This window comes from Pholcus phalangioides, unplaced genomic scaffold (assembly GCF_987345545.1).
Source record: "Pholcus phalangioides strain wild (caught in Gottingen) unplaced genomic scaffold, Ppha-v1.0 ptg000017l_1, whole genome shotgun sequence".
Taxonomy (NCBI): domain Eukaryota; kingdom Metazoa; phylum Arthropoda; class Arachnida; order Araneae; family Pholcidae; genus Pholcus; species Pholcus phalangioides.
Window position 1 is genome coordinate 10,872,972 of NW_028301610.1, and position 121,896 is coordinate 10,994,867.

General features: G+C 38.4%; 1 protein-coding gene across 2 annotated transcripts; it reads right to left on the reverse strand.

The window, feature by feature from the left end:
- Positions 1-5,609: 5,609 nt before the first annotated feature.
- Positions 5,610-119,796, reverse strand: LOC149072368 (BCL11 transcription factor A-like). Of its 2 annotated transcripts, none has more exons than XM_089246163.1 (3): positions 118,712-119,796; positions 21,743-22,336; positions 5,610-8,611 (listed from the first exon to the last, which is right to left on the reverse strand). In XM_089246163.1, exons 1-3 carry the CDS (start codon positions 118,761-118,763, stop codon positions 6,102-6,104), a joined length of 3,156 nt encoding a protein of 1,051 aa, XP_089102289.1. In that variant the 5' UTR covers positions 118,764-119,796; the 3' UTR covers positions 5,610-6,101. The 2 variants fall into 2 exon arrangements, with proteins under 2 accessions (XP_089102289.1, XP_089102290.1); XM_089246164.1 differs by lacking the exon at positions 118,712-119,796 and adding an exon at positions 28,241-29,422.
- Between the last annotated feature and the right edge of the window lie 2,100 nt (positions 119,797-121,896).

Sequence of the window (121,896 nt, forward strand, 5' to 3'; positions counted from 1 at the left end):
TTTAGTACGTCTCTATGGAGTTAATTGAAATAGGACTAGCGTCCAAAACCTATGTGTAGCATAACAAAAGCGTACAGTAAAGTAATAGCGTTATCTCAATATTGACAAAAATGTACATGGTTCCCTTTTCCGAGGATGATGTCACTCTCCGCTATCCATACGAAGGTTTTTAACAGCTGGCTGAGGCGAAGATGTATTTAGGAAAGAGAAAATTCAACTGCCTTTACGGGGAATCGAACCCACGTTCTCTCACTTCTCGGGTGAGCTCCCTAGCAAGTGGGAGGACGTGGGTTCGATTCCCCTAAAAGGCAGTTGAATTTTCTCTTTCCTAAATACATCTTCGCATCAGAGTCAGCTGTTAAAAACCTTCGTATAGTGCCCTTTACCTCCGGTACACAGAAATATATGGTTTTGTGCGCTTAAAGCTCAGTGAATCAACCTCGAGCTCGAATTCGCGGAGAAACCTATTTCGATTAAAATCTTTAGTCATTTTTAAAAACAAATTTACAGGATTTCACAATCGAAAAATTGATGAATAATCGTTTTTTGCTGCTCTTCTTTCAGAAATATATTAATTTCTACTCACAGGAATAAATCTAAAAATCCACAAAAACACCAAAATTATAATGAAACAAGACTCAAAGACACATTTTCAGCAAGGTTTTAATTTATATGCAGTTTTTCAGTTCGATAAATAAAAAATTTTTTTTCTTCGCACGTGTTTTTTTTCCATCATTATCATCACAACATCGCAAATGTACAAGAACACAAGTCAAAAAAAATCTGTTGTATGATAATAATTAGTGTAATTTTCATTATCTGTGAGCTCATTAACATCTTCGAAGGTCATCGTCGCCGGGGAGGGGAAGTTAGGGACCTTTGGGGTAGGCGGTAAAAAAAATCGATATATTTATTTATATATATATAGTCAATATATCTTTTTCTAATCTAAACCGTACAGTCGCGGTACTCACGCAAACGAAAGTACACCGCAAAATATAGTAGTTACACATTGTGTGAACTATATATATATAGTATGTACGATTACAATTAAATAAAAAAAAAAAACATACACACATTTATATGAAGATTTCATCACATTTTCGTTTAACACAGAAAGTTCTAGAAAAACGTTGTTAAAAAAAAAAAAAAAAATCAATATCCTATATAATGCAACAGTGAAATCATTCTGGGGAAAAATAAATTTTACTACAACTATTAAACGTAATTGATAAGAAAAATTAATATTACACATAAAAATTATTCTGACACACAAAATAGTTTCGTTTTATATTCTCGATGGTGTCTCGACACGCTTTAGAACAGAGAAGCGTCTAGACCCTTATCATTAATAACTTCACATAAATTACATGTATTTTTAGTTTCCAACAGCGCCAAAGAAAATCAATTGAAAGAAAATTTGATAAATCAACCAACCATAAAATATATCGATTTATACGAAGTTTTTTTTTTTATAATGAAATCGATAACTTAAAAAAATCGATATTGAAAATATCAAAATTTTTCTCTTATTTTATAATAAAAACTAATATCTAATGCGTAAAGAGTCTAAAGAGATTGGCTTATTTATATTCAAATTTGCCTCATCACAGTGGTTTTTTTTTTGTTTGTTTTTAAAAAATTGGTATTGCAGAGGTAATGATATTAACGTTGGAACTTTCAAAAAGTTCAGGAACTTTTATGAGGTCACTGTTGCCATTCCGAAGAAACAAACGTTTTTTTTTGTAATCCCATCCAGACATTTTACACATTGAGCAGTAGAAAAAACTTCACGCTTCTCACGCGCATCACCATCATTCTTCAAACCAATGACTTGTGGTTTGAAAAAACAAAAAAAAAAACCTCCTCTCGAACATAAACCACTCTGTTTTTAATTATTATTATTATTATTAACTACATAACTACAACAGTAACTAATAATCTATATCAAACTATAACACAACAAACACATCATAGAGACTGAAAAACCATCAACAGAAAAGAAAAACTTTTTTTTTTCGTCTTTTCTAATGAAACATTACACATACACACGTCTAAAATTTGTTTTGCTCTTTAATTACTCAATTATAAACCGTATAATTACATAAATTCATTACAAAAAAAAAAAGAAAAAAGAGAAAACACTGCCGCATGGGGACGATCAGGTTTTTCCTGAACCATAATCGTTGGGAAAAAAACACACACAACAAAAACATATTTTTTCCTGTTAGAGCTCAAATCCATTCCGATTCGTGTAAGATATGAAGTACAATAAAATGATAGCGAGTACGAAATATACGCCGGAAAAAGGAAACGAACGTTCTTGTAGCGACGAGATAATTAAATAATAATTACGTCGAGAAAATCAACGCGGACCAATGTTCAAAAGAGAAAGTTTTTCACAGAATTGCTGAGAAATCAACAAAGTTGAGCATATTGAATTAAATTCATATTTTCTGGAATAAAGACTGAAAAAAAAAACAATAAATCAACTTAAATGTGTTAATGATTTTTATATTCTAATTGAATTTCATTTTTGTGAAAAAATAAGATTTTTCGAGAGAATCGGCAGCCGTTTGGGTACCGAAATGCGCCAAAAACGACGGATCTCACCAATTTTCTCATCAGGTGTTTACTCCATTGAAACAGGCCTTAGTGAGAAACATCGCCAAAAAATGACATCTCTCTTAACTCATTAATATAACTTTAACTTAAAACTTGTATTTAGGCATCCTATACATCAGAGGCGAATATGTCAACGCACCATAATACTTTCCAATATAATTGAAATCGACTTCTCTAAACACACAGAACCAAATTAATCAACACGAATGAATCAAAATTTCAGGGTTTACATGGTAGACCTTCGATATAATTCCTATCAAAAATTTTCCACCAAATATGAGGAGTTTGTTTCGTTTTCTCTCTCTTCACATATAACTCCTTAATAATAGTTATTTTTTCATTTTATTTTATATATATATAATATACCAATCACAATCCCCGTAATCTCGAAAAAATTGTAAAACACCATTCAACTGCACACATTATACTTCGACACATACATTCAGATATTCACTACGACAATGGGCCTTAAAACCCAAACGGACACGATAAGAAATAAAAGACATAGAAATAATAGATTGAAATGATAAAAGAAAATTCAAGAGATAAAAATATAGATTATATCAATAGAATTGAATATTTATTATTCTTTTTTTGACAGTTCCAAAAGGAATTACTGTTTAGAGGTAGTTAAATAGCATTATAGTAAAGACCAGTACGTTTATATGTATATAACATACTGGTTAGTTTATAGCGAAGAAAACTTGAGGTCCGTCATAGGAATCGCAGAGCAAATTGGATTTTGGGTTCTTACACGTTTTTTTTTTTTTTATCTCCCGTGGATTTGTGATGATTTTGGTATCTCACTTATACACAGTTAAAAGGATCCAAATCAACTTATAGACTCCAAAAAAAGGCAGCCAAATCATCACAAATCCCTGTTCGAATGTGCTTGATACCCTCGTCCGTCAGCTCTTCACCAATACCAAGTAGGAAACAGATTACAGGATGATGTCTTCACTCTTAACAGTAAATAAAAACGATAAGAGTGAGGACAAAGTTTTACAATTTATTTTTCTTTCATTATGAGGTAATCGTGGTTGAGTTACGATATTTTTCTTTAGAATTACGATCAAAAAAAGTCGAAACCTCGTACAAAGATCATGTCACACACACATTGATCTCTTTCTCACCGTTATTAAAATCATTTCGTGACATGAATATTTTCACACATTGGATATATATATATATATATATATATATAATATATAAAAAACTCTTTTTATAGTGACATTTTTTTCCAGAAAAAGTGTGTGTTTTTAAGGGGTGAAAATAAATTTGTTTTACGATATTTGTGTTTGTATTATCAGCGTTGTACGATATTTCGACTTCTATAATGATATATTATCGTAACTTCATTCCTATTTATACCTTTCATTTTTTTTTTCTCGTCTGTTGTTTCACCGGTTTTTTCGGCGAAAATACAAATACACGAAATACACGGGATGATTCTGTACAAATATCTACGTAGAAATGTGGTTTTTTTTTTTTTGTAATATTTTTTTTTTTTTGCAATTTTTATATTTTTTTCGGTTAATCGATTTACACGAGTGCCACATAAAAATAGGAAAACAAAAATCAATATATTGAACTGAATATTCAACAAACTTCCAACAATCAGAAAGTATTGGTAAAGCACTTTTGAGAAATTATATCAATATTACATTAAGAAGTATTTTTGTTTAAAAAATTGAAAAATTAAAATTTTCAAAGTGTTTCCTTAGAAGCTAATGTTGGGATATAGGGTTTTAACATGGAAAGGTTTTAATTATTATTTTAAAGAATCGAACACACAATCAAATTTAAATAAAAATTCCAATCAAATATTGCACTAGATTCTTTTTCTTCTGATTAATTAATGAAATCAGAATGCATAACAATCACTTCCATATATATTTTATATCGAAAAAATGGATAAAGAAAACAATACCAACTATAATGAAATGGATCAACACCACATCAGGATACGCGACATCAAAATTCTAATCAAAAAGATTCCATAGACATAATTCATGTGCATATGAGTAATCAAGAAAATATAATCAAAGCACATTGATTGAATTAATCAGTTCAAACATGATCATATAAAATATTCTCATTCGGTTAAGGACACTGAAATATATGTTATGAATCATGATTATTATAAATGTGACATGATTACGTGTTCATGCAACAATATTAGAAATGAAAATTTGACCACATGTTGATTATTATGTTTTAAATTCTTAAACATTCATGCTTTTTCAAATTTGAGCCTTCCCAGATACGATGTTCAAAGCTCTTGTGATAGGTTAGATACTTGTGGAATTTGAAAAGGTAGGAAAAAAAAAACATAATCGACATAATTGGAATATTTTCTCTTCGATGTATGATTTTGTCGAACCTCAGAATCCTGAGTGTACAAAGAGGTTTCTAACTGGTGATTCGTGGAACCTCCCAGGGTATTGAATACTGTGAAATATTTCATTTGTGTTGCAAGAAAAATATCTGTATTGAAGAAATATTCATGTTTATTTGGATTCCGTGGAACAGTCTCGTAACCATAACCAGTTTCGCGTGAACAAAAACGTTAAAAATGCCTGGTATAGAGCGGATGGGAAGTAAATAGCAGAAAGATGGCCGCCGTCGGCTGTAAATGATAATTACAATGAAAAGGTTATGAATAGAATCTTCTCTATGAAATTTATGGGGTTAAATTAAAGAGCGAGTTGTGGTATCAAGAACGTTTGAGATGATTAACTGTTGCAAAAACCAAAATTCCGACTTACGCGAGTAGAATCTCTCGCGATTGATCATTTTCATTCCCATTTTTTTATTCTCAAACCGGTCCATGGTACTCCAAATAATAAGGAAATAAGAACAGCAAGTTACTCGGATCCATCATCTTATCGTACGACAAACATAACAAAAAAGCTTGCACAACATCACACAAGTCAAATATTGTAACAAAACAAATAATTCCAAGAATTTCACTAACAATATCATCAATAGCCACTATGACGTTACGTTCGTTGTTGTCGTAAATATACCAGGGAAAATCATAATTTTGTTCAGATGCATATCGTATGCGAATTCGACAAATATAGGAAGTTTCTGACAGTTTTGTTAATATATTTTTTTTTGTCATAGTGGCCATACTGTAAACTGGTAGAAAAAAAATTTCAAATTATTTTATTAAAATATTATTTGTTGTGCGAGAATTTGGATCAGAACCGGGGGAAAAAAAAAATCACATTTAGTAGAAAATATCTAGGTTATGTATATGTATAATATTGAAGATTAATCGAAAAGAAACAAACAAAAATTCCCATTCTGGAACATAATAAGATAAGAATAGCAGTTTGGACCGCACGATTTTCTTCAAGACTTGATGGAGGTCCACAAACATTTAACCAACAAACCGGTATCGAAAGTTCCACTTGCTTATGTCTAAAGAGAGAAAAGAGAAAAGAGCCAACTCTTTTGTGTTGGTGAGCTCAAGCGATATCTTTGGAGTCCGAATCTCTATCGACGTAAGCGATAGCGGGGGTATTCTGATTGACCACACACTTGCGCATGTGCTTCTCGAGAGTGCTAGGCACGGAGAAAGGCATGTCGCAAAACCTACAGCGGTAGACGTCTTTGCCCAATCGCCCGTGGGTTTTCATGTGTCGCGTGAGTTTAGAACTCTGTGCGCACGCGTAGCTGCACAGTTCGCATTTGTAGGGTTTCTCACCCGTGTGGGAACGTCTGTGGACTGTCAGGTTGCTGCAGTTCTTGAAGACTTTCCCACAATATTCACAAGTATCGTTCCTTCTTTGTTCCTTGTTCGTCGTCTTGGAGTTAGAATAAGGAACCAGAGCGGTAGAGGTTCCGATATTGTTACCGCTGGTCCCTGGACGCGGACTGATGGACCTACCTAGACTCGTGGGTGTAATAGACATCAAGGCACTTTCCGATGAGGAAGATTTGTCGAGGCGTGGTAAATCCGCCGAGTCGTTCATTCCACTGAATACGTCCCTATGTGTGGCCTGCACGGAGGGCATCCAGAGACCGGCATACAGCGATTCCCTGTCGGTGCTGCGCAGGGGATCGCCGATGTCCAACTTTAGACGCTTGTTGGCATCAAATGCGTTATGTAGATGATGGGGATGATCAAAGGCACCAAAGAGGGGAACAATATCCATCGTGTGCGAACCACCTAACTTGTTACTACAGAATCCGCGATGGTTGCTGTAACTGTTTTTACTGTTACTATTCTCGTCGTCTCGTTTCATTCCACTCGGACCGTTTTCGATCACCCCATGATTCGAATTATTCTTCTCGATCTCTAAAGAAACAGATTTATCACTCTTGTTAGACATCGAGGTCTTGATACCGCTTTCTTCCAACGCTTTTTGATAGGCTTCATGGTATTGTTGAATGTTGCTCAGTCCTATCTTGTCCATGACTTCACTGATGAGAGAATGTCTAGGTGGGGACTTTTCATTTTCTTTGGAAGCTACGTCGTTACCACCGTTTTCACTGTTCCCAGAACTCTTGCAGCCGTTATCATCACTATTGAAGTTTGTTGAGTTTTTTGTCTTTGGTTGATCAGCTGGTGATCCTCTTGATGCAGGGGTAGAACCAGCCGGCCCTTTGGTGCTCAAATCTTCTGCCATCATGACTTCACTGCTATCATCGAGATCTTCGCCATCATCAAGTTCTTCCTCTTCGTCGTCATCATCGTCAAGCTCTTCCTCTTCTTCGTTATCTGCCGTTTGGCCGTCTGATCCATCATCATCGTCTAAAGGGGTGCGTGATCTTCGTATCCTATTCGGATCATTCTTCACTTCTGAAGTCGAATCAGGCGTTGATCTTGGTGATTCTCCAGTATTATTTTCGGTTCTAGTTTTAGTGTTGTTCTGATGCGTCTTCATATGTCGTTTTAGCTTACTTGCCTGACTACAGGAATGTCTACATATTCGGCATTTGTATGGTTTCTCTCCCGTGTGGCACCTCCTATGCACTATAAGATTGCTTTGGAAACGGAAAGACTTGTTGCAAAATTCACAACTCCACGTCTTGAGCAATTTGTTAGAATCGTCCAAGATATCTGCACTTCCACCTTTGCTACTTGTTGATGACGCTGATGATCCTTGTATTTGGTTGTGATGTTGCGAAGAAGATGGAGTAAGGCTTCGTCCGGGATGTAGATTCAAGGGTGGCTGAGGAGTGGACGTTGGTGTAGAAGGCTGTGAAGAGGAAGACATTGGTGGGTGAGTGAAAGGAGGAGTGAGTTTTCTAGGAGACGGAGCCATCGTTGGGCTAGTAGCTCCAGCAAGTTGCCTCAATCTTTGAGAATAAAAGTCCATTTGGGGTTCGAAGCTCAAACCCATCGACGGTGGACGAGCTCTAGCTTCCAAACCAAGTGGTCCTCTATCTGCGAAAGGGTTCTGGTGATCGAATGGTCCTATACCCAGCGGTGGAAGTGGTACACTATGAGGGCCGTGATGGTGGTTCATCCGGTGAAACTGACCATCACCGTTGTTCCCCACCGCGGAACTACTGCTGAGCAAATCAACGCGGAAGTCTTGACTAGACGGTCTCGCAAATATACTCGGTGTATTGAGAGATGTTGGCGGAAACTGACGATCACCTAATGGCATTCGAAGTAGCTGCAACGCCGGGTGATTCTCCAGCGCCAGCGACTGTTGAGGAAGCACGTGATGCGAATGAGCGTGGCTGGGCCCGTTCATGGAACTGGGTGGTAGAACTGGAGGCAACGGAAGACCAATACCACCACCACTGCTTCCAGGTAAGAGCGACGGCGGTGGTGGTGCCGAAGTCGGTGGAGCTGCTGGTAAAGGAGCCGATGACGGTGGGTTGATGCTTCCTCGATTGCCGCTTCCCGAATAGGGCGTCACCAAATAAATCTTCATACCATGCATATGCTGAGCGTGCTGCACTAACGTCCACGCCGAAGGAAACGCCTGCTTACATGTACTGCAAGTGTACGTGCTAGGTTCTGCAAAAGACAAAACATCCATGTCAAAGCTCCAGAAAAGAATTTAATTAAAAAAAAATCAATCTTACACATTAAGCATATGAATCATGTTTCCAATTACCGTCAATTGTCACAAGTCGTTTCATATATTCAAATGTTATTCCAATGCTTCCGATTCTTAATTTAGATAAAATTTTAATTAAGATTATGACGATGATTATGATGCCATGACTTCATTGTTGAAATGTTTGTTTGCCACAGAGCATCCAAATAAAAGACATTTATCGTTAGAAGAAATCTATAATATTCCATGATCATTGCGGAAGATGTGAATTTTGTAATTTTGTGAGACAAAGAGATCGTCTTCGAAGATATTGGCGACGATATTCAGAATTTAACGAGAACATTTCATCGACCATATGCGAGCTTATGGTTTCCCTGATGGAAGAAGTCAAGGTTACTGACCCTTGTCGCTTCCGTTTGGGTGAATTCAATTCCTATTGTTGACCATGACCACAGGACTTGACCATGTTTTCGGTTAGCCTTTTTACCTCCCTTCCCTACAAACATCCTCTATGGGTGAAAACGTTACAATAATCTGTCGATCATTTGCACCCAATCCGACAGTGGGTCAGAGGTTGACCGGATGTATATCGATCGATACCCTATTCACTTCGGACATGACTAATGACGTTTAGGGTTCTAGTTTCGTGCAGTTTTTGAATCCATTTATGTTTGAAATTATCAAATTTTATCATTGAATAATTACGTCATTGTTGTCAATGCATAGTAACTAGCATAGTAACATAGTAGACTCTCGCTAATCCGACACTCGCTAATCAGACCGGGGTGTGCCGGATTACCAAAATCACCGGATTAGTGGAAGTTAATTGAAAAAGTCCATTCAAATAGTATAAGTTTCTATGCAGCGACAAGTTTTCTGGCTCTATGCTCGAAGAAAACCAGCTCAAAAAAACGTCGGATTATCGGACGGGCCGGATTATCGATAGTCTACTGCAGGGTTGTAACTAAGATTTTTGTATTGCCTTGCCGTCCGGGGCAAACATGATTTTGCCGCACCCACCCCAATTCGGAATTCGATAATTTTATAACGGTGTACTATGTGTTCACCTATAGAAATTGCCACCCCTCTAAATTCTGCAGCTCGGGGCAGTTACCCCCCCCCCCCCCCCCTCTAGTTCCGGTCCACTGTATTTATTAATTGCAAATAGAATGTACATTCCAAGTCTTTTTATAATTTCAGGTTTAGAGCACATTGAAGCTATTTATGAAACTTTTTAGCAGATTAAGAAATTTGTTTTTGGACAATCCAATTAGTGTCTTTGATCGTAGCTGTAGTTCAGCAAAAATTGGATAACCGAGCAGTGTTAAAAACTTAATTATTTTCCAACCTAGTCTTGTCTGCCAGACAAGACTAGGTCCGCGTCCTATACCTGTCCCTTCCGGGATATTAACCCTTTACCCAGTTGGGTTGGGCCATTCTGGGGAAAATCCAACTAGATCTGGTGTTTCTTGGTCATTTAGCTGGCTAGTTGTTTTTCTAGTCTTTTTCAAAAATTTTCACGTGTACCTTTAATAATAGTAGTCTATTATTAAATTACGTGAAAATACGGGACGTATGGTTATCCAAATAATGACTAAAATTAATTCTGGTTGTTTAGTCCCCGTTTCTAGTTGTTTTTGAAGAATCTAGTTGGAAAATTTTTTGTTTGTTAACCGAGGGGTAATACCTAGATAATGCTATCGACGTGTAGAGAAACAGCAGCTTGACGATGACCCCTGTCCAGCTATAGCTACAAGGGGGAAAACGCCTTTTCTTCTCCAGATCGTTGAATGTGTGTGTGTGAAAAGGACATTCTTTTGAGCGACAATTTGTTATCCACTTTGTAGTGCGGTATCGGTAACAGCTGCATCCGATGTGATTGGCGTGGATGACGACGATGATGGAAGTGGCAGCGGCAGTCGGTGGACTCATGCGAGTCCGGTGGGTGGCTTTAGATCACGGACAAGACAGACAGACGGACGGACGAACATCAAAAGGTGATTTTGATGGATCTGTAGATGAATCGAAACCTTCTGCTTTCACGTTCCAGGTGGAAATCCACGGGCATTACATTGTCCTTATTACATATCGCCAACAACTAAATAACACGCCAAGTCAAGATGTCTGCTGGTAATTATGCGGAATGATTCCAAGTCCTATTTTTTTCGATCCTTCCTTGTCCCTTCTAAAGACCGTTTCATACATTGTTCTCATGATAATATATTCAACTCTCTCTCTCGATATCTGCAACCCCACTTTCCCCTTGGAATGTCAGTGTCCTTTGGGTCGGACAAAATGTCTAGCTGAATCGCTTTGACAGAGATGGATTCGGCTGGAATATTTTAATTTCCTGTGAGAGGGTTGGGAAACGGTTCTCCTCATTCTATTCTCTCTTTTCCAATTCCGAATTACGATCGACCCTCCCTTCTATGGTTTTTAAACTTTGAAAAATGCTGCAAGAAGTCACAGATATTTCAAAGGCGGAGGAGGGGGGGGGGGAGGGGCGCTACGCACCAATGTCAGTGTTTTTTCGCCATTCATTGAGAAAATGAAGCCCTTCTTTTGATGGAAATATCCGATTTTGTATTATCTATCTCTCTCTCTCTCTCTGTCTGTTCTTAAGACTCACTTAATCAAGATCGCGTTGTATTTATTGTGTGTGTTTTTATTATTATTAACTAATTAATTTAGTTTGCGGAATCTTTTTCCTACATTATTAATTAGTGAGAATCAAAATCCGCGACAGGTGAAATCGGATTTTGCCCCTCCTCACAATCACCACGACGACGAATGTCAACACGTCAGCTTTAATTAAAACCTTCCCTAGAAATACCTAATTAAATATTAATTAGCAAAAATGAATTACGACTAATTATTTCTTGACAGTGACTATAGAAAGGTAGATAAGTTCGGGGGGGGGGGGAGGAGGACGGTGGGGGGGGGGGGGCGAGGGGCTCTAAGACTCCGTTCGGCTTTTCAGAAAGACGACGAGGGATGACAGCGCGAGAGATAGATATACATTTACTTTTCCATCGTTACCTTCCAATAGTATTATATCGTAATCGTTTAACAATGCTGTGTTGTTGTTCTCTCTGATGTTCACGATAAAAGTAGTCGTCGTGGAGCACCCATTCGGAGAAAAACAAACGGAGGAGGAGGAGAGGGTGCTCTCTCTCTCTTTCTCTCTGACGATGATTGGATACCTCAGTGAAATCGGATTTAATGTTTTCGGATTGCTAATCTTCTTTGTGTGCTTGAGGTGAGAGCAATGACACTAGTGAGATTTCGAAGTGAATTGAATAGACTTTGGTGAAAAGAGCAAGTGCCCCATTCAGAAAGATGACTTTTTAAATGACTAGTCACTGATTAGATCTCCCATAAAAAGGAGCTGGCACACTCAAATTATGTATACAGCATGCATAGTAAACACGGGGCATGACATTTTACTGACGAACCGTAGATCATAGGCCCGGGATTACGCTGTAAAAGTTTTGTAAAAGCTCTCTGATAAAATTCAACCAATAAGATCACCGGTTGCGTTATTCTCGAACGTAACCGATGCGCTTATTGGTTGAATTTTTCCAGTTTTATTAAAAAAGATCTTTTATCAACATTTTATAGTGTAATCCCGGCCTTAGAGGCATACTTCCAATTTGAAAATGTTTCCGAATAACGTGTGGCACTCAGATATGTCATTCATGGTTTCAAAGAGTTGTAGTTATTAAAAAAAAAATTAACTTTTTATATACCAGTCCCCGTGTGGCCAAACCCCAACGAGAAAGTTGTTGCCCTGTCTCTCTTGATGCCGACAAAAAAAAAATTCGCGTTTCTAAATGCAATATCCACCGAGATATTCGAATTCGAAGAACGGGGGAAAAAACCGCGTTAAATGCGGGAAACCCGTTTTACTCGAATATCTCGGTGAATATTGCAACTTAGATGCATGAAAATATTTTTTGTTGTTGGGAGAAGAGCCGTAAAGGGAGCCGTAACTGGGGAGGGGGGGGGGCAGGCCGGTCTGGGTCCCCGGGTACTGGGCCCGGAGGAGGCGTCGAATTCACACTCTAGGAGTGTGTTCGGGGCCACATCATTGATTTGAAAACATGTCGCGGGACACTTAATCAAGTGATCTGGAACGTCATAACACGTCACTAAATAATAACGTAAGTGATCTGTATATGTGGCCGCGGGTCGCCTAAGTGCTCTGAAACTGCGCAGCGATGATCCGTAAATATGCCGCGGGTCCTGCAAGTGAGCTCGTGGAAGTGGTCTGGGAATGGGCAGCAAGACACCGAATTGATCTGAGAATGTGCCGCGGGTCGCCTAAGTGCTGTGGAACTGTGCCGCAGGTCACTTGGTTGCTCTGTAAATATGCCATTGTTGACTCAAGTGATCTGGGAATGTGCAGCGGGCCACTGAAGTGACCTATAAATGTGCCGAGGGTCACTGAAGTGGTGTGGAACCGCACTGCTAGTCACTTTAGTGATCTCGAAAAGCGCCGATTAGTTCATTTTTTACAAAATTATGTTCAGCGTCGCGAGCCACATCGGATGATTCCGAGCACCACATTTGATCCGCGGATCATGGGATATGAACCCATGCATGTTTTAACTGCTCATTCTACATGAAACGGGATGCCAAAATATGTGCTTGCCAAGGCTAACAAAGTATCTTGAATGGATGGTTTAACTCGGAGGTCTTCAGCCTTTCTCGAGTTGCGAGCACTGCCTATGCCTATCATCAAACAGAGAGCACCCCCTACGTCAAGGGTGCTCAACCTTTAGGAGAGTGCGGCCCACTTCATTGGTTTGAATTGGTGTGATCTGTGAATGTTCCGCGGGTCTTTTAATTGACCTGTAAATGTGCCGCGGGTCGAGTAAGTGATTTATAAATTTGCCACGGCCCACTCAAATGATCTGTAAATATGCCACAGGTCCCTTGCTTAAGTGATATGGAGGTATGTCGCAGGCCGCTGGTGTGATCTAGAACTGACCCATAGGCCTTTCAATTCATAAAATTATCTGTAAATGCGCCGCTCAGTTCATTTTCACAAAATTAGGGTTTGAGGTCACAGGCCGCATCATATTGGCCCGAGGGCCATGAGTTGAGCATGTATACCTTACAGCAATGTTTGGCATACGTATACTTGAAATATGCATTTAATCGTAATTCTAGAAAGCAATTTTTACAGGGTATTTAATTGAAGAGTTTATCAAGTGCTCGCGAGCACGAAATCTGCTCAATGATCATGCCACTTTTGGTGCTTCAGGGAGCACCATGGTGCTCGCCTGAAGATAGCTCTGGTTTAACTTGTCAACCAACCTCCCGAGTACAAAATCAAGAACAAGCATCGAGGGTGCAATCTTGGGTGCTTGCGAGCAAGAGGGTAAAAATGCCTGCTCTGAGGTTACGGTAACGATTTCGGTATGATATCAAAGAAATATCTGGTAGGGGGCGCTGACAAACAAGAACTAACACTTTGCTCTCGATGGGAATTCCATCATCCACAGAACTATCGTTTCAGGACAAAAGAGTGCACCATAACTAGTATTACTAGCTAAAGAGCACTGAAAGGCTTAAACCAGGGTGGGTCTCAACTTTTGGAAGCCCGCGGCCCGGTTATATTTATTTTTGTAAGTGGAAGGCCTGGCCAAATACACGACTAATGGAAAATGAATGGGGGAAAAAATATAAACGGCAGATCAGTCGTGGCCCGGTATGAATGATGTCACGGCCCGGCGGTTGAGAAACACAGGTACAGATCATGCACGCTCAAATCATGGCTCGCATGTCAAATGTTGCCCTCGGGTTCATCTGATGTGGACCGCGATCTCAAACCTAATTTGGTGAAAATGAACTAAGCGGCACATTTCAAAGTCGTTTAATTGCCTTTCAGCACATCCCCATCTCACTTAAATGACCCGCGGCACATTTAAATACCGATTGAGTAACGTGCGGCACAGTTCCTGAGCACTTAAGTGGCCGCGGTGCATTTTCAGACCACTTAAGTGACTTTCGGCGCTGTTCCAGATCACTGAAGTGTCCCATGGCACATTTACAAATCATTTAAGTGATCTGCGGTGAAGTTCCACATCACTTGCGGTACTTACTGATGAGTTGAGTGACTCGCGGCACAGTTCCAGAGCACCTGAGCGACCAACAGCATATTTCGAGATCACTTGTATCACCCGCGCCACATTTACAGATCACTCAAGTGCAGTGGCGTCGGAGCCGCGCGTGCAGTGGGTGCTCGAGCACCCACAGTATTTTGTGGCACCGGTCTGAGCACTCTGGGAATGGATTCAGAAATCAAAATCTCCTACATAAAGATCAAGTGCACCCACAGGTTTGCAACACTTCCGACGCCTCTGCTTAAGTGACTTGCTACACTGTTCCAGGCCACTCAAGTGTCCCGCGACACGCTTTCAAACCAATGAAGTGGCCCGCACACTCTTAAAAGTTGCGGCACACTTCCAGATCATTTAAGGGACACAAAACACATTTACAGATTACTTAAGAGTCCCACTACACATTTGAAAATCACTTAAGCAGTCCGCGGCACATTACAATCGATCCCGCTTATAACGTTCCCCTTTAGAACGTTTTCCCCGCTTAGTACGACTAATTTTCGTGATCCCAACTCTAATTCTCATTAAGATTTCCCGCTTAAAGCATTTTTTCCCGCTTACAACGCTTTTTATGACGGTTTTTTCGGAAAACGTTATGAGCGGGATCCACTGTATTCAAAATCAAGATACTATATGTAATGCATGGATGATCGATGTACCAATGGTCAAGATTTCCGTCTTTTTGTCTCCGGGACATTTAAAAGGATACCCGGAGCCTATCCGGTAAAAACAAAAGCCATAAGTGCAGGAGAAGTAACAAGAAAGAACATCATCAAGCTCCTGGAAAAGGGGGGGGGGAAGTAGAAATTTTCCCGTTCAAACAAAATTAAACTGAAATTAAGACATTTTCTCCCATTTTCTAGAAAAAATATCCGGGAAAAACAGGAAGTTTTTTACTTAAAGGAAAAAAAAAAAAACAGAACTTAAAGGAAGAGCCATTTTAAAAAGAAATGTACAAAAAAAACAAAATGGGTTTTTTTTCCATTTTTATCCCGTTTTTGAAGCATTAAGGAGTGGAGAAGTGGGAGGGGAGGAATTTTTCCAGTTTTTCCCGTTTTTTTTTTAACTTGAGTGGGGGGGGGGGCAGAAAAAAAAAGGAATTTTTCCAGATAAAAATGATGTTTAAAATTGGTTGTGCAGCTGTCTTCAAGAAAATGGACGGTCGACATGTTCCGTCCGTCTGTCTGTCTTTTCCTACACCCTGGACACACACTCTCCCGTGTGTGTTATGTCTCCTGTTTGCTCCTTGTCCGTTTTTCCTTCCCCTGTCAGGATTCGTGTATGTATTCCCCCCCCCCCCACCCCCCACCATCGCCTTAAGGACACACACAAACTGGAAACGCCAAATCAATAAATCATTGAAATTTTAAACACTTGTTAAATGGCCAACGGAATCTCTCTCTGTTCCTTCTTTTTTCAAGCTGTTAGGAACATTACTAAAGTGGAGCAAAACGGGATCAGGAACAAATTACGGACCGCTATCGGCAATTACGGGATTCCCATCCTCCCGCCTCTACTGATTCCTAACACAGTACTACTAATATGATAGCGGTAATGACATCCTGCAATGGGGATTCCGAAAACGACTCGGCCGCATTGGTGATTGTACTTTAGCTACGATTCGTCAATGTCAATATTGAATAAATATTGGTGTTTTGTATCGGTTCCATGGAACGGTCTTGTAACCATAGGTACCCGTACGAACTAATAATTGGAACCTGCGGTTTAAGGAATGCTCCGCAACATTTCGCACACAGGCAGCGTTTCTCTCAACCTTTCTGAACCCAAGGACCAGTAAAATGTCTGAAGCAATCCCAAGGACCATCAGTTTACCGCATGAGTATTGTGACCGTATTATAAATGCATGAATAAAATACATTTTCGCATTTCCTGTATTTTACATGGCATTCTTGTATTTTTGACCGTTCCGAATGTTTTTTCCCCTTGAACTACACTGCAACTCCCAGTAGACCTTCATTTGTTATATATATTGGTGATTTCTCAACAATTTCAGCAGCAATTGGTGATTTTGCTGACTTATGGTGACGTTGTTGGTGATGATTGGCGATGTCTCGTATTTTGTTGTATTTGAGATCCCAATTGCCCTTATTTTTTTTCAATTGAATATGGTCACCTAGTTATAATGTATTTCTCGTGAAATACATTTGTTTACTGTGACGTTCAACAGCTCTTTATTTGCCCGACGTTCAGCGATTTCAGTGATAAAAATCTGACGTAAATTTCATTTTTTGGATACAATTAATGATATCTCGTATTTGGAATCACAATTTTCCACATTTTTTGTCGATGCGATATGGTTACCTCAAGAACGAAGGTTTAATTTTCAATTTAACTCATAAGGATATTACTAATATCGATTTCAACAATTGAATAGTTTCTGATTTAGTTAGAATTCATGTCTGCGGTCCAAAGGTGGTCCGCAGACGCAGACTATAGGTTGAGAAACGCCGATTTGAGGGATAAATTCATTGCTATCATATGCAGACGCGAATGAACCTTTCATCTAGCCATAGTTTCTCTTTATCATTTTTATCAGGATAGAAAGGGATCAAAGACGGGATTAGCAAATGCGTCCGCTCAGAACACGATGGGACCGTGCTCGTCCGCTTAAAACCGGACTTGAGACTGTCCGCTCAGAGCACATAAGTCGTTTAGGAAAACCCGTTTGGATCTGACGATTCCCGTGAAGTTTGTTTCACCTTAACATTGTCCATCTGCAAAGGAAGCCATCATACGATGATTTCATGAGAGAAAAAAAAAAACCGTGGTGACATTTCCCTGTCAGGATCTTATAATCTTATCTCATGTGGTAAGACGTATCTTAGAACAGAGAACCTTGGATCGGGTAATCCCTTAATTCGTCAAGGTTTCCAGCCGCCAATTACGGGAAGACGACGTTACCCAATCCAAGTTAGCCATTGTGTTGATAATTTAAAAAAAAAAAAAAAGTGGGGGGGGGGGATGTGTATTTGATATACACTTCGGGAAATACTCGTACATATAAACCCTTTCATTTCCAAAATGTTATTTGATCCGGGGGGTAAAAAGGAATCCGGGTTTTCCTAACGGAAAGCGGCAGCAAACAACCCGCAGGAGCTTTCAGGATACATGGGGGCAGCACAACAGGATTGCGGGAGAGAACGAGGAGTGCGGGGATCCAAAAGGAATCCCATACATGCATAATTAAATACACAACCATGTAAATGAACAAAGTTCTCTCTCTCTCTCTCTCTCGCGAATTTTGCCCCCCCCCCCCCCCCGACGACGAGAATTCTCGCTATCAAAATAAAGAGCGCAAACACAAAAAGGAGTAGAGTAGAGAGGACAAACACACAGATCCAAATGAAATTAGCGTAAAATATTTTCCGCTTTCGCTACAATCTCGCGGAGTTTTCTGGAACCAAACAAAAGTTCTGGTAGAAGGTAAAGTAGGATAAGGGTTTGTGAGAAGTCGTCGTCGTCGTCGTTTTGGACCCGATATATATACATACACACACACACACACACACACACGTACCCTTTCCCATTTAATTATATTACCATTACATTCACTTCTCTCGATATAACCTTTTACTTTCCTTTTGCCCTCTCTCCCCCACACCCCCATTTTACCTTTTCTCCGGGACGTCTTTTGCTGAAATCCTTTACCCCATACGCCAAGAAAATTGAGTAAACATTTACTTATAAACAATTCTTTGTGGGGGTAGAAAAATGTGCATCTTTTCAGTGTGGGGGTCGTTTGAAAACGCGGTTTTGTATCGCTTTTCACCCAAAATGAAATGACTGACTCTCTCTCTCACTCTCTCCGTCTCCTTCCGTTTTCTTGGAATACCTTTGGACAAGCGCAAACTCGATCTCTTCCCCCATATACCACCGAAAATGTCATCGTGCCTTGTTAATTACGTTAATTAGGGAATTTCATTAGCAGGAGTGAACAGGAATCGAGAGGCAAGCAAAGACGATGTTGTTGGTGGGGGCCCCGGCAAATAAAGGTAACGGCTAATTGCCCCTCCTTCCTACCCTACCCTCTGCTGCACCACCTACGTGAATTTCCGGATCCCTTTCTGGGGGAAAATTCATTTTAATTTATTAACTCCATTCCTTCTGTTTTCCCTTACTAACACACACTTTTTAGGAAATGTGTTTAAAAAGATACACGAGATTCGTTGATGCATCGGATACTATTACACAGATTAGCTCTCTCTCTGGGTTTTGTATCGAATGAACTGATTCCGTGTTTGCTCTCTTTCTCCCATTTTTTCCCAGAGACTCCAATGCATTTCTTCCCACCCGATTGTTTTAATGGTGATTAATAATAAGTTTTGTAAAACACCTTTTGCCTTTAATTTGAGAGGGCCCCTTTTAATGTAGAAAACCTCATTGAACGTAATAATGACCCTCCTCCATGTAAATCGCTAACTTTTGCATTAGAACAAGCGAAAATTTATTCAACTCTATTCGTATCTCTCTGTTAAAGTTACCCCCCTCCCCTTCTCTGTCTCCATCTCTTAATCACTCGGATGTTGAAACAGAAGGGACCGAAGTAAAATATAAATCGAGTCGCGTTGAAAAAGCAACAAATGTCTCTCAATTACTGATCATCAATGAATACAAAAGGAGAATACGGGAACTATACACACATTGTGCTCTTAAGTACCGTTGACGTAATGTCGTACATGGCCTAGATTTTAATTTCTCTAGTTTTAGACTAATTCGATGATGGATGTCGTCGAAGCTACATGGCAGGTAATGGTAAAGCTCGTCATCATTCGACAAGAATCCATCTAAGAATCATTTCTTAAGAGTCTGTAAAGCATTAGGTATAGTAATAGGAAGAAGGGACTCTAAAAATATTTGTCAGCCAATGCCTTCAGCTATTCGTGGAGATTGTCCCAGCTGGGGCATGATTATTTTTGTACATTCGTTCGAAATCCTGCTGTAAACTGTCCCGGTCATGGCCCCCCACATCCTGGATCAGGGCCCCTAGGCTGGGATCTTTTCCGGGCCCCCCGGTTAGACTTTTCACGGGCCCTTTCTGTAGTTAATTTATAGCGTGAAAAGCAAAAAATGATGAGAACTGTCCCAGGCCTAGAGCCCTGTCAGCCCCCCTCTTGTGGGGGCCATGGTCCCGGTCTACTAGGCCCCCAATACCGTGGTTTGATAGTCACGAAACGTAACACTAGTCGAAAATAGTCTATTCTTTGTAACCGGAGATAGCGGGTCCTAAATAACTTTAAAATTTTAAGCTGAATTTATTATTGGTATATCAAAATAATATCAATTCCGAATTCCTCATCATACGAAGTACGTATTTCGCGAAGAAGAAAGACATCGGAAGAAAGATGACGGCAAAGACAGCGACGCGCAATTTCAAACCGATCCCTCTTTTGTATCACGGGCTATTCATGCAGGAGGCATTTATGTGTTTGTAATAAATGCTGCTAACAGAACAAAAGGGGGAAAAGAAAACCAAAATAATAATAACAACAATAATAAACAAAACGAATGGCGGAGGGAGGAAGTGAAAAAAAGGAAAAACTACCCACCGCCTATTAACCTATTACACGCGTGTGACGTGCGCCGGAACGTGACACCTGCCGAGTTATGACGTCACGGTTCGGTCCGTCCGTGACTCCTCGAACGACGGCGGCCGCCATCATGCGAGGGGCAAAAACAAGGAAGTTTGCTGGGAGGAAACAAGCGAGGTGGGAAATTTTAGTGACAAGAATTAATTAATATTTGACAGGAGGAAGTTAATGATGAGTTTACAGGGAGATATAAAAACCCTAGAGCTCTGCCAAAGCTAAAAATTTTGACTGTTTCGACCGCAAGAGCGATGAGAAAAGATGGAGGAAGGAGGAGTTTCTTCTCTTCTGAGCTGAAAATGAGCTGCTGAAAATGGTCCTTTTATCAAAACCCTCCGACATTTTTCCACGTGAGAAAAGAGTTTCGCAAATTAATTCGTGCTCCCTTTCTGTCTCTCGTGGTTCAGAGTTATTATATTTTAAAGCTTTTTGACAGTGTGAACCCTAGTTGGAAGTTCTTTTTTTGCCTGAAACAATTCCGGATAAGCGACTGATATGATGTCCTCTATCTTGGGAGAGGAAGTATGCGAAATGAAACACGATAGGTGATTGGATGATTTCATTTTCGACGACGATTAACGATCGCAAACGTTGTCTGTGCGATGAATGTTTTTGCAGGATATTTGAATTACTGAAGTTTGTTCTTTTGAGATGGGCAAAGTGGCATAGGTGGTGCGATAGATAAAACGGAATTTTTTTTTTTTTTTATGCTTGTCGAAAGTTATTTATGGCTTTCTAGACTAAGGAGAAGTGCCCAACTACATACCGGAGTCGTGTCGCTGAACAGTGTTTAAGCTGTAGAAGTGACACCATACTTCAGAGAATGAGTTATTCTGGACAATGGTCAGAGTAAAGGATAGATATTCAAAGTTCAATGCGTAAATATGTAGGTTTAATCAAGGAATCAATACCATTATCTTGAACCCTATTTTAGTGGAATAGTCTTTTAAACCCACTCTTTCCTATCGTTGTCCAATGTCCTGTACCATTTCCGGTTAGAGTAGAACTATACAAAACTAAATGGTCGCACCACCTATAAAGTAGAAAGAAAAAGCAACGCCTCTTCATTTCCGTTAACCTCGTTCATCGTTGATTTAATTGACGGTGCACCTTGATCTTATAAAACTGCAAAAATGGGACTAATCGCCCAATGGGTTATAATCTGAAAATTGACACGAATATGTGTTTGCGATTTTGAAACGTTATAGATTGATTTGGATTCCCATTTTTAAACAATGTACCACCATATGTATTATGCAAGGAATTCTACACGATGCAGGTAGTTAGGTGATTAGCGAATACATTTGCGTTATCTTCGCGTGATTTTTCATACGAACAAAACAAAATGTCTTACCTGTAATGATTGTATTCACTTCAGCATCCACCATCAATTTAGATGCAGGCCTAGGACTAGGATCTTTAGATTCCACCTTGATCATAACTTCTTCCTTCATCTTCTTTTTCGTATCCTCTTCATAGTGTCTCCTGTCCTCTCTAGAATCTGGTTTCTCAGTCTTCGTTCTCCCAAAGATGCTGTTGGAACTACCGATTCGCCTGAAGTCATTGTCATTGGTGGTACATCTTTCGACAGTAAGACTAAGTGGTGGCGTACTCGCCGGTTCCGGAGGGGATTGCGCAAGCGCCGGCAACACTGGTTTCTCAGTTCTGATCCTATTTCGTATATGGTGGTGCTGATTGTTGAGACCCTTGCGATTGCACATGGGCGCCGAGATCGATGTGCGAGTATGGCCAACAACCGGAGGCTGGGCAACTGGTGGATCTTCATGGTCACTGTCGAAATCTGGTGCACCATCTTCCAGAAAGATCAAGTTGTTTTCCTTGTTGCAAGAATGGACTTTGTGCTGAATGAATTTGACAATCTCTGACAACAGAAAAACTTTCTGACAGCTCCCACAGGTCAAAGTGTCTCGTAATAGCTCTGTTTCAGCTGAAACAACAAAGGAAATGCACATAAGTTTCTATTAAACCCAAGACATTGCTAAAATATCTACAACAGGACATAAATAAAAATTAGTTGCTTTTAAGAACAAAGATCTACTTGTATTAAATGGCATCGCGTCATTTCTATGGGAAACGTGAAAAATCAGTGGATTCGCAATATCCAAACTATTAAATGCACAATCTTTCCGATACCAGTATTCAATTAGAAAGTTCATTCATCCGTGTTCTTTGATTGGCACTGAAAATATTCAGTTTGAATCAACCATAAACCAAAATATTCTTCGATTTAATAATAATCATCTAAAATTTTTCTAAAGTATGTAAATTATTTCTAGAAAATTTAAAAGATAAGTATAAGTCAGATTGTAATTCCCTAATGAGGAGAAAAATTCTAAGAATTCGTGACCTGCAAATTTCTCTCATACCATAAGTTAACTAGAATTCCAAACACACACGTGTCTATAGAATTCTTAAAGATTCCCAGGGCTTTTTGAAGAAAACAAGGGTTGAAAATTCCTCACACGAATCGCACATAATTGAACTTTCGTCGAAGTTTTCCCTAAATTACGAAAAATTTTTCTAGCATATAATCGTTGAAAGTTTAAAACAAATAACGATTTGTCAATTTCAAAAGCGAAAATTTATAATTCAAAACATGATCAATGCTTTTGTATAATATAAAGGTGTGTGTGATTATCTTTAAGATTACCCTAAGATTTCAACTTTTCCCCGAGACCTAAAACTTTTCCAACTCTACCATAGCGCAGAACTAAGAAAAGATTGTGTGTGTGTCCTGAAGACTATTTGCATGTCTGTTATACAGTATAACACTTTTCCTTTTTCCCAACCTCATCTATCGTCTTTGAGCGTTATGAAATTTCAAGAAGGTATTTTAGTAAAATCACGTCGTCGTTGGTAGTAGTTGTAGAGACGGAATCAGCGCGCCCCCTCCCATTTTTCCAGCAAAGAACAAAAGATTTCGCCCACACTTTTCCACATGGGGGCACCCCCAAGAGAAAATTATCTTACAAAGGCACGAAAGAGCGATTCGGTTTTAGGTAAATTAGCCGATGGACGACGACGTCACGGGGTTCCCGCTGCCACCATCCACGGAGCCAAACAGATAAAGAGAGAGAGAGAGAATTATAATAGCATCTAAGATCTCTTGGATACGTAAAGGGTTGATGGGGCGGGGGGAGCTTGGAGAAATCTTACGCGTTATGCAAATAATAGATGTGTTGTAGCACCTCGAGGATGCTGAGGAGAGGTGAGGGAAATGAGTAGAAGATAATTACGGAATTTTAAGTTATTAGAATGAGCATAAAATTAAATACTTTTGCGCTCTCTGTTTCAAATCAGATAGGAAGATGTAAATTACACGGTAATGAGTTGTTGATTCGTGTTGCAGCTCTGAAGAGAAAGATCTCTCTTTCCATATTTCCTAAGAACCTAGCGCGACGGTGTAATATGCATATTAGCTGTAAACAGTTGTTGTTCCGCGACGTTGGAGATTGAGGATTTGGCTTTGTATCGACCGATCCAACGGATTGCTAACCATATTTGGGGGAATCGAAAAAAAATTGCTTTAACAAGACTGACGAAACATTGGAAGCTGAAGTCGTGTTTTTCAGTTTTGTCGCCATGCTCATTCCTTTTAAATGAAATCTGAGGTATAGTTGATGCTTTGAAGATTCTCAGGTATTGTTACGAATTGAATGGTAGCTACTTTAGATATTGAATAATAATACGAATGGTAGGGATAGACTTTCTCTTTTGAGTGGCGTGTGTTATGTGTCAGTGTTTCTTTTTATTTGACTATTGGGCCTTCTTTGTGTCAGCTACACTATACCCAGCACCGCATGGGGGCATCGCTTTTTCTTTTACTACCACGGAACGTTTTAGTAACCCGTGCGACCTTATATGCCTCTGGTTTTCTTGCCTTTTGCCAACCGGTTCACGTCCACGCTCTCCTTTTCAGCGACAACAACAGAAAGACTGTGTGTAAAATAAGAAATTGCGTGAGGAAGAAAGGTGCCGGCACACGCCCTTGAAACTCTTTGGATCAAGTGGCTATTTAACAAGGAAGTTATGGCGTCGGGACATCTTTTATGCTAACTGCTGTTGTTGCGGCTTCTGCATCGCTCCTCTGCCTTTTATCTGGTATTTTATTTATTTATTTTTTGACGTGAACATCGGTATCGTTAAACGCTACAACCGATAAGCACCACGTGACACGCACGGTATATTGACGTCACGCAATGGCCGCCATTTTTTGTCTCATACGACCCCGAACTCCAACAAAATGGGGCTATCTAGCTATGGTTTTGGTTCTCTTGGTTAAAAGAGGATCTCCAAGAATTCTTTCAAAGTCGCGGTTGGAGTCAAGAATCGGCAACGCCTTTCTTTTGTAAGTGATGCCGATGATATCACAAAGCTCATCCAGGCAAAATAACTGGATTCGTTGGAAAAACTAGAAACAGTCCAATTGATAAGAAAAAAATCCACCAATTAGCGAGTAACCGATATTGCATCACTTTTATACATGAAAAAATCAAACACCGTGGACTCATGAGGACTTCCCATTGAGTATAAATATCTCCGAATGTAAAAAAAAAAACAGTCCCTTCCCTTTTTAAATCCATGTTAATATCAGCCGTTTCTTTTCCCACATCAACAGTTGTAAAATGAGAAGAGGCCATAGGAAGGTTAATCCCCAGGTGGTGGGCGGAATGCATAAATTAGGCCTGCCAGCCTCAATATTACCAATTCAAACCAGGGTCACTAGGTGGCAAGACTTCTCTTCACCACGTGAACCGGTGAATGCGAATGAAAAAAATTACTTTTTGCCGACTTTTAAGCTGTCTAAGAAGAGTCATTCGGATTAAAAGAATCTATACGTATACGAAAATACATCAGTAACTTTTGGATTAAATCAGTTCATTAGTAATACTGATAGAGAAGCGAATCAAAAGGTACCATGAAATTGAAGAAATCTGTATCAATTATGTATTGAGCAAAAGTTCTGTATTTCTGGACATTACGTCCTGACCAATCTCACATCCAGAAAACATTGGAGACTTGAATATCCTCTCAAATACTTCAGAAAAATTTGGAGATGTGTACAGAGACATTTGGCATCGTCAATGTGTAAATACTTAAAATAGTCATTATAGGAAATTTACAGTGAAATGAATGTAATAAATGATTGGTAGTTGATCCAGCAGCAGAACTAGTAACCAGCCCCATTAATGAACAACGAATACTGTCGCTTTGAATAATACAAATGTAGTCAAATTTGAATGCAAAAAGCTGTTCGACAAAGAGCCCTTTAGCAACCGGTGAGCACAGAATATATCTGAAGCGATTGATTTTGTTGTAAAAATTCAAGGTACTAATGCCACTTACCATAGCTTCCACAAGACGTATTCAGTTCACACCCGAATCCAATTGATCCAAATAAATGGGCCTAGTGAAAATCTTGATCTGTTTAATTCTATGAAGCCATGTTGATTGGCAAATTGATGGGTCCAATATCGCTCGATTATGGTGATGAAGAGTAGACAGGCGAAACCTCAACAACTATGCTTCACTCCAAAGAATAACCATGTTCCCATGTCTCAGACAAAATATTTGCATGTATGAATTTCCTACCTCTAATTAGTCCCCAATTATCCTATTCGCCATGGTCAAAGTTGTTCCATTCAAGTGGTCAACATCGAATACCGCTTACGTACTTGATTACGCACGCACGCACGCTTACGTACTCAAAGTCCAGACCACGTGGGTACAAAGGATGTAATTGCAAACAGTACCAAAATTGATGCTAGTGGGCAATGGCTTTCAATTCGGTTAACGGTCAGTCATTTTTTGGAGTCAAATGCGTATACTAACCTGAACAATGGTTAAGGAATATTGCCTAGAGATTGGAATTGACCATAATATTATTACGACTATGTGATGAGGAAATTATTCTAAAATTTCACCAGTAAACTGCTCATTCTCTCAAGACATTAGTGGAAGCAAAATAAAATTTTAGACTGACCTGTGACATTCGTGAAAATGGTCAAGTTTTGATCGGCTTACTTAACTGACAAAGAAAAGAAATTGAGCAATTCAAGACATACCAATACGCATCGGAACCTGGACACGAACCAAAAATAAATTTTAATATTCGATAATAAAGCCCACAAAATAAATACGACATCAATATTTATGAATTCGGTTCAGGGTAACAAAAAATGCCCCGGGCTCCCCAATCTCATCAAGACGATACATATACAATGTCTTTATTCATTAAAATATCGAGAAATCGGAGACGGTCTTAAGATTTTATCGAAATTTTGAATCTTAATCCAAAGAAAAATCCATTTCATTCGGAAGATACTGAATCCTAATTTCGACTCGTATCAAACCTCATCAGGAAGGCCATAGCACTCAAATTACAGACCAGTTAACACATCATGTTATTCAGGGCGTGAGGGGTGACCCCAGAAAAGAATCCTCTCTATAACACGCCACGATACGCCATAAATCTAGGATTTGATTACGTATTGGTTTGATGTGATCTATTTATTCTATAGTATTATACAGCATGAATACGTGAAGAGAACAAAGTAAACTTTAAAAGCTAATTTTTGAGCATGGCCCCTATATTAGGCATTTTTGAGGGCCCTTTGTATTGATTTCGGTAAATTCGGTATAGCGTGAATATTAGGTTGAATTTTGGGCACCCAAGGTAAAGCCCTATCGTGGTGAGGGGGGGGGGGTTTCATTATTATAGGAATACATTTCTATGAAAACTAATTATTCACCCACGAATAAAACTTAACTCTTTAAGCAGCATAGCAGAAATCACGTGACTTCCTATAAAATATCATATCTTTTTCAATTAAGTAGGCTCTCTTCCAATTTTCAGCGGGTGCTAAGTGAGTGGTACAATGGAAAGTGTTCCACTCAGAAATTAACATCACAAAATAACTAGGCTTGTCATTGTTAAAATGGAGGGGGGGGGGGTGGGAACCCTTGAGGAGGCGAGATATCTCGTCAATGCCGCTTAAAGGGTTAATTAAGGAAGAAAATTTTTTTTAATATTTTCCAAACAAAAAAAAATCCCCTAACATCGATATTTTCAAAATTTATAATTTATAAAATATTTTGAAATTTCATTTGAGTAATTTTAAGAAATTTCCCCTTGTTGTGAGGGGTTGTGATGTATATTTACCAAAAAGAAATATAACCATACACGGTAACAATAACCTTTAAACTTTTCAGAAAATCGAATTTCATGAAAGTTTAAAATATTTCATCAAAAATTGAAATACTTTAAGATTTTGTTATCGTATAAATTATTTGACGATTTTAAGGTTTTTATAAGATGCAAATAATTTCTCCAATACGTAAGATTTTTTGAACTTAATTAAATTAAGTAGCCTTAAATTTCTTATTAAAATACAAATTTTCTTGGGGAATTACGAATTTTAATTTTTGAAACATTTTTGAATTTTACATTTTAATTTTTAAATCATTTTTGAATTGTTTTTTTAAAAATGTTAAAACTTACTTTTCAATTATTTTTTGAATTTTCTTTCAATCATTTTTTTGAATTTTCGAACTTTCCTTTCAATTATTTTTTGAATTTAAAAAATTATAAGTTTCAACCCTTAAAAAAAATTTATTTATGGGCATTTTTCAATTTCTAGATATCAGAGAAAAATCCAATAATCAACCTTTAGGAAATGAAAAAAATTGTAATTTTTTTTAAATGGAAAATTTTTCAAGGGTAATTTTCTTTTAAATTCAGAACACATGTATTTAGGACAAAAATTTCAAATACCCTACCTGCATGAGGACAGGAAATCAGTAGTCACGGGTACAAAAATACGGTACATACCTTTCATGCTGCCGTATTACTGTATATCGAACATATCCCATAACTCGTTCAGTTCTCCACAAGCTAATAAGTTGTTGAAAACGTTTTCCATTGTTGTTTCTTCATTTCAGTTTCGGAAAATAAGCAATGTAACCCCCTTTTTACGACCAAAAGTTAACTCACGGTCAAGACTCGGCGGGACAGCGGGGCCTCTCACCGCGACGGGCCCCGGCAGCCAAGGCACACAATCACCGGCCGCGCGTGTATACACACACACACACACGCACACACCTCACCGCTATATTACGTACTATGCACACATACATACGCGCGCGTGTACGCATGTAATACACACACATACATGCACATATGGAAAGATGTGTGCCTCTCAACTAAGACTTGGTCCTTTCTGAACAGGTAAGGTAGCACAACTTCACGTTTGGTTGGGCTCGAGATTGAAAACCAGTTTCAAAAAGTTTGTGTGTGTGCGTTGGATGGGATTCGCCCATCTTCTCGCTCTCGTCATAAGAAGATGATGTGAGCGATTTGTTTTCTTTCCTTGACTTCTCCATCTAATGGATCCCATCGCTTCCAAATGTTGTACAAGGATGAAGAAAAAGTTACAAGAAATAAGATGAAAAAAAGAGACTTTTAAGCGGAACGTACCCGGAAATCGAAACTCATGTGCATCCTTCTCTTTCTCTCAAGGGTGATTTTTAAATCGTCAAATGGCTTGTTGACGTCCAAGATTCTCTTTTAGCACCCATAAAAAATAAGAATGTAAACTATTGGCACCGTCCATTAAATAGTCACCGGCCATTGACCGTTTAAATGAGTTTCTCCTTAAAAAAAAATTGGATCTAACTTTTCTTCAACCGTTTCTGACCATTTAGGAGTTTTTGTCACTATTCTGGTATTTTAACCCTTTAACCGGCACAGCAGAAATCGCTAAACCCTCTTTTATTATGTAGGATTTCTTTCGATTGTTAGCAGGTGCAAAGTAAGGGTGGATAGGAATGTACGTACCATTGAGAAATCAGCTTTACAAAATATGAGCTTTGTCATCGTTTAATATGAAAGGCTTTTAACGAGGAGAAATATCTCGTTGATGCCGGGGAGAGGGTTAAAAAAAAAAAATCAGATTTAGCTTAGAGTACAGTGGTGTTTTCTACTAAAGCATCCAAGACTGCTCGATTGAAGGATTAGCATGTTCGAGTTGAAACAATGATTTTCGCGATTCGAAATACCACTCAAAAACTACTACAACGGTGGTTGAATTCCACGATCGAGATAGAATGCACGAAAATTAAGTATAAAATTTTCTACCAGCCTTGGAAGAAAATTATTCTCCATAATTATTACGTAAATTTGATTATTTATCAGATTGTTATAATATTGGTTCTAAGTAGATCGATAGAAAGAAATAGGATAAAAACTTTAAAGCGGTACGAACAGAGAAATCAAAACTCATGCGCATCCTCCGTCTCTCAAGGGCTATTTTTAAATTATCAAATAGCCCTTCTAGCAGAATCTGGACGCTTGACGACGTCCAGATTCTCTTTTGGAACCCAAAAACAGAGTGTAAAATATTTGTACCGTCCATTAGCTAGTCACCGGCCATTGACTGCTTAAATAGATTCAATTTTTTTAAGGAGAAACTCAACTTTTCAGCCGTTTCTGACCATTTAAGAATTTTTTTCACCTCCAGCTATTCTGAAATTTTAACCTTTTAACCAGCATAGCAGAAATCACTAAACTCTTTTCATTAAGTAGGATTTCTTTCGATTTCCAGCAGATGCAATGCAAAATAAGTAAATTGCTATATGGCGAGATGACCGAAGTTTGTGTGCGGTACAGCAGTATCAGCAGGTGCAAAATAAGGGGGAATAGACATGTGCGTTCCATCGAGAAATCAACCAATATCTGGTCTTGTCATTGCTAAAATGAAAGGTGAGGTACCACGTCAATGCCAGTATAAGAGGGTTAAAAAATCTTATTAAGATTTAGCTTAGAGCACCGTGGTATATAGCTACTGAAGCACCCAAAAGTGCTGGATAAAAAGAGCATGTTGGAGTTGTTGCAGTGATTCTGTGTAGTGACAAGCTCACTCATAAAAATTACGCTGTTGTTTGAATAGAAGATTCTTTTTTCATAATCAAGTAGAATCCATAAAAATTGAGTATAAAATTTTCTGCTGGGAAGATAAAAGTTCTCCATATTGATTATTACTAAAATTTGATTATTTTTACCCGACTGATAAGATTGGTTCTAAGGAGATAGATGGGAAGATAGAAATAAGAGATAAAAAAACTTCACACACAAAGCGGAACGTACCCAAAAATCGAAACTCATGTGCACCCCTCTCTCAAGGGTGACTTTTTAAAATCGTCAAATGATTTGTTTTGACGTCCAGATTTTACTTTTGGCAACCAAAAACAGTAATAATATAAAGTATCGGTACCGTCTATTAGCTGTTTAAATGAGCTCGTAAAAAAAAAATTGGTTCTTCTTCCACCGTTTCTGATTATTTAAGAATTTTTGTCACTTGGGCCATTCTGGTTTTTATAAAAAAAATTCTATTGAGATTTAGATTAGGACACCGTGGTGGTGGCTAGCTACTGAAGTGCTAATAATTCAATCGAGCATTCTTGGGCATGTTGGAGAGTGGCCAAAGGGATTCTCGCGATTTGAAAGACTTTATGAAAGCTGCACCGGTGGTTAAATTGAAGATTCTTTACGCAGAGCTGACCCATAAAAATTAAGTATAAAATTTTCTACTAAAGTCTTGGAAGAAAATAATTCTCCGTAACCGATCATTACCTAAATTTGATTGTTTACCAGATTGATAAAAATGGTTATGGTTCGATTAACCTGGAAAGTTAATCGTTTCTTTCACCAGGTTGGTCACTGCAAATAACTAAATTCGCTTGATGAGTGGTTGATTTTTTTTGAAACTTCAAAGTTTTTAACTCAATAAATGGTACAAACTGATTTAAATCATAGTCAACGAAGCAGGAGAAAAATGAAGTCAAGCCTAAATTTTTATCTTTACGTAAAAAGAGTGCGCGATGAAAATATTTCTGCTATACACATGTTATGTCTTAGTATTGGTCCTACACACCTGGACTATACAGATGCATGCCTGAAATAACACGCCACCTTGAAACACCACAGAAATATATAAAGTTACCAAGTCATTTGAAAGTCGATATTACTGTCGATGAATCTGAGAGTAGTCGAAGGTATTTCTTATTTTTAAGTATAAAATGCTCTGTCAAGTTGTTAGAGGAGAATAACCTCCCAGGCCTGGTCATAAGCTGGAATTTTTCCCGACACAACCTCGTCCTTCGGGACACTGTGCTAAAATCACTACGGAGACAGAGCCTGGTTGCGTTCAATTTACCTTGGTTACCCCTATGGATACCCAATACAGAAGCATGATGAAAATATACATGACTACAAGGCTGAGGCACCAAATGGAAGAAAGAAGACTCGTGCATACGTTACGACTTCAAAAATTACCAAACGCTGTATCCGAAATCATTGAAAAAACCTTCTTACAAAGAGCACCCGTTCATTTTGCCTATACAGATCAGACAAGGCTGGTGGTGCAGGCGTGTAAGTCTGTTCCTTATTTTGTCATTTCGCTTTAAGTATTGCTATTAACAATTGGTGGTGAAATCGAAGCGTTACGGGTCACATTCAAAGAACTTAGATCAAAACTATCCTTTTCCGTACATTTCATGATTTATTTCATTTTTCTATGGTCCTACAGGCCGTAACGAATTGAGAAAAATCGCCAACTTGATCGAAAGTCCAAGAGTATCGCTCTCTCTTTGGTTTTCATAGATGAGTGTAAAAGAGAAGTAATGCTGCTGTAGTACCCATCTCACTATTGCGTTCCGGGTATTGAAGCTGCTCGTGTCCTGGATAAACAGACCCCAGAAATTCTTGGAAGGATACCATTAAGATTACTAAGGCTCGTATACATTAGCACTCCGATCTTGTCTCCGATCTTGATCCGTCAGTACGACCCTTTGCAGCGATTCCTAATATGCTTGTGGGTTCACAAACTTCTTTTGTGTTCGTTAAAAAAAACCGATTCCTAGTGAGTCCAGTTCAAACAGCTCAAGAATCGTTCACAACACCGTATAAATTACTGAACAACCAATTGAGAATGCTTTTACTGCCTGATTCGCGAGCTAATAATGCATACGTGCCTTTGCATGTCAACTGAACGAGGCCGTTGCAGCCTTTGTACCAGTTTCCCAAACTTCTGGTTCCATCGCCCCCTTATTCAGAAAATATTTCCTCTCATCGCCCCCAATTCAAGTCAACCCATAAGATCCTATATTAAATCCAAATCCGGACCCTTCCATCGCTCCCTGAGGCGATATTGCCCACTTTGGGAAACACAGCTTTAGCCAAACCACCGGGCTATTGATACTTTTAACAGCGTTAGAATTCAAAAATAATAGTCACAGGTTCCACGGACTAGTAAATACGAGAACCTACTGGTCCGCAGACATCAAGACAGGTCCACTAAACGAAATCGGTTCAAAATAATAATTAATTTTCCCAAATACATTAGCATTTAGAAGAGTGATATACCACCAACGGGATGCAAAAAGCCATAAAAAAAATCCACTGTGAATCGGTGATTCTCTTGTAGGATATTTTTCCGCGGTAAATGTATCACCATGGGAAGAGGGGTGCAAAATTTTTCGCTACTGGTCTCCCGAACCACCACAATTTTTTTCTCGGTGGTCCGATTGTTCAATCAGTGGTCTCGGGCTAGTGTACCACCAATGATTTCGAACGCTGCTCCATCCATTCTCTCCCTCCTGTATTTTGCAATTGCCTTTTTAGAATTTCTCTTTTTAAATGGTTGTTGTAACTAAATTTCAAGGATATTTTTCCCATATGGTCAAGGAAAAATATCATTGCAAAACAGGATCTAATTGCCCCAATATTCAACCTACATTCTGTCAGCAAAGCCGATTCTATAGACGGGGTTAATGATTATAGTACATACACATTACCTCAACAATTTTGAACGTATCTTGTATAATGCTAGAAACAGAATCCTAGCCCAGGAATCTTATCCGGGACCCCTTTACCTTTAGTTAATTTGCGGCGAAAAAAATTAAAAAATTAGATTTAATTCCTTTCACCCAAGCTTTCCTTATGGGAGGCCAATTGAGGACTCCAAGTTCTAAACCACATCATTGAGCTAGGTAAAGATTCCAAGGACTAGATTATTTCCACAGAATAAGGCACCGGGTGAACTTAAAAATGATATTTAAATCCAAATATTTTAGGCCAACGATAATGCAAACTCTGCAGGGCCGTCTCAAGACCATAATGGGCCCCCGGGAAAAGTGATTTTTCTCAGACCCTTAACTGGCTGGACCCTACCAATTTAAATACTTAATCTCGAAAATTTTAACCGCATCTCATTATCACGAGGGCCCTCGTGATAATGAGATCCTCATCCACACTCGAGGTGCCCGGGTGAATCCATGCTTTAAGATGCCACTGCAAATCCGTCACATCTCAGAATATCTACGATATTCAGTGTTATTATGGGTGGACAATTGAATTTTATTTGCATGCATATGATTGTAAAATTTTCGACGGGGCGGTCAGAATCGATCACACAGACACGAATCACACTAAGTGATTTTTTTTTTCTGGTGTGAAAAATTTCAAAAAGTTCCAAAAAATTGGACATTTTCCGATCTCGGCATGATCATCGGTACAGTCGATACTGACCACCCTGCGTAATATAATCACACTTACCAGTCTCCAAATGACCACTTTACAAATGTCTACACAAATTGCCAAGTTTTAATCGGGAAGACATTCCCTACATACCTTTCAAGTTTTTTTTAATAGCAAAAAAATTTTATTCCCTATTTTTATGATGTACTTACCGAGATACGTATAATTTCAACTTTTCACCTACAAGACAATAAAACACTAAATAAATATGCCTGACACCTATCAATTTTTTTAAAGGAATGTCCTAAATCCTTAAAACATATTAAATTGACATTAAAAAAAAAAATTGGATTTTTCCCCAAAATCACTCTTTCGGTTTTTAAAAAAATTCCAACATTTTTGGATTTATGTAAAATTGCATGCAAATTCTTGTCAATGCCAATTGAATTAATGTGGTATTATGGTAAATGCGATTATTATACATGCTTGCCAAGCATATTGGTAAGTTTGATGAATTTCCCTAAATTAATCACTTTTACCGGCGATTATGCATAGTACCCAAGCATCGTTGGTAAATTTGATAAATAATTGACATTTATCGCCTTCAGCTCCGATTAGGCATAATACCCTAGTTTAACCGATGAACTTGATAAATACTGAGACCATTATCAGATTTACGGGTGATTACGCATAATACACAAGCGTCGCGACGTTGGTAAACATGATAAATCGTATTATATGATATACTACGCATTGCATGATAATTCATACATGTATCATTACATCGTGGTACGATCGTAAAATTTATCATTACATCGGGGTGCGACTATTCATCACACGTACATTTCCAATTTTTTTGACATTTATCAAATTCACCAATCACACCAGGGTATTAGGCATAATCACAGATAAAGGCGATAAATTTCAAGTATTTATCAAATTTACCAACGACGCTTGGGTATTATGCACATTCGCCGGTAAAAGTGATAAATTTATCAAACTTACCAAAACGATTGGTAAGTATACATAATAACCGATCCATCACATTCACCGTAACATATATATATTAGTATAATATTTCTATTAGCCCGGGATGAATTTTTTTTCGAAAAATTTGATAATTCCTAAAAGCGACATTTATTACGTGTAGGAGATACATTAATAAAAAAAAATGTGTAGGTTATATTAGGGTTTGAAGTAATGACTGTAATAAATGTTGCAACACAGTGACCGGACATTCGACGGTATGTACCGTTGATAAGAAACGACGGAAATTTCCGTACACGTCGGTGAAATATGCATATAAAAAGGGGCGCTATTCCTGAACCTCGCGTAACGCCCTCGGGGTCAAAACTCTGGTCTAAGGGGGAAAAAAGGTCTTATAACTCCGAAAAAACTTAAAAATAGAACTCTTAAAAAAAAAGTTTTAGGAACTAGGAGGGGAAGAAAACGTTATATTTTTTGCATATAAAAGGAAATGCACTGTCATAAAGTCATAAAAATGGCGCTACCTTCTCAGCCATTCCCTTGAAGGTAAGATATACCCTTCACCTAGTTCAACTCTTTTTGCCTTTTTCAATGCAATTCATCCCTTCATCGCCCTTGGGGAGGGGGGCGCTCCTTCCAAAAAGGTTTCACTTTCTGTTATATAGATAGCAACAGCAAATAAAAAATTGTCGAGAGGGACGACAACTTGAGGCGGTTTTTAAGGAAAATTTGCGTAAAACTGAGTTTTTATTTTTTTTTCCTCTCGCGGTCATTCGGGCTAAAAATTTCCGTTCGGTAAAAATTTTTAAAATTATCCATAGAGTAAAATGAAACGAGAGCCTCATTTTTCCTGGAAAATGTTCAGCTATCAATTAATATAGCAATGATTATTTAGGAGGTTATCGAATAGAATTCGAGCAAAAATTGTCAATTCTTTTGGAAATCGATGAAATTTATCCCGATTTTTCGCGTTTTAAATTCGTTTATATTTACGATAGAAACCGGTCAGCGATCGAATTTGAGTTCCTATTTTCATTATAATTTGCCCCAGGATTCCTGTGTCTAACCCAGGAAGGACCAAGAATCTCCTTTGGTTATGTCACGAGATATTAGAGTGAAATCATACTGAGCAATTATATTCTGAAACACGTCCCACGGACCCCTTACCTTCTTACGGACCACGTGGACCACTTTTTGAAAAGTTTTGCAGCAATTATGCGTTGATAGATTGCTCTAGTGCTTTTTAGACTTCCAATCTTTGCAGGCAATTACATATTAGCGCTAAGCGATTGCTTACGTACGAGAAATTTTTTGAAGTAAAGACCCTTTGTGTGGCAAAATCATTTTAAAATGTTTAAGTTGTAATTTTGCGGAAACGTAGCGTCTTCCGGAATTCATTGCCCACGAAAAGACGATATCTTGAATCATATTGCCAACCAGGACCTGTTTCTCACATAGGCAAACAGGGCCCGTGCCAGGGCCCACAAATTTCGAGACTCCCAAAATTGGCTGCGTTTTGTATTTTAGTATCCCTTGCGTACGCATCTGCCTCAAACAAGAATACATGTTAGGGGCGCCCCCGAAAATTCACATTTGCCCAAGGCCCGAACCTACGAGGAATAGGCCGTTGCCAACGTGTGCATTCCGTGATGTTGGCCAAAAAAAGAGGCTCACTGAAGTCTGTGAGATAAAGTTAGGAAGCGAATACAGTAACGAACCGTTGAAAATGTAATAACGAAGGAAATTAATCGTCAGATTGCTGGAGTGTATTGTTAGAATTCAATGAGCGACGGCAAGATTCGTAAATTGGCAAAACTTTATTAGGAGGACCGGAAGAACGTCACTCAGGCCCATAGGCGGAGATAGACTTGGAAGTCTGGTGGGGGGGGGGGGGCACGACGATGTCAATTCATATATATACACGAGATCAGTCGACTCCACCTTTGACGATGGGATTTTCTCCGCCCATGCTCGGGCCGGCAATCTATAATCATAGATCATCTTATTATGTGTGTGTTAAAGTTTCACTAATTCACGAACAATGTCATCACACAAACTTGGATTTCAAACTATAATTCTACAGAATCTGATGACTAATCTCCACCGTTGTCACATTTCTTGTGGTTTCTCACTCCCAGGAAACTATTTACAATTTTCTTAAACATTTCCATCCTGCGACACGAAACGCACCTCCGCGACGTAATTGAAAATGTCTATTTAAGTACAAGAAATACTGGAAGACATTGCACAGATTCGAAATTACGAACGCTGGCTTATTAAGAAGATTTAATTGAGGAATGTATTACTTATACTTGATGGAAATTGATATCTTTCCTCCTTTTCAGGTTATAGTGATATTTATGATTATTTGCGGCAAACGGGCTTGGGATTCCACCGGCAAAGAAGTCCACCGTCTTCGTGTCGATTGTTTAACCCCAAAAATGTCCAAAAATAAATAAAATTTACTCAAGTTCACCCGAAAATTTCAGTAAAGTGTGAAATATTATCAGCAGAAAGAGGAAGATATTTCTGTGATGGTTGAACCTCGAAAAATGGTTATTAGTTGGAAACTTGAAATTATAAAATTTTTGAACTCTTCCCAATCAAAAAATTGTGAATTAGCGAAATTAACACCTCTTTCCATTGTATTGAAAAAAGTTTGCCGTGTAACAATGGAACAGAAATTCACAGAGATATTGGTGACTGAAATTTCTGATTTTCACTGCTTTTTGAAGTCCTGAAATTATTTATTGGACCGTAAAAAGTGACAAAAATCACGGATTTTAATCACGATATCTCAATGAATTTTCATTCGATTGTTACAGGGTAAACTTTAGTATGAAGACGAGAAAAACCTAAATTTTAGTACTTTTTGATTGTTGGCGGTATTAATTTTTTTATAAACCGGCTGGAATTTTTTCCGACACATCCACGTCCTTCGGTACACTGAGATAATATCACTTCGGTGATAGAGTCTGATTGTGTCAGGACTATATAGAAAGGGCTGTCTCATCCCTTCGAAGCTGCTCTTACCGCCTTGGCTCAAGTGACGTGGTCTCGGATCAGGTGTGTGACGTCACTGCTTTAATACTTTTTAACTAAAGCGCGACCTCGAAATACCAGGGTAGCCAATGGCAATTAATCGGTTCTGTCAGGGCGATGACAACAGCTGTTACCGACTCCGGCGCGTCATGCGACAGCCCTTATTATATGGCCCTGGGTTGTGTTCGATTTAGCCTGTTTTACATAAAACTAAAGACGAGCACCCACATTTTCGAAACACTTCCAACGCCCCCCCCCCCCCCCCCGCTTCGAAACAATTCCCGTACGGGACAAACTTTAAACCTAAAGTCATTACGATGACGATTCGTCACAGATTTGATTCGACATTTGGTAACAAATACCAAAACAGGATTGACCAACTACCATTGTATCAAACCCAAAAAAACAAAACAGTCGCACCACAGATGCATCCTTGAAATATCCTCGACATCGCAAACGACAAAAGGAGACACACCAATCATTCCCACGATATTTCCACACTCGTACAATTATCCCACACCGATCCCATCTCCAAACATTCCTTCAAAATCGACAAAATCGTTCTCGAAACTTGTCCTTTCAAGTGTCCGAACGCATCTCAAATATTTCCCAGATTTAAAAACCAAACCAAAAAATCCTGGGATCTTTTAAAAACAATGAATCTTCAACACCTTCCACGGAGGAATTCTGCACGCACGTGCCCAGGAACGTGGTTTTGATTCCCACGCGGTTGCAAATAGCATTTTGCTTATGTGTTGTTTTTTTTTTAAAAATCTAAACAAGCCAATGAAGAGAGACAAAATTTCCTTAAAAAAAAAAAAATTCTTTTCCACAAAAATAAAAATCAAATAAACCCTCATACAGCTATCATTGGTATTGCGGACATGCATCAAGGGACAGACAGAATTTTCCCCGCCACAGCGAACATGGTTATTCTCTCATAGTGTTTGTTGCCTGGTGGTGGTGTATCTATCAAACATTATTACCTACCTGCAAGGTAGCTGCCCCATACGCATGCCATACGCTATCTTGCGCGTGGCGCGGGCGTGCGACTTCCAACCGGTTCCTCCTCATGCGAAAAAAGAGAGAGACACTTTTTCTTTAATAGAAGTAAAAAAAGTAACAAAAACCTTACCCTCGAGGGGTCTCAAGAAAAATACCGAGAGGCCATATATAAACTCACCTTTTTTTTTTTTTTTTTTCTTACGTAAGCTGCCGAGAAAAAGGGGTTTTTGAACCTTTCTTTAATAACCCCCGAAACGGGTACGGTCTGGTATCCAGAGATGATCGCGGGAATGAGATGTATCCGAGAGATTCGGAAGATTTTTCTGGTCTTAGTTGTTTTTTTTTTTTTTTTTGTCAATTAGTATTGACCGTTTTGGTAATGTACCGAGGGATTCCTGGGCTGCCATGCGGAGCCGCGAGGTTTTTTTTTTTTTTGGTACAAGAATGGATCCTTGTGGGGATTCCTGGGAAGACGCAGACTACTTTTTGGAAATCACTACGGATGAACTAGTGCCAAAAAAAAAAAAAAAAATTAGAGCCATAAAAAAAGCGATTGAAAAATTGCCGTGAAAACGAAATTGATATACGTTGAAAACTTGTCGTAAGAAACATGATCAACACACATTGAAAACTAGCCGTTTAAACAGGATCGGCATGAATTGCAAACTTGCCGTACGAAATGGCATCTACGTATATCGGAGAACTAGCCGTTTAAACGGGATCGGAATTAATTGAAAACTTGCCGTACGAAACGGTATAAACGTATATTGGAAACTTGCCGTAAGAAACGGTATCGACGTATATTAATTAGGCGTATAATGGGACCCCCCCCCCCCACATATTGAAAACTTGTCATAGAACAGGATCACATACGTTTCATTAGGACTAAATTTTTAACAAAGCTTTTGCCTAAAATTGTTAATTTAGCAATTATAACTACGTCATTATAGTATTATAGTTACATGATAAAATCATTTATACATGTTGAGGAGTAAGACCGACATTTTATTTGCCCCCCCCCCTCAAGCAATGGATCTTAGCACCCCTTTTCTCTCTATTCTCAAACTAATTTTATATTATATTCTCATTAGAGTAAGAAATTAGTTAGTTGAGGTTCATCCCAGAGTTTCTTCTAGACTAGAGACTTGTCTGTATTTTTGTGTGGGCTTCCCTACAGATATTAAAGAGGGCCGTAAAATTGTTTTTCATTTTTCAACTGGGCCGCTAAATGCCCAAGCTCGGCCTTGAAAAAGATACGTGGTGGGCGATAATCATCTTTGTCCATCCGCGTGCACATAAACGCTCTTCCAACAACTGTCGTTCATTGCGTGATTCTGTTCAAGGCATAGGTGGTTCCGGGGAGCGGTACAACACCCACATTGTACCCAAAACTCCCCAAAAACTGTATTATTAGCATAGGCGAGAGGGTAGAGGTGGAAAATTCATCACCCCCCCCCCCCAGTACGAAGAACCTGTATCCGCTTACGTTCAGGGGTTCCGATATTTTTTAAGGGGAAATTTTTATTTAAAATTACAATTAAAGCAGCGATTCCCAACTGCTTGGCCGTGGGGATGTAGGATGTTATGAGAAAACAAGGGTGCCGCAAGATTTTCATTGTATTTTTAGTATAAAGGATGAACGCGGGAAAACTTTGTCGTGGATTTGGCTATGGTTAACTCCAGTTTATAGAGCAATGTTTTTTTTAATAAGCAGTTATCCGAGGGGGCCCTTGGTCTATCCCCCCAGCGTGCCGAAACTAGCAGAAACTAGCGATAGGAGCGTTCAGATATCTCCTTTTAATTTCTGCATTGAACTGAAGCACATAACCTAGAATTTAATTAGCGGGCTTACAAAAAATTACGCACAACCATCACTCCATGGGAACCCGTGTGGTGCTCGCGAATAGCATATTGAGGACGTGTAGAATAGATGGTGCTCACGAACTGAAAGAAAAGGTCAGACTCTTTCTCAGAGGTACCGATATTGAATTTCTTAACAAAAAGTTTTCTAATAAAACCCCCTTTTCAAAAAAGTTTATTTTTATCTTTTAATTCTCAAAAGAATAAACGAAATTTTCGAAATAACGATCGATAAACATTCAATTTGAAATGTTGAAAAAAATACAATTCAAACAGTTTCAAAAGAAAAACTTATCCTGAACTGCTTTTGTGTGTAGGGTTTTGATGCGTTCGTTGTAGATGCCACATTGACAGAGAGAGAGAGAGATATGCTGGGTGCCCTCTTCTTGTTGAAATCCTCCCACCTGTGGCTCGACTTGTCTCTACCAGAAACCGTGGGATGACAAACGCCGTCACAAGAACATCTGCGTGGGAGTGACATGAAAATGCTCTGGGTAACGGTGTCCATTGTGTGTACTACTACTATATACGACATGCTGGAAGTCACCCGCCTGTCACCTATACGTGATATGGGGCCCTTGTGAAGTATTGATATCGGACGTCAAGCGTACAATATGCGGCATCGTTCTTTCTTTCCGTCGGTTTATACGCTTTTCATACATTTGTCATCGGCAGTACGTTGAAAAGCCTGCTACAACAGTCTGAAGAATCAAATCTTTTGCTCTGTGGTGTTGGAGGCACCACAATGTTGCCGATGGTTGATCAAATGAGATACGTTAAGGGGCGTTTAAAATTAAACAAAGGAGAATATGCACTTATGATCGTTTGAAGACACTACAGCAGAGGTCTTCAACCTTTTTCTAGTCGCAAGCAGTACCTGTACCTATCATAAAAAAAATGACTTCAATCCAATTTGTACAAGGTGTTTAATTGGTAAGTTGATAAATTCGCTAGCGCAAAATCGGACACGAGCATCGAGCACTGAGTGCATCAGAGAGCACCGTAGGACTCCCGAGCAACGGGTTGAAGATACCTGCATTACAGGAATCCAAATTCTTGGGAAGTCGAGTACCATCCGCGAATGATGATCAACTCTAAGATGGCAAATCGTGCAAGCTGCGTGAAATCGAAAACTATCAGGATTTGAACAATTCAGCATGCTTTCCCGTGAAGCGATTCTCCTACACCACAATGGTTAGAGTCATGTTGCGAACATTACGCAAGATTCATTAGGACGGAAATGGCATGATGTTCTGCATCCATTCAGATTTTTGAAAAAACCTCTAAAGAGACAAAAATGAAGACAGGTTTTGTCTTGCAACAGAATCGCGGACTTAGTATTGATGGTTACTCAGGTTGTCCAACTTGCTATAGTAGCGGGTAAACCAAAATCCTTATTTACGGGCGTAATCTATCATCTCTAGAAATTGGATGTTTGTCTGAATGCCTATGGTTGCCACAAGTGCTCTCTGGCGCTTATAAATTGCTTTGTTTAATTTTACTACACCATCATCGGGGTGGCAGTAGGGCTGTACGACCCGCGCAGCTGCACAGGATGCTGCTATAGGAAGGGCACTGAATCAATAATGGAGGCAGAAAAAATGCTTTGACTGTAAAAATGAAACTATGAATGTATTGGATAGCACAATTTATATAGAGAAAACTAATTTTGGATGCATACGCATGGCGTATACGAATTTGCTAGTTTTCTGGGTCATTTTTATTGGTGCGGCTTATACGCAGGAGGGGCGCCGAAAAGAGATCTGGCACGAATGAGAATTTTGTCGTAAGCCAATGATTGATTGATCGATTCTTGTCAAATTGCTTGTAAACGTTCACTGATAGGACTATGGGGCACCTGAAGTACAATTTCATCAGTTATTTCACTGTCATGAGACAATGAACCTTTGTCTTTCCGGATTGCTTATAAACCTAAATTGCAGATTTTTTTTTAATCAATGTGAAATTAACTCCCACATCTTTCACGCAGTTATGTTACAGAGAACCATTTTCATTAAAGTTGAATAAAGCATGAGAATTAATTTTTGAGAGGAACGAGGTATATATCCTGGTCAAGATTTTCGACAATCTATAGCGTCTCAAAAAGTCTATCCTTTAAATGAACCTCAAAAAAATTGTACATAAAATTCATGTTCACTATCAAAATTTTTAATTTTTGGCACGTTCATTTAGGATTGTAAATAATTGAATTCTTATACTACGGAACCCATAGACACGAAGGTAGTGTGTTTTGAGCATTGCACAACGCTTCATCATTTTTTTCACGGTAAAAGCTTCAGACACAGAAGCAAATTATTGTTATTATTATTTGTACATGTATTTTTTCCCCTGTTGTTGTTTTCATTAGGACTGCCAATTAAAAGTCGCCGAAGTGAAGACGATCCTGTTGCGAAGAAGGGCGTATTCCTCGAGAGAGTCCGACACATCGTCTTGCGGTAAAAAGGAGGACCCTCGGAATCGCTCGAGGGCGTCGTCTTAGTTTTCCGGCCTGAGGTCACTGGGTGTCGACTCCCGTGGAAAAAGTGAACACCATTGTCTTCAAAAGCAGAGGTCACGGTCAGAGTAGCGTAAGGTGTGACACGAAAAAAAAGGCCTCTTCACAATGAGGGCGAGGTCCGCTAGAAGAGACTCACGAGATGGGAGGAGGTCCCTACTAGAGCGACGAAATGAGGGCTAGCCCTGAGCTGCTGCGGTCACAGAAAAGGTCATTCTGGGTAGAAAGAGAGAGGAGCGGAATGTCTCTGAAGACCCACAGCCACCGGCAGAACATTTAAAAAACAAAAGAGAAATGAAAAGAAACCAAGAAAATCTATCGGGAAAAACGCCTTGTTATGCACACGTAAGGCAAGTCGGTTGCTGCATTCCAAAGTCGGCTTTGACACCATCATAGTCATTTAAAAAGAATCCAAGCTATGATAATCAATGGTCATAATCACAAGCCCAATTAGCTGCAGAATTTGTAATAATAATATAATAAAATACAGATAGGTAATAATAACCGTATGGCCATGAAAACAACATTCAGTCCAACTCTAACCTCTCCCCAGAACAAAGACACGTCCAAACAACCTCAATCAACTTATTTCGCAATTGAATGAAATTATAACCATTAGATGGTTTACGATTCGATCTTTATCAATTTTTTAACTGGACATTAAGGTTTTCCGTCCTCACGATCATTCTTCACTGCAGTCACCTCACCAGGACAAGAGCTTCAAATAAGAACCTAAGCTTGAATATGGAAATTCTTCAAAGAATAACGATATTGAATAAACTCGTGCTTACTCTATTACCTACAAATTATATGGAAGCTCTTTGAGAACTTTCGGTCAAATTCCTTGATACGCTGTAGTGCGTGACACGATAGAGGACAGAACAATATTGCTCAACGCTTGAATTTCAATGTCTCAAACCAAGCGTACAAAACTTGGGCCATGGCTTTTTTGGGCAAAAATAATAGAAATCCGCCATAATAGAACCGCTCCCATCTTTTAAAGGTTTCCCTTTATTCATCTCCTCCATGGTTTTAATCAATCTACCGAATTTGAATATGGATATTTAATATCGGATATAATTATATTAACATATAAAGCACACGTAATACTACTATTACCCATCTCTATTTCCCTAGAATACGTATAATAAAAGACAATGATTTCTATTGAAACGTATAAAAACTCGATACATGTAAAAATTTCGCGTTTTGTTTCAAAAAAAAAATGATGAAAATTCCTTTTTATCTCTTTGGAAAGCATGTTTCAGAAGTGAACAAAGAAAAGATAGATAATACGAGAAGATTCTTATACGTCTTATCTTATACGTATAAAACGAGAGATGGAGAGCGTTAACGTGCCGAAGAATAAGTGGGAATCAAATTACGGCTATTGCTAAACATTTATGCAATCCACATTACATGGCAGCAGAGGAAAAAAAGATGGATTTCATGAGCAGAATATGTAAATTATGTGGAAGAGAATATTTATTTGCACAAAAAATAAGATCTTCATGTAAAATATTTCCGTGTAAAAGGGCGTGTTACCTGTTACGGGATTAAAAAAACGGGAGAAAAGTATGAGAAAAAAAACGCACGCGATAATTTAATTTGATTTGAAATAATGTATTTGTTTAGTACGTTCACGCCGATGGCGATTATTTGCGTTTTATTTTTTTTCTCGGAGCTTTGCTGATGGATAATACATACGTGAGTTGAAATTCCTTTCCTATTTTCTCAAGAATGTTACAAAAACACGAACGTTTCTCCAAAATCTTGTGTAGTTTTATTGATTTTTTTTATACAGACAATAGTCTTTGTTCTAGTCCACGTGGTGCTGCTTCTTCGGAATATCGCCGTTGGAGGAAGATGGGGGAACGTTTCGTTAAGGTGAGACACGTCGCAGTATCGGAAGTCACACCTACGGTACGACCATAGCGGTGCTCGCCGAAGGACGCAGCAGTGCTCGATTTCGTGCTCGCAATTCGTGACCGATACCCGAACTAAACGTATGTAATTAATTTAAATATCCAACTTGCAAACTCGTCCACATTATACTGGTATCGCCAGAGTTAGCTTACGGGTGTTCTTGTTACATTGAGCATGACCGGTGCTCGCGACTCGAGAAGAGTTGAAACTACCCGATACTCAGGCTGCATAAAGTGACTTGATTGAAGTTTCGATGTTTTTCAGGAAAATGTAAAAGGGCAATGAATACTTGTGTTATCGTGTCAGGGTTAAGAGTTGGTAGGCTATTGACGTGACGTATTGCTGATTACCATGATATTCAGAGGAGGCAGGTTGACAATAGTCTAGTTCTGGGCTCGAAATTTTCCTACATTATAAATTTATAAAGTACAAAGAGGGATCGCCAAACATTCTGGCCCATGTTTTCGTAGCCCTGTTGATCTCGATGCTAGAAATATTATATAATTGACATGGATAGTTTGTCAGAAATTGTAGTTTAAGCGTCTCTTTGGGGCCGTTTCAGCTCAAAACAACCATCCTCCCGTCATTATGAAGACCAAATTACTAAAAATTTAGGTATCTTGATGGAACGTGTGTAACAGCATATCCATGTTAATGTATTATTAGAGTATCATTCAATGCACTACGATATATTTGTCAATTTCACGTGTTCTTCGTAGGCTTTAGCCAAGGAGCTTTCAACACGTGGCCTTCGGAGCTTTTTTCTGCGGCCCGCTGACGAAAAATCTTACTAAGTAACAGAATTTATGGAAATGCTTGGGAAAAACCCCTTGATGAAGGAGGGAGGGTATACGAGAGGATTCGTTGAGGGACGTTATAAAAAGGCTATTCATTATGTATCTATGGGACATGGCAACCAGATTCAACAGTTTTTTGACGTTAGAGGGGTTCCGGAAGATTTCTTGGATTCAACATCCTATCGGCTTACAGGACGCAGCGAACTGCTGACGTCACAGTTCGAACATCGCACCTGTTCGGTAGATTTTTAACGACCGCTATCTTGGAAGGACAAACAATGTACAGAGACTTCAATAAGTTCTACGGAGTTCATATCCGGCAATTTCTACGTAAAAAGCATTAATTATCGCACGAATTAGCTAATTACCTCCATTCACAAAAATCAAACCGAGAAAAAAAAATCCGTATCTAAACTTGGACTTCGACTTGGACACACAGGTTCCAGAGATTGCGCTTCCAAACCATCCGGGACTCGAGATTTTGTTAAAACAGATTCATTTAAACGAAGTAACGTGTAATTTTTTTCAGGGAATAAAATAAAATCAAATCTCTTGAATTTAATATTTACATTTGGGGTAAGTTTAATTTTTTCTTTTTTTGTGGAGAAAAAATTTTTATTTTCTTCTTTTTTTTGCTCTTTGAGGAAAATAGCTAGACAAGGTGTTGCAGCAGTGGTAAACTGATGCCTCAAGACTCCTCTTCTCAAGGAGAAAGGAGTCTCTTCTTCTCTCTCTCTCCACCGTTGAATTAATTAAATTTCTAATGCTGATAAAACACGCAGTTCCGTTGGAATCCTCTCGTTTTGAAAAAAATAAAAAAAAAAGAACCCAAAGATTAAAAGGAAAAGAAAAAAAAAAAAAAAGGTAAAGAGAGCGAAAATGAGATAAAAATAGAGTACAGAGAGAATCACTGATACCACATTACATCATAAGACGGAGGGGGATCGTCTCCAAAATCAATACGTTCCTACCTATAAATACAGGTATAACGTATTGATGGGAAGCAAAGTCCCGTCATATTTTGACCGTGGAGGGGGTGGACTTTTTGCAGTTGAAACAAACTCGTGGGTATTTATGGATATTACAACCAGGCTTGTGGATATTTACCACGATCTTGTACAACAACAGGCTGCCCAATATGAATTTGTGAGTTTTAAGAGAAACTTGAGCTGGTTTTTTCCCATAAAAAAAGTCTCTTCGCCGTGAGCGAGAGGTGTACTGAAGCATTTAAAACAGAATAAATATTGTAGAAATGGTAGACAATGCACACGAAACTCGTATCATATAAAATCTTTACAGGCAATACTTAAAGTCATCACCAGAAATGCTGGAATTTTTTCTTTCCGTACCACCTAAATCCGGATAGATCGCCATCGAGGCAATTTGCTACCATTCTAAAGAAACTCTGGATCTGAATTGCAACACTGGGATAAGACTTGCGGTAGCACGCACGGATCCAGAGTGTGTTGGGGGCGTTTGCTTCCTTAAAGAGCTTGGCAGAAATAAAATATGATTAACTGCATTAATCATCGCTCTTCTCAGCCTTGCGGCTACAATCAAAGTGTATCAATTACACTGCTCAACACTGATTTTATTCTCAAAGATGTATCTGTGATTTTATAGTGATTCCGGGGCGCTAATGCCGAATCTGGTATTTGTTTTGTCAGATAAACTCTAGTTTTGAGTTAAAGTGAAAATTAAATTACAATGGCAATACCCTAAGCAGCATAGAAACTGCGTTGTAAATAAATGCTGTAAATCATTGGCAAAGTTTTTTGTGATTTTAGAGCGATTTTGGGGCGCCGATTCCGAATCTGGCATTAGTTTTGTCAGATTGGCTCTAGTTTCTGAGATAGTGAAAATTAAATTTCGGTAGTATTTTTAACAGATAACATTGAAATAGTTGAATATGTATTATTTCAAAAACTAGAGGCAACCCAGCAAAAGTAATACCAGTTTTAAAATCAGAAGCCCAAAAATACCCTAAAAACAGTTGAAACATCTTTGAGAACACGATTTTTTTTTTTTTGAGCAGTGTTATCGATAAATAAGCAGCAAGCAGAGAAACGAGAGATGATTCGCTCGCTCAAGTTCGCAATCTAGGCTTCTTTTTACATGCAGACTTCCGGCCCAACTCATTCGGTAGTAAATTGCTGTATGGAGATAGACCAGAGTTTTACTCTGTTTGAAGAAAGAAAGGATTCTTTTCAATACACGATTATGCAATAAAAAAAATTTACTTGCTCAAAAAACTTGGCTAAATTTGCATTTTTACGAGATGTATGGTCACCGAATGATTTTTACTCGGCACCGAGTTATTCCCTCCCAGACATATCGACAGCAGATTTGTGCTTGAGTTTTTTTGCAGGCAGTTCTAAAAATCCTGGATCTTTCCCTTTTTGTACAGCTTTTATCAGGATGTATCACCATTGACAAATTTCACAGCAAGGCTCAGCTGAAATAAATCACAATACTCGGAATAAGGCTAAAGGTACGAACGTGGATCCCAATTCTGCAAGCCGTTGCTTATTGCTAAAAGCCTGAAATTCAGGTTTTTAGCTACAGGTTAATAGCGCCGACTTAGGGTACGAACATAGTGCACGTTGGTTTCCGATTCTGCAAGTCGGAAACCAGCCGCTACTACGTTCGCACCCTTATGGTGTATTATGTATGCGTATTTGAAGGTCCTTGAGTCAGTTCTCTGAACACAACACAGGAGATGGGACTCTACTCATGGCCCTTCACAAGCAGGAGAATTACAGGGTTCTACCCTTAGAACCAGGGGATAGAAATTCTTATTTTTTACAGCATACATTTGATATAAATATAAATAGCCCAGTAAAAAGACTTAGCCTGAGTGCCTGCCCATGGGTCTCACTCCAGGATGAGGGGGGGGGGAGTCCTGCTCCCTCGACGAAGGGTGCTCAAACTAATGACGGACATCGATAGCATTCGATCGAACGCGGTAGCGTCGCAACACGCATACCTGTTGTCCAACATCAGAAATTTCATAATTAAGATAACTCGCTGGAGTTTCTAATGGTGTTCGCGCGCGGGGGGGGGGGGGGGGAGCGGCGGAAAGGGTGCCTCGTCTCACACCTCCCACATCCACTCCAGAATCACGTTCGTAATCATTTTCACTTCACACTAAAAAAAAAAATTCTCAACGTTATAACGTTATCACAAAAATGGCCACAGCTGCGATACAGCTCCTCCTCCTCCCCCAACCCCGATTTCTTACCGCCCCCCCCCTTACACATTCCTCAGTTGACTAACAGCGACACCTTGCGACAACAAAAAAAAAAAATTCAATTTTTTTTATTTTTTAATTTATTCCTTGGAAGAGAGACGACGACAATTAAGATGGAACAGCTCTCTCTCTCTTGCCAAAAAAAAAAAACACAATTTTTTGTGAAGAAAAAATCGTAAAGCAAGGAGGAGAGTATTAAACGGCTCCTGCCATTAAGGACTCCTTATCTCTCAATGCTTTTAGAATTTTAAAAAAACATATATATATATTAATTCCACAAAAAAAATCCGGAGGAGGGAAGAAGCACCACACGACGGCCATGTTAAAGAAGAGCACCCAGTAAATGATTTTTATGGGCTAAAAATTATCATAAAACGGTTTTTTTTTTTAAACAAAAAAAAATTCCCAACAACTTGTAATCGATCGGGGGCGAGGGGGGCGAGACAGGAGCGAGAATAGCCAAACCCCCCACCTCATTTGCATGTTCGAACAGAGATTTTTATTAACTCAACTCCTTGTAATGTAGTAGGTAAGTTATGAGAGTGAAATTTATAATTAAATACCGTTTCCAGATTTTTAGTTTTTTTTCGTTTGAACAGGGTGTGTTTCGGTGCGAAAATAATAGCAGGCCGGGGGGCGTCTTGACAGTTTCGTTGCCCCCTTAAAATTCTTGAAGGGGGTGCTTTAGCTGTGATACAGGGGCGTGCGCAGGATCGACCGTGTTGAAGGGGTTTCCTCAGGGAATTTTTTTTTTTTTTTTCGAGAAATTTTGAAGTATCACCCTTCATAAAGCATTCAAATTAACAGAAATTGGTTAATATAGCATGTAAAGGGATTATGAATATACAAAGGGTACATAAAGTCTTTCAATATTTCAATTTTTTTTAAACTAATATATTAAATTTTTTTTTCTCGTAATTTTTGGTTGGCTTGGGGGTGGGTGGCACTGGCACCCTGAGCACCCCTTGTGTGCGCCTCTGCTCTGATATTATAGTTTGTTGGGTGGGGGAAGAGAAATCTCGTGTTCTAAAAATTCATGCATTGCTACAGAATTGTCAGGAATGCTGAAAAAAATATTCACAAAAAAATACGAACACACAATTAAATGCTCAAAATGCTCTCACAATTGCACAAAAAACACAAAAATTAATGAAAATTTTGAATTGATGAAAATTTAGAATTGAATAAAATTTTAAATTGATTGAAGAAACAGTTCCAAAACTTATGAAAATTGGGGGAAAAAATAATTCCTGAACTAAATAAAAATTCAGAATTGGTGGAACCTTTCAATAATTTGTGCGTACCCTGTTTAATTCGGGTCTCTGGGTCTTTTGCCCCACAACGCAGTGCCGTCTTGAGGCATGGGCCCACCCGGGCACGGTCCGAGGGGGGCCTCACAAAAATGAGATGAGGTTGAAATTTGAGAATTTGTCTGGTAGGGCCTCAGAAAAATCACTTGGTCCAGGGGCCCATTATGCTCTTGAGACGGCCCTGCCACAACGAAAAACATAATGCATTCAGTCACCTACTACTACAGTACTACTAAACCCCACATTCCGTCACTTGGAGAAAACATCTAGTTTTGTAATCTTTCTATGACAGTGTTTCTCAAAGTGTGCGTCGTGGCTCCCAGGGGCACCTCCAGTCTTTGTCAGGAGCGTGACACCGAGCTGGAAATATTGATTTGTGTGCCTATGCATGCTTTGAAGCAGGCGTGGATCCAGGGTCATGTGTTTGGGTGACTTATTGCGAGGTTCATTGGATCGTCCCGTATTTTACGGAACAGACCCATATTATTCCTGTCTTGGCAGGGGTGATCGTCCCTATCACCTCCCCCTTCTGAATCTACCTGAGCAAAGGCAGACATCCCACCTGCGAAAATAGCGGAAGGCGGCACAGATCAAGGGCTATGTGTCGGGAAAGGCAACTTTTGTATGGGTTCATTGAATCATCCCGTATTTTACGGGAGAGACAAATTCTCCCATATTTGTTCGGCTTTTGGGAAGGGCCCATCGCTTCCCCTCCTCTTTATCCGCGCCTGCTTTGAAGTGGTTATTTTAGATGCGAAAATAGCTGTTAAACTATTCTGGGGAGCCGCATGATAATTGGGCAAGGGAGCCACGGTCGACAAAAATTTGAGGGCTTTTTTGTATGATTTTTTAAGAAAAAAAAGGGTTAATTTGGAGATTTTTTTGATAGTTTATATATTTTTTTTCACTTCCATTACCGGGAGTGCGGGACCCGATGCAATCGCACTTGTCGGACACCCTTAAGGGCAGCTCCGATTTAAAAGTATGTAGTCTTGAATTTGGTTTTTTTTTTCCCCCCCGACGGATAAGAGAAACTGTCAATGATGATGATGGACTTTAGCTTGTGTTGCAAAGAGCCAGGAGAGACTAAAGGATTAGTGCAAACCCGTGTTTTGGGTCGATCTGATGCTCATCAGAGCATTCAAGGAAGAAGCAGCCAAGAAAATGTTACCCCTGAAGGGTATACGGCCCGAAGTTTGAGGGAGAGGACTCATTATCCAACCTGATGGAACCGAGCACATTTCGCCCTAAAACTACTTTACCTATCTCTATGTTTCTGACCGCAGGGCAAAAAAAAAAAAAAACCCCGAGATTCAAAGCCATGAAATAGCACAGCGGTCAACATGTAAGATGATGATGATGGGCAACAGAAAATAAAAAACAGACGCGAGCGGGCCACGCGCCCAGGGGATACTTTACTTACTTACAATCATTGGAGAGAAAAAAAAGTCGAAGAAATCTTCGGAAACAAATTAGTTAAGGTTCGCTAGTATACGATGGCAATTTCTATACCTACCGGGACAAATCCGTCCATGAAATCGTCCATGTGGAAAAAAAAATAGAAAATAAAATAACGAAAATTGTTATTCCATACGAACGATTTGAGCGGCATCCATTGTCGAAGTGGAGAGAAAAAAAAAATCGACTATATAAGGATAGTACATGGTAAAATGAATGGGTTTTTTTTTTTCCACAAGGACTGAGCTGATCCTCTCAATTGGGAATCAATTTTAGAGAATGCAGTGCAAACATTGGGAAAACTGGCCGGAGTTCCGCGCATGCCGATGCCTTTTTTTTTTTGGTCACGTGTGCGAGACTATCGTTTTGAAAGATTATTGGTCTTTTGGCAATATACTTCCTGCTCGAGATATTGTTGTAACGGGTATCGAAGGACTAGATGGGACATTATTATGCTAGTCGTATACGTCGAGAAGTGTCACTGACTGGGAGTGTGACTCTTGCTCTCGTTTTTTCTCCTTTAAGACGACCCGGGTGTGTACCACTTCGAAATCCTCAGAGAAAGCTTGGTCCGTAGTTAGGGCTTGTTCGTAAAGCAACCGAAATTTTTCGTCCTTAGCTAAGGGCGACTTGAAGGTTGAAAAATTTAAAGAATCAACCGTTTCTGGCATAGAAATTCCTAAAGCTAAAATGACATCTTTTTTAATGAGAAGTAGGCTTTTTTCCCGATTTTCAAAAGTTGCAAAGTAAAGGGTATGGACAGTTTTTTTCCATTGAGAAACCAACTTTATAGAATATCTTGTGGCTTCTTAGTGCTAAAAGAAGATGCTTTTAATGATTCGAGAGGTATTTTGTCAATGCTGCCGAGAGGATTAATTGCGTTTATTTCTCCGACGTTTACGACGTGACCCCATGGACACGTGTCTTAACTACTCTCTGTACACAGATATTGTATGGCCTTCTGCACGAAATATATGATTGCTAATCCACAGGTGGATTAATAAATTAATTGGACAATTTTTTTTAGAAATTATACATTAGACTAAAATCTTTTGTGACGTTGGGGGATTTCGAAATTAGAACAACATTATAATCTTATCAGTTTTTTAGTCTTAATACCCGTTATTTGCATGGCATTTGAAGAATCGGCATTTTCATATACATTTGAATAAGCTCTCAATGACCAATTGGAAGAATTCCTTAGACCTCGTTGACTGACCCTTTCAATATTGACTTAAAAGTCCGTGTGATGTCATTCACAAGGCTCGAATTTGACATGGAGGGCTACGGGCAAAGTAGGCATCAGAAAGTCCAGTGACCGGAGTCAAAGATGTTTAGTTAGATGAATAATTATTAACAATCGGAGGAGTGCCAGGCTTGCCCATCATGCACAGATCAGGAACAGGTTGTTCAGTTTATTTTAGCGGTTATCATGCGTTTACAACAGCGTTTTTCACATGCCGGGTTTCCCCGAAAATAGAACGGATGGAAGGGGGGGGGGGGTAGGGTAGAAGCTACAGATACAACACGAGTCTAAATAACATACATGGATCCTATGGATTAATTTAGTATTAACATTTTTTTTCTGAGATGGGAAGCGGTGAGACAAAAAATTTTAGAGAAATAATCTGCTCTAGTCTTAACATGGATATTTTCCAGGTGATCCAATTTCTGTAATATACAGTGTATAAGTTCGAGGATTTCCTAAAATAAGGAAATTACTTCAAGGGTTCCCTAGAACAGATGTACCCAATGTTTTAGTTCACGCGAAACCTTGATAGGAGACTGTTTTACGGAAACCAAAAAAGAACATGAATATTTTCTAATATAAATATTTTTATTGCGCCACCGAAGAAAATTTTCATAGCTTTTGATTCAGCGGAACTCCTATAAAAGCTCTCAAGGAACCACAGGTTCAGTTAGAACTCCAGTTAGAAACCATTGGCACTGCCTTAGAATATGAATATTTCTAGGATTGATTAGAACACGGAGATGCTTTAAGGATCTCATAGAATATATGAATATTGTTTCAAGGGTTCTCTAGAATATGGATGTAATTTCAAGAGCTTTTCAAAACGTGGAAATCAGTTTAAAGGCTTCGCAAATGAAAAAGTTTTTTAAGAAATGCTGATTTAGACAATGACTTATACCATGGTTTAAAATCGATTTCAAACACGTACGGAAATAGATCCACACACGTCCGTGATAATACTCTTGTTGAACCCTCATCTGTTGATCTAGACATCGCTACGCTAACTATTTCGGCTGGCAATCGACAAAACTCGGCGTCAATGGGTACATCTCACTCATGGAAATTGACAATCTGAACACCATCGGTGAAAAACCATGATAATAACAGCTTTAAAAAGAGAACTACAGCAATTGGGCTACATATCATACATTTCACGAAGGAGGGATTCGTGTCAATCACCTGTCATCACGGAAGAGAACATCTGTTTTCCCCACACACCACGAGAGACATCTACAACACCTTGGGAACATTTCGTGCGGATAGACATTTACCACGAAAAAAACGATCGAGAGCACACACTTACACAAATAGACACTTACTTATAAGCGCCATTTTGTTCTGTCGCTTCACGAACAACAAACATTTAGTCAAAAAAATTCGAAAAAGCAATGTCAAAAAACCATAAACACTTCGATACCTTAAGGGCGAGAAGGATGGTATCTTTTTCCCACTTCAATCCCATAACTTCAAACATCCACCGCATTATACAGAAAACGTCTTAAAAAGATATTCCACGGGAAAAAAGGTAAAGAAAAACGACTACGACAACAACAACATGGGTATATGGTCACGCTCCACAGAAAAAAAGAACCATAGACATCATATTCCCAAGCTTCACGCGTTATATTCTTTTTCCCGTGGCTTCTTTTTCATCCGCCATCATCACAACAGAATAATAATAATAAAGGTCTTTGGTATTAGTAAGAAAGAGATATTGGGAGAAAGAACAAGACTGTTCCGACGATTCTTGTGTCCAGCGAAGTTTGACTGAGAGAGAACTCCGTAGAACCATTTCTTTTTCCACCAGCCGCATACCAAAGAATCACCTAAACGCTAAACAAATCGCTGCTCCGAGGAACATAAGGAAAAGGAAACTCATCACCAGCTGGATCCATGAGAGAGACTACCTCTTAAGTAGTCGTAATGGGGGTCCTTGCAGAGTCGCTGGAAAACGCGACAAACTTCTCCGTAGGTAAAAGAATTTTGTCCCTCAAGGGAAAGGATACTGCACCCCTATTGGTGGGTCGGCCGCCTTCCGTCACGAGGTCGCTGTTGACAGATCGGATCTCGGTAGGTTTTAAGTCTTTTTTTCCCCCTCTTTAACACGATCGACAAGTTAGGACGACACTCACCACTTTTTTTTCTTCTGTAAAAAGGGATCCATAAGACCGTGTAATGACTTCGTCACACTTTACCGGCATGGAATTTGCCTTTATTTTTTTTTTTCTTTTCAGAGACAAATTCAGATTTATCTTCACGTGGCTACCTATCATTACGATGATCATTGCTGCTGACTTGACTTGACTGACTTCATCGGCGGTACACACGGGAAAAAAATAAAATAAAGCGCAAATTTTCAACGAGCCTCTTCCTTTGGTGGAAATGAAGGGGAAAGGAAGGATATACTAATCCTAAAGCGCTTCGAAAATGGACACTTGGCTTATGGGAATGGTTCTCACGGTTGGTATGCGAGCTCGATAGGGTGTCCGCACCACGCTCAAGTACGCTTGATAATGATTTATAGACTGTTACCTTGTGCGAGCGAACTGTTCTGTGTGTTGTGTTTCGTGATTGTTTTGTTGCCCTGAGAGAGAGTCAAATTTTCTTTACTCTTTAGTTTTGTTCAAGATGGCTTGAGCCATATTGCTCACGGACCGTGAAGATGTATTATTAATTATCACGAGATAAGATCCTGTTCGCTCGTGAACGTCCAAGGGCGAACGCACAATCCATAGACGCACTCAAAGACGTCTGCTGCTAAGATGTCTTGGGCATAATTGGGGTCTGGGTATGTCCAGTAAACTAGGTAGTTTTTCCCAGAGAATGCGAAATTCGGCTGATACATTTCTTTGGCACGTGCTATGAGATTTGAGTTATTTTAAATGAATTCAACAGGAGTTGATTAACCACAGAAATCACCCTTGTGTCCAGATTTCATCTACTCCAATATTGCTGGTACTGCCCGGAAGTGTGTGATATGAATTTAACGTGTGCCGCCTATTTTAAAACGGGTAGTGAGTGCTGCAATATATTTATGTTTGGAGTTTTGTGGGGATGACGGTCAATGTGGTGGCACTTTCACAAGAATCCAGCTCGTATTTGTGTCTCAACTCTTTAACACCAAAAGAAAATTGACCTTGATAGCCTACCTATCCCTGGTTTGATTCTTGTTTTCGGCATGGGCGGAGATACGGGGGGGGGGGGCATTGCGCCCCAGCATCAAAGGTGAAGTCGACTGATCTAATGCATATGTGTATAGATGAATTGACATCATCAGCATTGTGCCCCCACGACTTCCAAGTCTATCTCCGCCTATGGTTTTCGGTGAGTATAATGGTACAATCCCGAAACTATAAAAACAGACTTCCCAAATTTATGGATAAAAACGGCTGGATTAACTGATCACTTGGCTATCCAATGCCAATCTATTTCTCCAAATAAATAACAGCGACGACTGATTTTATAGATTTTGACGACCCTCCACCGACCTTCGGCGCAATGCCATAGTCACATAAAGGTTTATGGTTGTATAAATATTCTTCGACCCTGCCATTCACAAATAATGTAAATAACAAATTTATGGTCGGGATTTTTTTTAAATCGATAAATCATGGGGACACAAATGAATCGAAACCTATGACTGATGGACCTTAACAAAGTCTGATAGGGGTGGATCTATGGGAGGCACCCCCAAGAGAAATGCAATAATTCATGAAATTTTCAGTGTGATAATATTGCAACAAGAGATTAAACAACAAATTCAAGAAAAATTCGACTAAAAAATTGGTGAAACGGACATGTTTCAAAAAAGTCGGAATGGAGGGGGAAAAAAAAAGAAAAACAGGATTGTCGCGAAAAATACGGGACATGTGGTCACCTCATGCTGAGACTAATTTTTAGTGATTTGTAAAATCACCCCTCCCAACAGAGACCTCTAGGTCCACCCCTGAGTCTGATCATATTACAGACTTCAACGAAAAGAAAACCAACGACTATAGGTTCCCTCAAATTAGAATCTTTGACATTTGTGTCTACGGTCTACGCCTTTCACTTCTTGGAAAGGCCTCAATGGCATCATCACCCCTTACCTTACCTGCAAATAGCATGATCAGTTTACCTACTTGCTATCGAAAATTACGGTGCCAGATCTCATAATAATGGGGTCCCCTATGCACCTGAAACGGCGCGCAGACGGGACCAAGCGTTTTAAGACGGCCTTGCTTGGACCTCGTGTATGGTTTCACGAGAGACTATAAACCTAGGTGGGCCGATGATAAAGGTTGGAAAGCTAACTAATGGTCGAAACCCTTGCTGATCATAGATCTTAATTAGCGATTATAGTAATAATAATCACAGGAAGATAATTGCGTTCGATCCCGAACATTCTGGAATAAAACATTGACAAGTGATATAAAAAAAGTGAGAAAAGATACCCATCGGTTATTGACCTGCTAATGCAAAGACGAGATTGAATCGAAGGGATACGTATATACGCGTCTTACGATTTCACGTATCGCGTCTGACCCGAGGAATGGCGTGTTCCACCTCATTTAATCCACACAAAGAAGACATTCCGTTTTGTTTTGTTTTCTTTAAACATCACATCTAAAACCAATCGAGAACTTTCTAGTAGAAACTTATTATCATCATCACTTCTCAGTAATTCACTGTATAATCTCTCGACTCGAAGGATTTTCACCATAGAAGTATACCCATTTATCGGTAAAGGGACAATATCTTGCGAAATAGAGCATTGAATGGTCCATATCGGTTATTGAATTAATGTGAAACCGAATCGGTACTTGGCGTTCCGGATAAGAAAGACATATACGTATACTCGGTTTAGAAGTTCAGAGTTTCTCAAACTTCTAGCCCTTGCGGAACCCCTAGAAATATTATTTGCGTTGTAGAGACCCCTTAAAGACAGCACATAGATATATATCAGTTAATCCTTGTCATTAAAACCCTATATTGAACCCTTTTATCATGAGAAACCCCTTTGATACGATATGCTTGTTGCAGGGTTACCTACTCTTGAGAAATAACATGTTTTAAAGCAGCGGTTCTAGTCTTTCCAAGCACCATCCTAAATAGGAAAGGAAGCTTGCGCACCCCCTAGATATGTATGAAAGGCATGCATACCACTTTACTTGGCAAGGAAATTACATATTACGCACAATGCGTGGAAGACTTGCCAACCCTTAGAAACGCGTGTGGTTCCGTAGGAGACTTGCCAACCCTTGGAAATGCGTGTGGTTCCGTAGGAGACTTTAAAACTTTTAGAAATGCGTAACAGACTTGCCGATCCCCATAAATGCGCAGACTTGCCGATCCCCATAAATGCACAGGAGACTTGCCGATCCCCACAAATGCGCAGGAGACTTGCAGACCCCCATAAATGTGCAGGAGACTTGCCGGTCCCTTTAGATGCTTCAAAGAAATGCGTAATCCTAGAAATGTGCGAGAGACTTGCACATAAGGCTAGCGTATTCCTAAAAATATGTAAAAAGCTTGCGTACCCCATCGTATATTGCGGCGTGCATTTGTGCCAAAAAATCCATTAGTTATTTATTACTTTTTTTAATCGTTTTCTCTTCACCATTTCTGATTATTTCACGCGTATCCCAAACATGCCGCGGGTCCCTTTAGTGATCTGGAAATGTGCCGCGGCCACCTTGAGTGCTGCGGAATTATGCCTCCTAACTCTTAAGTGACCTGAAACTGCACAGCGGGTCACTTCAGTGATCGGTAAAAATGTGCCGCCACAAGCTCATTTTTACAAAATTAACATCACGGGCGACATTAGATAACTCCACATTTTGTCCGTGGGTCACGGGTCGAGCCAGGGCCAGAACTAGAGGGGAGGGCAGGAGGGACAACTGCCCCGAATGTCAAAATTTGGGGGACGGCAATCTTAGGTGGAAACAAAGAAAACCATCATAAAATTGTTAAATTTCCGAGTTGTGGGGGCGGCAAAAATCCTAGTTACGGCCCTGGGTTGAGCATGTATGCCATATGGGTCCCGCACGAATTACAACGTCGAAAACGCCTCTGCTCTAGGGTCCCTCTTCCCCCCCCCCACCCCCAATAACCCCTAGCGATGTCTCAGGAAACTTTTAGAGTCCACTGACCTCCGGGTTTGAGAAACGCTTCTTTAGATGGTGGCTACCCATTTTCTGTGTGAGTGCCACCAATGCCCCTTTTGGATACTTTGGTAGGACAAGGGTGCCAATAAATCAAGATGGACTTCAATGGGAAGCTCCTGCATAGGAAGAAGAAAGGGAGTGAAAAAAAAAAAAAAACGGACAACGTTGAAAATTACCGGACCACGAAAATGTGATGAAGTGGCCATTGGTAGCAGGTTACTTTGATTCCATTGCGTAATTCGTAGGTCCCCGTGGCCCCCCTTTTTTTTTCTATTGTTGTGTAGGGATTCCACGGAACCCTCTAGGGAGACCTCATCACCTTTCAATGCTAAAAACTACCTCCTCCTCTTCCTCACGGGACGGACCCCCCACCCCCGCCACCATTTTTTTTTAACCTTATGTGAGGGGAACGTGTCCAGGAGCGGGGGCGAGAAAAAAAAACACTTCCCTCTTCCTAATCCCGGGATCGGGATGAGGAAAAATCTCTTGTAAATGACTGCAAACGCTTCGCTGATCCTTCAAGTAATTAAGGAAATGCACGATTTTCTCTCTCCGTGTGATTGCAATCGGCCATCGACAGCACCTACGTAGCCATTTTCTAAAAAGACTTTTTCTCTCGCCGTCCCTGTCTCCCATAAGTGATTTTTTTAGGGGCATTCATTCATCACGTCCAATGACTTGACCATTATGGAGTGAAGAAGGTCGGGGAGGAAAAACTGGACATTGGTCTTGATTGATTATAGACGTTTTGACCGATAATCAAAATCCAAGATGGCGACGATTAGTGAGTGCCAAAGTAGAGACGAGACTTTACGAAAGGGAAAATTCCAAGGCTTAATGCATACATCATGCTCAACCCATGGCCCTCGGAGTCATCTAATGTCGCCAGTGACCTCAAATATTATTTTGTAAAAATTAAATCGCAGTGGCACATTTCCAGATCACTAAAGTGACGCTCGTCATATTTACACATCACTTGAGCACATTAACCTTAAGTGATGTACGGTTTATTAACGGATCACTTGAGAGTAAACCGTAACATATACATTCTCAACCCATGGCCCGCGGGCTAAATGTGGCTCTCGGAGTCATCTGTTGTGGCTCGTGACCTCGAATTTAATTTGGTGAAAATGAACTATAAGTAGCACAACCAGATTACTGAAGTGATCCTTTTACAAAAAACCACGTTCAAGTGACTCGTGCTACATTTCCAGATCATTAAAGTGACCCGCGGGACATTTTTAGACTACTCAAATGACCCGAGGCACATTTATAGATCATTTAAGTGACATGCGGCATATTTAAAGATCACTTAATGACCCGCAGCACATTTACACAAATGACCCGCGGCACATTTATAGATCATTTAAGTGACACGCGGCAGATTTGCAGATTACTTTAAGTGTACAAGTGTGCTGTTTGAAATTACTGATGTGGCCCGCAGCACATTCAGAGATCACTTATGTGGCCAGCGATCTTGAAAAGGTTGAGCACCCTTGATGCAACGCATATACAGAGTGACCAGCGGCATAGTTCTAGACTGCGGCACAGTTACTGATCATTTGAGTGAACCGCGATAGAGTTCTAGATCACTGAAATGGATTGCGGCACATTCACAGACCAATTAAGCAACCAGCGGCACTGTTCAACATCACTTAATTAAGTGTCCCGCAACACATTTTTGAACCAACGAAGTGGTCCACTCTCCCCTGAACGTTGAGCACCCTTGGCTTAATGTGAAATGCCATTGGTCAATATTATCGGACACTGGTTAAACGGTATTATTTGATTGGATATCAGCCATTAACGTAAATCCGAAAAATATTCGGAAAATTGATGTATTAATTTCGATGATTGATATGTTATTTTAGCATTGAAATGAATTCTAAACCGCACCCTTAAATAATAAAGATAAAAAGAAAATGGCCCACAGGCCCATGAAAAATCTATAATTATAGACCGGCAGAGAGAGCCCATGTTACAGATGGACGATTTCGTACAACGGTACCTTAAAAAAAAAATTATTTAATATTCATTTCTAAATAAGAGACAAAAAAAAAATGGGCGAAATTGGCTTTTTCTCAAAAAATAGAATAAAATAAAGGCCGTCAACCAACCAACTTAGGCTGCTGTGAGGTCAAAGGCAGCGGCGGCATCTACCAAAGAAACGCCTTGAAACGCATTATTTTTTCCCTTTAAGCAAAATAATGCGTAGGAATGTGGCTCGCGGACGACGATTAAGCTCTTAACATTCTCTCATTTAGGCCTTTTATTTGTTTTGTGTCAAATGTCTTACGTGGCCTAGGCGTCGGATTGGATGGAATTTTTAATTAGGCTTTTGTTAAAATTTCTATTGTTTTCGTGTTGTTATCGATGTGATGTAGTTGGAGGTATAGCGATAATTCTCTCTCTGAAGGGCCAATTTTTTTCTCTCGGTGGCCTTCTAGCAGCGATTTCCCTTCATAAAATGGACACGATACGCACCTGGAGGATCGAAAAATACTTGGAATGCAAAGCTTTTGAGGGTGGTAATTAAAACTGCCTTAGGCTCAGCCGTTAGGCACGTAGAAGGATATGCTTCCATGCCTATTGACAAGGATTCAAATCCAGTTTGAAGCGGTTAACAGTCGGTCATGCCTGCGGAATGAAGACACAGATAAAGGGGTCCCGTGAAAAACCCTCTCCATAGGCCTGCCAATGATCTCCGCCTCGAGTTCCGTCTATAAAACTTGGCCCCCCTTGAAATCGGCTATTGTACTTTAAGTGATGCCTATCTGTAGGTAAGTTTTGACGCATCAAGCTCCAACTGGAGTTCGGAGTCCGAATTTCGGCTCATTGAGTGCAATCTCTGGTTATTGAATCGTTAAAATACCTGTATATCCTCACCGATCGACTCTGGGCATTAAAATAGCCAATGGTCAAGATTAAAATTTTAAGAATTCTAATCGAAGAATAGTGACCGTTTAGCACTTCGGCAAAGCACCACTGATCAGGATACAAAGTGCTAAAAATGGTCAGTATTTTTCCTTCATGTTATTTGAAATTTTACCTCGACCATTGGCTATTTTAATGTCCAGCGTCGTGTTTGATGACGGTCTTCCCCAACCCGACAATAATCGCAGCAGCAATACCGAGTAATTAATAATAAACGTAGACACACACATTCACACGGAATTGGAAAGAAAAATAAAAGTTTTTGTTTCTTCGTCTGGTCGGTAGATGGCGCTTACGTCCAACTCTTGAAATGGTTGCTGGCACGAGGGAAGGGAAACAAGGCAACAAACAAAAGACAAGGTTTCCACTCCCGCGTCGCGCGGGTTCTCGCTTTTCCTCCATATTCCTTTTGTCTTTGGTCCTCGGAAGGCGGTTCCAGCGGACAATTTGGACAGGCTATAATGGACATTTCGGCTTACTAAACGATCACGGTGATCCATTTATGCAAATTTTTTCTTTACCTTCCCTCTCCGATTCCCTTAAACTCATCAATATTTGATCAATTTCGGACATTGATCGGCAACAGAGAACGATAATTTCATCCTTTGTCTCTCGAACAACAAACAATCGGCGGCCGTGAATAATGTGTCCAGCATATTTTTGAGGCTCTTCTCAGCGTCTGCATAATTTCTTCTGGTGACAAAGAATTGAATTCTCGACAAAAAAGTAAATAATATTTGAATTTTTGAAAGTTATTTGGAAGTCTCTATTCCACTTGTGACCTTGGCCCCATCGGATCACCCGTTAAGACGCCAGTACTGAATACTGTCCAAATAACACTAGTAGGAAAAGATTAGAATTAATTTAGACGAAGAGAACCCCACAGAACAGGAAGTTTTTTCTTAGTTTTCTATTTGGTTCTGCGTAAAAGATCAATGACAACATGGTTAATACACGGGTTCCCAAGATGGAGAGAGAGTCCATTAAGTAAATCTCCGCCTTGTAAAGGGAGATTTTCTGACGTTGTTCTCAACGTATTCGTCAACACAGGGCCCCTTCGAATAATTTTAGATATTTTATTCATTCCAAATTAAATATTTTTTTGCATTTCTTTTGGCAATTCGATTCAGCATTTCCCACTAAATTTTTTTTTACAAAAGCAGAGAGAGCCCCAAAAACTTTTCAGCTCCAGTCCCTGAACTCGGTAAACTTATTCTGTATCCGGGAATCCTGGACCAGGACTGATAGTCATTTAGATTTCTAACGAATGCAATTGATCAATTTGAATACTTCAATTAGCAGAAATCGGGAAAAACCTGAACGATTTTGTTGCCCGTAATTTTTGGGACATATAAAGCTGCCCTCTAAAATATTAATTTTCTCAACCAAAGTGATAAAAATTGGACTTACGGAAAGAAAGGCCAAACTTTTTGCTATGGAACTCAATTATCGAGTCTTTACTGAAGTTCAAAAGCGTGCTTTGGCAGTTATTCCGCACCCAGATACAAAGCCGAACTTTGACTTAGAGACCCTAGACCAGCGGTTCTCAACCGGTGCTGCGCAGAGTGCTTGGGGTCCCACGGCCACTCGAGAAAAAAAAATAGTTATAAATATTTTCAAGTAATAAAAATAAATCAGTAACTTCGATAAATAAAAAATAAGCCTACGGGGTTTCACCATAGAAATTATAGACCCGAAAGGGCTCCGCGAGTCGAAAAAGGTTGAGAACCGCTGCCCTAAACTTTTTGTATCATCGCCCCTTCCTCAGAAAATTTTTCTCTCCTCGTCCCCCGATTCAAGGGAACCCATAGAGGATCCTATGAGTTCTATTCCATCGCCCATCAGAAGGCGATATTGCCCACGTTAGAAAACACTGCCTTAGACAAAACAGACATTTTAGGGGGGGGGGAGGGGGGGGGGGAAACAACTACGAGGAACATAGATTAGGTTGACGCGAATAAATTTCTCTCTCCATGATACACACACGTACATCATATTTTAACGAGCCAAGAACTAGTAGTAAAGGCCCAAAAAATGACTTCCTTGTTCAGGGGCCCCCACGTCAGAGTCGGGGTAAGTATCTGGGTGGTAATACGAAATGGTTGAAACTTTAAAATTTCAATAATGGCTTGATAATCAAATTCAAAGACAAAAAGTTTGGTCTTTTCCTTCCGTGTATTCGTATCACCTAGATTGAAAAATAAATTTCGTAGGAGGCCGCAAAATGTCTAATCCGACGTTTGATAGCAGCACTTATTTTCTACGTATAATCATGAAAAACTTACCGACAAATTAATAAATTTACAGAGGCCTTTTACGGGAACGTAACCAATCTTTGCAGAAACACAAATGTAGTGTCTTTACAATTTATGCTTAAATAATTTTAATTTTTCATTGCTTTTGAAACAAAAATTGCTGGGGGAAAAAAAAAGGTTCCGCGGTTGATCGAAATGGAGCTTCGCGCTCAACGGGTCGCCGCCAGTGCTGACTTAAAGCATGGGCCCACCCGAGCACAGCCCGGGGCCACAGGTGCATATGCGGGCCTCGTGATTATGAAATCTGGTTCTATGTTTTTCAAGAGTGAGTTAGTAAATTGATAGGTTAGTGATTCGCGCCCGATAGGGTCCCCATGATGCTCTTCAGACGGCCCTGATTGCCACCCGCTGCATTGAGGAGGTTAGTCCAAACATGTGGCGCGGCGGGATAAAGACATCATAATTAGATAACCACAATGTTTTCTTCGGTGTCAAAAATCTTGACACGATACGGGGCTTGTGTCTTAACCCTTTAGTAGACGCTAAAGGGGACGCAGGAACGAACAAACAAAAAAAATAAAATAAAATGGAGGAAAGATCAAACCGGGTTTTTAAGCCAAAAATGAGATTAATTTTGGAAGCAGTCTGTTATTCACGGTCGGTAGATCACACACACAGATTCTCGTCTCCTCCTCCTCCATTTTTTTTTTCTCTTGAAGACGACTGTTACTACAAATAGTAGACAGACGACAAGGGAATGGGGGTCCTTACGTCTCAAACTAAACTTAAAAAAATTTAAAAAAAAATGGGGCTCTTACATAGGATCTATCCGAGAGAGAGAAAAAAAAGGGGGTGTTTTTCTAAGAAACATAATAAGAGAGACAGGCCTATACACGCCATTTTCGGAATGAAGGGGGCAACCGAAAGGGTCCGGTATTTTTGGGTTTTTACCCTGCAGTTTCACAATTTTTACCTTAAAAAAAAAACCTCTTTAGAGATAGAATCAAGTCCTGCGACATTCACCCACACACACACACAACACAATCTTCCCTTCAACTGTCATTATTAAGGACACACAACACTCCTAACGGTTTATATTTAGGCATAATGGTAAAGGGAATAAGATGCCCATACAGCACCCATTACAACACTCCACCTACGAGGTCTTCGAATCATTGCCCAATAATACCTTCAAGGAAGTACACGCACACGCATACAAAAGACGGCGGTAGTCACTGAAGGATACCAGGGCCCCCTTTGTGGTCCCCCTCCTCCTCCTCCCAAGTTTCATATCCCATTTTTAACACAGAAGGATTTCCGTTAAATATTTTCAAGTTTATTCTAGGCCAATGACTTAAAGAAAGGGGCAAGGCTGTCTGCTATACACGGAATTACCATCTGATTTCTGAAAGGGAAGAGTTCAAAAATGGTTCTTCTCCTGGTCCTTGGTGTATATATATATATATATCTATAAAAAGTCCCGGTACTGTTATACGAATAAACGGGAGGCCCTTTTTTGTTCCTGTTTAAGGAACGAAAAAGCAGGTGCACCGGAAACAGGCCTCCCATCCATTTTTCTTGAGTCTTTTTGTGACCTTTTCTAGGACTTCTGTAAAAGAGTTGGAATATTAAAGTCCCTATATAGAGGTCCTTGAAGGTTTTTCTTTTTTTAAATTCGCATTGACCACAGAGGCAATTAATATCCCCTTAATGTCCTTTCATTTTTTTTTGCTTTTCTTTTGCGGCAAAGACGGCAAAACTGGTTTTTTGACCGTTGAAAGAAAAATGATACTACGACGACATGTACGTGTAAATGTTTTTAGGTATATTACAACTCTTTAGGCCCTCGCAGGTGAAAAGGCTTTCGTAAAGACGATAATTATTCGTGTTTCTTTTTGCTCGTACCTATAATATATTCGGAAGCAGGTGGGAAACAAAATATTAGAAGGTTCGTTTTTTTTTCATCCGTTGGAATCAAAAGAATTAAGAAAAGAAAATGGAGAAAATATCCAAAAACCCTTAAAGTTTGAAGTTAGAAAGGCAATGAGAATCAATATGGCGGCCATTTTTAGCGTTACGATACTCACGTGACCCCCCTCAGCACGTGTCCCACCGACACATAAACCAATGTTTCTTTGTTTTATTTCTTTAGCCAATCATCGAATGGCTCGTGATATGGGCGATTTGCGTGTTGTTTACGAAACGTTTGACACTAGGCGTGTGTGTATATGTATATACAAAACAAGAACCATCTGCTACTAACCACGACAGGAAGTCCAGCGACCGTTGATAATGATATTTACATTATAATTATAGGCATTTTTTTTTTGTCTTTTCTGATGTTCAAATGTTCTGGATATTTTTTGCAATAGGACGAATCGAATATAATGCTGGACAAAGTCTCTCATATTTGATATTTCTACAAAAGGTGTTCCTAACAAGTTGCAGTCAATGCTTTTCAGAAAAAGCAGATGTTACAGTGAATATATAGAAAGACTATACGCATAGCCCAAGGGTCCTTGATTTTGTGTTTGACCAATAAGACCTCGGACAAGCGTCAATAGAAAAATACTGCATTATAGATCAGTTTTGTGATGTCTGGATATTCAAATTCTTGAAAATCCGGAGCTAGCATTAGAAATTGCTGGCTTAGAAAAGGTCTTTCTTTACCAGGTTTTACTTTGGCAGCTCTTCGTTTGGGTTCACTTTAATGGTCAGATTTATCAATTTTTCAACACGGTTATTATATTTTCATGTTCACAAACAGTTAAATTCTCCAGGTGAGTTTGTTTAACGTTCTGCAACGGTTATATTTTTCCTAACGGTTTCTTGGGGGTTATTTTGGCATTCCATAAAGGTCAAATATTTCAAACGGTTCCTTAAGGAGGTTTTTTTGGCTTTCTATATCGGTCGTATTTCCGTAACGTTTTCCCTAAACAGCAGTCATTTTTTCCCTCTCTCCTATGAGATTTATCCCGACTGTCATACATATATTGGTCACGTCACATTGTCCGGTGAATAGTAAATGAGAAAAGTACAGCCGAATCGCCATTGATGAGAAACGGAAGGCAAGTGATGTCCATCGGAGATAAAGAAAGGAAGCGAGACTATCCACGACAGTGTCTGCTCCTATTGCTGTGCCAGAGCTTTCCATTCTGGATGAGGAACCCTCGTGTGCTGGGTTCATGTCCTTCTCTTTCACGTTACCCTCCATACATTCTTACCCATTTTGGATTTCTGTCCTCCTTGCCCCCTCTTACCCGGTTTTGTTGTATACTAAAATTTTAAGCGACTCCAATCCATCGTCAAAGAGTACAACGGAATCATACGTTTCTCTCTCTCTCTCACTCTCATACGCACCCCAACTCTTTTCTCTCTTCGCAAAGCATCTCTAGGATCCTTCTGCCAAGGCCTCCCAAATGTGTGTATGTATGTCTGGGCGGCTATTCGCCTGCTGCCCTCCATTTCCACAGCCGCCCCCGCACCCGACAACAACTGCTACCCCACGCACGATCTTCTTCTACTCCCAAGCTCGCCATCTATCCATCCATCGCTACACTTTTAAAAGGCGAAGTCCCAGTTCGGTAGTGAAAGAGTTGTGGATGCCGCGGGGATGGTATGAGGGGCGAGAGAAGAGATCAGGACAACCGTGATTACGACTCGGCAAAGAGGTGCACACGGTACTGTGGGTGTGCGGGGTCTGAGTGTGTTGGTGCAAGAGTCGCTCTGCAAGAGAGAGAGAGATGGTAGTGAGCGCGGATGAAAAGATGGTGAGGGAGAGTTTCGGATGCCGTGGATGGAGAGAGAGAAGGGTTGAAGTCCTCTAAAATCAATAATTCTGCTTCCATTCATTCAGTGGAATTTTACCTCCGTGTTCATTTTAAACGCGTGGAAAACTGAGTCGAGAATAGGGAGTTAGGGGGGAGAGCGAGAGAAAATGGAAAAGACGGGAGATCCAGGAGGGAATATTGGGACGAGATGGTGGGGAAACCTTCTCCTACGAGAAACTAGTCAGGGGTGGGTGTCCACGCAAGGTAGATGTACACCCGAGTTACAAATGAGAAAATAACCCATGGCTTTGCCCACACATACACATATACGACTCTTCACACCCCCCTCCTCAAATCCATGGGTAGATATGACGTGGCACCCAAAATGCACCAACAAACCACTCTGTCTTGCTCAAAAATTCCTCTCCTCGGAAAATTTTTCCTCTGCTTGCGTCCCCTTAATTCAGCCAGAACCTCATTTGATCATAAGAAAGTTATACAAATGCGCGAATTCCAGGCATTAATAGTAACAGAGAGGCAGGCGAAAGCAATGTCTCTCTCTCTCTCATGGTATATACGTACCTCCCTATGATGCCTGACTACCCTTTCCAGAAAGTTTTTGCTGCACCAAATCCAATCCACACGATGATTCTCGGAGTATCAGAGTGATACTCTCTTAGTAATACGTTTCACGAAACTCCTAAGAACCTTACCCTTGCTGTGAGCTCCCTTCAAGGTTCTGCCTGGACAACTAAAGCCATCAAAAATAGCCATTACTAATCTCTCTTCTGGATGAAGGTTTGTTGCTCGAGCATTACTAATTCATCATCTGCAGCTGAACAAAAGCTCGCAGATGAAATAGAATGGGCCAATTCCATCCTGATACGAATCTCGCGTTATCTCAAGATTTACTTCGTTATCATCAGTTCGAATTGCGACAGAATCATCCAAAGGACCCAAACAAAAGAGGTAAAAAAGCCCACAAATTTCAAAATTAATGTAAATTAGGAACCGGATTCTCTTAGAAGACGAGAAAATAAAATCTCTCAAAGGAATAGCAACATTTTCGAATTCCAAAAACTTCTGTTCAAAACAACGACGAAAGATATGTTTTTGATTCTTCTGTATCATTGGCGTTAACGAGATTTATACTGCATTCATACACGATGGCGTCTTAAGACTTAAAGTCTTTCTTCCAAGACAATAAATGAATGGATATACTAGCAGTAATACGTGTCTTAATACTACCAGAAAAATCACCAAAAACAATATCGCGCAAGACGCAGGCAGGTTCCTTTCTCTGCCCTCGCGGCTGGAGGAGAGAGAATCGCATTCTCAATACTTTGCATATGTACCATCACAGGAAAAGTAGGATATGAATAACAACACGTTACGATATGATATGCCTATGGGTTCCATCGCTCCAAACAAACGATAATGAATTCAGTGTGAGTGAGTGAGTGAGTGTGTGCGCGCCATTGGGAAAAGATCTCTCTTCAACCCCCCCCCCGCCCCAACCCTACACACTTCTTAAAGAAGTTATACATTAAAGAACTGTGTGCCGAAAATTATAACGACAGTTCGTTGGATCAACAAGAAAATATTTCGGCGAAAATTACCAGAGTGGGTGGCATCTCTCTTCCATTCTCTCCAAGAAACCATCGTCTCTCTCTCTCTCTCTCTTTTCCTACGGAAAACTTCTCGCAATTAAAACAATCTCAGACACCCCCCCCCCCTCTCTCTCTCTCTTTTGCAACGATGCCATTTTACAAAAGGAGTCCGAAATAATATCACGTTTTCTCTCATTGGCAACGCTGACGAATACTACTACGACTACGAATGGTATTTAAATATGGGCCGTGTGTATCAGAGAGAGAGAGATTGAGAGAGTGAGTCTTTTCTTTCACCTTATTCCCCACCTCATGCCAAGAATCCAATACCAGATGGAAGTTTATTGCATCCAAAATCAAACTCTTGAAGGAGATGGTGTTCGACGAAGACGGGTCTTTGGGTTTTGAAGGCAAAGAATATGTATATATCCACGTGTATAGAATAGATGGAGTATGTATACTGGCTCCTCTGGAGCGACTGAGTAAGTGAGAGAGAGAGGTCTTTTGCTTTAGAGAATTTTTAATTTGCGTTTGCACTTGGGAAGCTAATTTAATTTGAATACATTATAAAGTTTTGGTTGTATTCGCTATTTTTCCTGTTACGGCAAGGGGGGGGGGTTGGGAAGAGAGTCTCCTTCTTTTCCCATATTATCTCCTTTTGCTGAACCAACTGAGAGAGAGAGAGAGAGAGATATCAAGGAGTATATACCTTCCACCCATTAAAGCTGACGCACGCTTTTCCTATTTGTACCTTTTGGAAAACACGGCACGGAGTTAGGTATTTTCGGAGGATTTTTCGGGCGGCCATCGGGAAAAGAGAGCAAATACTGTTAGCGAAAAAGGGAGGTTTCTCTCTAGTTTTGCTTGTTGTGGGGGAAAAGAGGACGAGAGAGAAATTTCCCAAAAAGGATGAGGAGGTGGATGATGATGATGACGAAGAAACACACCAGGATGGATGAATAGTTATAGAGATGGAACCCAAATTAGGCCGAATCCGTGGAATTTTTCGGGAAGCTTCCTAAATTAAAAGGAGCCGGATGTGTGTGTGTGTGTGGGGCGCTATTGTTGTTGGTGTTGTGTGTTTCGGATTTTCCGACTTCACCTTTTTCACCATCGTTACCAATACAGAACCACACGGTACCACGAAATGAGTCCATAGCAACGATGATCTAATCATTCGTTGGGTTGATGTTGCTCCTCGAGTCTCGAACGAATTAGAGACACCCCACCCCCCCCCCCCCTGCTTTCTACGGACACTAATATTACTTAAGATTTGGAATTTCTAGACATTTCATTCTAAAGCATAGACGCTTAACCTATTTCCAGCGGGACAAATGTGGCCCTCGGAGTCATGACTTCAATCACCTGATTTTGTAAAAATGGCTAACTAAGCGGCACAGGTACACAGCACTCGCGGTGACCCGCGATGCTGTTACACGTCACTTCAGGGATTTGGGAATATGCTACGGACCACTCAAGTGACCAGCGGCATATTATCAGATCTCTTGAGTAACCCACGGTGTAGTTTCACATCACTTGAGTGACCTGCGGAATAGTCTCGAATGATTCGAGTGACCCGCGGTATATTGGCAGATCAATTGAGGAACCTGGGGCACAGTTCCAGAGCACTTAAGCAACAGCGCCATATTTATAAATCACTTCAGTGACTTGCGGCACAGATTTAGATCACTCAAGCGGCCCGCGACACACACATAAACTGCACCCACATCCCAATCTATCACTTAAGCGATTTACTATCGATTGCCAGTCACGGTAGGATGTGTGTGGTGTCGGAAAATCGGCAGATTTAGAGACCACTCAAGTGACTCGCGTCATATTCACAGATCACTTGAGTGACCTGCGGCCATGGGCGGAGATACGGGGGTCATTGCCCCCCCAACATCAAAGGTGGAGCCGACTGATCCAACGTATATGCGTATATATGAATTGACATCATCATCATGCCCCAGACGTTCTAGTCTATCTCCGCCTATGCCTGCTGCACAGTTGCAGATCCCTACGGCACATGACACATTTACAGATCACTGAAGTTATCTTCGGCACTGTTCCAGATCACTTAACTAACCCTCGACACGTTTTGAAATCAATGAAGTGGCCCCACGCTCTCTCCTAAAGGTTGAACACGTTTGTAGTAATACAGTGTTTTCAAATTGGGCAATATCCCCTGAACGGTGATGTAATGGTCTAGCCTAGGGGGCGGAAAAAGCTATGGGTAGGGTCTCTATAGCAGTGTTTCACTACCTTTTTCAGTCCATGGCCCCCTTTGGACGATATTTCCTTCTCATGGCCCCTTGTCTTATCAGTCCCCCCTTTCCCCTACACTCATCCCAGATCGAGAACCTTTACTTACCAAATTGAATTTAATCAAAACTAAATTTATAATGAACAAAATTTTATAAATAAGATCGAATTCTGGAATCCTGGGCCAAGCACGGATCCAGAAGGTAAGGGATCATCCCTTCCAAGAGCCGAATGAAATATGTAATATGGGATGATCCACACAACGGATCTACAATGGACCCTGCTGACACATCCACCTTAGGTCTGTGCCTATCCTGGGCTATAGAGTTCAGTGAGCCAGTGCCGTCTTAAGGCATGGGCACGGCCCGGGGGCTCAGGAGAAAAAGGGTCTCACAAAAATAAGATCTGGTTGAAATTTTAAAGAATTCGCCTGGTAGGGTCTCAGAAAAATCACTTGGCCTGGGGGCTCACGATGCTCTCAAGACGGCCCTGCAGTGAGCTTCCTTCTTGTGAAGGGTTTGATGCATGGTCGTCTCAACATCATGGGTTCCTGGGCAAAGTGATGTTCTGGGGCCTCGTACTTGGCTTAAGTAACAGCGTACATATTTACATACTTCTATTCGAAAATCATAGCACCAAATCTCGTCATATAGGTCCCCCCCCCTAAGGATAAGAGTCCTCGGGTTATACCCATATGGGCCCGTGGGTTAAGATGGCTCTGGCACTATGGACAGCTCTGCTCGATTCTGACAGTAATTACATTTTCTCCCACCATATCCCACTTCAAAGCTCTAATACATAGTCTCCCAAACTTTTTGTTCCATCGCCCCCTTCATCAGCAATTTGCTTCCTCTCATCGCCCAACAACTCAAGTGAACCCATAGGATCCTATGTTAAGTCCGTAGCTTCTATCGCCCCCCCCCCCTGGACCATTCCATCGCCCACCAGGGGGCGATATTGCCCACTTTGGGAAACACTGCTCTAATACTTCACAGCTCTCTGCGGCCCCCTCCCCTTCACACTTGCCATGGCTCCCTCTTTCATCGGATTTTCACCCACGCTCCCCCTAGAATATCTCAGGACCCCAAGAGGGGGGCCACACGGCCTCAGGTTGAGAACCACCGCTCCATATCATAAGATTCTATGGGTTGGCCTGAGTCGGTGGGAGAAGATAAGAGGAACAATTTTCTCAAGGGGGAGGGGGGCGATGGAACGAAAAGTTTGCGAAACTGTTCAAAAAGCAAAGGCACATTATATAGGCTTCATTCCCAAACCTATCAGTGAGATCGATACGATTCGTGTGTGTGTTTTTTTAAACCGTATCTGGACCCCGAAGGTCATGTTAGCGAAAACTTTGGAGATTTCAGTGACGATGTCGAGATTTTACGCCGTAATGTAAAAGGCAATTAACTGACGAAATACGAGGAAAATCCCCAGGGATTTCACAGCGTTTCCCAACGGATCGAAAGATAATAACCGAAATACATTTCGCAATAATTTCGGAAAGTAAGACGCAAATACTGCACAGGTATAAGCAGTTGCGAGAGATGAACACAACACTAATTATATATATAACGGCAAGTTTTTCTCCCGCGCAACACACACATTTGTCTGCTCATGATGATGGGGACATGTTGGGGTAAACAATGAGATGGGAAAAACAAACACGTACTCTCACAGGTGTTTGTTTCGGCAAGGGACAATGTCCATTTATCGTGCTTGATTGACAGGGACACGTGGAAACATGTGCGGGAAACCTCTGTTTTTTTGAACATTCCGGGAATGAATCGAGAGGAACACCTGGTTCAGATTGACTATCACACAATAATAGTTTCCCATTGGCTTCCAGAGAAGATAATGAACAGCAGAAATCTGTCAGAGAATCCCAACGGAAAGCCATACTATCAAAAAGACAAAGACGGTCGTCGATGATGGCAGACATGAAGGGGGGAAAAAAAAAACCCCAACGAAATGGTTTTCTCATGGCCTATTCATTTTAACATGAATGACATGCTCAAGTGTGGTGATGGGCTTGAGAAACGCGTGTAGTCTCTGTCTGCTTCTATTGACAAACATGAAATTCTTCCCCCCACATGAATATCGCAATATTTTTTGATGGATAATGGGAATTTTTTCCATTGAAATTACGTAAATTATTCACTGGAGAAAATCAATTTGTTTGTTTCAAAACTCCTTTGTCCCTTGTTTGTCAGTAAAACTCGGTAATTTTCACAGTAAATTTCTTGAAGGAATGGTTTTGTTTGAAGGGCAACATTTTTTTGTTTGTTTGTTTGCTTAATTTCACTTCACAGTGTTATCTCGCCTGAGACACGATACAGTGCACAGGTTGCTTAATATGTTCACGTCGAGACTGACAACAATCGGGCTTCTGACAACAACTGTATGATAATTATATTCAAAAACACTCCCAGTTGTAAATACGATGACCATATGTCCCGTTTGGTCGAATAGGGCGTATGGAAGCGGGACAACTCCGTTTTACTTTCTAACGTAACTGATTTCAGAATGTTAGATCAGTGCAATTTTTTCAATCATTCTTAGGCCGGTATTAAACTATAAAATTTTGATAAATTTTTTTTTAATAAAACGGGAAAAATGTAACCAATAAGCACATCTGTTACATTCGAGCAAACTTAACTAATCCGCCTACTGGTTGCGTTTTACAAGTTTTATAAACGTACTTTTATCAAACTTTTATTGTGTAATACCATCCTTAAGCTGGCGTTACACTATAAAAGTTTTAGGAAAGTTCTTTTAAAAAACTTGAAAAATGCAACCAATAAGCGAATTTAACCTATATAGGCATTTTTCAAGTTTAAAAAAAACAACTTTTATCAAACTTTATAGTGTAATTCCGGCCTAATTTTAAATTTATTCTTTATATATGGGTAACGCTCTATAGAATCCTTTGTGGAAATTTTCCGGCCGAGGAACTGTGAATGTGATCAGTTGAAAAAAAATGGCTATGAACTGAAGAAAGGGACTTTTTCCCTTACACATTTCTTTACTTTTGTAAAAAAATTGCAAAGAAGCGCTACTCCTTTGGACCATGGCGGCTATTACGGCCTGATTTGGACATTATGAACGCGAGTATAGAAATTATTGACAAAATAAAAGCCGCCTGACCTCCTACATCAATTTCCCAAACTTTTTATTCTATCTCGCCCCCACCCTTCTTCAGAAATTTTTCCCCTCATCGCCCTCAACTCAAGTCAGCCCATAGCATCCTATGCTATTTCCGTCGGTTCTACCGCCCCCGGGAAATTCCATCGCCCCCAGGCGAGGATATTGCCCACTTTGGAATGCACCGTCTTACATAGTCTTGTAGGTTGATAACGGCAACTAACAGTGTTTATCAAACTTATGCGACCCACGGCTCCCTTGGTACTGAGAACCACTGGTCCAGTCGATATCCTGCATCCATAAAAGAACTGCTTCAAAGCACTGAGAACAGGAACACACATCAATATCGACAGCACGCCGCGACGCACACTTTGAGAACCACTCACTGACTTATAGAGGGGGAAAAATGAGTCTGATTCAACCTTAGCTTCAAAATATGCAAAAAAAAAAGAGAAAACTTCCGACGAAAACAAATTGATAACATAAACCGAAGTCTTAACACGCGAATTTTTTCCCCCATGTCACGATATCGGTCCGTTCTTGGGCCTTCAACTCAGTGAAAAAAAAACACAATAACCGAATGATAACATTATCCGTGATTCCAATAAGCAGCATCCACACTGCATTTTGAACACACAACGAGGGAGGGTATTACTATTATTATTTTTTTTTGAAGAGACGGGGTCCACAACGTTGGGAAACCAGTCTGAGAATATATATATAGAGAGGCAAAAAAAAAGAGCACGACCCTTGACCCGAACGAGCTTTAGAATGTCTTGACTTATGTGTCCGGCGAGCGTCGACATTCGGGCAGGTAGGTCTTCTTGTCGCGATGACCTCTGCAACAAAACTTCTTAACCATAAGATTCCCCCCCCCCTCTTCTCCCGAATCACGTAGGTTGACCAGAAATGTCAACGACCCAAGTTCTTATCATAGTTTCGACTCTAGATCACAGTTCCCCAAACTTCTTGTTCCATCGCCCCCCTTCTTCACAAATAATGTTTCTCTCATCGCCCCCCCCCCAACTCAATTGCACCCGTAGGACCCTTACGTTATACCCGTAGCTTCTATCGCACCCAGGACAATTCCATCGCCCACTAGGGGGGGGGGGTCGATATTACCCACTTTGGGAAACACTGCTCTAGATGGTTGACGTCTTGCAATTAGCAATTTGCATCAATTAGCAAAACGTAACTTATCCTCTTAATTGTTTTTAGGCATTATAAAATTCTTGGTGTGTAAAAAAAAAAAATATCTGATTTTTTAGGATGCATCTGTTGATTCAGAAATAGTGGTCCTGGAATATTCTAAGGGGGCAGTAGGTGAAGTGGGGCCCCGTGAAATGTTAAGGGGGGACAGGGCTGTCTTAAGAGCGTCGTGGCCAGGCCAAATGATTTTTCTGAGGCCTCTCTCCATGACAAATTTACATAATTACTCTAAAAAATTCCAATCAGATCTCATTTTTGTGAGAGCCCCTCTTGTCTTGGAGACCCAGGGACGTGTCAGGGTGGGCTCGTGCGTTAAGACGGCACTGTGTAAGGGGGGCCGCAGAGAGCTGTGAGAAAAAAAAAATTCCTTCAGATGGGAAGAAATAAAACTTTCAAGTGAAATATAACGTTATGTTATAATAGCCGGGGGTGCTGTGGGTGCTCGAGCACCCAGGGATTTTGCAAAACGGGTCCGAGCACAACATTGATTCAGAAGTCAAAATTTCCTCCATCGGAGTTGGTAAACCTTCTGGAGAGTGCGGGCCACTTCAGTGGTTTGGAAACGTGTCGCGGGCCACTTGAATTATCTGGGAATGTGGCGCGGGTAATTTAAGTGATCTGGTAATGCGCTTCGAGCCACTTGAATGATCTGGAAATGTCCCAAGAGCCACTAAAATGATCTATGAAAATGCCGCGGGCCGCTTAAAAGATCTGGAAGCTTTCTGCGAACCACTCGAGTGATCTGGGAATACTCCAGCAGGCACTTAATTATTTTGCAAACGCACCATGAGCCAATTGAACGAGCTGGAGATGTGCCGCGGATCGCTTGAGTGATTAGGAAATGTGCTTTTTACACCAAGTGATCTGAATGTGTGTCGTTGGTAGCTTAAATGGTTTGGAAATGTACCGCTAGTAGGGACTGGTGGATCAGGTGGGTATGGTCAGTGCCGTCTTAACGCATGGGCACACCCGGGGGACCTCAATCTGGTTGATATTTTCTAGAATTTACCAGGTAAAGGCTCAGAAAAAGCACTTGGCCCGGGAGCCCCATGATGCTCGTAAGACGGCCCTGGGTCTGGTGCTGCCAGTGCATCGAATTCGCCCTTGAACTGCTGCTCCTACATTGCACAGGGACGCCAAAATGCGCGTTTACTCCGGCCGGCAAAGAATCTAGTTGCCGCCAGATACTGAAGTAATCTGGAAATGTGCCACTTCAAGTGATTCGATAGTCATGGGCCACTTGAGTGGTTTGGTCATTTGCCACGGGGCCACATCAGATGACTCCGAGATACCGCATTGGCCATGGGTTTAGCATGTATGTTCTACATGAAACCGAAAACGAGTATCAACAGGTTCGAAATTTCCGACGCCCCTGTCCATGCCCGAACCCATACCTGCACAGACACACAGAAGCTAGTTCCCTAACCACTCGACTGCTAGGCGGCATCGCCAAATAACGTGTAGGCCTCAGGTATACGTCATTCACATTGCAAAGGGTCATATAGTTATTATCAGGACCGTAACTAGAGGAAGGCGGAAGAGAAGGGGGCAACTGCCCCGGGAGGCAAAATTTAGGGGGGGTGGCAATTTTAGCTGGGTACGGCACTGGTTATTATAATAAAAAAAAATTAACTTTTTATACGGTCATCCTGTCCAATTAAGGGGTGTCTCTCCCCTACCTTTTAACATGGTAAAAAACTTTATATTGAAAAATTATTAAAAATATAATTTATCCATTGATTTATTCCAAATTTTTACCATATGTATTTGATTGTGTATGTTACCCTATGCCAGTAAAAAAATTTACATATTTCCAATGCTTGGGTTATTAAAAATTTTTTAAAGTTTTAAAAAATTCATGTAAAACAGCTTGCGCGCATGATAACATTGCATGAAATCTGTGTAATTGAATAAAAAAAAATTATTCAAAATAAAGGAAATATTCAGCTCATAAAATAGTGAAAAAGATTGAGATTTTATCGACTTTGAATCTTATTCAAAAAATTAAATTTAAAAATTTTATAACCCAAGTAATTTTTCTGAATAGATCTTAAATCTTTTTCGTCGTTTTACGAACTGAATAGTTTCCTCCATTTTTGATCGATTTTTATTCAATTTCATTGATGTCATGTTTTATCATGTGCGCAAGCTGTTTTTAATGCGTTTTTTGTTAAATTTAAAAAAATTAAGTATTGGAGATATGAAAAATTTTGTACTGGTATAAGACAGAATGCACAATCAAATACAGTCGAATGCCGTTATAACGAACTGCAAGAGACCGAAGAAATCACTTTGCTATAACGAAATTTCGTTATAAAGGAATTCCAGGTATTTGCATTTTTTTGTATGTAAATGTATCTGGGGGAATTGTGTTCGTTAAAACGAGATTTTCGCTATAACGGTATTCGCGAAAACGGGATTCAACTGTATATGTGGTAAAAATGTGAAATAAATAATATTTGAATGATATTTTTACATAAAGTTTTTTACCATGTTAAAAGGCAGGAGACCCCCCTTCAGACAGTGTTTCTCAACCGCTGGGCCGCGGCCCAGTACCGGGCCCTAACACTAATCACACCGGGCCGTGAGTGATTCGCTGTTTCATTTTTCTCATTAATTTCTCGTTAGTTGTTTTTCACTTACGCAAGAGAGATTTACGGGCCGCGGGCTTTCAAAGGTTGAGAACCACTGCGTTAAGTAGTTGTTGCCGTGTCTCTTGAGGATAACAAAAAAACTCCATGTTTCTAACAAGGGAAGGGTTCCAAGGTGACGTCTTCAAAAAAGTTTCAAAAAAATTACCCCACTGATTCTACTCAAGATTATTATGGGGTCACGCAGAAAAAAAAAGTTAGTATTTTGAACGCCAATAGAGGCCAAGAATAAATGTAAGAATCCCGCAACCTGGAGTGACGTCATGATCAATGATCAAGTACAGCACAGATAACGAAAGAGGAATAACTAGTTTCTAGAACAGAGAAGTTAGAGGAAAGAAAGGAAGTGAAAATAAGTTTTTCCCATAGATATCGCCAAGGCGATGATAAGTAGCCAACTGTCATAATTTTTAATAGTTTTTTGCGGCTTTAATAATTGCATTCCGCTACTAATTTTTTTTTGTTTCTGGGAGAGTCAAATTTTTTTCATAATTTTTTGGGAATGACACCTTGGGACCCTTTCCTTGTAAGTGCAATATTCGAACTCAAAAATCAGAGAAAAGTTGGGAAAGAACCGCATAATGAGCTTATCTGTTCGTTTATGCAGTTCTTTTCCAACTTTTATCCGAGTTTTGAATTCAAAGTATCTCAGCGAATATTACACTTAGAAACGGGGAATGTTTTTGGTTAGCCTCAAGACAGACAGGGCAACAACTTTCTATTTCAGTTTTTACGACAGTGCGTTCATATATAAAGTTTTTGTTAATTTTAATAACCATACAATCCCTTATAATATGAATAATGTATCTTAAACCTACACGTTATTTGGATACTTTTTTCCCAATTGGAAGTATGCCTTCAGGATCAACGGTTCGCCAGTAATTTGCGGCCACGGGACTTAACTGGTACAGTGTATATATAATAACCCTCTTCTCTACTTGTAATCAATCTGGAAGACCTGAGACTAAAAGACAAACCACACAAGTCAAGGGAAATCATAAGGTGCGTGGGAGAAAAGGAAGTGTTCCACATGTCTTACACATACCACACATTCCATTCAAGTACATATACTACATTCAACTTCTTAAATATCTATTTCCAACGGGATGGTCGACAAATCCTTAGTCGGATGTTCTCCTGTCGTCCCGGAATCTGATGAAGGAAGAGAGAGAGAGGTGTGTCCCATTTCGGAGTGGTCCACCTCAATCTGCGCAACTTCCATCCATTCCCCTCATCACATACTCCCGATTTTTCCACACATATACACAAGTGAACAAACCCCAGAAATCCATCTGCGCTTTATGTAAATAAACCGGTTGCCGAGTTTTGCCGAAAATCCTTTGCACCCCGAATCACGCAATCAGCAGCGGCGTTTGCTTTTAAAACCCTTGAAAAGCTTTTTGAAACGTGTGAGTGTGTAACGGGAGGGCAAAAGGAAGCTTGTGTGTGTGTCTCCCGAAAAGACTTTGCAGGAGCGGGGGGGGGGGGAGGGAAGAGAAGTATTTTCCTGTACCTCTAATTCTGGGAAATCTACTAGTTATTTCCTAGAGAGAGAAACGACAAGTAATTTAGAGAACAAGAAAGATTTTTAGGGTAAGACTAACCCCCCTCCTCCCCTTGTTTTAGAACAAGGAGCAGCGCATTTTCGCGCGATGCATACACAAATCCGCGTTTAAAGGCGAAGGAACTGGTTGCCGTACGCGAATGTACGCAGTTTTAGCATTTCATTCTCTTCTGGAAACGTTTCCTTTTGTGTCGTCGATAAACGTTTCCTTCCCCCCCCCCCAAGACTTTTCAAGACCTAATCCCTCCTATACCGAAAGAGGAGTAAGGGAAGCTTTTCCCGCCGAAAATTCCCAATAAAATTCTTTCCCCCCCCCCCCGAAAAGTACAATTTTTGGCCTCATTCTTATTGTAGATGCATTATATATATGTGTGTGTGTGCATAAATGCTCTCTGCCTTTCGTCTGGTATAATTGCTTTCACAAGTAAATAGGACACAAGACAAAGCTTAAAATTAATCCCTGGACAATGTATATGTATATTGCGATGGAATGCGACACATTTCCCGATACGATTCTTTACCCACCGAACAAGAAAACGTGTATTTTATTACATTTCGCGCGCCTCGGTTAATATGACTTGGATTTTTAATATTTTGCGTCCGGGATACAATGGATTCTTTTCGGAAAGAAGAGGAGGGAAGTTGAATATGGAATTCCTGCTTTTGATTTCTCTCTTCATCCGAGTGTTCAAGGAGGATGTAAAAATCACTGTAAATTGTCTGCAATATGTGGTTTTGCACGATGTTCTGAGGGACGTATTTCTTCCTTATGACACAAAATAAAGTGTTCCAGACTCTGCCACGAAGCTGGGCTGGAAGAGATCTCGGCAACGGGATAAGTCCAGTGGCAAAGTTCTGGCGTTCATTCATTCATTCAGGGACGTATTTCTCCATTCATCGAAAAGTTTGTGGTTTAAATTACATATTAATACCGTACCGTGGTCCAGAGGTGGATTTATACAAGGGGTTCTTGATCTATAGGTCGCCGAGGTTTCCGAGATGGGTCGTACAAATCCTCTAACAGCCAGGGGCTCGAGTTATGGGTCCCGACCCAAACTTGATTCGCTGAGGCTTCCGAGAGAAGTCGTACCAATCCATTCACAGACAGGGATCCTTGAGCTGTGTGTCACGACCTAGACTTGATTCGTAGGGGGGGGGGGGACTTCCGAGATGGGTCGTACAAATCCACTTACAACCAAGGGCTCTGGAGCTATGAGTCTAAACCCAAATTTGATTCTTAGATGAGTAGTACAAATCCAGTTACAAGGGGATTCTTGATCTATGGGTCACGACCTAAACTTGACTCGTAAGGGCTTAAGAAATGGGTCGTTCAAATTCACTCACAGCCAGGGACTCTTGGTCCCGACAGAAACTTGATTTGCAGGGTCTTCAGAGAAGGGTCGTATGAATCCCCTTACAGCCAAGGGTTTTGAGTTATGGCCCCCGACTAAAAGCCGAAAAATCTGTCCTTTGGTTTTGAATGTTTGGAACACATACAAGCTGACCAACGGAATCAAAAGAATAGCAATCTTCTGTTCCGAATTGTCATAAGCCAAAAACCGATTATAAAGCAAGGATTTTTTGTGTTCCGCGGACCCTTTGTGCCAATAACATGAAGCTTACGGACCCCGTGTCATTAAGATGAAGACCATCTATCCCGCCAGAAAATAATATTCAGCATATATCAATTAAACACACTTTTTTCCTTATTCAATCTCACTGACCCCCTTGAAATCTTTCCAAGGATTTCAATTCTTTAATCCAACAACCCCTGGATTAAAGAATTCCAAGAATTCGTTTATCATTGTGGATTGTCATTGGCCATAAACTGACCAATGGAATTTCATCGTCCTCCCCGGTTTCCGATTCTGATATGCAAGATACTGGTCAACGGTATTTAGAGAATGAGAAAATCTCTGGATTCTGAATTATCATAGCTCACAAACTGACCAATGAAATTAAATAAGTATGTCCCTTCGTCATGATTTTTCAGTCATTCACTGACCAAAAAAAAAATCTGTCCCTTGGCCATGATTGTTATAGGTCATTAACTGACCCAAAAACACCAAGAATCTATCCCTCGAATTGAACTGGCATAGGTCATCAAACTGGCCAAAAAAATAAAAATCTGTCCCTCGGTAATAGATGTTATTGGTTATTCCGATCAAAAAAAAATATCACGATTCTATCCCTCAGTAATTGTTATGGGTCAGTAACTGACCAAAAAATCAAAGACCAGTCCCTCGAATCCGATTGGCATTGGTCATTAACTAACCGAAAATCAATGAACACGAATCTGATTGTCACAGGTCATTTAACTGACCCAAAAAAAAAAATCAAGAATCCGTTCCCCGAATCTGATTTGTATAGGTCATCAATTGACCAAAAAAATTAAGAATCTGCCCCTCGATTATAATTGTTTTGGTCATTAACTGACCGAAAAAGCAAGACTTTGTCCCTGGAATTTTGTTATAGATCATTATTAACTGAACAAAAAAACCAAAAATCTGTCCCTCGAATTGAACTGGCATTGGTCATAAAGTGACCAAAAATTCACCAAAGGTGAAAAAAATTATTAATTTCGGTTCATTTGTCGATTCCCGCGTCTCAGTAATACCCTTAATATTCCAACATAGTTTTGTGCTACAGATGGCAACTGTTCCAAATATTAGAATTTGCACTGAAATTTTATAAATCAGGAGGACACATTCTTTGAATTTTATCGGTCAATTCATGGACAAACTCTACAAAACATTTGTCACAAAAAGCACAGTCACAAAAAAAATTGAATCTCACTGATTGGACTGATGATCGAAAACCCGATAGGAATTTCCAATGAAAACTGGAAATTACGACTAAGAAAATTTTAGGTGTGAAGATAACAAAATAAAAAGATGATCATATGAGGAATGAGATTTACCTAAAAATTTCGTTTGTGAAGAAAACCAAAAAAAAAAAAAAAAAAAAAAAATTGGGAAATTGTATCGTAACTCATCTAAGGAAATCCCTCGTCAAACATTACGAAATTGACGACACGTTACGAGAAATTTCCCATTTTTCCTGCGAACTTAATCCCAGGATTCAAATTCAATTTAATTGGAACTTGCGAAATAGAGCGTATCGAAAAGATGGATTAACGGCGATATTTACGTTGTTTTCAATTTTAAAACAAGAACTTTGCCGAATCGAAAATTTCCAAAAGACTACGAAAACGAAATTTTTAGGCTTTAGGAAATTTTCGGAGAGTCCTCTCTTCCTTTATATTTTTCTATCAATTTTTCAGGAAGAAGGCAATTAAAAATTTCTGGAGCAAACACACTTTCAGGGATGAAAATTTACTTTCCTTCGTTACAATTTAATTCTTAAAATTTCGTTTCTGAATTTATTTAAAATTTTATGTACTGTATTTTAATTTTTAAGTACAGTAGCCGGAATTAACTGTTTTTAATATTTTAAATTTAATTTGAATTTTTTAACTTCAATTTTTTTCTACAAATTGTTTTCAATTTGCTTAATTTTTGTCTCTTCAAAATTTCATCAAATTTTCTCTTCAAAATTTCATTTCTATCAGATTCAAGAGGAACTAAATTCTCTCAATCCAATTGAAAAATCAATTTGAAAGAAGTTTTGCTTTTTTATAATCAAAACAAATTCTGAATTTTCGCAATACTTCTGAAATTATTTCTTTCCTGATTTCTGAATTTTCATGAATTCCGGAATTATTTCTTTCATTGTGAATTTTCATCCATTCCAAAGCTATCAGTTTCATTAATTATTAATTTTCATTAATTCTGGAAATATAAAATTTCATTAATTATATGAAATCAATTTAATTATGTAATAATTAAATATAATTGTAATAATGAATATAATATTATTCAATTACATTAACTATGAATATTATTCACTTTTATTAATTATGAATATCAAATCAATTTGAGTATGATAATTCTGGAGTAGATTAATATTCAATGTAATTAATTTTGAAGACATTTCTTTCATTGATCATACGTGCTCAACCCATGGCCCGCGGGCGAAATGTGGCCCTCAGAGTCACCTGATGTGGCCGCGAACTCAAACACAATTTTGTAAACAAATGAATCAAGCGGCACATTTCAGATCACTTAGGTGAGCCACGGTGCTGTTACACATCACTTAACTGTCCCGCGGCTCATTTATGGCTCACTTAAGGATCCCGCAGCGCAATTCCACATCACTAAAGTAGTCCGTGGCATATTCGCAGATTAGGAATCCGAAGCACATTTACAGATCACTTACGTGACCTGCGGCACAGTTTCGAAGCACTTAAGTGGTCCGCGGCACATCTCCAGATTACTTAAGCGGCCCGCCCGTGCCACGTTTTCGAACCAAAGTTTTACAACATTGGATATTAATTTAGCATGTTTTTCTTTGTAATAAATGTAAATTTCAAATCAATTAACTTTTTAATTAATATAAATCAACGTCATTTAATTAAAATAATTAATAATCGTGATTTTGGGAAACCACGTGTCATGTAACAAAAAAAATTATTTTTAAATTTATTTCATGGTCATGGAAAAACAATTCCGAGATCGAAAAAAATCAGGATAAAATTTCCAAAAATTTATATGAAATTTATGGGGAATTAAAAACTTATGCTCTCTAATAGAAATATCATTAAAAATAGTATATATATATATCCATTGATTTATTTCAAATTTTTTACACATGTTCTTGATTGTATGTGCTATCCTATGCTGGTAAAAAGTTTTACATATCTCGGATACTTAAATTTTTGTAAATTTTCAAAAAATGCACTAAAAACAGCTTGCACGCCGGATAAAATATCATGACATCAATGTAATTTTGAATAAAAATTGATTCAAAATAAAGGAAACTGTTCATGAAATGAAGCATAAGCTTGAAATTTCATCGACTCAATCTTATTTTAAATTAAATTTCAAAATTTTAATTTGAAAAACTTAAAATTCAATTTAAAATAAAATTGAGTCAATGAAATTTCAAACTTTCACTTCATTTCATGAACTAGGCAGCTTCCATTATTTTGAATCAATTTTTAATCTATTACATTGATATCATGGTATTTTATCCCGCACGCAAGCTATTTTCAAAGCATTCCTTTTGAAAATTTACAAAAAAACCAAGTATCCAAGATTTGAAATTTTTTTTTTTTTTTTTTAACAGCATAGGATATCACATACAATCAGAAACACGTGTAAAAAAAAATTTGAAATAAATCAATGTCTAAATAGTATTTTTTTTAATGGCATTTCTACCAGAGAATATAGTTTTCCACGCACCACGTTAGTCTTAACTTCCCCCCTTAAACAAACGCGACCGACAACGAAACCAAAACTAAATGAGTGAAAATCCCCCCACGTTCACGGACCGTTTTTCTAAAGAGTCATCGAGGCGTTTTAATGTAAGTTAGAAGAAAGAGAGAGAGAAAAATAAGAAAAAAATAAGAAAAAAAGGAAGAAAAATCTGTTTCGCCGTCTATTAAACAAGTTTTCCATTGAATACACATTATAAAAGAAAAAAGAAAAAAAAAAAAAAATGGCGGCACGTGTTAAGAGCGAATTAGCGTCAAACAAATTAAGCGGAGATCTTTAATCACGAGTTAATTTGTCGAAAAAGCTCGATTACGTCACTAAAGACACACTGATGTTATGTATAGCGGTAACGCACCCCCCCCTTTCCTTTATTATATTAAAAGACTAAAAATAATATAATTTATTTTTTTTGTCTAGTCTTTCTAATTCTAGAAATTTCTTTATGGGAAAAATGGGAAAAAAATTCTTGACATTCATGACATTCGGGGAAAAAAAAAAAATTTAGACTTTTTTTTTTTTTTTTTTTTTAGAAAAAAAAAATTGTATGTATATTTTTATTTATTTATTTATTATTGAATGGATGAAATTAGTTAAATAATGATGCTGTTGGGGGATAATTAACTTTATCATATGTTAATGATTTTATTAATAAGCTGAATTTACAGATTTAATGACTAACTTTTTGAACTTTTTTTTTTTTTGTAATTGGTTATCGTTGAGATTATCAAAAATGCCGTAAGATTGGATAGGATTTATTATTGAGTACAGTGATGAGTTGACAGAGTCGCTCTCTCTTTGGGGTGCGCAACGGATGCGGGAACCGCTCTTGGTGGGGGGGCCCCCCCGCAATCACGCAGTGCCGATCCGGGCACGGCCCGGGGTCCTCATAAAAATGAGAAGTGGTCGAAATTTCCGAGAATTTTCTGGGAAGGGCCGGAGAAAAATCACTTGGCCAGTGGGCCTGTGATGCTCTTAAGGCGGGCGGCCCTGCAATCACGGTAAATTATTGGAGGCTTTCACCAATTCTTAAATAATTTCTTGCATCAATTCTGAATTTTCATCAATTGTTGAATTTGTCTTACCGTTAGTCCTGAATTTTGGAATTTTTTATTACGGCTAGTTCTGAATTTAATGAATTAACTCCGCAATTGATCATTTTTAATTTTCATAAAATCTGGAATAATTTCTTTCATCAATTCTGGAAAATTTCTTTAATCCGGGTAGAAAAATGAGGTTGGACCAGATCACTACCATGTACTTATTAGACATGCAGAAGAAAAATGTTCATCACCAGAAGCATGCCTTTTAAGAAGCTGAAATCCATTAATTTTGTGTGAATTTTCTAAGCAGATTAATAAATTAATGAACTATAGTATATTCAATCATTTTCATGAAAAATTAATTTTTGATTTCGTTATTTTAATCGGCATAAGTCAAATATATCAGTAAACCAGCTTGGCTTGAGAGTTTTATCACACTCTAACAACTTTTTCCCCTAAATTTGGATCTCAATTAACCAATATTTATATGTATTTGTAAGCAAAATCGTACCCCCGGACTGACGTGATTATCGTTGGTCCCACTTATAGCGCAACTTCGGGGTATTGCTGTATCGAAAAATATCGATTTCTGATAAAGTATCGTTCAGAAACTTCATGCTACCGAAGTATTTGGTCATTCGGTAAAGAAACTGACCACTACTCTCATGGGAAACATCAAGATAAATCGATTTATCAATGTTTGGACCATGGTTATTGATTTGATATGGGTCTATTCTGAAGGGGGAAATTATTTTGGGCTGTTTTTTGAACCTTCGGATCGTTTTTCTTTTGGTTCCACGTCGAAATCAGGAAGAATATACAACGAACCACCAGAGGTTTTCTCACGTTCTTCAGTTGACCGAACGGTGGCCTTCCTCAGGACTATATACAAGAGAGGGCTTTGACCTTCCACAAGAATCCCACGTGCCCGGTACACACACAATAGTAATGGTACCCGATAAGAGACGAGGCGGGGAGAACGAGGGCAAATGCCATGGATACAGAAGATCGGAAGAATAGGTACCACCACACAGACGGGAAGGGTCTGAGATTTCTTTGATTTTCTTTTTTCCAAGAAATAGGAAAAAAAAAAAACCACCAAGAAAAAACCTTCGCGCCAGGTGCCAGGCGATCTATGAGAGGTAAAAATCTAAAACCATCGCTTCACATACGTTTATATAAGAAAGTCCTCCCTTAGCACCACTTGCCCCCGAATCTCACCTGTTGCGATCTCTTCAAAAGTCCAAGTTTATTCTGAGACCTTTTACTTCTCTCTCTCTCCCTCCTTCACAGTGTGTGATGCAAAACTACGGTTGGAAGGCAGAACAGTACATTTCTGTTGGGTCCCCCCCCCTTACCATACACCATCGAAAGGTGAAAGTTATGACCTTCGATAGGTGGGGGTTTATTCTCAAGGATGGGAGAACGGACGTTATAACGGTTTCCAGTGGATCTTAAAGTACGGAAATGAAGATGGCAGGATAAATCTTAATATAGCTGTTTTTCTTCAATGGATAGGCTACCTCGAGTCTTGGATGTTTATAGATTCCCGTGTTTAATGAATTACATCATGACCCGATGATCGAATTGGTCAGTGCAACAACCTTTAACAGGTGGAGGCGTGGTGGACAGGCGGTACGTGCACCCCTCCCCCTTCATTGAAACATTACCCATTTTATTGCTCGACTCATCTTTAATTCATCTTGACATCGTTTATTTTGTTCCAACCGTCCATTACTACAGCGATATATTTTATTGGAAACGTCTCAAAATACAACAGAAAAAAAGGGGGCCATGTAGTACATGGGGTTATTTGTCCGTGAGTAAGTGATGCCATGTAACCGGTTATGCAAGGTCACCCAAGGAACAAAAATGATAAGACAGTGACTTTCTGGAAAAGTAGGTGAAAAAACAAGTAAAATATAAAAAAACGAGGTAATATTCAAATTAGATATGATGGATGACTAGAAAAACAACAATATCGTTTTGCAGCGATTCCGTTATATCGAGGGCTGATAAAAAAAACTCATGCCCAACATCTTTTCTTGCCTCTTCAACAAACCTTTTCTAAAACCAGTAATCTGTATATGACTGAACAATAATGAAACGACTTGTTAATATACACTGTTTATTAGTGGTGGAAATCACAATCAACAAAAAAACTTGTTTTGGCTGGACCAATTAGGTCTAACTGCGTCAAAACAAATAACAAACATTTTGATCATGGGTTTGGCAAGCATTTTGATCATGGGCTTGAAAGAGATACAAGGATTTATATTTGTTGCCGATCAGAATGTGTGGGGGTGGTAACATAATCAACAACTAAAGACATCTTATTTTGGTTTATGGGCCTAGTATATTAGTAAACTATGGATTATATAGCGATAACAACTAAGACGTTAGTTTTGAATCATGGGCTCGTCAACAGACAAGGAATAAAAACCGGCGCCATCGTTAATTACAAGCTCACAGTGTTACCTAAATTTTTATTTGTACAACAATCGGGGAAGATAACGGGTGATGAGCAATGCGTTTGACAACATCTTGTTTTGTCTCGTGGGGGCAAATGGCAGTTTATCCAAAGCTCAATGATGTCAACAGATGACGAGAACAAAACAATCGCATATTGTATAGACTCGAGTCTAAGATTTTAATAAACACTGAGGACATTGTGGACGGGGTCTCTTGGATCCGAAAGTTCTTGTCATGCGTCTCAAGAGATGTCACGCGTGTGGGAATACATACGTACAGAAAAATCTACCGCAGCTTATGGGGTCAGTGAAGTTATGTTTAGCAAAGGAATACGTATTTTTCAGCTCCCTTTCTTTGGCAAGGGCTCCCGTTTGAGGAATAAAAAAAAAAAAGGAATACACGTATGTATTCATTCGCCATTTTTTTCCCTCGTTCCTATGCTTTTCTCACTACTATATATATTTTTACTGGTGTCTGTCACGGTTGCAGACACGGTTCTCTCGTCCCCAGACGCTCTTTTCTGAAAAGTAAAGAGATGGAAGAGGTGGGGCAAAAAAAGTTTGAAGTTCTATCCAACAAGACCTTCTCTCTAGATCTATTTCGGGATTTTTTTCCTATTCTTTTACCTTTTCTTTCTGGACAGTGGATGGACAAAGATACCGGCTGGATCAATGGATATAGGGATCGCGTATATATTGCTGGTTTATCTACGTCCACACGATTTTTCTCACTATAAATAAAGGAGAAAAACAATGTAAATGGATACGGTTTGAGTAATAAGAATAGCATCAGTGAGACTGCGCCTTCTCTACCCATGCAATCCTTCATGTAAACCAGCGTTTCTCAACCTTTCTGAACCCGGGGACCAGTAAAATGCCTGAAACGATTCGATGGACCTCGTCTCCCGTATTACGGGACATTACAGCATTCAAAAATTGTTTGAATTTTTTTTTTGTTGAACTTTTTTCCTTAGTTATTTCGCATTGTTTTATATATATATGTCCCATTTTTTTCAACGATGCTTATTTGAATTTGTAATGTTTAACTTTAATGTTATATCGTGATTTTTAAGAATAAATCGTACATAATAAACATTTTCTTATCTTATTATGATTATAGCTATAAATACAAATACATATTCATTTTACATATTTGTCAGGTTTAACGTTTTTTTCCCAATTTTTCAGTGAATTTAACTACAATTTGGGATTTTGCAGACATATGGCAACGTTTTTGATGACAATTGGCGATGTCCCGTATTTTACCGCATTTAGGATCCCAGTTGCTTATTTTTGGCGATGGAATATGGTCATCCAGTTATTTTAATGTTTTTTTCGTCAAATGCACATTTTTCTACTGCAATTTGTAACAGGCATTTATTTCCTCCCCCCTTCGCCCATTTTTGCAGCAATTAGTGATATCCCGCATTTAGGATCGCAATTTCTCGCATTTCCCTTGTTGAGGTATGGTGAACCCAAGTAGGTATAATTAATTTTTTTTGAACCCTATATACGATGTCTTTTTTTTTTTTACAACAATTGAATAATTTTTCATTGTGACAATTAAATTATCGGGTCTGCCTTCGGACTACTCATGCCATCGTTGCGGACCATATGTTGGCAAACGCTGATGTAAACGACATCAGCGTTTGTCTCATACCGCTATTGTCTTAAATGCCATACCCCCGTTTGTTACTCCTCCCGTATATACTTTTGCATTGGATGTTTATTTGATGATTTAATTTATAACGTGTAAATTTAATGAATTATTATTGTTATTTTACTTTTCTTTTATATTTTCATTACTTTATTGTATTTTTGGTATTTTCAAGTCCGTGGTGGTTTTCCATCTCCGTAATTGGGCTCAGCCTGTTTTTAGATGAGTAAATAAATAAATTTACAGTGCATAAATTCTGTCCTCTGATAATTATTAACACGCGTAACTGACTTGAAACGCGACAAGCACCACCATATAGACCAATAAGCTGATTAGAGACCGGGCTTTATTCTAGCCGAATTTCTGAAATAGCCTGGAAACAAAGGTATGGAAAAAAAAAACCAAGAAACTAACAATAAAAGATATTCGTTTCGAATTTGTCTCTGGACAATACTATCACGCCATTAATCATTGATGGTCATACATCAGTTACACATCGTCTATTTTTCCCAGTGTCTTCAGGAATGCCTATCGAGCAATTTCATTGAATGGATGTAGAAACAACCACGCTATACCCTTCACACCAGTGTGTTTAACTTTGCAGAAAGAGCACGGGTCACTCAAGTTGCGAGATAACGAGTCAAAGGCAAAAAATAATAATAAATTGTTCGTAATATCAAACTTTTAAATCTTGAAATAGCATGGTGATTTTTTTAACAGCAATGAGGATCGCCATTTTACATGGGACTGGAACCAATCTTCGTTGGAATTCGATTCAACATTTGCCACAGGCCCATTGACATCTGAGGAGCTCTTATTTTCAAAAGGGAACATTTCCACTTTTGCTAAAAATTTACAGAAAAGTTTTTACTTTAAAAAAGTAAAAATGTCCAAAAAATATCCCAACAGGTTAGCAGAAGATATAATATATTAGTATACATAGTATTAAGTATAATACTATGTTTCTTGATCAACATTCAAGAGGAGTTATCCACATTTGAATTTTGGAAATGTTCCGTTTTGAAAGAAAATTGGAAATGTTACCTTTTGATTAAAATTTCAGCTGGCCAAGTCTGAAAAATTAAAAATTTCTACGTCACCTGTTGATTCCAAGAAGACTTTAACTACCCCATTAAGGTACCCTCACTGCTTTCTCGTCAGTTATGTACGAAACACGACCATTCTACAGCTGAACCTCTCATAACGGACACCTCCATTGAAGGACACAGTTTTGAATTGCATCGACGGGACTCAATGTATCTTTCTAGGCATTAACGGACACTCCTTGTTAACGGATAAAATTTTCCTTCCCATGAAGTGTCCGTTATCGAGAGGTCCGTTGTCTAGAGATGAAAAATACCGAGGTGTATGAAAAGGTGGATATGTTCCCTTTTTGATAGAAACGACTAACTTTACACATTGTAATTTCTACCAAAAATATTCCCGTTTGAATAATCCCGGTTGCATAATCTGACAGAGCTTATCCCAAAGATTCATAAACCGTTAAAAAGTGCATTTCGGGAAAAAGTGGAAATGTTCTCTTGAGAATTGTTTCCTCATCTGTAGAAGATACTACTATAATGGAATGCCCTAATTAGGATGCCTTCTGATGGATCGATGTCATTAAAAAAATGGATGAAAAAAATATGAATACTGACTTGAAATATCAGAGATCTCGGGCTAGGCTAAATATGTTTTACACTTTACATCGGTGTTTCCGAAAGGGGGCGGTGGAACGGCCCGAGGGCATGTAGAAGACAGAATTGATGGCAAATCCCAATCGAGACCTATTTTAGAGAATAAACTGCATGAGGGCAGTTAAAAATGCGAAAAAATATCGATAGCATTCTTTTTCTGAGGTACCATGGCCATCTTAACGCTCCCCCCCCCCCAGAAACATAGGGTGGTCTTATGTTGATGAGATCAAAATGTAGAAGAAATTAAATTTCAACCCTTTCACCGGCATTGACGAGATATTTCGCATTCTTGAAAGCCTTTTATTTTAGCAATGACAAGCCCCAAGGCATTTTTTAAAGCTTATTTCCCAGTGGAACACGCTTTCTAATTTCACTTAAGTGATCCAGAACAGTGCCCAGGTCACTGAATTGATCTGCAAATAGGCCGCGGATCCTATAAATGATCTTTAAATGTGCCGCGGGCCACTCAAGTGGTCTGGGAATGTGCCGCTTCGTGGCTTTTTACAAAATTAGCGGGTCTTGCATGTATGCTCAACCCGTTTCTCTCAGAGTCATCTGATGTGGCCCGCGACCTCAAACATGCAATTGTAAAAATAAACTAAGCAACACATTATCGGATCAGTTAAATGCCCCACAACACATTTGCAGATCACGCAAGTAACCCGCGCCATATTAACAGATCACTCGAGTGGCCAGCGGCACATTCTCACTTCAATTGAGTGGTCCGTGGCCGATATCCAGATCACTCGAGTGGCCCTGCGGCACATTTCCAGATAACTCTAGCAGCCTGCGGCGCATTTCCAGCTCAGTTAAATGACCCGTGACACGTTTCCAAACCAATGAAGTGAGTGGCCCGCACTCTCAAAGAAGCTCTACGGGGAGAACACCAAATGTTGAAGTTATAACCCGAGTTCGACTCATCGATACAATCTTTTCCACCAAGATTGTTCTCGAGGTAAATAAGAATACGAAAAACGGTTTGTATGTATTTGTGTACAAAAAGACGACGGGGGCAAGATGCCAATGATGAGAACGGAACAGAAAAAAATAATAATTCGAGGGCCCACGGAGGTGGAGGGGGCATGACCGCAAAAATCTTCCTTTAAGCATTTTTTTGCTTAAAGAAAAGCATTTTTTCCCCCTCAAAGAAAAGCTTCCTGTGTCTGACCCTGAAAGATTCTTGTCAGCGACGGAAATAAACTTTGTGGGCCCCGTATTTTTTTTTTTGCGAACTCATTTTTTAGGCCCCGGGTTTTCCAGACTGTAAAGAAAATAGTCACCCATCTCGAATTTTTTCCTTAAGGCCCCCCCCCCTTTTTTTACTAAATTTCCAACCGTTGTGTCTCTATTTTTTAACGTCTTAACATTAAAATTAGAAAACAACTCAACGTCTAAGATTCGCCCAGATGGATACGGGAAAAAATAACCCTTAAATTTGGAAATGACACTTTCGTGTCTTTTTTTGGACATGTGCGGAGCTGTGCCCTTCCGGGAAGGGGGCGACAGGTGCGGTCGCACCGGGCCCCTCGCACACACGGTAATAGACGTGCAAAATACCGCATACACACCAAACTTATCTTCTGTAGTAAAGATGATGTACGAGCTTTCAAGTTTATTTTTTCAATATATTCTGAATTTTCATCAATTCTGGAATTATCTCATTAATTCTGAATTATCGTGAATTCCTGAAATTATTTCCTTCAGTAGTTTTGGAAATTATTTCCTTTAGTAATTCTGGAATTATTTCTCTAATTCTGAATTTTCATCAATTCTGGAAAATTATTTCTTTAATTAATTCTAAATTTTCGTCAATTCTGGAATTCTCTTTCATTAATTCTGAATTATCGTCAATTCTGGAATTCTCTTTCATTAATTCTGAATTATCGTCAATTCTGGAATTCTCTTTCATTAATTCTGAATTATCGTCAATTCTGGAATTCTCTTTCATTAATTCTGAATTATCGTCAATTCTGGAATTCTCTTTCATTAATTCTGAATTATCATCAATTCTGGAATTCTCTTTCATTAATTCTGAATTATCGTCAATTCTGGAATTCTCTTTCATTAATTCTGAATTATCGTCAATTCTGGAATTTCCTTTAGTAATTCTGAATTATCGTCAATTCTGGAATTTCCTTTAGTAATTCTAGAATATTTTCTTTTATTACTTAAGGAATTATTTCTTTCATTAAATAAGGAATAATTTTATTCAGTAATTAAGAAATAGTTTCAGTAATCAAGAAATAACTTCTATCATTGATTCAGGAATAATTTCCTTCATAAACTGTGAATTTTCGTCAATTTTGGGTATTTATTTATTAATTATGCAATAATTTTTTATTAACTGTTTCTTTTATTAATTATTTTATTAATTATCGGATAATTTCTTTTCGTTTATTAATTATCAAAAAATTCCTTTCATTAGTTATTGAATAATTTTTCATTAACTGTCGAGTAATTTCTTTAATTATCGAATAATTTTTTAGAAATTCTGAATTTTTATTGATGTTGAAATTATTATTTCTTAATTCTGAATAATATTCATCAATTGTGAATTTTGGTCAAATCTGGGAATTTTTATTAGTTATGGAATTATTTTTCTATCAGTTATGGAATTAATTCTTCTATTAACTATGGAATTATTTCTTTTATCAATTCTGTAATTGTTTCTTCTAGAAATGCAGAATTTTTGTCAATATTCTGGAATTATTTCTTTCATAAATTGTGAACTTTCGTCAATTGTGGAAATTATTGCTTTCATTAATTATGAAATTATTTTTTAAATAATTATGGCACAATCTTTAATCCTGGAATTGTTTTTTCCAGAAATTGAAAATTTCTATCTCAATTATGCATTTATTACTTTCATTAATTCTGAATTTTCATTGGTGCTGGAATTATTTCTTTCAATCATTTTTATTTTTAATTCCTAAATTTTGATAAATAATTAATTATTTCTTACACCAATTTTCACAAATTTTCATTGTACGTTGTGTTAAATTACATTTAATTGCGTCTATTTTTTTTTGTACTGATATTTTTCAACATTCCTGTAATAATTTATGAATTTTCGGGTGCCAATTCGTCTCCCCCCCCACATTTTGGATGCCAGTTCAGGGGCCCCAAAATTACAGAGAGGCCCCGCTATGAATTTCACACTGCGCCCCGTATCTGATAAGAGTGGCCCTGTATATGTGTGATATTTAACGAGAACATTGAAATTCTTATAACCTGTGAGGAAAGAAATTCAAAATTTATTAATTTAAATTTAAATTATATACGTAGAAAACTTACCTTATACAATAATAATTATATCCAATTGCGCATCTATGGTGAAACAGAATTATTTATCATGCCTTACCTGAAAATTTTAGTCAAGTTGACATCAAATTATCAATGATTTTATATAATTTTAAAAGATAATCTCACCTTTTTTCTGTTGAAGATTACGTTTCCCAAAGAGTGAGTCGCGATTAACTAACGGCAAGGGTCGCAAACTCAAACCAGTAAACTATGTATATCAGACGCCGGAGTTATCTCCAATAATATTCTTAGGACGGGATTACATTATAAAAGTTTTATAAAACTTGAAAAATGCAACATTTTACATTCCTGCGAACGTAACCAATAGGCTTTTTGATTGCATTTGTCAAATTTTATAAAAGAACTTCTGTCAAACTTTTAGTGTAATCCTAGCCTTAGCTTATACTGGTAATAAGTAACTCGTAAGTTTTATAATTGTTATTTTTCTAATTTAAAAAAATTTGCAAGTTTTTGGAAATTATAAAATGAAAGTTAGAGGCCGTGAGTTCCGATACGAAGCTTTGTAGGGCCGCCACTTCGCGACCCCTGCACTAAGGGATCACCATTTCAATGGAATTCGTATTTTAAAAAAATGAAAGTTGTTTCAAAATTCAAATAATTTTAATGGAAATTTAATTTTTTTATATAATTCAATTATTGAAATATTAATTTAATCCTCATACTATTCTAAAACCTGTTTATACGTATTACTTGTCGAAGATAGAGTAAAATTTGACCACAAAATGGGGGATATTTACATTTCTTAACATTTAGAAATTTTTATAGGACAATAAATTTTTGAAAATTCTGCCTTTCTACCGAATATTCAACAAAAATTTGTCCATTGTGGAATTTTAAAAGTCACGTAAACGATAATTTTTGCTTCATTTTCTTCATTCTCGCCAATATTTCAAAATATATTGCGGTTTTTTGTATCAAGAAATTTTTAATTGTTATCTTTTAAATATTGATATAACTATAACCATCGACCCTTGGGTGTTATGTATAATTACCAGCAAAAGGTGATAAATTTATCAAACTTACCGTGACGATTGGCTATTACGCATATAACCAATTTATCACATTTACCGTATCATAACTTAATTTACTTGCAAAAAATATTTGCTTTATTTTTTCATTTTTGCTTAATCTTTCATAACTTTTTTGAAATTATATTATAAATTTCGAGAAAAACATTTTCAAATTAATGTGATCTTAAACAATCACCCTCAAAGCTGCAAAAATATACTACCGCCAAAATATCGGACTTCCGCGAAATTCCGCAATCTTATTTAGGTGAGATTATAATTACTATATAAATATCTAATAATATATACAATTATTTATAAAGAAGAAATTGACTTCTAAAATTTTTCTATAATTATTTATAGTTATAGATTTCAATTTATTTTTTTTCTTCAAAAAAATGAGATCTTAAACGTGTATTTAGCAATACATACTAATACTAAACCTACAAAAATATACTAACGCCAAAATATCGTACTTCCATGAAATTCCATAATCTTATTCTGAGGGTAATAATTTCTTTTTCTTCGAAAAATTCGATTTTTACAAAACTGAGGAATCTTAAAAATCGACGGAAAAATATATGAATAATTCCCGATAAAAAAGCCCACCTAGAGTTCTTTCTACACAAAAAAAGTAAAATAAGCAATCAAACCTCACTATAAATAACTCCCATTTAATGAATTCTAGAATCGGAGAACTCGGTATAATAAACTCTTATTTAAGAAATATAACTAACGACCCTTGGGTATTATGTATCACTGGTAAAAGTGATAAATTTGTCAAACTTACCGCCTCGAAAATTATGCATAATACCGATAACAGCCGTTCCCACTTATAACGTTTTCCCCCCGCTTAAAAACGACGTATTTCCGTGGTCTCAACTTCAAGTAATTTTCATTGAGATTTTCCGCTGAAATTTTTTTTGCCGCCAACAACATTTTTTCTGGTAGATCTTTGAAAAACGTTATAAGTGGGTTTCACTAATTATATTTACCGTGACATATAGAAAGCAAATATTTGTACGAGTAAAATGTTTTATAATTTTTCCGCAATTATAATTAGAGGCCTCAAGAGAAAAGGGGCCTCACAAAAAAAAATAGATTTGGTTGAAATTTTCAAGAATTTGCATGGCAGGGTCTCCAGAAATATCACTCGGCCCGGGGGCTCGTAAGACGGCCCTGATACTAGCGCCAAAATATCTCGGACTTCCACGAAAAAAATTCCACAATCTTATTCTTGCCAGTATATAGCAATCAATTTTCAAAAAAAAATTCGATTTTTTAACAAAAAAAAACTTTTTTTTTCCCAGAAATCTTAAAAATCGACACAAAAACAAAAAGAAATTATGAATAATTCCCGATAAAAAGCCCACCTCGCGAGCTCTTTTCTACGCAAAAGAAACAAAAACCCTATCCCTACTGATCATCCATCTTTCTACGTTATGGGTTAGCCGTCGGTCACTGGTGCTTGTACCCGAAATAATAAGGAGGTGTTTAGCGTCGATCAACCATCTTGAACGAAACGGCATTTTCCCTTCCCAGGGTATTAGACACAGCATGGAAATAATAGTAATAATAATAAAATAAAAATTGTGTGAGACACACAGAGATATATACAATAACGTGATAGTTTCGAAATCATTTCATACCCCCCTTCTCCATTTTCAAGAAATACTGTGGAACCTCGTTTATACGACGTTCGAGAGGCCGGGTCAAAACGTCGTATAAATGGGTGAGTCGCGTAACCGGGACTGGTTTGGAAGGGAGGGGGGGGGAAGGGGGAGAAGGTTCCTTCCCCCCTCCCTCCCTCCCAACAGGCGTGCGAAATTTCCACTGGATTTATTCGAAATTATTCAACGCGTTTGATGATCGCATCTTGCGTTGCCACTGTCTGCAGCGCATGCGCCTAAAAAACCCCGCGGGGCCCCCTCGGAGTCATCTTAAATGACCGCGATGTCGAACGTAATTTTGTGAAAATAAACTAAGTTGACACGTTTCTAGATCGCGTAAGTGGCGTGATCCCGCGGGAAATTCGCAGATCACTCAAGCGGCACAGTTATAGCGCATTGAAGCGACCCGTGGCACACTTTTAGAGCGCTTAAACGACCCGCGATGGATTTACAAATCGCCGCGGCACATTCCCAGAGCACTTGAGTGGCCCGCGGCACATTTACAAATCACTTAAGTGATCCACACAAGGTGCTGTTTCTAGATCACTTAATTAAGTAACCTCTGCCATAGTTGCAAACCACTCAAGCGGCCAGCGGCACATTTACAGATTACTTAAGTGATCCACGGCATATTCACAGATGACCCGCGGCATGCCCCCACATCCTGCAGCAGGGCCCTTAGGCTGGGACATTTGGCGGGATCCCAGAACAGGCTTCTCCCGGGCCCTTAAACAGTGAATTTATTAGCATGAAAAACAAAAAAATGATGATAATCATTCCGAGCTCCAGGACTGGAGCCTTGACAGCCCCACCTTTGAGAGGGGGCATGACCAGCACCACAGTTCCAGATCACTTAAAGGACCCGTAGTACATTCCCAGATCGTTTAAGTGACCCCGCGGCATATATTCACAAGATTACTTTAGTTACCCGGGTCACCGTTCCAAATCACTCAAGCAACCGCAGAATATTTACAGATCGCACAAGTGACCCGTGGCACATTTCATTTCATACCGTGCACCGCCCAGGCTGTATCGACCGTTGTCAATTTTAGCCATTGCCCCAGATGAAGGGGCTCGGCGGTGTCGAGTGCTTTATTTATGCATATAAAATACAGTACCTACAATGAATATAAAACACAAAAAAAGGTATATACAAATTTAAAAAATTCCTATTATACAAAATTTGTGTCTATAAGTAGCTCCTATTATGTCTTTGTAGCTGTAGTGAGAGCCCGGCCAGTGGCACAGTTCCAGATCACTTAAGTGACCAGCGGTGCTGTTCCAGATCACTTAATTAAGTTGCCCGCGACACATTTCAAGTCAGTGAAGTGGCTGTTCAGATCACTTAATTAAGTGGCCCGCGACACATTTCAAGTCAGTGAAGTGGCTGTTCAGATCACTTAATTAAGTGGCCCGCGACACATTTCAAGTCAGTGAAGTGGCCCGCACTCTTCTGAAGGTTGAACACCCTTGGGGTCAGCAGAAATCACGCGCATTCGATGGATATAAATGACGTTTTTCCAAAAAAATTCAAGTTCAAGTCGAAGCGTCAAAACAATCGAGGTTTCGCGTCGAATAAATGAATTTATATTTCAACATTAAAATATGCATAGGAACCGAAGCTAAACGTCGTATAAGCGTGAAAGTCGTATAACCGAGCGACGTATAAACGAGGTTCCACCGTAACAAAAAAAAAAAAAAAAAAACACGAACGCCATCCACACCTTACCATAAAATTGCTGTGAAACGTATATCTCTGGTCTGGCCGCTGTCTCTCTTTCCATTCACATGTAAGATATTACATAACTACGGACAAGGTTGTGGACGATGGCAGGAAGTGTGGCCAAGCGACTCCGCACCAACAACCACCATCCATTTCACACGTGAAACGGACAAAACTTGGAAAATGAGGAGAAAAAGAACAACAAATCGCTAGAGGAAATGGACACGGCCATGACTAAGTCAATCTTCAAAAGAAGATGATGGTATGGGAGGGCAAATACATGATGGTTGGGAGGTAATCGCAAATATAGCGAAACTAATGTGAATTGAAGGACTTTTCCCAGCAAAAAAAAAAACGTTTTTTTTTTTTTTTTTTGTATCTTAAGTACTATCCAACAAGGTCATTCGGACAGGTGGTGTGAGAAAACAAAAGTGTTGACCATCCCCTGTGTGGTTCTTATTAGAGATCAATGTTCTTCAACTACTGGGATTGCGGTTTTACGCATTTTTTTTGTTTTTGTCGGTCCGCAAAGCGTTTTATTTCCGCCGGTCAGCGAAACGTTTTTTCCCCAATTCCATGTAGCGCCGCTAAATAATTTTAAATTTTGTAAATAAAATACAGTATATATTACGTATTTTTTGCCGGCCCTCAAATTATTCCTTCTATTTGTGTATGTTCGCCGGTCCGCAAATTATTTCTGCTATTTATGTATTTTTTTGTGTCCGTCCGATTTTTTCCCCGAAACACAGTCTATATCATGTATTTTTTTTGCCGGTCCTCAAATTATTTCATCCTATTTGTGTATGGTGGCAGGTCCGCAAATTATTTATGTATTTTGAGTCCGTCCGATTTTTCCCATGAAATACAGTGCATATCATGTATTTTTTGCTGGTTCGCAAATTATTCATTTCATTTGTGTATATGTTGGCAGGTCCGCAAATTATTTCTCTAATTTATGTATTTTTTGTCCGTCCGATTTTTTTCTTGAAATACGGTCTATATCATGTATTTTTTTTTGCCGGTCCTCAAATTATTTCATCCTATTTGTGTATGGTGGCGGGTCCGCAAATTATTTATGTATTTTGTGTCCGTCCGATTTTTCCCATGAAATACAGTGCATATCATGTATTTTTTGCTGGCTCTCAAATTATTCATTTCATTTGTGTATATGTTGGCAGGTCCGCAAATTATTTCTCTTATTTATGTATTTTTGGTGTCCGTCCGATTTTTTTCCTGAAATACGGTCTATATAATTATTTTTTGCCGGTCCGCAAATTATTTCTATTTGTTTAGCGGGTCCGAATTTAATTCAATTTATGAATTTTTTTGTCAGTCAGCAAATCATTTCATTTATTTTTTTTTCCGGTCCGCAAAGTATTCCATTTCCGCCGGTCAGCGAAACATTTCTCCCAAAATTTACGTATATAACGCCGCTTCATAATTTTAAATTTAATAAATAAAATACAATCTATATTCATGCATTTTGTGCCAGGCCTCAAATTATTCCTCCTGTTTACGTAGATCTTTGGCGGCCGAAATTTTTTCTCTGATTTATCTGCGCAATTTTCGCCAATCGAAATTTCTCTCTTTAAACCATGTATTTTTTACCGGCCTGAAATTTTTCCTCCGTCGGTTTGAATTTTTCCTATAATTTATTTATGCATTTTTTTCGCCAATCCTAAAATTATTTTCTTGTTTACGTATTTTTTTGCCGGTCGGAATTTTTTCCTGAAATTCATGTATTTCGTGTGTCAATCCCAATTTTTTCCTCCAATTTATCTTTTTTAACCTGTCAGCAAATTCTCTCCTCTCCCATTCATAAATTTTCCGCCGGTCTGCAAAATATTTCATCTCCGCCGGTCAGCGAGACACTACGTAAAATTCGCGCAGCCACTTGATAATTTTAAATTTAATAAATAAAATGCATGTGGTTTGATTTCGAATTTTCCTTTTATTCGCACTGACCATCAGAACTGTAACCTAACCGAGGAAACGGAATTTCGTTTTTAATTGGACCGGTAATTAAGCTTATAATTTAGGACAGATGCGCGACAGATGCCGTCTGTCTTCGGCGAAGAAAAGTATCAAATATGTTACGTAACCCGTAAGGGTACCTGTATCTTTTACGTGTCAGGTCACCTTTCTTCCGGTTAGTCCACCTCATGAACGGATATACACGTTTTCCTGACGGAAGTCTGAATTTTATCTAATCGCATCCTTTATTCCGAAATATTGGCGATTTTTCGTCCTTTTTTCGGAATTTTATTCTATTTTTTTGTAATGAAATGTACCAGGGTTGCCCTTACCAGACGCGGGGGCTACCTTAAATGTGGGCGCCATCGCAAGGGTTTCGCTAGAACAAAAAATAATAGTGAAATGATGTTTAATAATTTTTCAGTAATTTTAGAATTATTTTTCGTTTCTCCTGGAATTTTGTTTGTTTATTAGTTTGATATTTTTCAGCATTTTGTACTAATGGATGCCGGCCGACTTAAGACTTAATGAAAGAAATAAAAAATATATATAATTCCAAAATTGATGAAAATTTTTAATGCCAAAATATTGATGAAAATTAAGAATGCCAGTATTGATGGAATTTCAGAAATCCAGAAATAAAAATTCAAAATTTATGAAATAAAAAATTCGAGAATCGATAAAAATTCAAAATTTATGAAATAAAAAATTCGAGAATCGATAAAAATTCAGAATTAATGAAAATGTGAAACGATAACAATTTAGAATTCCAGAATTGATGGAAAATGCAGAATTGATGAGTGAATTTCCGGAATTGATGAAAATTCAGAACCCCAATGGAAAAAAAACAATTCCAGAATTATAGAAACAAAAAAAATTCCTGAATTAATGAAACAAAAAAATTCCAGAATTAATGAAACAAAAAAATTCCAGAATTAATGAAACAAAAAAATTCCAGAATTAATGAAACAAAAAAATTCCAGAATTAATGAAACAAGAAAAATTCCAGAATTAATGAAAATTCCAGAATTTCATAGTTATGAAGCTCAAAAACCTTGTTTACTACAAAAAATGTATTCAACATACACGATTTTTTTTCCATTCCTCGTACCGTAAATACGGGCACCCAAAAAACGCAACCGCCCGCACCTGTCGCAAGTCCTAAGGGCAGCTCTGATATTACGATTTACTTTTAATTTTTAACACCACATCCGTGTTTGAAATTTTTAACACTGGCTCCGTTTCCGTCGCCAAATTTTTCGGGTGAAAGGGGGATTTTTTTTTTTTGAAAAGGTTGAATTTACGAAAGAGTGTGTGTGTTTTGTTTGACGCCATGTCGCCGTTTGTGCGGAAAATCTCGCCACGATATCTCTGGTTTTCTCACGACGTTTTTCCATTGATCGTTATCAAGAGAGGAAACTGTTTCGTTCGCTTTTGCTGTTTGAGGACGAGACATGAACGTGGACGGAAGTTTGAAACGTCCGCAAATTGTTGGAAATACGCGCGTGCAATGATATTCCCTGAAAACACAAGCTCTTACCACACGGTTTATTATCATTATCGGTAAACCGGACACTGGAATTACGTAAATGTTTTTTCCACAAAATACCATATCCTGGACAAAAAAAAAAAAATCTTATTTCGTAATCATGTGAAAACATTCGACATTTCATGGAGGTTATGATCTATGATATTGCTATCTTGTCCAGCGTGGTCATTTTAAATCCAATTATGTCCAACCCGTGGCCCTCCGAGTCATCTGATGTGGCCATGGCCCCCACATCCTACAGCGGGGGCTCCCAGTCAGGCTTTTCACAGGCCCTTCTACAGTTAATTTATAGCGTGAAAAAAATTGATGAGAATTGTACCGGGCCCCTGGGCTAGAGTCCTGTGAGCCCCGCCCTCGTGGGGGCCATTGATGTGTGATTCGAATTTTGAAAAAATGAACTAAACAGTACATTTCCATATTACTTGAGGGACCCGTAGCACACATATAGATCACTTAAGCGACCCGCGGTGCAGTTTCGCATCGCTTAAGTGGCGCGCAGCACATTAACAAATCATTTAACACTGACCTGCAGCATATTCACAGATCACTTGATTGACTGACAACACACTTCCAGATCACTTAAAAAACCCCGTAGCGCATTTACATATCACTTAAGGGACCCACGGTGCAGTTTCACTCCATTCAAGTGGCCCGAAGCACATTCCCATACCATTTTTACCGCGGTATATTTAAAGATCTCATTTGAGTAGCCTAACCCGCATCACAGTTCCGGATCACTCGAGCGGCCCGCGGTACATTTACTGATTATTTAAGTGACCATCGCATTTACAGATCACTCAAGTGACCAATGGTATAATTGCAGAGCACTTGAGTGACTTGTGATGCTGTTGCAGATCACTCAAATTATACCCGCAGCACAGTTCCAGATCACTTAATTGACCAGCGGTGCTGTTCCCGATCACTTGAGTGACTTGCGACACGTTTTCAAACCATTGAAGTGATTGGTCCGCACCCTCCTAACTATTGAGCACCCTGGTTTTTATCAATTGTGTCCAGGGCAGTGTCTTTGTAATCAACATTTTCATTTTAAAAAATTTCATTTTTTGGATTTTAAAAAAATTATATTTTGTTTTAAATTTTAAAAATTCTCTTTTTTTAGATTTCAAAAATTATGCTATTTTTTTAACTCATATTCAATTAAAAAAAAAAATTCCAATTATATCAAATTCCTATTGTAGACAAAGATCTGTATTAAGAACTTAATATAGAATCGGAATAAGAATTAATATCAAAGAAATTGAAATTAATTAATTAATAAAAACTTCATGCAACAAAATTAATTTCAAAACAGTTTTTATTTTTCAGATTCTATCATCTTATAATAATTCGGATTTAAAAAAAATTGCACTTTTTTTTTTAAGATTTTAAAAATTTTAATAATTTTTTATTTTCCAAAAATTCTATTTCTTACTTTTCAAAAATTCTATTTTTGTAAAAGTTATATTTTTTAAAAATTATATTTAAAAATTATATTTAAAAATTATATTATTTAAAAAAAAAATTATATTTAAAAATTATATTATTTTAAAAAAAATTATTTTTTTAAATTTAAAACTTTTTTTAATTAAAATTTTTTTTCAAATTTAAAAAACTATTTTTTTATATTTTAAATATTATATTCTTTTTAGATTCTGAAAATTTTATTATTTATCAATTTCACAAAATTTGTTACGACGCTGTTTTATCGCTGTTACGACGACGGTCAAAAATCACTCGCCATATCACAGACAATTTGTAGTGAGACCACATAGCCAATGTCCAAGAGAAAATATAAAGGGTCAAGAATTTTTCTTTCTTATTTTTTCACTATTTCTCACGTATTTTCGTTTCTTTCATCCTCCATTTGTTACTGCTGGGACTGGTTTAGCGCGTGAAAAATTTTTCCCGTGTCCTCTGGCATGCGGCATGCCGACATGAATATCTATCTTTTCTATGTATCTGAGGGGAAGAAGAAAAAAAAAAAACGTGGATGGGCGCTAAAACCCCAAGAATCCCGTGTGAAGAACCCAAAGAAAAAATGAAAATAGGAAAGAGACAACGACGACGACCGACTCGATACGTGTCCGCATTTCCAAAGGCAATAATAATAATACAAACGCGGGTTATTTGTGCACGCGTGGGCGAGCACAACAATAATAATAAATAAAAATTGGCATTTTTTTGCATTCGTTCTCAGCCGTTACGAAAGTGCCTTTTAAGAACATTTTTTTTTTTATTATATTCCACTTAAGAAATCTGAAAGTCACAAAAATTCAATCATTTTTTTTTTTAAATCTCAATTTAGATGAATATTTTTATAATTTGGAACAAAAATTTGTCAAAATTGGGATTTTGATATATTTTTATATATATATGGATCTAAAAAAAAAAATTTAATCTAAATTCTATTATATTTTTAGATTTTAAATATATTATTTTATGTTCCAAATATATTTTTTCAAATTCCATTATTTAGTTTTTCTTCAATTTTAAAATTGTTTTATTTTTTTTTTAGATTTTCAAAAAATTCTATGATTTTTTAGATTTCAAAGATATTATTTTTTAAAATTTGAAAATTCTATTATTTCTTGCATTTAAATTTTTTTATTTCAAATTATGTGTATTATATTATTTTTTTAAGATTTTGAATATTATATATTTTTAAAATTTCATTATTTAGTTTTCTTCAATTTTAAAAATTTCTTCAATTAAATTTTAAATGCTGTATATTAATTATTTTAGATTTTAAATACATTATTTTTTAGAATTTAAGAAGTCTATTTTATTTTATTATATATTATAAAAAATCCTATTTTTTTAGATTTCCAAATTCTATTATTTTTCATATTTTAAATCAGCCTATGTATTATATTCTTTTCTAGATTTTGATTATATTCTTCTTTTTAGGTTTCAAAATTTCGTAATTTTTAAAAATTTTGTTTTTTTTTATTTTGTGAAAATTTTATGTTTTATTGTTTTTATTTTATTGTTCATAATTAAAATTGTATTATTTTTTTGATTTAAAAAAATTTGCCAGAAAAGGGGAAATCCGATTTAGGGGCCACACTTGCTGGGCCGAATTAATTCATGGGTATTACCTGGAGGCTACAGGTGCATATAGGGGCCCCCATATTAATGAGACCAAAATGTGAAAAAAATTGTCTAATTTTATAACAGCTTGTAGGATTCTAAATTATCGGTGACCGACAATTAGAATTTTGTATGGGGGAGATCTATGGCTGTAACAATTTGGACTCGGCCTCCCCATGGGGGGGGGGGGGGCCCTTGGCCTGTCGAACGGCAGGAAAACCAACAATATTTAAGTAGGCAGCTTAACGTTTCCATTGCTTGAAGATTCAGATTTCTACAAAAATTTGAGGTGGCTTACTTTTACAAAAGTGACCCCTTAAGCGGAGTTTGGAAACGTATTATCAGGAGTTCGATAACATACGAATGCCATAGAGGACAATCACTATCTCAAATAAGTGACTCGGTAAGCGGAGTGGCGCTTTACCCGGGTGACCCACTAGCCAGATTTGACTGTACGGTCAAACTGTTATAACGACATCGAAGGTATTTCATGAATTTTTGCCGTTATAACCGACGTTTCTGTTTTTGAGACCTTTTCTTCACAACAAAAGTAATTAGATGGAATCAAATGCTGTGCAAGAAGCTGTTATTCCATATTAGAGTGACCATAATTTATCGAGAGAAAACGGTAAATTGGCGTCATAAATACGAGATATCACCAATTCTCACCAAAAATATTACCAACTGAGACAGAGAAATCACCAAATATGGCTAACGAATAACCCTCTCTTGGCGAGCAATGCAATACTAGAAAATTTGTAGTGATTTAAAATGTATTTCACGGGGTAAAAATTAACATGGCAAATAAGTAAGATGAATATTTAGTCATATTTATTTTTACAAAATCTGATTTCAGTATAAACATTAATAGTTAAAGCAAATTTCATCCAAAAAAACGAGAAATATACGGGACATTTTTGTAATGGGAAAAATCAGAAAGGGAAAAATTACGGGATAATAAAGTACTGTCCCGTATACGGGTCATGTTAAATAGGAATACGTCGAAGTATCAAATTTCTTAAAAATCATTTTGCCCACAGTTAAGTATCAAAATGTCATAATACGATGAAAAACATGTCGTTATATCCGAGCTCATGGCATTTTCATCGATGCTATAAGCAAGGTTCACTAACATTATTCTCTATGGCAAAGATGCTCAAACATTTGGAGAGTGTGGGCCACTTCATTGGTTTGGAAACTTGACGCGGGCCACTTAAGTGATCTGTAAATGTGCCGCGTACCACTTAAGTGACCCACCGCAGGTCACTTGAGTAATCTGTAAATTTGCCGCTGGTCACTTGACTGATCTATAAATTTGCTGCGGTTCACTTAAGTGATTTTGGAATGTGCTACGAGCCACTTATATATCTGAAAGTGTGCTTCACACCACTTAATTGAAGTGAAAATATACCACGGGTCCTTTAAGTGATCTGGAACACACTCCAGGCTATTTAAGTAATGTGGAACTGCACTGTAGGCCACTTAAGTCATCTGCAAATGTGCCTCGGGTCACTTGAGTGAACTGTAAATGTGGCACGGACCACTTAAAAGATGTAAATCGGCATCGCGGGTAACTCGTGATCTGGGAGAATTTGCTGCTTAGCTTATTTTTACAAATTTAGTTTTTGAGGTAGCGGGCCAAATCAGACGATTCCGAGGGCCACATTTGGCCCGTGGACCATGGGTTGATAATGCATGTTCTATGAGGATCAGCCCAGACCGCTAATTACTAAAGTTATAACCGAGTTTGACTGTTTCTGGTCAGCTTTATTTCTCAGACGTGACCAAGCGATTGACGGAATGTGAAAAATATATTTCAATAATAATTATTCATTATTATTATTATCCGACACATACCGGAATCTTATCTTTCACATATTTGATTGTTATTTCTTATTTTGGTAAGGGAAGGGTATTTTTTTTGTTATTGTCGTGCGCTCGCGCGTATCGGGCGTGCGACGCGTGGAGAAGTCGTGTCACGCGTGATTGCGTCGTCGTTGCACCGTCATAGTTTCGTTTTGTTGGTTTCAGACACACACACACACAGATCGTTTTTTTAATACTTGCGACACACGCGTGGTGGCATCATCATCATCGAGCGAGTGACTTTCATATTGCGATGCGTGAGTAGGCCAAAAAAATATCGAAGGCCTAGTCAAAAAGTTACATAATTAAAAAACAAAACAAACATCTTAGGTCATCCCCGGGATACACATACCAATTTTATTTGTCTTATTAACACTATCGGCCTAATAAGAGACGTCTCCTTTCATTAATTTCAATGGCTCAGCAATTCTTCGGTTTTGACTCAGGCCGGAATTACAAAACACCTTGGGAAATATTCGTCCTTCTTATGTGAAAATTACTATCCCATGATGGGGAGTAAGTATGACGTAGGCCTTGTGAATATACGGTATATTTGCCCTCCATGCAGGTGCCATGGTGAGAATAACCGTGGAAAAAAATGGATAGGCCCTACGTGCTACCGTTTTCTAAAGCCCCCTTAAATGTTCTTTTTCCATAATCCCTCTCTTGACCTATGACCCGTTTCCTTCCCACCATTATAAAAGACTAGGCTGCCTACCCCTTATCTGAGAGTATGGTGGATAGAAAATAGTGTATGGTAAAAAAAATTTACGTCATTTATAACGGTTTGAGGTAAGCCTAGGCTATCTTAAAATTAGGGAATGACAGTACGTTCTTAATGCATGGGTCCACCCGGGAGCCTCAAGGGCAAAGGGGGGGGGGGTGGTCTCGTGATAAAGAGATGCCGTTAAGATTTTTTTTATTAAATATGTAAGTTGGTAAGCAATCATTTATAGTCAGAAAGGGTGGGCTTCAGAAAACTAATTTGCCTGTGCGCCCATGATGCTCTTAAGACTACCCTGGACATCGGTCCATTTTTAATTCGGAAATTTTTATTGAATATTTCTGATTAACGTATAGTTTTCGAAATTAGGGAAACCAGTCAGTGGCGTCTTAATAGTTAGGCCGCCAGAGCCCTAAATCGAACAGGAGGTTCCGTTCCAATTATTAATAGTTTTCACTAGACTGCCGCCTCGCAGTCGAATGGTTAGGGAACTAGCTTCTCACTGTGCAGGTCTGGGTTCGAATCCCGGTTCGGGCATGGATGTTTGCTAACACTAACAAATTCCCTGGACGGATCATGATGATCCCTTGGGAATACGTGAGGATCACGTTTAAAAAAAAAAAAATTCTGAAATTATTTCTTTCATAAATTCTGAATATGGAATCACTGAAATTCTGATTTGAATGAAATAATTCCAGAATGAAAATTCAGAATTTATGAGAGAAAATTCCAGAACTGATGAAAGTTCGGAATTTATGAAAAAATAATAATTCCGGAATTCATGAAAATTAAGAATTACATAATTGATGAAAATTCAGAAATTATTAAAGAAGTAATTTTAAAATTATTCGATGGAAATTGCAGAATTATTTCTTCCTAGATGAAGATGCAGAATTCTAGAGTTATTATCTAGATGGAAATGTAGATTTCCAGAATTTACGAAAGAAATAATTCCAGAACTGATAAAAATCCAGCATTTATGAAAGAAACTATTACGTTACGTCGAGCCCTCCAAAACACGGGGTTTAGTGCTACCGCACACTCCTAAGGGCGGCTCTGCTTTCAAGTCTTGCATTTAAATATTGACTCAAATCTGATGTGGATTCTTGCAAAAATCCAAAACTCAAACTTTAGTTTTTCAGTTGAAAAGTCGATATTTCCCCGAGATATTACGTAAATGTATTGAACGTTAATCTTTTATCATATTTAATTAATTAATACAGACAATTAAAGCCGCTTCCATTCTCTATTATCCTTCCCTCCACCCCCCCCCCCCCACATCCATCCCCAGCTTAAAAAGCAACAAGTGGAATTATTGGAATTTTCTGGAAAAATCCAATAAAATGTCTCTTCAACCCCACTCAACCCTTTCCTACACAACACAGCAACCATCTGAAAATTCCTCTAGAGAACTCTTGAGGATTCGCGGTTCGTTCGATTTTTGTTCGTAAGTAGGGGTGGGGGGGGGGGTGTCGCGCATTTCGATCGGTTTTTCGGGATTTTTATGAGTTTAGATATTTTTCACGGGAAAAGAGAGAAAATTTTATATGTTGTATTTTGATGATAATGATAAAGTTTTGTCGTTAAATGGGTGCCAATGAGAGTGTAATGAATTGGATATATGGTTGTCAATTTTTATTTTTTAACGGATAAATGTATGGCGATAATTAGCTAATGCTTCACCACCAGTTGGAAATTAATCATTCATTATTAAAAAAGACTCGGAAAGCTTTATTCGTGGTCTCCTATGGCAGCGTTTCTCAAAGTGTGCGTCGCGGCTGCTAAGGACGTCACGGACTTAACTTTTGTCGAGGGACTTCGCGGTGAGCTTGAGATATTGATTTGTGTGCCAATTTATGCTTTAAAGTGGTTCTATTATGTGAGAAAATATCTACCAAACTATTCTGGGGCGCCGCATATGAATCATGAATGGTTCAAGTCTGGGGGGCCTCCCAAGATAATTCTTATTTTTTCACACTATAGAAGTCTCACCAAAAACCTTAGCCCACGGCCGTTCTTAACCAGACTCGCGGCTCGGTGCGAAAACAGCGAGGCCAGTGTCTCGCAAGAATTTCGGAGCACAAAAAATTTTTAGGGGACCCCCTCTGCCAGTTTTATTTATTTTGTGGGGGGGGGGGGGTTCGACATCTATTATTTCAGAATAGACGGGAATGCTGAGAAATTATCCGTACAAAAATTTTTAAAAAAATACAATTAAATGCAAATTAACCCGAAAATTGATGAAAATTCTTCACTGAAGGTAATTTCAGAAGAACAATTCCTGAAACTAATGAAAATTTTGCAATTCATGAATTAAAAATAATTGATGGAAATAATTCCAGCACCAGAAAATTCAGAATTGATGGAAGAAATAATTCCAGAATTGATGGAAGAAATAATTCCAGAATTGATGGAAGAAATAATTCCAGAATTGATGGAAGAAATAATTCCAGAATTGATGGAAGAAATAATTCCAGAATCGATGAAAATTTAATTCTGGAATTATTTCTTTCATTAGTTTTAAAGTAATAATTCCAGAATTGTTGAAATAAATAATTCTAGAATTGAAAGAAATAATTCCAGAATTCATGAAAATTTAGAACTAATGTGAACGATATTTCCAGAATTGGTTATAATTCAAATAAACAGAAAAAACAGAATTAATGCCAGAAATAGTTTTAGAATTGGTGAAAGTGTCCAATAATTTACCATGGGAGCCGGGCCCCAAAAAACGCAGGGACGACCACATCTGTCGCATCCCTAAATAGGCAGCTCTGCCTAAGCCCGGAGCCTTGCTGCAAGAGGTAGGAGCCATGAAATAATGGCTAGTACGAATATTATTCATGCAACTCGATAACTGATAACTTTATAGAATAGATAGATGTTAAGTTATCTTGTTATCCCCCCTCTCCCCACATCGACGTGATAACATCAAAACTAGATACTGCCCGAAAAAAACCGAAATGGACAATATCGGATTAATTTTACAACTAGATGGCGCTGGAACAAAGGCTATTAAACAGCCTAGGCTTCAATAATTTTTCTTGACCAATATTCAATGAGAATTTTTCGATTCAGTCATTATTAGAAAATTCATTAATTATAATTATGTAATATTTTGTATCAGAGGTCTACGCTTTCCGTGCTAATAAGAGTAATATTGGGGCTTTGAGGACCTCAGGAAGTATATCTGGTACCCCGGGTGCTGAACTAGAGGGGGGGGGGCTAAATTCTTCTACTAAGGTCCCTATTGCAAAGATATTGTAGAGCAGTCCTGGGGGCACACTTGCAATTTTTTCTCTAGGCAGCAGGCATTTTTGTCCAAATGTATTGCTATGTATGTTTTAATGTATATTAAAATGTATTGTTAAAATAAAATAGCAGTTTGATAGTCATTCTTGGATACCAATGTAAACCTGGCGTGCACCAGGGTGCCCACTAACGGGACCGCAATTACCGGAGGGTAGGGGAACCTGGTGCCCCGTGCGCTTGACCAGGAAAGGTGACGAGTTCAGTCTTTTTCCGTTCAAAATTACCTACTGAGTCCCGGGCAAACAGACTAAATTTTTGTTTCCAGTTGCGGCCCTGCCCGTGGACACTGGGGGAATGGAGGAAAAACACATTTTAGAGGGGCCGCAAAGCTGTTCTTCACCGGGCCGCAAAATACTTTGGCCAGTCCCCGGGGACGGACGTGACTTTGCCACCTCCTACCCTGTAAAATTCAATAATTTTATAACTGTTTTTGTTTCCCCTAAAATTTGTCACACGGGGCAATTGCCCCCACTCCTTATTCCGTCCTGTCTGACAATAAAGTTCCTATAACAATGTTAGCAATAGATTTATAGTACGTAATTGTGTTAATTTGGGAGGGGTGGGAGTGTTAAATTCTCACAAACAAAAGCTTTTTACCGTATTTTAACCACTCACAATAATTTCATAACTATTTTTGTTTTTCCCCTAAAATTTGTCAATTAGGTAGTTGGCCCCTTTGCCCCCCCCCCCCCCGAGTACCGGCCCTGCCTGAGCTTACAGTTTGTATTCAGGTAAGGTCAACGATGTATAAATAAATATATGGTGAGTAAATGTGATTATTATGTCTCGGACGATCAAGCAAAATGCCATAAATGCCTTTTTTGTTCATTTTCAATTTTTTGTTGTAAAAATACCTTTCTAGAATTTTTACCTGCCATATAAATGCCTATTTCGATATTTATTCAAGTTTATCCGGCAATTTTAGAGGAAGTATTATGTAAAACTTGAACATTTTGAACTTCAAAAGAATTTATCTTTTTTAAAACCTTCAACTCTTTGCTTTGGTCGAATGAAGTTGGACATGTTTTTCAAGGCAAACGCAGTCCATGTTATGAGAAAAATTACAAGTTTATTTCTTCACATGCTTTACATAACTTGCTTACTCATTACTGCATTGTGTGGATAGCTGAAAGATGACTGTCTCAAGTGGCCATCGATTGCCGAGGATGTCTGAACTCCCTCCCCTCCCAAAAAAAAATGGGTGGGGGGGGGATCTCTGAGCCCTCCCAATAATTAATGAATTACAATTTAATGGACCACTCGCCCTCCTATATAAGGGCTTGAGTCCCGTATATACGGGAATACTGCAACCACGGGCGGCTTAAGCAAGTGGTGCGCGGTGCACCCGCTCGACAGCTTAGGATTTAGTTGGTAACCAACATTTTCAATCATTCTCACTCTTTTGAGTTGTACTTTGACGGTGAAGATGGTGATAAAACTTGAGGCAGCATACAGGGTCTGCGGCCGCAATACCAGAAACAAGAATATCCTGTGTCACAAGGGGGCAAATGTCCATTTTGTTGCCCCCACCTAGTAATATTTCTGGAATGGCCAGATAAAGATAAAGGAAAAATTCGGCTTCTTACTTGTCCGGCTCTGTGAAGCACCAGAAACGAATGTGAAATAAATTTCTTAATAAAAGTCACCTTGTTATACTGGTTCTTTACAGGATAAGTGTTAAGTAATGATGGCTTAAAAGTAAGAGCTGTAATGTAGGTCAAGTTATCTGGCGTAATTTAAAACGGTATAATGATACTGGACCAAAACACAGGACAGTTTCTTTTTGAGCGGGCCGTATGGCCACGGACATTTTGTTCATTGAACAATCGCTTTGTATTATGAAAATTGAATTTATTTGATGGTCAACTAGTCTTGTCAGATACCGGTTAGGGTCATCTTTAGGCGCGGCACACGAGGCTTTGCACCCGGGCGGCAGGTAAGTTTGAGCCGCCCCTCTGACTGCAACTGCAACATTCATTTCCCCTCAATATTTTCTTCATGTCGGCGGGTCTGTCCCACGATTATTTCCTGTAAGGGGGTCCGCGCCTGATAACGGTCACTTGAAATCGACCTAATCCTGACGGGACCACACCATTTTATTTTTGAAATCAAATCTACAACTGCATTATCCAAGTTTAACTATAATCAAAACAGTGGACGGAGTAAGTGAAACCCAATTTTTAGCCGGTTTCCGACTTTGAACCGTTTTTTTGGTCGTGTTGCTGCTCTCAAGCAACATGAGTTCCTTATATTTTGCAAATAAATTCATTATTTTAATATATTCTGAGGTCATTTCGGCATTGATGCTGCTAAGCAACTCCTAAACATTCGATTTTTACTAGTTATCTGTTCATAAAGTTCCTATAGTTACCAGTAGAATGGCTCAAATGTAAACGTCTTCCATTTCATGACAAACCATGCAAGAACGATTTTTGACTCTTACATTTTGAAGGGAAATAACATGTGTCGAGGAGACATGTTGTGCATTCCTCAACAATGATAAAAAAAAGTTGGCAAACAATAAATGACATTTTTATGCTATTCAAATAAATCATAAATATTAGCGTGTTCCCTGAAGTACAACATCCCATATTTTTTTAAATATTGACAATAAATTTTTTACTGTCATGTAATAGCATTCAGGGTATCTCATTTGCTTGCTTCACCCATTTTTGACTGACGTTTTGCGCAATACTTTGTTTTCAAAAAAATTTCAAATACATTCAAATTTTTATATGAAATGGACATTTTTGAGAACTAAAAGGTTAAATGAGTGTCATAGTATCTTTTAAAATTAGGTTTCAATGAAATTTAATTATTTATGATTTTTCAAAAAGGAAATTTTCAGAAATTTTATTCCGATTTTTCTATCCGAAATTTTTCTTTTCCTGACCACGAACAGAAATAAATTTTTAGAAAATTGAAAAAATTATTTTTCCCTAAATTTTTTGCCACATGGTACACGAGGTTTCCTAAACTATAATTATTATTTTCATTACACTAAGAGGTAATTAATTTAAACTAATTATAAATTTAATTAATTGGAAATTTACATTAATGTGTGTGACAAAGAAAAACATGCTAAATTGATGTCCAGTGTTTTGAAACCTCGAAAATATGTTATTTATGTAGCCAGTCATAATGTATAAAAAAATTGTGCGATTCGGTCACGAATTAATTGCAAGAGCGGTTAAAAAAGTGCGTATATATATAACCCCTCACAAAAACTCTCTGGATATATCAATGCTTGCCAATTAAATAGTTAAACATCTCAGCTTTTAGTTATTTTCCCTTTCTTCCATTACAGTAATTATAAACGCCCTTTTTTTAGTGCCTATTTTGGGCATTTTTAGTGCCTCTTTGCCTGCCTATTCCGACCATTTTTAGTGCCTGAACTTCCGGGCTCTGGTGTTTATTATTCGAAAATAAAATTTAAAAAAAAAAAAACTCGTAGGATAAATGCTCACAAAAAGTTAAAGGTTATAATTGGAAAAATAATTTTATTATCAATTTCAACATTCGGTCAATTCGGCCACGGGACAGGAATTGCCCGCCGTCGTAATTTGGCCACGCCCCCTCTCGCGCAAACGAGCCATACGTAAATCTTTGGCTGTTATTTTTTCTGTTCCTCCTCCCCCCCAAGTTTGATAAAATGCATAATTAGCGACTGCGAGATAAAAGAGCGGCGGCCGAGGAATTTTCTCCTCAAGAAATATTTTATCTTACGTGCGTGTGTGTGTTATCAAGAGGATGTAATCGGCTCATTTTTTAATTTTTCATTTCTCGTGACAGCTATTTTTACCCGTTTTATAATTGAAACAATTACTTTTACACTACCAACCGCAAGAAAAAAAAAAAAAAAAAATTCGATAAAAATTTAAAAAAAAATTTCCGACGAATTTCGTTGAAATTTTTTTTTAAAAATTTTAAATATAATTTTTACGACTTAGAATTCTGTCTTGATCAATAAGAATGTCAATTTTTATTTTTTTTATTGATTGCAGGAAATATTTTATTCGAGATATTTATCACATAGTTATCATTATGATCATGAAAATGGCTCATATATTGACCGCATTCCGCGTTGACCTACGTTTTATAATTGAATATTTTTTATATTTGACTTTTTACTCGTTTTATAATTGAAATAGCTTCACTACCAAGAGCAAAAACAAAATTCATAAAAATTATAAAAATTAAATTTTTTTTACGACAAATATCATTGAAAATATACTTAACCATTTTAAAATTTCATTATTGTAAAAAAATAATGTCACTTTTACGACTTAGAAATCTGTCTTGATCAATATGAATGTCAATTTCAATTTTTTACTGATTACAAGCAATATTTTATTCGAGATATTTATTGCATAATCATTATGATCATGAAGATGGCTCATTCCGCGTTGACCTATATCTGATAATTATAGTGGATATAATGGACAGCTCGGTCAAGAGTGATTCTAGTTTTTAACGTGCTGTATCAAAATGGACAGTAATGATATTTTTCGATTATTTAGGGAAATATTTGCAGAAAAATTAAGTTTTGTGAAATCCACAAATATTGCATCAATATCATACATACTAACATTGTGTTCATTAATTTCGTCTAAATAGCGGGAAAAATAAAAAAAATTCGAGTCGATTTTTGACGGAATTTTAAAAATCATTTAAATTCCATTATAGAAATTATGCAATTTCCACAACTCAAAAATGTCTTGATCAATGAAATGAAATTTTTATCGATTTTTTATTGTTTATAGTCGATATATCATTCGAGATACTTTATCATCATGAGAATGGTAGTGACCATTGATGATAGACCAGCTATAGCGGACGTAATGGGCAGCGCGGGTCAAGAATGATTCAAGTTTTTAACGTGCAATATTATTGAGGAATTAAATAATCGAATGCCACTAATAATGTTTTGATTATCGAAATATTTGCGGGAAAAATTAAATTTTAAAATCCAAATATTTGAGGAATACTAATATGGCGTTTGTCAATCTGGTCTAAATATCGGGAAAAAATCAGATTCGACAATGTTTATGAAGCAAGTATTTACGCTCAAAATTGCAAAATACACATTAAAATAAAATTTATGGTTTAGAACCCGGATGATTACTAATTAATTGACATAAATAGTATGTTTGTTTCTGGTTAATAGGCCTCGGATAATATTATCAATAAATTTTCGAGCGATATGAGGAGAAATCCAAATTTATCGTTTGAGAATTTTCATGAAATTTGCAGAACTTTACAGATTTATACTATTCAAACAGCGATTCCACTGTCAATATATACCTTAATTACACCGGACGGATATTTCTCAAGCGCATAAAATAATTATATAATTATGCAAACAATAATAATTCACTTACCGTTGATCAATCTTTTCCTCGGTTTAGGATTCTCTTGCTTACGACGAGACATCTTGATGGTATTGTTGTTTTCCTCTCAACAGGTGTTGTTAAAGAAAAAAAAAAAAAATTGGAAAAATAATTTAACTCGATAAAATAACTAAATTAAAAAAAAAACTAAAAAAAAAAAGTCCCACAGTCGGGACTCCTTTTCCAAATTCGGGAATTTCTCACATTTTTTTCTCGTCCGTCTTGTCTATTGGAGAATCATTTCTTGGACATCGGTGGATACCATCGATACGTCGCGATGCATGATTATGAATTTTAATAAATTTTTATATACGTATAAAACAGCACATTCCACGTCGATGAAACAGTCCTAAAACAGTACTTTCGTGGAAAATCGTAGATATCAAACACACCAAAAAGTCCTTCAGTCAAAGTCCTCCAAAGTCACACACACGTGCTATTTTTTTTTTTTTTTCTTCCGTCCGTGTTAAAATTTTTGTGCGTGATTCTCTTGCATTCTTTCTCCTCCTCTCACATTCTGTCCAATAATGTCCAAGAAATTTCGAATTTTCTCAACAAAATCGGATCGTTGAAGGGAAATTTAAGAAAAAAAAAAAATCTGCACGAAAATTAAAATTCCACGTCCATCTGAAATTTTTTTTTTTTTTTTTTTTTTTATGTAATTAACCACATTTCCATTTTCAAAACAACAACAAACACAATTTTACGGCTTGGCTTGTTGTACCTACCTAGGATAAAAAATTGGATCTTGAGTTATTTCTCTAATTAATTAATTTCTCGGCCCGTTTTTCCGAATTAGTGTCCTGCATCGATGATGGATTGATTGTTGGCCGGTCCAGTCGGGTTGTCCGTCTTGTTTGTTGTCCGTGCGCTGTTGCCGATCGGAAGAAGAAGTGTTTGTTGCCCCCGGCTTCTCTCAGTGTTGGCGATTTTTTTTGATATTTATTATTCTTTTTTTTTTCCCCTTATTTTCTTATTGTTGTCGTCGAGACGAGACGAGATGTTCTCGAGAGCTCGTTCTGCCGTCGACCGCTCGCTACGAGGAACTGCGGGAGACTGGATGTTGGAATAGAGCGGTGTGTTGCCAACAAGGCAAAAAGGATACGGGCGGCGCGCATAACATACAACATACACACACACACAGCGCTCGTACGAACGCACGAACGGCACGCACGCACGTTTTCCTTATTCGCCCCCCTTTTTCTCGTCGTCGCCCCCCCACACCCCCACCTCTTGCATTTCTTTCTCTTTTCTCCGTGTGCGACGACGTCTTTGCGTTTCATCAGTTCTGTATGTTCGGCCAACCAGAGAGTTGCTTTGGACTCGATAGGAGTGGTCACAAGTCGCTCGCGTCGGCCTGTGGTCATATCCCACCTCTATATTTGATTGGCATTCTCTCTCTCTCTCTCCTTCGTTGCCACCATCTTGTACCTCTCTCTCTCTCTCTATGTATATATCTCTCTCTCTCCCCTCGTTCGAATCCCCCCCCCCCTCCCCGTAGAAGAAAACAAATTCAACTCCCCCCAAAATTTTTAAATTTTTTTTCAAAGTTTGAATTAATCGGGGTTTTCGAGAAATTTAACTGATTTTGATTTTTATAAAAAAAAGGGGGACAAGGGATTTTTTAGAAGTATATAATCTCTCTCGCTTTCTCCCTTATTCTCGCCCCCTCCCCCCCCCCCCAAAAAAAAAAAATTTAGGATTTTTTTATGAATTTTTCGTGGTTTTTCAAAAAAATTTTAACTGATTTCATATTTTGATTTTGCTAACAAGAAAGGGACTAGAAATTATCAGAAGTAAATGATCTCTCTCTCTCCCTTATTCTCTCCCCCCCCCCGTACTAAATTTCAGGATTTTTTTTTTAAAGTTTGAATTTTTCGTGGTTATGCAGAAATTTAATTTCAGATTTTAATGCATCGAACGAAAAAGGGACTAGAATTTTTTAGAAATAAATATATAATCTCTCTTTTCCCCCTTCTCGTAAAAGAATTCAACATCCTCCCTCCAAAATTTTAAGATGTTTTTAATTTTTGAATTTTTCGTGGATTTCCAAAATTTACCTAATTTTAAGTTTTGGTATATCGAACAGAAAAAAAAACCGAAATTTTTTTTAGAGAAATCAGTTTTTTTTTCTCTCTCTCCCATTATCACTCCCCAAAAATTTTTTTGATATTTTTTTTCGTGAATTTTTCATGGTTTTGCAAAAAATTTAATTAATTTCAAATTTTAATGAATGAAAAAGGAAAAAAATTGCGGTTTCGTAGGCTTTCGCGACCGGCATCTAAATGAAAAACAAAAAAAAATTTTTGAAATATAAATAATCTCTATCCCCTACATTCTCACCCCCCCCCCCCGTAAAAAAATTCAATCCTCATTCTCCCGAAATTTTGGGATTTTTTTTTTGAATGTGAATTTTTCGTGGTTTTGCGAAAATTTAATTAATTTCAAAAAAAGGCCAAAAAATTTTATTAATAAATAATGACTCACTCTCCCTGATTCTCGCCCCTGCCCCAATACGTTGATGAAGCCACCCATAAAATTTTAAGATTTTTTAAAAGTTTGAATTTTTCGTGGTTTTTCAAAAAATTTAAATAATTTTAAATTTTTCCAACTGAAACGGAGTCGAAAATTTTTTAGAAATAAATATGTAATTACACACACACTCTGCCTCTCATTCTCACCAACTCCAAATTTTAGGATTTTTTAAAATTCGAATTTTTCGTGGTTTTACAAAATAATATATATGTTTTTCAAATTTTATTTATGCAATATTATTTATGTCCAATGGGGCATTTTGCCCATGTATTGAACAAAAATTTTTTTACCTATTGAACAAAAAAGGGCCAAAAAATTTTTAGCGATAATTTCTCTCTTTTCCTCGTTCTCTCCCCCTCCTGTATAATAATTCACCTACCCCCCTCCCCAAATTTTGGTATTTTTTTTACAGAATTAAATTTCTCCCGAATTTTAATAATTTAAAATTCTAATTTTTCCAACAAAAACGGAGCCAAAATTTTTTCAAAAATAAATTTGCAATCACTCTTTCATTCTCGCTAACCCCAAATTCTAGGATTTTTTTTGAAATTCGGATTTTTATGGTTTTACAGAATAATATAATTTTTTTTCTGCAAATTTTAACCCATTTATACTGTATTGGACAAAAAAAAGACCAGAAA

Excerpts from the sequence above, each read along its gene's own strand:
- LOC149072368 (XM_089246163.1), bottom strand. The coding sequence starts at position 118,763 with ATGTCTCGTCGTAAGCAAGAGAATCCTAAACCGAGGAAAAGATTGATC. Across the intron at positions 22,337-118,711 it reads GAGGAAAAGATTGATCAACG|CTGAAACAGAGCTATTACGA; the intron begins GTAAGTGAATTA and ends TTGTTGTTTCAG. Across the intron at positions 8,612-21,742 it reads AGTGAATACAATCATTACAG|AACCTAGCACGTACACTTGC; the intron begins GTAAGACATTTT and ends TGTCTTTTGCAG.